Raw genomic sequence first — 132,113 nt, forward strand, 5'->3', positions numbered from 1 at the left:
TATAGTAAATCTTTTCCATTTGCAGACATAACACCTTCTAGTTGAGTGTTTTCTAGCATTAATAAGAATTTGCTGAAACTCTTCCATCAAAGTCCTGTGGCCCAAGCTGTTAATTGTAGAGATTTGAGGTGTGGGTGGAGCACTTTCCCCTGGTACTGTCTTAAAGGATCAGTCAATCATGGTAGAGTCCAGTGGTTGCCCTTGGGTAGGTGGAGTAGGTTGGTGTTCCACTGTTGTCTTGTCCATTCTGTAGCAACTAAGATCATCCTGATTGAATCTTGCTTTACTTTGTTTAAAATTTTGGAAATCAAAGTGAATGGGGGAAATGCATACTTTAGAGCCATTCCACAGTTTAGGAGAAAAGCATCTGTCAAAGATTGACTGTCTGCTCCTGCTCATGAGCAAAAGGAAGGGCATTTTGTATTTAGACTGGTGGCAAACAGATCTAGAGTAGGGAACCCCCAATGTTTGAAGATACCTGAATTTCCATGGTTTTTAGAGACCAATCATGCATCTGATGATTGTCTGCCGAGACGATCCGCCAATTTGTTGTGTTCTCCTGAAGTGTGTAAAGCTATCAGGTAAATGTTGTAATGTATGCACCAAATCCCATATCTCTATCACTTCACTGCATAGGTGAATCAAATGAGTCCCATTTGTTTGTTCATATATAATAAACTGCAGTCATGTTTTCTATGGCCGCTTGGATAACTGAATTGCATATCTATGGAAGAAATGCTTTTAGGGCCTCTGTTTCTGGCTGTCATGGGAACTTGTTCTATAGCTCCCATGTTCAGAAATGCTTGTACCTCTGTTCCTAACAGTCTCTCATGAGAGTGGTCCCCAAAGAGTGAGGGAGTGATGTGTGTGGGGGGGTGTACGGGGGAAATTATCTGAACTGGGCGGTATAGAATTCTTATTATATCCAAAACCTAGAACCAAGGTGAAAGCTGTTCATCTATTATAAAATCTGCACAGTGTCTCCAAACTGGTTTGCTAGGACCGATTCAAAGCTCCTAACTAACTAGTCAAATCTGAGGTCCAAGTTGTGGCAAACTATGGGTGGCTGAGGGATTCTTTGTCCTCTTACAAGGTTTGAAGGGTTTTTTCCTGTCGTGTCTGTAAGTAGGCCTGGTGCTGATGATATCATTGCTCCTCTGCTAGGAGGCAGACTGTAATGGGGCGCATTCACCTCTTGCGAGTGTCCCCCCTGCCATCTGTGGTCTGCCTTTGGTGACTCAGCCCTCTGGCCGAGTCACACACAGTCTGTCTGTGTGATGAAAGGAAAGCAAAGCAAAACTCCTTCCAGGGTAAAAGTCCAACCGGGGTCTCTCTCAGTGCCCCCTGTAATGTCTGTCACAAGTTGTCCCTGCTCTGGGTTAGAGCAGTGCCACAGACCCCCCTCACCCCCCCCCCCCACTGACAGTCTTCCCCCTCTTAGGGCCTTTCCAGCCACAACTCTCCAGCTGGGCCACTGCAGTTCAGTTCCCCCCTCTGGGGGTGCCTCAGTGTATAGGCCACTTCCCCCAGTGGTTTATGGGGGTTGGGGAAGACCCCAGCCCGCCCACTCCTCTGGGTCCCAGCCCAGGGACCCTGTAGACAGCAGCTGTCTGCTGTGTCCCTTTAACTATGTCACATGGCTTCTCTAATTCCCTGGGCCACTTCTCTGCGGTGTCTTCACCCTTACCTCGGGGCCTTTTCCTAATGCAGTCCCAGAAAACAGCTCAGAGATCCTTCTCGCTCTCCCTGACTTCTGGCAGCACTGCCCTGTACAGGGTTCTGCAGCTCCCTCAGCCAGCCACACACCATCCACACTCATGCAGAGATAAAGTTTCTTGAAACCTTAAATAACTGTTTCTTGGAGCAGCTAGTCCTGGAACCCCCAGGAGGAGAGGAATTTTTGATTTAGTCCTAAGTAGAGCACAGGATCTGGTCCAAGAGGTGAATATAGCGGGACCACTTGGTAATAGTGACTATAATATAAAAGTTTAACATCTCTGTGGCAGGGAAAACACCACAACAGCCCAACACTGTAGTATTTAATTTCAGAAATGGGGACTACACAAAAACGAGGAAGTTAGTTAAACAGAAGTTAAAAGATTCAGTGCCAAAAGTGAAATCCCTGTAAGCTGCATGGAAACTTTTTAAAGGCACCATAATAGAGGCTCAACTTAAATGTATAACCCAAACTAAAAAACATAGTAAGAGAACCAAAACAGTGCCACCATGGCTAATCAACAAAGTAAAAGAAGCAGTGAGCCAACAAGGCTTCCTCTAACAAGTGGAAGTTAAATCCTAGTGAGGAAAATAGAAAGGAGCACAAACTCTGGCAAGTGAAGTGTAAAAATATAATTAGGAAGGCCAAAGACTCAAAAAGTAATAGCAAAAAAAAAAAATTAAGTACATCAGAAGCAGGAAGCTTGCTAAACAACAAGTGGGGCCACTGCACGATCGAGATGCTAAAGGACCGCTCAAGGACAATGAGACCATTGCAGAGAAACAAAATGATTTCTTTGCATTAGTCTTCATGGCTGAGGATGTGATGGAAATTCCCAAACCTGAGCCATTCGTTTTGGTTGACAAATCTGAGGAACTGTCACAGATTGAGGTGTCATTAGAGGAGGTTTTGGAACAAACAGTAATAAGTCACTAGGACCAGATGGTATTCACCCAAGAGTTCTGAAGGAACTCAAATGTGAAATTGCAGAACTACTAACTGTAGTATGTAACCTATCATTTAAATCAGCTTCTGTACCAAATGATAGGAGGATAGCTAATGTGATGCCAATTTTTAAAAAGGGCTCCAGAGGTGATCCCGGCAATTACAAGCCAGTAAGCCTGATTTCAGTACTGGACAAACTTGTTAAAACTATCATATAGAACAAAGTTATCAGACACATAGATGAACATAATTTGCTGAGGAAGAGTCAACATGGTTTTTGTAAAGGGAAATCACACCTCACCAATCTACTAGAATTCTTTGAGTGGGTCAACAAGCATATGGACAAGGGGGATCCAGTCGATATAGTGTACTTAGATTTTCAGAAAGCCTTTGACATGGTCCCTCACCAAAGGGTCTTAAGCAAAGTACGCTGTCATGGGATAAGAGGGAAGGTCCTTTCATGGATCGGTAACTGGTTAAAAGATAAAAGAAAAGGAGTACTAGTGGCACCTTAGAGACTAACCAATTTATTTGAGCATAAGCTTTCGTGAGCTACAGCTCACTTCATCGGATGCTATGGTGTTATCATACACACTGTAAGGAGAGCGATCACTTAAGATGAGCTATTACCAGCAGGAGAGCGGGCCGGCGGGGGGGAAAGAAAACCTTTTGTAGTGATAATCAAGGTGGGCCATTTACCTCCCCCCCCCCCGCGCTCTCCTGCTGCTAATAGCTCATCTTAAGTGATCACTCTCCTTACAGTGTGTGTGGTAACACCCATTGTTTCATGTTCTGTTTGTATATAAATGTCCTCACTGTATTTTCCACTGAATGCATCCGATGAAGTGAGCTGTAGCTCATGAAAGCTTATGCTCAAATAAATTTGTTAGTCTCTAAGGTGCCACTAGTACTCCTTTTCTTTTTGCAAATACAGACTAACATGGCTGCTACTCTGAAACCTGGTTAAAAGATAGGAAACAAATGGTAGGAACAAATGGTCAGTTTTCAGAATGGAAAGAGGTAAATAGTGGTGTCCCCCAAGAGACTGTACTGGGCCCAGTTCTATTCAACATATTCATAAATGATCTGGAAAAAGGGGCAAACAGTGAGGTGGCAAAGTTTGCAGATGATATAAAACTACTCAAGATAGTTAAGTCCCAGGCAGACTGCGAAGAGCTACAAAAGGATCTCTCAAAACTGGGTGACTGGGCGACAAAATGGCAGATGAAATTCAATGTGGATAAATGCAAAGTGATTCACACTGGAAAACAATAATCCCAACTATAGGTACAAAATGATGGGGTCTAAATTAGCTGTTACCACTCAAGAAAGAGATCTTGGAGTCATTGTGGATTGTTCTCAGAAAACATCCACTCAATGTACAGCGGCTGTCAAAAAAGTGAACAAAATGTTGGGAATCATTAAGAAAGGGATAGCTAATAAAACAGAATATATCATATTGCCTCTATATAAATCCATGGTATGCCCACATCTTGAATACTGTGTGCAGATGTGGTCGCCCCATTTCAAAAAAGATATATTAGAATTGGAAAGGGTTCAGAAAAGTGCAACAAAAATTATTAGGGGTACGGAACGGCTGACATATGAGGAGAGATGAATAAGACTGGGACTTTTCAGCTTGGAAAAGAGACAATTAAGGGGGGGATATGATAGATGGCTATAAAATCATGACTGGTGTGGAGAAAGTAAATAAGGAAGTGTTATTTACTCCTTCTCATAACACAAGAACTTGGGGTCACCAAATGAAATTAATAGGCAGCAGGTTTAAAACAAACAAAAGGAAGTATTTTGTTCATGCAATGCAGAGTCAACCTATGGACCTTCCTGCCAGAGGATGTTGTGAAGGCCAAGAATATAACAGGGTTCAAAAAACAAAAACAAACAAAAAAACCTAGATAAGGTCATGGAGGATAGGTCCATCAATGACTATTAGCCAGGATGGGCAGGGATGGTGTCCCTAGCCTCTGTTTGCCAGAAGCTGGTAATGGGTGACAGGAAATGGATCACTTGATGATTACCTGTTCTGTTCATTCCCTCTGGGGCACCTGGCATTGGCCACTGTCAGAAGACAGAATACTGGGCTAGATGGACCTTTGTCTGACCCAGTATGGCTGTTCTTATGTACTCCTCCAGATCTAGCAAGAAACTGCTCTCAGTCTGGCCCTGCAGCTCTTCTTATACTAGCCTGCTGGGCCCTGATTGGTTGCTACCCACACAGCCAGTCTAGGCAGCTTGGAGGACCTCTCTACTGCCCTTTTCTAGACCTGGGTGTGGCAAGGCCACACGGCCTCCAGGAGGAGGCCTCAGAGCCTAGTCCACTCCGTCACACAGACGAAGTTGATGGTATGTACTGCCTGTGATAATGGAACACTGAGATAGAAGATCTTCTGTAAAGTGACATAAGTCCTAGAGACCTAGCTGTGGACAGAGTCTCCTTTAATTACCCAATGTATCAACTGTCTGAACGCTAAATAATCCATCTCCTTCAAAAGGTAAGTCTTCTTTTTTAGCCCTGGTCCCTAGTGGGAGACAGGATAAATGTAGCCAGGCTTGTCTACAAAGAGATAATGCTATTGCAAGCGAGTTCCAGACAGTAGCTTAGCTAGGGGAGAGCAGGGCAGCGGATAGAAGGTTGAAAGCCAGATCTCAGTCTTTGAAGTGTTGTAGCTGCTATGACAAGGGAGTTCAGTTGAGGATGTTATGCAAAGCCGTAAGCCTCCACTCAAATGCAATTGTAAGATCTGTAACTTGTACCGTTAAGTTCTGCAGCCTTTTTGCAGACTTTGTAACTTGTTATTGTTAGCATAGTCTTTTAAGTTTTGTAACCTTTGCAAGCTTTGTAACCTTTTCAGTTACCATTTGTATGAACCTCCAAGCTTTCCAATATTCAGAGAGAGTGTGAACAAGGGAGTGTGGGAGATAAGGGAGATAAGGGAGTATGAACAAGGGAGTGAATGTGGGACTGGGCGGAGAGGAACTGCAAGGAGAAAAGAGTCTGGAGACAGGAGACAGGTGTGTCTGATGTAATCTTCACTGAGAAGGCAATCATAGGGTGCTGTAAAGAAAAGAAGAACCTGGTATGCATGAAATGAACTTGTCTGGGAATGCTTCTCGGTGATGGACACAGAAGGAAAACTCAGTGTACGTGACAGGAGCCACTCAGTTCCAGCATGGCGATAGACATGCACACAAGCCCCCTGCTTCTTCTTGACCTGCTCACCGGCCCGCATCCGTGACCGCAGGCGGACACACCAGATCTACCATGCTTCGGCTTCTCAGCTTCCCATGCTGTCTTCGGTAACTCTCCGCCTGTGTAAGTGTGTGGGTGCAGGAGGGTATGAATGTGATGAATGTGTGCATATATGAATAAGCTCCATCCCTTTTCTGTCTGACCCAACAGCGGCATCATAATAAAACTAATAAAAGTGTGACCTTGGGTTGGCTTTTACTCCTTTTAGTCCTTACTTTTAGGGGAACAGAGGATGCACTTGAAAACAAGAGAAACCCTATTCTGGGATTTGATGCAGCTTGTCAGCCTTTTTGGAAACTGGTTGACATGAAGAGGATTTGGACCAAATTGACTTAGCTAGTTGCCATAACCCTTCTACTATGGGCAAAGAGACTTTAAGTTTCATTGTCGACCCTAAATATCGAACATCCTCCAAAACAACTGATGGTAAATTCAGGGTCGATGCAATCCTATCCACTAACTCACAGTAAGGAATTGCATCCTCAAAGGGAGACAAGGCTGTCGTCATTCCAACATTGTCATCAGGAGATGAGCTGCTCAACAACTCTCCTGAATCATAAGGAAATTTATGGAAGTCCCTCTTGGTATTCCTCTTCTGAAGTTACCTCCTGTTCTGCAAGCTGGGGAGGATCTGACAGTCTTCGATCCATGGCTGAAGGATCCTGACCTCTCTGTTCCATAGAAGGTGGTGGAATTTATTCTACCCTTGCAAAGTCCAATCTTCTAGTATGCCAAGAAAATTGAGAAAGAGTTGGCCAATACGGCCATGGCATCCGAGCAGGTATAGGATAGTCCTGCCAGCTTGACCAGTTTGATATAGCAGTCTCCAAAGGATACTCAGGAAATTCAGGATCCCCACTTAGAACACGTCTTCCAGGAAACAACTGTCCAGTTGACACCCATACCAGATCCAGCTCTAACTCCAACCTCAGATCAAATCCCAGGTCTGACACTGAAGCCACTGGTGAGCCACTCACAGATCCTGATAACTCCTGTTTGGATCCAGGGTTGGTGTAGATTGTATTTTGGCAGAGGTCAAAGTTGAGGATCTCACCAACAGAGTCTCAGTTGACTTGGAACAGGAGCCTGGCACCGAAGCTCTTATCATGGATCCGGATGACTTCTTGGATGCAGAAGTAGACTGAGCTGACTCCAGTCTCTTACTTTTTCTGCCTGATCCCTTTGAAGTCTTGGATCTTGTAGGCATAGCAATTAACATATCCTGTAACAGAAACACTGGCAGGGCGTCCCTTCCCGGCTCGGGGGCAAGCACGCTGCATATTTGGCAGTATGCTGGTGAATAATTTTCACCCAAACATTTCAAGCACTGTACCTGCGCATCAGAGGGAGGAAAGACTGCTGGACACAACACATTTTTCTTGAAGCCTTGTTTCTCTGTGCTAATGTCCATCACAGCGGTTATCTATTTCTAATCTAATTAAGAAAAAATTTCTTTTTAAAACTATAAACTATACTAATTATGTAACTACTAAGTTACTACACTACTCATATAAAATTATTACGATCACTGTCTGATTTATTTTTTCTGTGAGTGTTTTGGGGGGGTTAGACTACAGCACTAACTGCAGAAAGAAGCAGATGGCAGGTGATTCACATCCTAATGCTGCAGCCTTTGGAAGGAATTGAGGTGGCAATGGTGCCAACACTCTTATAGCTAAGCCCCATGTCTGTCACAAGTGCTAGGCACACAGAGGGCGGGGCAAGGGATGTCTAATAGGCACCACTACAAGAAGGTTCCACCATCTAGCTGCGCTGGATCTGCACATCCCCAAGAGTGGAAATATGCAGAAGGTGCTCAAAGACTTGTCAGTTCCTGATTCATCCCAATGGAAGTGCTCCTCAAAAATCCTTTTAACTCCAAGCCAATACTTCTTTTTTTTTTCAAGAGTTTAAGATCTTCTTGCAGATCAGTTGCTCAGACTAAGATATAAGAATGTCCATACTAACCTCCAAAAAGGAAATTCCCTACAAAATCTCAAATAAAGACATAGGACTCCAGAAAAGCAGAGTCAGACAAGGGAAAAATTCAAGATCCACAGCAAGCAGTAACTACTACTAGAATAATCCAAGAACCTGACTATAATTTTACCATCCACTATGGAATTTATGTTCTCAGAAATACCAGACATTTCAGTTTTTCATGGATTAAATCTGGATATTCCTGTTAACTATACACATATTTAATACCATATTGAATCCTGCTCAAATCTCTGCCTCAGAGCTATCTCACACCAATAAACTAGGACACAGGAGTCTGATCTGATTAAGTGTTTTTCCTTGTCAAGGTTCCTCCCCCACTCTGAACTCTAGGGTACAGATGTGGGGACCTGCATGAAAAACCTCCTAAGCTTATCTTTACCAGTTTAGGTCAAAACTTCCCCAAGGTACAAAATATTCCACCCTTTGTCCTTGGATTGGCCGCTACCACCACCAAACTAATACTGGTTACTGGGGAAGAGCTGTTTGGACGCGTCTTTCCCCCCAGAATACTTCCCAAAACCTTGCACCCCACTTCCTGGACAGGGTTTGGTAAAAAGCCTCACCAATTTGCCTAGGTGACTACAGACCCAGACCCTTGGATCTTAAGAACAATGAACAATCCTCCCAACACATGCACCCCCCCTTTCCAGGGAAATGTTGGATAAAAAGCCTCACCAATTTGCATAGGTGACCACAGACCCAAACCCTTGGATCTGAGAACAATGAAAAAGCATTCAGTTTTCTTACAAGACGACTTTTAATAAAAATAGAAGTAAATAGAAATAAAGAAATCCCCCCTGTAAAATCAGGATGGTAGATACCTTACAGGGTAATTAGATTCAAAAACATAGAGAACCCCTCTAGGCAAAACCTTAAGTTACAAAAAAGATACACAGACAGAAATAGTTATTCTATTCAGCACAGTTCTTTTCTCAGCCATTTAAAGAAATCATAATCTAACACGTACCTAGCTAGATTACTTACTAAAAGTTCTAAGACTCCATTCCTGGTCTATCCCCGACAAAGGCAGATTATAGACAGACACACAGACCCTTTGTTTCTCTCCCTCCTCCCAGCTTTTGAAAGTATCTTGTCTCCTCATTGGTCATTTTGGTCAGGTGCCAGCGAGGTTACCTTTAGCTTCTTAACCCTTTACAGGTGAGAGGAGCTTTCCCATGGCCAGGAGGGATTTCAAAGGGGTTTACCCTTCCCTTTATATTTATGACATTCCTTTTGGATCCCAAAGTTTCTGGTATTCAAGGTCAAGGGTGAGGGGGAAACCAAAATAGATAGGGTTTACCAACTGCAGGACTTATTTCTAAGGAAAATACCTCTCCAAGACCTGTGATAACAAGACTCCATAACCTTACAGTCCGATCAACCATTCTTGCAGCAACTTATCACAGAAGATTTAGTCAACAAGAAAAGAAAAGTTTTTTTCCCAAATTTTTCTCCTAGTCCTTCAGGAAGAGAGAGCAGATGACACTCCAGATGGGAGAATGTGACCTTCATGTTATTATTCAGATTAAAGCCTGGTATCCATAAAACCTAAATATTTACCTGATATATTGGAAGGTTTCAGAGTAGCAGCCGTGTTAGTCTGTATTCGCAAAAAGAAAAGGAGTACTTGTGGCACCTTAGAGACTAACAAATTTATTTGAGCATAAGCTTTCGTGAGCTACAGCTCACGTCATCGGATGCATTCAGTGGAAAATACAGTGGGGAGATTTATATACATAGAGAACATATGTATATAAATCTCCCCACTGTATTTTCCACTGAATGCATCCGATGACGTGAGCTGTAGCTCACGAAAGCTTATGCTCAAATAAATTTGTTAGTCTTTAAGGTGCCACAAGTACTCCTTTTCTTTTTGCTGATATATTGAAAGCCACTGAAATAATCAGTCAAACTAGTCTTCTTTCCCAAGCATTATGGATATGTCGCACGAGGGTGTTTGATCCTCAGAAGGAAGTACTTGGTTTTCTTGTTTTCATTTTTAGGCCTCTGAGCTCTTGATTGGTGAGGACAACAGAGTACTCATAGTAAGAAGCAGAGGTTCTTGTCATCTCATCTACAGAAAGGATATGGACAAATTGGAGAGAGTCCAGTGGAGGGCAACAAAAATGATTAGGGGGCTGAGGCACATGACTTATGAGGAGAGGCTGAGGGAACTGGGCTTATTTAGTCTGCAGAAGAGAAGAGTGAGGGGGGATTTGATAGCAGCCTTCAACTACCTGAAGGGGGGTCCCAAAGAGGATGGAGCTAGGCTGTTCCTGAGGTCTTTTCCAACCCTAATCTTCTATGACTGCATGATCTCCACATTTGTATGTACTTAGGGACCCAAGATATGAATTCCTTTGGATGGATGAAACTTCCCACTCCTCTAGGAACCTAGGTGATGTTCCTTTTTAAGTACTGAGGTAACTGTAAATGTTTGTCTGCATATGCTGCAGAAGAAGTCTGTCTCGGACTCACTCGATCTTCCTTTTCTCTCTATTGGCTTCAGATCACTGTAGCTTTCAACTTTAACCGAGCACAATGAAGAAACCAGACCTTTTTTGAATGATTGGTTTGTTCTTTTCCATTGTCATTTACCACAACACTTCAGGAAACAGGGTGGATAAAAATCAATTATTTAAAAAAAAATTGGATTTTTGTTTATATCTGATTTTTTTAATTTAAATTCGATTTTTTTTGATAAAATGCTTTTTGAGGAAAAAACCTATCTAAAGATAGTTTTAATTAAGATACATTATAGCTCAAATATATCTCAGCATGGAATAGGGATTATAAATTCTAATTCTATAGTATGAGACAATATATTCATGTAATGTTTAAGAAAAGTTTTGTAAATGAGTTCCAATCGTTCATGGATTAGGGACCCAATCTTATGGAGTTCCAGGGGCTTCTGTACAGATTATTTATCTTTCTATCTACCCAATGAGACTCAGTGCTCAGTCGAGAAGATACCATCAGAGGTGCTTAGTTTTGCAGTTCTCAAACTGTGGATTTGTGTCTCCAGAGATAACATGCTTGTTAACAGCAAAAATGTTTTAAATAAATAAATAAATAAATAAACAAACAAACAGTATGTAGAGTATGTATGTAGAAATGTATGTAGTATGTAGAAAAGTATGTAGAAATAACAGCCCTCAACCCTATTGTTCCTCTGCAAATTTTTGTACACAGAGTCAATCCCTTACCGCTCTCTAAAAGTACAAAGTTTCAAAAAGTTCAATGAATAGAAGGTTTTTGGGGGCGGAAAAGCTCTGAACAAGGAGAAGAAGTCTGGAGATAAATGTGAGATGGGAGGGACAGGCAGTAGAAACAAAAGTGAAACTGTTTGAGCAGTATATTCCAGAAGTCTTGAGGTCTTTCTGAGTGTAGCCTTCATTGATTTGAGATCTTCCATACCATTGTCTCACTAGAAGGGAAAACCTATAATGGCAGCAGGCCATAAAAGAGACCCAGTTTTGGAATATTTTAATGAAGCTCCTCTAACTGTGGGTAAGACAGGCATGTGTGCAAAATGCAAACAGTGCAACAAAGAAATGCAAGGCCTGGTTGTCCTAATGAAACAACATCATGAGAAGTGTTCCTTCTCAGGAAGAAGCTGCGTTGAAGATAATGAAAGGAACATGTCTAAACATGCAGGATCTTCACGTTGGTAAACTTTTTTATTTCATACTTCTTTCTTAAGGACTGCCTGTCTTCCTTCTGGACTATTCTTGAATTCTCATGTTTGAGCAAAATATATAGTTGTTACTCTATGGTACTATCATTTTAGATGCATTTGTGATAAACAATAAATAGCTGAAATAGGCAGATCTTCCTTTTACGATTTCACCTTTAAAGTAGTACTGAGTGTCAGTGAATGCAATGAGTAACACTAAATGAGCAGTGTGGTAATAATAATAAAATAACTGCATTGACTTATTTTGTTTAGGAGAATCCATCCTCAACATACAGGATTCTGAAGACTATCCACTTCAAGATCATCATCATTTTCTATGGTTTCAGAGTTATCTGCTAATGATACTGTTTCAGTCACATCATGTATGTCACATAGCCACAGTATATCACCTGTAGCAAAAAGAAAAAAAAAATCTCCACCATCCAGAAACAACCATAGATAAGTTTGTGTTAAGAACCAGCAGATTATAAAAAGAGGTAACTGACGAAAAAATTGCCCGGTTTGTTTATGCAACAAACTCTCCTTTCTGTATGATTGAGAACCCACACTTCATTAACATGGTTCAGTCATTCAGACCAGGATACAGTCCAGCCAACAGAGCAGATGTCACAGGCAAATTGCTGGATAAAGTGTATGAAAGAGAAATTGAGCAGTGTGCAAAAGGTCTACAGGGTGCAACTGTTAATCTGAGTCTTGATGGGTGGAGCAATGTCCACAATGATCCTGTTGTACGTGCTTGTGTGACAACAGAAGAAGGCAATGTCTTCCTTACAGAAACAATTGATACATCAGGAAATGCACACACAGCAGAAGAAGTAGCAGTAAAAGCTATAACAAACTGTAAAAAAAAGTTCAAATGTCTAGTACGCAGCTTGGTCACAGACAATGCTGCAAATGTATCCAAGATGAGAAGAAATTATTTAGAAGAGAGTCCCAAGCTAATAACAGATGGTTGCACCTCCTAGCCAAAGACTTCAGTGTTCCAGAAATAAAGGCTAATGTTGTTGAAATTGCAAAATACTTCTGTAACAACCGCGCTGCAGCAGCTGCTCTGAAAAAAGTGGAAGGAACCAAGCTGACTCTCCCACAAGAGACGTGCGATGGAACTCAGGAGTGGACTGTTTTGAGCACTATATCAAGAACTGGCCTAATCTGATGACAGTTTGTGAACAAAATCGTGAAAACATAGATGGCACTGTGACAGCCAAAGTTCTCAACATTGGGCTTAAGAGAAATGCTGAACACATGCTGAGCACCCTGAAGCCTAGTTCTGTAGCCTTGAACAAAACGCAGGGAAATAGCTGTTTTATTGCTGACACTGTTGAAATTTGGAAGGAACCAAGTGAGATCTTAAAAAGAGAAATATGCAATGACAGAGTTAAATTACAAGCATTAAAAAAAAACAAATGGGTCAAGCACTATCTCCAGCTCATTTTCTTACAAATATTCTCAATTCTCGGTACCAGAGTCAAACTTTAACTGCTGAAGAAGAGGAGTTGGCTAGGACATGGACATCCAGCAATCATCCCTCCATAATGCCAACTATAATAAACTTTGGAGCTAAGGGTGAACCATTCAAGAAATATATGATTGCAGATGTTTTAAAGAAAGTCACACCAGTGAACTGGTGGAAGTCACTTAAGCACTTGGATTCAGAGACTGTTGAAGTGATAATCTCACTTTTAACAGCAGTAGCTTCTTCTGCCAGTGTAGAAAGAATATTTTCTTCCTTTGGACCAATTCATTCCACATTAGAAATTGTTTGGGACCTGAAAAAGCAGGGAAGCTTGATTTTCATTTCTAGATTATGAACAAACAGGAAAATGAAGGTGAAGATGACCTAGTTAGCTGCAGAAGCCTATATTTTAAGTTTCTCATGTTGACCTGGCTGACATAGTTGATTTAATTTTTTTTAAGTATTTCATTTAACTATTTAAGTTAAAAATAATTTTAACAAAAACAAACCTGATTTTAAAAAACTTGAATGTTTAACTAAATTCAAAAATTCATCTGCTTGTTTTGTTAAAATATTATATGTTTTCTGTTGAAGAAAAAAAATCCAGAATACATAATGTTGTTGTTTTAGTTAAATAAAACAATTTAAATGTCTGTCGGGTGATGTTCTCCTCCTAATACAGCATTGCAAGAAAATCCTCCAAATATTAATAATTAACCTGTTGAATTGGAGATAGTTCACCTCCCAATGACTTCATAAATATCTGCTTCAATTACCTTTGGTAAATGAAATAACCAAACAATTGTTCATTTTTTGATATAGCTGTAAAACTAATCTGAAAAGCTTTCAAAATAAATCAGTTACAGCTGGTTTTTCTGAGGAAGGAACAACTGAATTTCCTTGAAAATTCAGCAACAGTCTAAAGCCAGGACCAATTTTCTAATAATCGCTACTATTAGCAAAGGAGAGCCTACCAGGGACTAACTGGAAAAAGCACAAATGGATAACTAGCCACTACTGGGAATACAAAATCATAAAGTATAGGCGGCCTAAACAGCAGCCTATTGGAGAGAGGACAAGTGCAGTGCTTTGGCATGATCCTCAGTAGCAGTCAAAATATAGGTTTGGCAAGGCCTGTACTCCACGTTGTCCATGGTAACAAAAGTTGAACTCAGCCAGTTACATAAACTTGTTTATAAAAGTTAGCCAAATTTAAAGACAGAAAGACTGAATAGGTCCAAACAAAAAGGTCTACTTATACCACCCAAAGAAGAGAATGGAATCGGAAATTAATGGACCAAAATTGGTGTGCCAGAAATTAGGTGTAACTGGTGGACAAAATAATGGGGCGATCACTTCTTTTTGTGGGTCCTTAAAAAAGGCTTCAAAAGGGGGATCAAACAGGCCAGAGGACAGCAGGACAAAAAGGAATCAGCTGCTCCATCATGGTTGTCACCCTTACCATCTTCTGTGATCCCAGGAGCCACTATGACACCATTCAGCCTTCAGTCTCCTGATCCTGAGACCAGTGCCAGAGAGAGAGAGAGAGAGAAGAAAACAGATTACGTCACCACCTCCACCAGCATGAGTTAATTCCTAAACATCAGCTGAGATATCAGACTTTGGTTCCTGCTAGTACTCCCTCCCTCATGTGTCCTTTTTCTTCCCCTACCTTATTTCCCCTCTTTCCTATCCATCTCTTTTTTGCCTTCTGTTTAATAAGAGCCTGGCTTAGCTGGTCAAGAGTGTTTCTTTCAGAAGTGCTGTGAGCCCCGTGACCAATGAAGCAGCTAATAGGAATGCTGTGACGCTGATACAAGTTTGCCAGGTCTCGGGGTGGCTGATTGGACTGTGACTGTGTTTCTGCAGCAGCACGGTTGAAAGTAAGAATCAGCACCAAAGTCAGAAGCTGCATTTTCTATCTTTTCTCCCCCCTTGTGTATGTGTGTGTCTTGTCTAGTCTTAAAGGACGCAAGATTGGACTTTAACAGCAGCAGCTCCCACCCCTTTTAATTAACTTGTTCTCTTTTCCTCAAAAAGGATATTACCATCTTAAATACCATCTAAAAGATTGTCAAACAGGGGCGTTTCCCTTATAAAAAAACTCTCAAGAAAAAAAAAGTGATAAGTTAAAATGAAAGCCTTACTTCATACTGTACATTTACAATGCTTGAACTGTCTTTCCTTCTTTGTTTGTATCTTTAATCAAAGGTTATAAAGATTTTTAATGGAGCATATTCAATGGGACTAAGCAGGCTGAGGTCTCTGTGCTGGAACCCTCAAACCTTGTTTAACAGTTTAGTGTTGTACAGTGGCAGGGTCATGTTAGCACCCACTTACTCCATCAATATTAATATAACAGGGGCCTGCAAGCAGGCGGAAATCATAATTCTGACTTGAGAAACTATAAAATTGTTTGCTGACAGTTCTTCTTAATAAACATCAGGCCTGTTTGTATCGTATTGCCAGGTGCAGATTATTCACTTATTATTCACCAGTGCTGCTTGTCACGATGACTTGCATTCTTTGACTTGTTTACTTTCAGTTTATAACTTTCTCTAGCCCCCAAGAATGAACAGCTTCACAGTAAATGGGTTATAAATGGTAATTTTGCAAAGACCACTTAGCAAATCAATTTCCAGATTTCTATTTCTGAGACAAAGGTTAAAGGGTGACAGAAGCAGCTTCTTCTGGATGACCAGGTTTGTGGGTTTTTTTTAAACTAAACCCAGGCATGACAAGAAGTGGTCTTGTCACAAGAGGGTTTTAGTAATTTAGCACGGTTGGGTGAGCAGCATAGGCAGCACAAAAAGGGTGTCTGGTTAGGGTCCTTCTCGTGATGGACTGAGTGGTCAGATAGGGAATTGGTATCAAGGTGAGGGTCCTCTCTGAAGTCCTCAGGACAAAAAGAAGCCAGTGTAGTAATTGTCTATGTGGGGCCTCAGTGAGAGCATTTTCCTTCCCTTAACCTGAACTGTCCTGCAGCTTTGTGGCATGACACAAGTTGTGATAGGGAACAGTGGCAGTGTTGCTTCAAAACCTGCTCTGGTGCTGTCCCCACCACACATCAGCAAAGTTAAGGGCTGGTTCACAATGGAAGCACAATAGTGATCCTGAAGGAGGGTAAGCCAATGTTCAGGTGCTAAATCCACTTTACTGAAATCCCTGTTGTTCCCCCAATCTCTTATGCAACAAAGCATGAGACAGGTAAGCCAATGGCTACTAGAGCAGGTGAGGAGCTGCTGAAACTCACTGGGTTTGGAGGCAAGGGGGAGCACTTGGCAAAACCTACCCCAAAGCATTGCACTCAATTCCAAAAATGCAGAATTCCTAGGGGAGACTTTTTAAAAAGACTCATTTCCCCAGGGAAAAGAATCTTTTGCAAATTACTCACTCAGGCAGCATGCAATTCACCTTATGCAGAGAACCCATCCATGGCCTATGCACAACTTATGTCCTCAAAATAGGGCTCCAGTAGATCTAAAGGGTGCATAGGCCTCTGTGGCCCCTCTATACAGGAATGAGTTTCACCCAGAGTACAGAAGAGGAAGTATCTGCTTTTCTCTGCAACAAAAATAGGACCTGAGGAGGGTGTGGTGGGGCCAGAAAAAAATGCCAATTGGAGCAGCTTTGAAATTAGGGGAGTGTGGGGGGAATAAAGGAGAAAAGAGGAACTCTGTCTCAATTCAGCTGGACTGGACAATAAAAACCCTATGAATTACAGCTTCTGTTCACATCAAAGAATCTCACACAGGGAAAATATAGCTTCAGGTTCTTCTAGTATAGAAACTCAACATTTAATCATTTCACCGCCAGTAGCTGTAATTACAAACATCCAAGCGCTGCATTTATCTTGCCTGGAAGAATAAACCTGTATCAGGGTTTGGCTATACCAATAGTTGATTACATCTAATAGTCTGGATTAGATATATAAATTGAAAAGGATGGACTCTATAACCTTAATGGTCAGAATACAGATGAGATTTACATTTACAACACAGGTATCAGTGATTGACTATGTATTAAAACAACTCCTTTACATTGTCAGAAAAAAACCAAACAGAAGCCTAAAAGGTCTATATAAACTGATCATACTCAATAGTAGGTATATAAATATGAAGATACCTCTTCTCAGTTAGACAGAACTTTAAGTCTTCCAAGAGTTGTACAAACACTAATTAAAATTCAGGATACAATTTTCAGAAGTTCTTAGTGATTTAGGAGCGTAAGTCCCATTTTCAAAATGGATTGAGACACCTCGGAGCCTCACTCTCAATAAAATTCATGTACATGCTTTTGAAAGTTTTACTTGCAGTGTTTCAGCTGTCTCTCAACTCACATGAGAAGACAGTAGATGGCCCACATGTTAGGAGCAAGCATTACACATGGCCCAAGTGTAAGTGTATTTCCTGTGGACCTTGGGAATTCAAATTATTTATATGATTCAAACTCAGTACTAAAACAAAACAATACTAGGCTACTTTTGAGACAACTTACACTTGACAATACAGAAACATAAAAGAGAACATACAGTTTTATCCAGCATATCTGCTTTATTGTTAACAAGTGGCAAGATTGTATAGGGTGAGCTATTTACAAATTACATTTGCAAATTAAAATGGAATTGACACTTGAGAATTCAAACTTCACATAGCAAATAAGTGATCAAGAAACTCAAACCATTTGATAGAAATAGGACTCTTGATAGCGACAAATGTGAGAGTATTCAGTGCATTAAAGTGCCAGGCATAAACAATAACAGATGTAGTAATGACAACTCTAAGAATATCAGATACAATAATGAACCATTTCTATAAAATAGGTGAAACATTGGTATAAAAATAAATAAATGGGTGCTTTGGCTTATGAAGATGCATATAAGAGACACCCACAGAGACAGTGCTTGAAGGACAAGCACACACAAATTCCACTGGACGCCAGAGCAACTGTTAAGTGCTCAGCACTGGATCAGGTGCAAATCCCACACTACTTCTGCCAAAAGCCCACGCCAGAAATGGTGCATAGACCGCTGTTATTCTATAACTACATTTGCATTAGTGGTTTTGAACTGAATGAAACTTCAAAATACATCTGATTAAGTCTCAAGGGCTATTATTTACATGGGGAAAAATACTTTTCAATTAGTATATAATCAAATGAAGAATGTTCATATCTGTAAAGGGAAAATCTAAATTTTTCAATTGCTTGTGACATATTCAATGGTTCTATTTAGTGCCCATGAGCATGGTAACATGTTTGCCCCTTAATATGTGTAAACAATTTAAAAAAAAATCATCTGGAAATATGTACCAGTGTACCTCATATTGTGCACTGTACATCTAGGAAGAAAGTCTCAAGGAGCTGAGTGAGTGCTAACTTACTAAACACTGCAAATAATTTCTTACCAAATATTATTTGTAAGACCTGGATAAAGTGAGGCCATGATTTAACCTTACTACTGGGTTAAAAAGAAACCAACACCCCACAGGCTAATCTGGTTTTAAATCAAATGTGCTTATCAAACTCTGTACTCCATTATGTTTTGAATTTAAAAGATACATACCCACAGATTAATAATAAATAAGCCCTGAAAAATTCTACTCACTCACTCACCCCAAACAAGTAATTCTTTTTTGGGCAAGCAAATAAAATTCACTCAATTTCATTAACCATCATTTCATGTAAATTTATTTTCAGTGTTTGACACACAGTTGCAAGCACAAAACCTTGTTCCCATTTAAGTTTCACTGCTTAGCTAAAACAATAAAATTAAAGTAGTAAAATAGCCCCTTTTCTAGGAACACAGTTTTTCCAGTAACGAAAGCTTCTTCCAGGAGTATTTGATTCTGTACGGTATGAGGAATAAATGTGACTAATAACTAACATTTCTAGTGGATTTTTATAGCATTCAGACATTATTATTTGATTTCATGTTCAGTAGACTAGCCATTTGGGATGCCAGCACACAGCATTTAAGCTACAGCAGAGAGATACTGTTCTGCTATCTCCATCAGGAAAAAATAGTTTTTACCTATTCCTCCCTGCCCACCACTACACCATCACAACACTGAGCCACTTCCTCTCAGTAACAGACACACTCCATGATGTTCTAACATTGGGGCTATTGCTGAAGTGCACTTTGCAGTCAGCACTCTGTTTCCCTCACTCGCTGTAATAATCAGATGCATTGTAGGAGCAGATTCAGTGCCAGAGCACCATGGAGAGCTCCTAACATCAAGCTAGGTCTCATTACTGGGCAACAAACCTTAAAGATCGAGATTTTCAAATCCACCAAGGGAAATGTAATGGGGAGTCCAAATCCCTTTAAAAACCTCTGCCAAAAAGTTCAATTTTTAATGAAAAATGTGAGATAGAATGGGGGAGAGTGATAACATAAAAGGAAACGGGGAATGGAGAGGCAGAGGGGAAGGCAAGACACTAAGTCCAGTGTCTGCTTTCTGGGGCACAGAAACGTTTTTCATGGCCCTAGTTCTAGGTGCTGATGGTCTAAATCCTAAAAAGAGGCAGCACTCAAAACCTTCAGGACAGGGAAGATGGCTCGCAGGCCAAACCCGTGAAAAAACCCCAGAAATTAGGCTTGTTTTTGGCTTCATTGGCTTGTGAGTTGCTTTTTGGCTTGTTGCTTCTTTTTCTTGATCAGCTCCCGCCAAGCAGGGGCAAACAGGTGTAAAGGGGGGAAAGAATCAGAGGTGCACAGCGGGCCCACCACAGTCCTAGACTGCAGGCTTGGGGGGATCTAGTCACATAGAGTATTGGGTTTCTTAGGGATTGGCTTATTTTGGCCCTGTTCTGAAATGGGATTAGCTTGATTGTAGGCTTATTGTGAAAGTCAGGGTGCTTATTTACCGTGTGAAAGTTGGCAACTGTGGAACCTACCATTAACCTTCATCTCAGAGCTGGCTCTTCATGCAAGAACCCTCCACTGACTCCCTCCTACAGAATGAGAGAACCTTTGCAAGAGAACTTATAGCGCAATATATATGGTGGATAGTAAAAGTTGTCAAGGTCCTGGAGGCGAAAGTAATACTGTAACCATGTAATTACACCAACACAACTTATTCAGAGATTTTTAAAATGTGCAGTTAGTGCGTGTTGTTATTCATCAGTTTTGGGGTTCATAATCCTCCTCTGGTGTTCTGCCCACTTTAATTAAAAATGATAAGCTTAGCTTTATTAATTTAATTTTGGATAATAACTTTTGAAGAGTTCACACAGAACATATGCTTATACATATCCTTGGAGAGATGTACACTGAGCTTTCAAGATCTTCCCTAATCTTCCTTCAATCAACATGCTTATTTCTTGCTTTTTATATGATACTTAATTATGCTCCTTGTGTGTTTCATATTCCATTTAAACAGCATCTGCAATGAGTATTATGAAAACCGTTCCGTTTTTGTTTGCTAACAAACATTTGGATGGAAAGGCAGCAGTCTGTGCTGTTACAGTGTGCAATACAGTCCTCTGTAGATAGCACTAGATACATTAGATAATAAAAACATTTTGATAAACAAACCTGAACATACTGAATATAGCCTCAGTAAGCAGTAACAAACTGGATAATCAAATTTTATGTTAGTGTTTTCATGTCTTTATTATAGAAGATTCAAACGTGCACATTATTAAATGTTACATTTTGTCAATAATCTAGGTTTAAATTTACTAAATTGTAATGCTGAATTAAACTTTAGAATAATACACACAAAATTTCAATTAAAAGAAAATAAATGGTGCATAACTCTAGGATAATTTTCTAACACCTGACTTTGAAGCACTGCATTACACAACAGCTCAAAGAGTAGTGAATATAAATCCACATATTGTATGCACTGAATTGGGAAACCTGGCATTTATGGTTTCAAAGCACAGACGTTCATAATTCTGTAGATAATTCCTTCACTCCTCTCATTATTCACAATAAAATCCTCATAAGCTTGAAACTATTCTGTTTCCTTACTAAACTTTCCCTTTATATTTTACGAACATATTGCTGTTATTACAGGTTTGCTCATGATGAGTGCTGGGCTGCTACCATTTATTTATTTTTTTTAAAACGGATAACATTTAATTTGCCAACAGATATAAGAACAGAAACTAAATAGATCAGATATTGGGCTTATGAACCTTCAGTGTCCCTTGGCTGAACCCATATTTGGCTCATTCTTACATCCCTTGGGCACTTCACACTACAGTAGAAGGCCCACAGGACAATGGACACCCTAATGTGATTCTGGAGCAGATTTTCCCTTGGGGTTTACGTCCACAAGGGATGCAGAATTGTAATTCCCATGTGTATATATGAAACTGCCAAAAGGCCATTCTATACACCTTGATTTCTAGCACCCAAATTCAGTTAAAGTCCATCAAGTCTACCTATTATACAACATCACATTTAATAGTTATCCACTCTTACACACTAAACACGGGCAGCTCAGTGGCCATATTGTAGAATTAGAAACGATGTCAATACACCAGGTAAAGGGACAATTCCTAGAAGCACCTAATTTCTCAGAAAGATTACAAAACAATTCTGTACCACTGAACTTGGTCATCCTAAAATAGCAATAATAGTTTAGGGCCCACAAAATGACAGCATCAAGTCCCTAAAGATATCCACAAAAATCAGAGAAAGGTATCCACAAAATGGATATCAACTACATTTTGTTTGTAATTGGCCCCATTATCTGTATTCTCCAAAAATATGAATAGTACTTTTGGATTACATCAACTGAAAATATTGCAATGTCATACCATATGTGGCAAAAAGCTTCAATATACCACCTTAATATAAATCATACACGTGCTATACTAGTGGCAGCAATGAATTAAAAGTAACAATTTTGGACAAGACAGCACAGTTAATTTGGGAAAGGCACAATTAGATTCCTTCGGATTGTTTTTCCCTGGGAAACCAAAATAGTTTAAAATACTTCAAAGCAAACGCCACATAACAGAAACATTTAAATTCAGACACAAACTAAGAAACTCAGCTTTTGCCTGGTTATTTAAACTGCCCTTCTGGTTACCATATTACAAAAGTTAAACAGCTAAGGTGTCTGATCCTGCTCCCCTGGAAGTCAATGTGAGTTTTGCTATTGACTTCAATGGCTGCAGTACTCAGCCCAAGAAAACGTAGTAATTGCAGACAGAATAATTAAATATTCACATACTATCCCATGAAGCATAATTGCTCCATAAAACATATGGCTTTGCCTATTGCACGGGATCAGAATAAGGGAAGTGATGACTTCTATCAAAACTTACAGTACCAGTTTCATATAACTATATGGACCTCTATCATGTAAGACACATTATAAGGACTGTTTAAAAAATTGATGTACAAATTATTTTCATCATCTATGATAATCATCTATTAAAGCCATCCACTAGAAAATCTCAATACATATCCAAGAAACTTTTTAAAAATTTTTTGGAGTAAATTATTTTGTCTTTCCTTCTGGAGAAAGAGGAGGGAAGTGAAGGGAGCAGGAACTTGCAGACATCTCTGGAAGGAGAGATGGGAGCTGTTGGATAAGACTCGTGTGCACAGTTGTGAAAAGGAAAGTACATCATTATGGAAAACATGGCTTTTTTTAAAAAAAGGCCTGGTCCCACACTGCTGGCTGTAAATATATAATAACCTTCATTGGTTCTTATTCAAACCCTATTACTCTTTACAGAGGTGAACAATACTTTCACACAGGACTTCAGTCCATTTGCTTTAACAAATATTTTAGAAGCAGTCCCAGAAAATAACCATGGAAGCTCATTGGAATAGTATGCTTTAATCTCTTTAACCAAAGACAATCTTTAACAATTTAATTAGAAAGTTATAGGAGCTACTCATGCAGTTTTCATACTTCCTTAAAAGACAGTTCCTTAGTTAGTGTCCCATAAGTATATCTGATTCCTTCTCAGAAGCATTTTTTAGCCCAAATGTTTCATAGCTAGAATATTTTACATTCCAGGGTTCTACAAAAAGATCCATTTCTATCTGCTAAATTACCAAACACATTTCTACTTAGCTTAAAATATTTTCCAACAGAGATTAGAATGTCCTTGAACGGCACAGTTTTAGGTACCTGTTATTTTTATATACAGTATATATATTTATATATAAATAACTATGTAACCAAAAGGATTGCACTCAGTAAATTACTACAGCATGGTACTTCAAGCATGTTTGCAGCATGAAATCTAACAGGAAGGAGTGCTCCAGCATTCCATGCCGCAATATGCAACTGAAGCTCTGGGTTTTTTTGTTTTTTGTTTGCTTGCTTTCTTTGCTTTTAAGAATGCATTCATACAACCATTCTTCGAATTCCACATTCACAGCAGAACTTTGCCCATTCCACCGGGTACCTGGTTCCACATTCATGGCAAAATTTTGATAACTGTAGAGGTGAATTTTCATCACTGCTTTTTGTGCTTCCTCCATTGACTGAGGATGAGTAGTCTCCACTATCATACCCAATTTTACCATCAGACCTGAAAATTCAAATAACAAATGTTCATAATATAATTTAATACAGTGCAGCTTGGTATAAGTATCCATTCTAATCCTTTACAAAGAATTACTATTTTTTAATAACTGACAAATGTATACTTTAAAGTTTGTGCCATAAAAGGGATAATCAGCCTACCTACTTGAAATATCATATTGTGCACCCTTTCCAAAGTGCTCCCTACTTTGAAACAAAAAGAGAGATGCTAAAGGAAACTAACACCAGAATCCTAGAAGCAGGAAGAAACATTCAAGTCACAAGTTAATCTAACTAGAAATTCTATCACTGACCTATCAAAGGTTTTGTTGGAAAGTAACCCTAAATATATCTTTAACAAATGAAAGTATATAGTCAAAGAAATATTAGCACTGTATTTTTTTTTAGAGACAGACTTCCTGCCTAGTTTTCAGAGGCATAAGCATGCACAACTCCACTTAACTTCAGAGGAAATGTATGGCACTGAGAACCTCAGAAAATAACACCCACTGTATCACCCTCAGATCGTGTGGCGTTAGAACTATAAACTCCCTATTTTCTCTTCTTCAGTTAGCACTAATTGACTTAAATTTAGGTTGAAAGAGCCACCCATTCTCTCATAACCTTTTCACAAGTGTACTGAAACTCCTAATGCTCAGCCTTACACACTTGGATGGGTGAAATTTTACTTTCACACTAAGCTACAGCACTAAATATGCTGAACCTACAGTCAAAGCATACTAAAATTGTTAAATCTACCAAAGAATATTGAATTCAGAGGTTCCCATAACTGTCTGTGTACGACTCTTCCCATCATTTCCTGTAGAGAGTACCCCCCTAAAATGTTTCTATTTACTGTACTTACAAGATTATGAAGTTAAAAACTACCTGCTTGAGTAACTTTCTGCATTATAGATTTTCCTTTTGTTTGCTAGAGCGCCTGTGCCCGTGTTTTTTGCCATACTTGGAGGGGTTGATATTCGAGTTTTCACAGTGCCTCTGGAAGAGAGTAGATATTCAGTGAATTAAACAAACAGTTTCAACAAACCACCTGGGCACAACATTGCCAATACTTTGGAAAAACAGCAGAACCTCGTTAACCCTACCAATGACAGAGTGAAGAGCCATAGCAAGATTAGGAAGGTCGGAAGACCACAGAGTGCCAAAACCTGGACCAGTGATGGTAACACTGCACTCTTTTGGCCAATGGTGAAGAAGCATTTCACTCATACTCCCAATCTTTCATTCTGTATCACACTAGAATAAAGCAAATGCACTCTCTATTGATTGCTCACAGTATAGAATATTTCCACCTCTTTGCTCCCAGGCTAAAAGTGATTTTATGGCTCTGTTAGGACTGCTAGAAGAGTGAAAAGCAACTAACTGGTGGCCTAACTAAGAGGTGGAAGAATCTTTAGGCAGATGGATGCCTTGCACCCCTTCACATTCATTCTTAGGTGAGCCATGGCCACTGCCTTCTCATTCCCATAATACTGAACCCAGCCACAGCAGCCATTGGAGGTGGCTGTTACTCCCCTGCTTAGGAAGGACAGTGATGCCCTCTTGGTCCAGCCTCTTCAACCTAAGCGTGGGGATGGGGGAATAACTTTCACCCAACAGGGTAGCAGCACCCATCTTTTATGGCTTGTCAAATCCTCAGTTCAATAGTGCAGCAACACAGAGGCAGAAGCTCTCTCAAGAATCCCCACACAGAAGAAGGGAAGTTGGGTGGTGATACCCAGCTAAAGGATTGCTCTGTCCTATTCAAATCTCCAGACAGTTGCTCACTTTGAAGAAGTGGAGGAACATGAGAGCACTGACAAGCTGCGCTATTCCTCAGTACAGATAGGAAGGGTGTTATTCCTGAGTAGCATTGCCACCATCAAGAGGAACAGGGAGGCGGAAGCACCCTTCACTACCAGTGATTAAAAATAAGTTCTGTTATCTTGTTCCAAAAATTTACCACACACTGGAGAGTATGTTGAAGAATGTATTTATTTTTTTAAAAAATTTACCTTCATCAGTAATAGCCAAGGGCAGGTTAAGGCAGGATTCTTGACCCCTGCGATTTGGACCCAGTGGCCTGAACACTGCTGTGAAAAACCCAAAATGAGGGGAGTGGTCTAATAATTAAGCACACAAGTATGCCACCCACTTACGCCAAAGAGTAATTTGCCCCAGCTCACAGATTGAGTTTGTGACAGCAGGCTGGTCACAAACTTTCTCCTTTAGTGCTCCTGTCTGTAGGATGGGCTGTTTTCCTACCTACTTACCAACAGTATTATCAGGATTACTTTATAAAAGCATCGTGGAATCAAAAAGCCACAATATAAGTGCAAATTACACTCAAAAAGTTAGTTAAAAGTACATTATTAAGGTTGCAAAGTCAAGCATTCAAAATTTTGGAAATGCCAGAATTGTTTGCCTGGGCAACCTTAATTCAGTCTCCTTGTGCATGTGCATTATTATACAGTCTTTAATTACATGATCACATACTGTTTTTTCCTACAGGATCCCTGCCTCATTCAGTGCATGAGTGATGAATTTATGAGCAACTATTTATCATTCAATGTGTGACCACAGGCCTCATTTACTGCCCACTATTCAAATCCTGCTCTGAATACAGAATTATTAATGTCTTTGTGGACTTGTCTACAGCACTCATCATTATAGTACAAGTGCTTCATAAACACTAAAGAATATATTTCCACACCACACCTCTGAGATGACAAGGAATTATTATCCCCATTTTACAGATAAGGAACTTGATTCACAGAGACATTAAGGTAATCAATATCCCCTAATTTTGGGTGCCCAATTTGAGACACCTAGGACCTGATTGTTCAAAGCACAGTTTTCATGTACTTCAGCTGCAGCAGTGAGTGCTCAGCACTTTTTAAAATCAAGACTCAGGTTGTGAAGTCAGAAAATGATGAACACACAATTAGTGATCACCTGCAAAAAGTCTGGCTTACATGACTTGCCCAGCATCACATAGGAACTCTGTGGCAAAGGCAAGGATACAATCCAGTTCTCCAGGGCAACATTTAACTGTCTCGATGATAAGACCCTCCTTTCTCATCCTGCTATCCCCTGCCTCATTCACTACACACCTTCTACTCTGGATGCCTTTGAGGAGCAGAGGGCGCTGTCTGGGGTTCTCTGCTTTGTGTTCCCTCTGGCTCTCTCATTTTAATCTTTGACCTCACTCTGAATCCTGTTTCTTTCAGTTGTTGTCCGCAGAAATCAGCTGTAGCCCAGGCCTTTAGTTTTGGGCAGGCCTATACTCGCTTGCCCCAGTACTACAAATAGTAAGCATCTTCTACTTCCTCAACATCCTATAGATCACAGCCTCCTTTAACATGCAACCCTGATTCATCCCCATAGCAGGTCTTTCCTGTGAACTGAATGAGGTCAGGGTCCTGTGGAAAAAAATAGTATTCCATCATATAATTAAAGACTGCATACTAATGCATATGCACAAGGGGGGCAAATTAAAATTACAAAGGTAACCTTAATTCTGGCATTTCCTAACTTTTGAGTCCTTGACTTTGCAACCTCAGTAATGTCTTTTAATGTATTTTTTGTGCACAATTTAAAACAGCAAACTGGAAAATGAAATTTCATCAGGCGGCATCATACTGACACCCACATTGTTCATCAACAGGGTTAGAATCTGTAGATCCACTGCATAGACCTCTCTGCTCTAATGAGTAGACTATTCTGCCCATTTCCCCCAAGTTTATCCTCTTCTGTCCTATACCCTCCAACCTTCCATAGTCCTGTTTCTACCTCCCCCAGCTCCTTGTCCCAGTCCTGTTTTCTTTGCCCACTCATTCCCCCTCTCCATTCAGGCTTTTTATCCCAGTTTCAGTCTCCTTGCACAGCCAGTCCTAGATCCATCCCCTCCTTGCCTAGTTAGTCTCAGTTCTCCTTTCCTGGCTCCTCATCCAGTTTGTATCTTTCCTCCTCATGACTACTGGTCCCAGTCCTAGTCTCCTTCCCCAGACCACTCATCCTGTCTACCCACTCTCTTTGTCCAGCCAGGCCAAGGTTTCCCCCTTACAACCTAGCTCCTTGTCAGTTTTGTCTCCCCTTTCCCAGTTCCCCTACACCCTCGTTCTCCTGGTCCAGCCAGTCCGTTTTCCACCCAGCACATCATCCAATCTTGCTGCTCCGCACCCATCCCAGGCCAGCTAATTGGCTCCCAGTCCCCAGCTGTCTCCCTCAGTGGCTCCCAGTGTCCTTGTTCAGCTAGTACCAGTATTCTCATACCTTCCAAGCCTCCTTATTCAACCTCAACCAGTTCCCTACACCCAGTCCCCAGTCTCAACCTCTCTTCCAACCAGTTCTAATCTCCCCTCCACCCCACAGCTCCCAATCCAAGTGGAGTCAGTTGGTCAGTGAGGATGGAATCTTTGGAGATTTTTGCTCTTAAACAATTCTGCACGGAGCATGTGCAAATTGTGATTTTTTTTCAAAACCTTCTAACTTGGTCAAATTTGGGCAGATTTTTAATAGGGCTGTCCAAAAGCACATCAGTATCACAAAGGCCACCCCTTGCCAAATTTCCATTCTCTGTTCCAAATTATGGAGGCAATGGAGTTTTTCTAAGAAAAGGTTGCAAAAAATTTTTAAAAGGGCAAAATGTGATTTTCTCTAACCTCATTCTCTGAAATAGCTGAACAGTTTTTGCTGAAATTAAACAAAAAAAGTGCAGCCTGAGGCAGACACCTCTAATGGAACATTTCAGCCCAAATGGTTGAACTTTGGCAAAAGCTATAAGTAACTGAAAACAGGGGGCTTATAATGGGAACTGTTGGGCAACCTGGATTATAGCCAGTGCACTAGGAGTTTAGAATTGATGGAGCCCACTTTCGCCACCACAGTTTCTTTAAATTACATGATCTGCTTGGGTAGCTGAATGGACACAATCACAACAGTGATATTTCTACACATGGTTGGAATATTCACAGTAGGACAATAAAAACTCTTATAGTAGCAGTTTGTCTAGATGCCAAGCTCTCAAAAGAAGCTCTCCAGTAAGAACAGTTGATTATCCTATGACTACAAGGGTACATGTGTAGGTCAAAAATTTGTGTCAGTGGTAGGACTCCTGGGACTGCCAAAAAGTCCATACCTTTCACACCAGTAGTTCTCTTCCAGGTCACATCCTCTTTGTTGCTACAAGGCATGTTCATGCAAGTATGTTCACTCTGCAAACTACTAGCACCTGATTTTTCAAACTTGCATGCTTAATATTAGGCATCTAAATAAATTTTTTTTAAAAAGTGTCCTGGTTTCCAGAGGTGCTGAGCACTCTACCAGCTCCAACTGAAGCCAATAGAAGATGCAGATGCAGTGCATCTTAGGAAAAAAGGCCACCGTTTTTTTCCTATTGGTACCTAACTTTAGGCACTCAAGTCTGAATATTTTAGTCTAAATAGTCTTCTGGAAAGGTTTTAGTTTACATTTTTAAAAATTAAAACAGCATCTGAGAACAATTAATGTAGGAAAATTGTTTTTATTATTTGAAAGCATCCCCTTAATAAGTCATATTCATTTCTTGGGTATTTTCCCAACATGTCACCATTTGTAACTAACTCTTCCTTAGCAATTTACCTTAAAATATTACAGATAAAGTGCTTGCCATTTAAAAATCAGCATTTGCCCAGCTACCTGAAAGTGGTATCTAGGACACTGCATCTATTTTCTATTCAAAAGATATATGAAATATAGAATATTTCTCTACCATGTTGAAGCAATGGTATATGTGTCGGCTTTTAATAGCTATTGAAAGTTAAATGCAACCAATAAGCTATCTTATTGTAATGACTTATCTATGTGATATGCCTATGGTTGTGTTGTTTTTTTAAATTGTTCTATATGTTTAAATGCTTGCTATATAGCTGCTTTATACCAGCACTGTAAACATGAAATAAGAGTATAAATATATATAATAAACTGAAGTCAACGAAGGAAGATATGGCAGTGGAAAATGTTTTCAGTTGCAAGCATTATATTGTGTTTTCTGTCCTATCATAAAACATTATATCCAATATGAAAGTTGTACAAGCCATAATGTGTTACAGATTAATTTCCTCCTTCCCACGAGACACTGATTTTGGTCTATCAAGACATTCACAGTGACACAAAAAAAGGGGACAGTAAGTCTGTTACAATGTCATCAGGTAACAACTTCATTAGAAAGCTTTGCATATTTCAAAAGCCACAAAATGCTTTTAATATTCCAACACTTTTTGGGGAACATATCTGAAAAATAGATAAACCACATTGATTTGCAATACTTACTTGTTAATGGGCAACAACTCATTTGGTCTTTTGATGGTACTGTCTGTTTTTGTATCACTGTCATACAACCTTTGCACATCTCTTCCAGTTCGCAGTGGTGGGCCTAACTTGTCCGTCTTACTATTAAAATATATAAAGGTGTACCCATAAGGAGTTGGCTAGTTTGCTATTTATATTATTGCAAGTATTTCAAACAAGTAGTCACAATTAAACATTTATCTTCCTCATCAGAACTCTAACTTTTGAAATTGAATTATTCTTATCTGGGACAGTCAGACTTCAAACTTTTAGTGAACACATTAACTTCAGGTTTCAGAGTAGCAGCTGTGTTAGTCTGTATCTGCAAAAAGAACAGGAGTACTTGTGGCACCTTAGAGAATAACAAATTTATTAGAGCATAAGCTTTCATGGGCTACAGCCCACTTCATCGGAGGCACAGAATGGAACATATAGTAAAAAGATATAAGTCATTTACAATCCTGGTCTTCCAAAAGGCACTTGCTTCACAAGTATCAGAGTTTATTAGGACTAGTCTGTCTTCAACAGTCATGCAGATTATTAAAATTAGGTTATCTCAAATGATGTTATTTAATGATTGACAATTTCACAATAAACTGGGTACACTGTATCATTATAAAGTAAAATTCATCATGGCAATGAAGCAGACCAGAGAGCTCATAGGCAGAACTCATACAAACTTAACTGAGGGCTTGTCTACCCAAACATTTAATTTGTGGCAAACTGGAGCATGAATCTATCCCATACTCACCAGCTGCTCACTATCTATCTATGTGGACCCTGCTGCCATGCACAAACAGTTCCTTAGCGTGCTTTGATCTACATTGCTTTGAAACAGGAGTAGATCAAAGCACTCCAAAGAACTGTTAGTGCACGACAGTTAGTATGCAGCTGACTATTGCGGGGTAGATTCACACTCCAGCTTGCTGTGAACTAAACATCTGTGTAGACAAACCCTTGGATAAGATGGTGGGAAGGGATGAGAAAAATGCTATCTTCTTCCAGTCAAAGATTACCTGTAAAGGGAGAAGTGGTCTGTTCTCCCTCTCCCTTTCCAGAAGTTCCCGAGCATGACTCTAAAACAATGCAATATGCCTTCTATTCTTCCTCTCAGTGTCATGCAAACCTGGAGCCCATCATCCCAAGAGAAATAAGGTCTCCTGCCTTCCATCCAAAGTGTTAGAGATTCAAATAGTCAGATTTAGAGGAGAACTAACCCTGAGAAAACAGGTATTACTTACTCTCTTAAACTATGCATGCATTCCCAGAACGAATAGAATCTTGTTAGAATGTTAAGAGATTGCATTGCAAAACTTTTATATCTTTGACAAACCATAATCAGTTTTCACCAGATCAGTGAAAGGCTCATCTGACTCACAGGAAATATGTCCCTGCAAAATTTAAAGTTGCTATCATCTGCCACAATGTTCTAGGACTATTCAAAGAGTCATGCTTTAAAAAAAAAAATCAATGAAAAAGTGTGTTCCCCCATCACCACCACTTTATTCTCAAAAATGGTTGAAGGTTTTATGCCCAAATTTAAAAAAAAACAAAAAGCCATTCCTGGTCAGAGAACATATTTCTGAAACTTCAGTTAGAAGTTAGAAGAAAAAGACATGGGGAAAAATAAAAACTGAAAATAACCTCTTTGTACAGAAGTTGCTACATTCTCTGTCTATAATAAGCCCTGCCCTCAAAGTTATGTCACTGGAAAGTCTGAGAAGGCAAAAGCACTTAATTTCCAAAATCTCATGGGGGAGAGGGAAGGAGAACTTTATTTTTGTTATGTGCCAAAACTGATTCAGCAAACTCCGTAAGATTTTTAAAAATAAAGTTCATGGCATTGAAATGTAATTTTAGTATTGGCTTCATAGCCTTGTAATTCATCAACATTCCCTCAGCTTTGCTCTGGCTTTTAATAACCCATGAAAATTAGTTATTTACCTTGTATATCTCTCTAACACGAATATTATACTTCAATCATTTCTACAGTATCGTCATCTTAAAGATGCTGAATTCATGCGGTTTGCAAGATACTACAGAAATGCAGTAAGGCTTTGCACAGCTCTTGAAACTCACATTACCTCAATGGAGCGTCAGCAGAAACGGCTATACAATAAATAACATGATCAACAATATGAAATACAGTTGCCATGGCAATATAGCTGACCTTAAAAATCCAAGCTAATTGAGTCGTTTACTTTGTTGGTAGGAATTTGAGGTCAGCACAGTCAGAAAGATGATGTTTCTAGGTGTGGAACTGATCAGGACGTATATGCGTTTAAGCAGTCCTCAATAGAGAATTAAAGCTGTGTAAGAATTGTGTATGAATGTATTTTAAAGACTAACTAAAATAGCTGGCAGAAACAAAGGGATTTTAAAAAGATTGTGGCAGAACTGCTTGTGAAGACATTTCTAGGATTGGATAGGTCTTCAGAATCTGCATACAGTAAACTTTAGCCACAACAGACAGCATTATTGCCAACATCAGGCATGACCTCCAACAGACCTGCCTTTTACCATTATAAAATGGAAATGCTAATTAGAGCTAATCAGATATTTTTGATAACACTTTTTTGGTCAGCAAATGCCAATTTGACAAAAGTGAAACCCTTTGCCGGAAAGGATCAATTTGAAGAATTTCCCAATCTGAAAAATATTTGGAAAAAATTTTCAAGTTGTTGAAATGTCCTGTTTGGACATTTTCTAAATGAAAAACTTTCATTTCTTAGGCAGAAACACATTTTGGTTTCAAAATATAAGTGAATGTATAGTAAAAAAAAAATTAAAAAAAAAAAGATTGAAATCAACATTAAATGTTTCAAAATTATCTAAATGAGATGTTTCTACTAACTGGATCAGAAATGGGGGGAGGAGAGGGTTGGTTCATGGCTATTACTGAGATTTTAACCTTTTGTCCTGATTTGGGATGGGAAAAATATTTGAAGTCTCAAAAATTCTCATGGGATGGGAAAACCGTTTCCCACCACCCAGCTCTAATTCAATGGACATAATAAACTTTAATCCTATCACCATTTCATTTTCCAACCCCAGTTCACAAATCCAGTCAACCATTGAGCTATCCCTTCCCCCAATCTGCTACAGAAACTGATTTAAGTAGTAGGTTCCATACAACAGTTAGTAGTTCTGCAGTTTCATATTTGAGTTCTTCAGAACTCTTGGTTGAATACCATCTGGTCCTAGTGACTTACTGCTGTGTAATTTATTAATGTGTGCCAAAACCTCCTCTACTGACATCTCAATCTGGGACAGTTCCTCCTCCTAAAAAACAATGGGTTGGGTATTGGGGGGGTCTCCCCTAAATCCTCAGCTGTGAAGACCAATGCAAAGAATTTATCTGGCTTCTCTGCAGTGGCCCTGTCTTCCCAGAGTGTTCCTTTAGCACCTCAGTTGTCCAGTAGTCTCACTGACTGTTTGGTAGGCTTCCTGCTTCTGATATATTTAAAAGTAATCGCTGTTAGTTTTTTGTTTTTAGCTAGTTGCTCTTCCAAATTCTTTCCTGGCCTTCCTTATTATATTTTTACATTTGACTTGCCAGCATTTATGCTTCCTATTATCCTCAGTAGGATCTGACTTCCAATTTTTAAAGGATGCCATTTTGCCTCTAAACACGTTTTTTTACTCTGCTGTTTAGAATTACAACATAAAATGGAGCTACAGAATTTTCTTATTACAGAATTGTTTAAAAGCAACAGTGCATTTTAGAAATCACCTTTAAAACAGTTGTGGTTAATTGCCTTATCTGAATAGCAATTCTTTTTAACAAGTCTCATGCAGCAGTGAAGGAATGCCACCTAGAGGGCAAGGGTAAAGCTGCATCCTTATGCGTTTTACTTTTAACTGCTAGTAGATTCTTCTAATTTTAGCTATCTGTGCACAAATATCTTATCTGCGCTCCCTTCCCCCTACCACACAACATACCTACTGTAATTCTAGTAGTGAGAGACATATTGTCTGGACTACAAATAATACATTGCATTTCTGTATCTTTCATCTGAGGACCTCAAAGCACTTTAATATTGTGAATCAATTAAGCCTCACAACATCTTTGTAACAGGTATAGGACCACTTTATCTAATACAGAAATGGTTGTTTAATAATATACAGAAGCACTATTCCACAGTTTATCATAGGACGTGAAGAACACTGTATTTAGTTGAAAATTCAGGCATGATTTAGTTAGAGTGAATACAATTATTCAAGTTGGAATATGGCCAGGACATTGGGGTTCATCTGCTTATTTTCCTGAAAACTGTGTGGACCCTTTTAATGCCTAAAAGTGATCGAGACCTTCGTTTTATGTTTCACTTGAAATATACTACTTCCAACAGCACACTGTCCCACAACTCCATGCTCAATAAATTGGTTCAGTATTGACTCAGAGGAAAAAATGACACTTCCTGCAGCATGTTACTTGGAGGTCTGTCATCCTAGTACTAACTATGCCTGAACTTGTTTATCTTGTATGGTATAATGAAAGCACAGAGCAGTACAGTAAAATTAAAGGTAAGGTATGTAACATTCTTTTACTGTTTAAACTACTAATCCATAACAAAGTAAATAAGAGAATAAACTCTTATGCTTTGGCTTTATGAAGGTAATTTTTGAAGGTCTTAAAGCTCCATTTGTATTTTTAAAAGGAATTTATTCTTCTATATTTCTCGATGCAATTTAGTTGTATTTTAAATAATAAATGTTTTCATATGAAAAAATGTTTCATCTTGATAGAAACTTTATTTTAATTTACCCTTTCAGAATGTTGATCATTAGACTTCCTCTCATTATACTCTGTTCTGATTTATGTGGATATTACATAGAAAGAGCTACATTTTTCTCATTTTACAGATACGAAACAGTTACAGAGATTAAGGCCAAAATTTTCAAAGGTGTCCATTAACTTTGGGTGTCCAACTTGAGATGCCTAGGGCCTGATTTTTCAGAGAACGGAACACTTTTATAGCCCTTTATATTTTCAAAGCACAGCTGCTATTGACTTCATCTGCTGCTATGGGTACTTTAGCACTTCTGCAAATCCATCTGTAGGGTCTCAAGTTGGGCACCCAGAAAATGAGGGACACAGTATCAGTGGCCAGCTGTGAAAAATTTGTTTTCAGTGACTTGCCCAGCATCACACAGGAACTATTTAGCAGAGGCACAGATAGAATCAAGTTCTCAGCAGGGGCATTCAACTGCCTCAACCATGAGGACATCCTTTCTCTTCCTGCCATTCCCTACCCCACTCCCTACACACCTTCCTTTGCAACAAATGAAGCAGGGGTCCTACAGTGAAGTCTCCTTCATTGTATAACCCTGGTTTATGCCCAAATCAGGTCTATACCATGTACTGAATGAGGCAGGGGACTGTGGGGAAAAAAAACAGTATGTCATTATGTAATTAAAGAGTCCACATAAGTGGGCCAAATAAAGGCAACCTTAATTCTAGCATTCCCTAACTTCTGAGTGCTTGATTTTATAAACCTTAATAATGATCTTTTAATGTAGTATTTTTCCAATGTAATTTAAGTTTAAAAAAAATTCTGTAAAAACAAAGTTCATCTAGGAACATCTTATTGACATCCATAAGGGTCATCAGTAGGTTTGTGACTTCTAGATTCAGAGAACAGACTTCCACCTCTTAAACTAACAGAATAACTGGTAGCAGTAGTAGGCTGTTATCCTCTATGCAGACCAGCCAGTACAGATGTGCTTTTAGAACTTACAACTATTTAGAAGCATGAACTTTAAACTGGAATTATCCACACCACAGTTGGAAAGATTATGGAAGGAGCAGAAAAACAGGGAGCCAACAGGAAAGCCACAGGCTAAATAACATTTCTGAAAATTATATTTAAAAGTTTTAAAAACTGAAGGAATCGTAAATTGGAAGGAATACCACTGCATATTTGTGCAAGTTTTAAATTGCTCTGCTTTAAAAACGTTGTCTTTAGATAAAAATTCATTTCACTGCTTGAAAATAATGTCTAGTCAGTTATGCAATTCTCTAAATAAAGTTTGCTCCAAGCCATATGTAAGATGCTGCTTAAAGCACTCATCTGAAGTGGCCATACAGGTGTTCTTTAATTTCTGGGGGCTGGTCTACACTATAGCTGAAAGGTTTCAGAATAGCAGCCACGTTAGTCTGTATTCGCAAAAAGAAAAGGAGTACTTGTGGCACCTTAGAGCCTAACCAATTTATTTGAGCATAAGCTTTCGTGAGCTACTGAAGTGAGCAGTAGCTCACAAAAGCTTATGCTCAAATAAATTGGTTAGGCTCTAAGGTGCCACAAGTACTCCTTTTCTTTTTACTATAGCTGTAAGTCAACCAATGTTACGGTAATGTAACTGAAGTTTACGTAACTTAGGTCAATGCGGTGTATCGACGGGAGACACTCTCTCGCCAACTCACTTTACTCTTCATGGGGAGCTGGAGTACAGGAGTCGATGGGAGAATGCTCTGCCATTGCTTTAGATGGTCTTCACCAGACCCACTAAATCGACACCGCTGAATCAGTCGCAACAGTGCAGATCTAGCCATAAGTATAGACAAGCCCTAAGTATCAGAAGAGGAAATGGAAGATGTTTTCCTTTATTTTCTTCCTTTCCCTATTACATTTCCTAAAGCAGAGACAGATTGAAGGAAACATGCTCAGTGAACAAATGAACTGGGAAATTAGTTCAACTGGGAATTCTAAAGAGGGAAGAGTCAGACCTACCCCCTCGTCACCAATAGACAGGGTGACCAGATAGCAAGTGTGAAAAATCAGGACGGGGGTAGGGGGTAATAGGAGCCCATATAAAAAAAAAGCCCCAAATATCAGGACTGTCCCTATAAAATTGGGACATCTGGTCACCTTACCAATAGAGACTGACTGGGGAGCTCTGCCCACAGCAGGAGACCTCTTGACAGACAGCTTGGGCTTAGTGCTGAGTCAGGAGCCATCATAGCCACTCTATCACTGCCTGGACCTGTTCCCTCATCACCAAGAGAGCCTATAATTGGAAAGCTCTGCCCATAGCAGAGGACCATTGCAAACAGAGGGACTCAGAGCCAGGCTGAGATCATACTGTCTGTGGGTGTTTCTATTTTGTAATCTTGTCCATCTGCCACTCACCATACCACTTTTCTGCATCATAGCATCTATCCTCCTCCTCCCTCGCCACACTGGCTCCATCTCCCCTCTCTGGTTACCCACCCTCCTTTACAGTTCCCACCACCTCTGGCTACTCTTATTCCCCTCTCCATCCCAAACTCCTTCCTGCCTTCCACCACTACAAATTCAGGTCCTACATCTGCATCCTCCTCCTCACCTCTGGTGACATTTGCCCCAACCCTGGCCATCACTCCATCTCCCACACTCATTCCTGGCACTATGTGTGACCCCCTCATTCCACCATTCCTAACCTCACACTTAGGTCCCTTGATCCCCATTCACTGGTCCCCTTTTCTTGCTCTCTCAGGAATGCCCACTCCACCTCTAAAATAATCACAGCTATCCACCACCTCTTTATATCTTGTTCCTTTCAGCTCCTGGCTCTCACAGGGGCCTGGATCCCTTTGACTGGTACTGCCTCTGCAGCTGCCCTCTCCTCTTTACACACTCCCTGATGTGGATCAGACTGGGGAGGGGGGAGAGGGAGTACTGGGTTTCTCCTCTCCCATTTCTGCACTTCCAACACTCTCCTCCTCCCCCTTTCCCACTCGTTTTCCTCTTCTGAACATCACTTCTCTGGCTCCTCTTCTCTCCTTCCTCTATGCTGCCATCATCTATCACCCACCAAACTCCTTCTCATCAGCTGGGAATGGGCGACAGAGAATGGATCACTTGATGATTACCTGTTCTGTTCATTCCCTCTGGGGCACCTGGCATTGGCCGTTGTCGGAAGACAGGAAACTGGGCTAGATGGATCTTTGGTCTGACCCAGTATGGCCATTCTTATGTTCAGCCTTTCTCCCTAATTTCAACTCCTGGCTCTCTCTCCTCCTCACAATCTCCCACATTCATCCTCAGTGACTTCAACTTCCATTTTAATGGCCCACCTGACCCCTTAGCTGTACATTTCCTCACCCTCCCAAGCCCATGGCTGTTCCCTCAACCTTTTCATTCCACCTGCAGCCATGGATCAACTCTTCCAGTCCCCAAGAAGGCCATTCACTTGGCTTGGTTTTTACCAACCATGGTGCACTCTCTCTCTCTCTGAGCTCTCTGTTGCTGAGTTCCCCCTCTCCAAACTGATCACCTGGTCTCTTTCAGCAGTGTTCCTCCCACACCAACCCTTACTCTCAGGTCCTGTCAGTCAGCCTTTCCATGACTTCCAGTCCTTCAGCACGGATGGCTCATTGTCTGCTCTCAGTCCCCTCCTCTCTGCTTTCTCTCCCCACCTCTTCCATGGCTGTTGATTCTTTCCATGCTTCACTCTTCTCTACCCTTAACTACTTTGCCCCTCTCTCCCATCACAACCCCATTCGGCTGTTTCCCCTCACAATACAAACATGCTGTAGAATTTTTCCTTCTTAAAAAAAAAAAAGAACAGAAACTTTAACCACATTTGCTTTTCTAACCACCACCTCATGTCCCTTTCTCCTCTAAGCTCACTGAGTGCACTGTTTTCAATCCTTGTCTGGAGTTCCTCTCCTCCATGCTAGACCCTCTCCAATCTGGCATTCACCCCTTCCACTCCATTGAAACTGCTCTAGTCACAGTTTCTAATGACCTTTTCCTAGCTGAAGTTCAGAACCAGTACTCCATCCCCATTCTCCTTGACCTGTCAGTTGCTTTTGACACATTTGGCTTCTGTAACTCTGGTTCTTGTTCTATCTCTCTAATTACTCCTTCAGTCCTCCAGAGGATCGTCATCATCCACTGTCAAACTTTCTGTGGGGGTTCCACACACTTCTGTCCTTGGTCCCCATCTCTTCTCCCTCTACATCTTATCTCTGGGTAATCTCATCTGCAAACATAAATTCAACTACCATCTATGCTGAAAACTCAAAGATCTACTTCTCTACTTCAGACTTGTCTCCTTCTGTCTAAACTAAAATCTCAGCCTCTCTCTCTTTGACATCTCCTCATGGATGTCTAGCCATCAGTTCAAACTCAACTTGGCTAAAACAGAGCTCCCAATATTCCCACCCCTATCCTAAGTCCTCCTCGCTACCTACTTTCACGATCACTGTGGACAACACCACTTCCTGCATGTTACTCGGACCCATAACCTGGGTGTCACCTTTGACTTGGACCTCTCACTCTAGGTCATCACATATACACTATGTCAAAGTCTTCTTGATTCTTTCTGCATAACATCTTTCAGAGACTGCCTTTCTTATCCATCCACACAGCTAAAACTCTCAATCAGGCTCGCATCATTTCATTTCTTGATCACTACAAACACACACCTTTTTCTCAGACCCTGACAAATCTAACTTTGCGTTGTTCACATCCATTCAGATTGCTACTGCAAAGATGATTCTCCTCACCCATTGCTTCGACAATGCCAACCCTCTATATAAATCTCCTCAATGACATCCTCTCTCCACCACATCAGACATAAGCTACTTATTTTTACTTCCTGGTCCCTACACAGCCTATCACCACCCTACTTATTTTCATAAAATCATAGAAATGTACTGTTGGAAGGGACCTAAAGACATCATCAAGTCCATCTTCCTGCACTGTGGGAGGACCAAGTAAACCTAGACCATCCCTGACAGGTGTTTGTCCAACCTGTTTTTAAAAGCCTCCAATAATGGCGATTCCATAACCTCCCCTGGAAGCCTGTTGCAGGGTTTAATTACCCTTATAGTTAGAAAGTTTTTCCTAACATTTAACTTAAATCTCCCTTGCTGCAGATTAAGCCAACTACTTCTTGTCCTACCTTCAGTGGCTATGGAGAACAATTGATTGATTGATTTATAACAGCCCTTAACACATTTAAAAACTGTTATCAGGTCGCCCTTCAGTCTTCTTTTCTCAAGACTAAACATGTCCAGTTTTTTTAACCTTTCCTCATAGGTCACATTTCCTAAACCTTTTATCATTTTTGTTGCTCTCCCCATTTGTCCACATCTTTCCTAAACTACTGTGCCTAGAACTGGACACAGTACTCCAGCTGAGGCCTCGCCAGCATTGAGCAGAGTGAGACAGTTAACCTCCCATGTTTTCATATGACACTCCTGTTAATACACCCCAGAATGATAGCCTTTTTTGCAGATGAATCACATTGTTGATTTATATTCAATATGTGATCCACTGTAACCCGCAGATCCTTTTCAGCAGTACTACCACTTAGCCAGTTATTCCCAGATGTTGTAGTTATGCATTTGATTTTTAATTCCTAAGTGAAGTATTTTACACTTGTCTTTTACTGAATTTTATCTTGAATTCAGACCAATTTTCAAATTTGTCAGGGTCTTTTTGAATTCTAATCTGTCCTCCAAAGTGCTTGTAATCCTTCCTAACTTAGTGTTATCTGAGTATTTTATAAGCATACCCTCCACTCCATTATCCAAGTCATTAATTAAAATATTGACTAGTACCAGACCAAGGACTGATCCTGCAGGACTCCATTAGATATGCCCTCCCATTTTGACAGCAAACCATTGACAACTACTCTGAGTATGTCATCTCTCATTTACTATCAAAATGTCTATGATACCAGCCTTCACTTCCCACTCGTTAAATTTTCAAAGAAGCAACTTCGTGCTTTCTCCCATGTTACCCATCCTCCTTCAAAACCCTCCTTTTCCATGATGCCTACAAAAAAAGCTTGGCAACAGTTAGACCATTAGTGTGCGGATACCACTGCCTATCATGCTGACTAATATGGTCTCAGTACTTCTTGGTATTCCTCTGTCTGTCTGTCTCCAACTGTCTCGTCTTATCTCTTAGACTGTAAGCTCTTTGGGATGGAATCCATCTTTTTGTTCTGTGTTTCTACAGTGCAAAGCACGATGTGGTCCTGGTCCATGACTGGGGCTCTTAAGCACTATGATAATACAAATAATAATAATATAAAAGCAACAATTTCTAACTTTACAGGTCGGCATCATTTCTTCCTTTTCTTTTTCTCCTTCTATTTCCTTATTTCTTTCTCCTCTTCTCTTCAATATTTCTGTTTTTAACTTTCTAATTCTCATTTATTTTCTTACCCTTTCCTGTATGCCTACTTATCTCTTTGTCTTTACCTCCCATCTCTTTCTTGCACACATCCCTTCATGCTTCCCCCATCATGTTCCTCACAGTACATGCTTATCCTTCCCTTTAAGGCATACACAAAAAAACACCTACCCTGTTTCTTGAACTGCATGAGGCTGTGACAGGAGCACTCTGGGGAACAGTGAGCCCATGAAGCTAGCTGCTGGAGGAGGGAAGAACTAGGAAAGGCTGCCGCAGAATGGGGGAGGAGAAGCTGGATTGAGGTAGGTCAGGAGGATGGAGCTATGGAAATGGCTGGGAACTGAGCTGATCCATAGGGGGCTAAGCCTTCTCAACATCATATCCTTTTGTTTACATAGTCAAGGAGGCATTTGTCAAGCTTGATGGCCCTTAAACTTACCACTTCCTAAACTGTAAACATAGCGTGCTATGTAAACATACCACGCCAAATTCATCTTTGGTTCATACACAGAAAAGTCAACAGAGTTAAATCAGGGATGAAATTGGCCCATTTCATCTCTACCATTAATAGAAAGAATAGTAATTAGTTTAAATTATATCGATAGCACAGTGAACAACTAACATTTTCAAAATTATCATCAGGGACAAATCAAACATTAACTACAAAATTAATGTGGACTTACCCTGTTTGTGGGCTTGTCATGCTCACTGAATTTTTATGAGCTGGAGATAAGGTCTGAATTTTGCTTCCAGAAGGCCCACCTGTAGATAACACTTTACTCGTAGGTGTACCTTACGATATAAAGAAGCTAATATTAGATTTTGCTCCTAGATGCAAAAATAGTATTCTTGTACGATATCATGTACTGCCCACTTTGGAATCATTACACTACTACTTAAAAATAATTTCTGAATATATAATGGCATTAGCAAAAGTACTAATCATTACCTAGAAAATTCACAGAAGCACACTGAGACAATAAGGTCTATTGTATTCTAAAATATGGGGCATTGGTTGGTGTGTTCTGCATTTTAAAGAAAATTCTATAATGCATAGGGCCTGCATAACTGTAATAATGAATTTCACAGATATAAATAATAGGTGCCTATTTGCGACTAGAATAGGGCCCAATGTTTATAGACTTTGCTTTACTATACATATTTTTTAATTCTTTAGTAGTATATGCAGTGTACAAATTTATTAGAGAATTTACCAACTAAAAGAAAAATCTGACTTCAAATCTGATCAGTTCGCAGAGGTCCCAGTTAAACAAAGTACTTAACCACATGTGTAATTTAGCATGAAAGCAGTCCCAGTGACCTCACTAGAACTATGATTAAAGATACACATGTGCTAAAGCGTCTTGATGAACTGAGACTGAAATCCCTATTTTAGGACATTTACTAAATCTTTAACTGATTTTTTGTTGCGTAAATAACTTTACAAATGATCATCATAATATGTGCTCATCACAAATGTAGCCAAAGGCCTGAGATTACAAAAAACTAGTAAAAGCAACTGGAAGAAGTATGCAAGTAAAAGCCAGTCGCCATTTAATTCACCATTCGCCATTTAATTCATGTGCTACTGTTTGAGTTCTATGAGTTCCCCATAAGAAGCTTTTATGTCCTGTCTTTTTCTGTGTGCACCACTCATAGAACTCTACAGCTACTAAAATTATACAATCTTGATTTCATAGTTTGAAATTAGTTATTTAGAAAGTAGTTGCATAATTCAAAATACCAGTTCATACCTACAACAGTTTTGCTAACATTAGTTGGCTGTGGTAAGCGTGATGAGGATGGTGTTGATCCTGCAGAAGGTGCCTTTTTAACTGTAGCTGGCTTGTACTGTAACAATGGACATAAAACTCAACTACAACATAATTAATTATTTAGCTGTTTAATCAAGTAATTAAATGTAACATGAAAGATTGTTAGCCTGTCTTCCCACCCCAGCTCCTGAAATTATCATCAGTCAGCACTGCTTCTGGAACAGTGGATGAAGAAATTGTTTCTACTGGATTGAAAGACATTTCCTATCCATTTAATGTAAAATACTGTAAAAAAGATAAAAAACAATTCTAACTGGTAGAAACTTTTAACTTGTATCCCATTGTATCTCTCCCCACCCCCCAGTATCTCCCACTGCTCATCTCTTTTAATAACCCCTAATATTATCATGCCACAACTAAAATTTTCCTCTCTTAGGAGAGTGCTCAGGAAAGTAGCCTCTTTTCTTTGTTCCAAACTCCATTCACACAGCTGGATGGTGGACCAGTTTCTGCACAGACTTGGAGCCTAGTCACCTTCAGGACATAATGCAAGATTAACTAATTTTATTTAGCTTTTTATTAACTGTTTTAGTTTGTGTTTGTTTTGTATTTCACCCTCTGAACTTAAAGCACCTAGCCCCTATGGTGAAGGTACTATAGAAAGAACAAGACATAATACATACACTCCGATCTCCCATTTGCTTCCTGTACTGTAAACCTAACATCATTCTTGACCATTAGCATTTTCCTTCTCCTCCTATATCTCTCATGTCCAGAAATCTGCCTATCATCATCTAGACAACCATGTATATGTAAGTTACTTTTCTAACTGTGCGTCTGTGGGCACTGAATGTAATCTTATTGTAGGTCTTCCATCTCCTCCCAATAACTAAGTGCAACTTCCATCTCAGTAGTCTGCTCAAGTAGCTATTCAGACAATGGATATACAAAATACTGCTATCCAACTTCTCATATGTCCCATGAAGCAGAACCATAACTGTCATAGTCTAGTACCTTCATTTGCTCCCCAGTTGTTTCAGAATCCAGTTAAAATTGCATTTCTTGTTTTTATGATGTTCTATGAACTTGTTTCAACCTAGTTTACAAACCTTGCCTCTCTGTACTCATCATCCTAATGCTTCCACGAACCTTCAGTAATTTGTTTATGCAGAAGTCTGGAGAGCTATTTCTCTGCCATTTCCCATAATCTCCACCTATATTTATGATACAGCTTTCTTTTCTCTGACTCCTATCATCTGGGAAAGTCTTCCTGCATCTCCACACCTGATTAACTCTCATCCAAAAACCCAAACTTTTCCCTTGTCTATGCCTCTGGATTTCTCACTCCCACAGCTATGTTATTCTGGACCTGTATTATTTAACTCTATAAAGCATTTTGTGATACACCTAAAATGATTAACTGACTTGGCTTAACAATCACAAAGTCATAAAATAAATCACCAGTCAAAGAAAGTATTATAATTCACCTGTGTTCGAGCAGGCAGCTTCCCTTTTGCATCAGCAGACAATTTTCCTTTATTACTAACACGTGCTGCCTGTTCCTTGCAGAAATTGATGTGCCTGTCAGCTGCATTTTCATTAAATCTTCTCTGGCAATATGGGCATTGAATGTAATCTTAAAACAAAACAAAAAGCACCTTAATTTGAAAAAGGGGACATGAACAATGACTGTTTTTTCAGGCAGTTGTGCACACACCTTATAGTAATTTCTTCTAGATTATATTTCTCTAGTTTGCTTACCAGAATGTCTACAGCAGTGTTTCCCAAACTTGGGACACCGCTTGTTCAGGGAAAGCCCCTGGCGGGCTGGGCCGGTTTGTTTACCTGCTGCATCAGCAGGTTTGGCCTATTGCAGCTCCCACTGGCCACGGTTCGCAGCTGCAGGCCAATGGGCGCTGAGGGAAATGGTGGCTGGTACGTCCCTCGGCCCGTGCCGCTTCCCGCAGCCCCCACTGGCCTGCGGTGGCAAACCGCGGCCAGTGGGAGCCGCGATCGGCCAAACCTGCAGACACAGCAGGTAAACAAACCGGCCTGGCCCGCCAGGGTCTTTCCCTGAACAAGCAGCGTCCCAAGTTTGGGAAACACCGTCCTACAGGATTGTGTCAAAAGCCTAATTAAAATTCAAGATATATCATTTCTACAGCTGCCTTGCAGCCACTACGTCCCTTTGCATTTGAAGGCCCTTAGTTATGGTTGGGGTTTGAAGTACATTTTCAAAAACTTTACTACTTAAGTCCCAAAAGATAACAACTGCAATTTCAAGTTTTCACTGATAGTTTTCAAGCAAGTGAATAATCCACCTTGCATATTGAAGGCAATACGAAAGAATGAGGTCACATACGGATAAGGGGAAACTGAATCAAGGGGAAAATGTAGCTCACGTTAGAGGCATTCTTAAACAGGCTAATTTGTGGGGGCGTTGTAATTCAGGATGAACTTAATCACCATTGTGACAGTCTCTCTTACTTTACAAAAACAACTTTTGTTAGCTTTGCAAAAGCTAGGAAGAGCTACGCTAAAATTTATAACAATGAAAGACAATCCTGGCTTCTATGTTCAAATATGTTTCCTTAGAGATGGTAAATTTCAAGGAGCAAATATACTTGGGTCTTTAGAGGTAAAGCTGCAAAACATTCAGCATGTCTGAAACTACCCTTTAAGATATGGATGCCAGACTCAACAGGCTACAGTAATCAATGTTCACATAGCTTCAATGTTTTGACCTTACACAGAGGAATGGTGATAAAAAGAGATTAGTCCAGTATAGCAACATACAACTTAACAGGCTGGTAGGCTTCTTCACATAAGTGCTGAGTGAGGAAGGAAAGGAGAGTGTCCTGCATTGGTGGTTACCTTTAAAATTACACAAATAGCATCAAATCAACAATAAATGATGGCAGTGCCCAAGCAGTGTACCATAAGATTCACTATACTGGATTAAACTAGTTCTTCATTTAGCCCAGTGTCCTGTCTCCAATATCGGCCATTACAGATGGTGCCAGAAATTCTGAATGAGTAATTATAGAAGAAACTGCTCACGGGGAAGAATTTTTCCCAATCTCCTCAGAGGGAGCATGATCTGAAACCCAACAGAAGTCTTTCCATTTACTTCAATGGGCTTTAAATCAGAACCTTAGAGGTTAGCTTAAGTCCTTAAGCATCAGGGTTTGTATCCCTTCCAAACTGTAATTGGTTGGTTTGTTTTTTGAAGTTTTTAACGAACAAGCCACCTGGCTAGGAGAAATACAGTTCTCATTGTCCTGTAGCATTGCAGTGGTTGAATGTGGGTTTTCGACATGTGACTTAATCAAAACAAGTAGACATAAACATATGCAGCAAAGCACACCCCAGATTTGTTGCAGATACAAATAAATAGCTCCAATAAAGATGCTTTTTCAGCCCCATCAGGCTATTGTTCACTGGCTTGCTGGAAGGACCACAACAAAACACTAGTACAGGACTATACCAGTGATATTCTGCATGACCTCAATTTCAAACAAGATGTACATTATCCATAATGATAATTAAAATTTTCTTGACTTTAAATTTGGTACAGTAGTCCAGAAGAGTATAACATATCAGTTCAAATCTTGGGATATACACATATATTATCAGATAAATTTTATGTGAAGTCTTCACTTGACTATAGGCAGCTATCATAGAAAAAAAAAAAGGTATAACAGCATGAGATCTATTATGATCCTCAGCATGATTCTTATATTTTGTAGGGGGGCCTGCTTCTTAAAGGAAGATTTTCTTTTCCAAAGAAAGGAAACAAAAACCTGACTAATCTCATAAAAGTTATCTATTTCCTTCAGCTCCTTAGCCAACTGCCGGATTGTTCAATAACACTTTGACATGACATACATGTGTTAAAAGTGAAAAGAAAAGTCAGAGAAAATGGGATAACAAAAATAATAGGACGTAAACAATTCTTAGTCAGTCAGAATAAGTAACCACAACTCATCAGCTGCTTAGCTGTTATCAGATGACCGTTCTCTGGACGCATTCATTAACATTTTATTCCAATACATTCCTTATCAATTCAACACATACAACATATCAAAATTATTTACAAACACCTTCAGCACTTCACCATTTCACATACCTGGATCATATGAAGGTGGAGGAGGGGGAGGAAGTTTTCCACCCTCTTTGAGAGTTTGATCTAGTCCTTTGGCTGCTCGTATAGTTGCTATAAACTCCTCATGCTTTCGTCTCCAGTTGGACTGTTTTTTGGGGGGTTCTGGCTAAGAAGCCAACAGAAAAAAAACAACATTATGGGTTTTGGGTTCTTTCATTTTATAATAAATACATTTCTGATTTTATTATGCAATATTTAATACCATTATATTTAAAATCCCAACTGACCCTAAAGCTAAGGAAGACAAATAGCTCTCAGGGTTTGCAAAGAAGAGTATGGCTGACACCTTAGACAAAAAAGAGAGAGACTTGGATATTCAGTCTCAGCACTAGGATGGCAAAAGATTTTGTTTCAGAAATATAAAGAGCAAATAATTTTATCAGCAACATGATTGCTATTTCCTGAAAACTTGATCTCTGATACTCTTTTTTTCCTCTCTGATCCCTAGTCCAGAACCAATGCTTAGTGTGACATAGTGGTATATGTCTGCAGCAACCTACGAACTCCATTTTATACTGTAACTTCTATTACAAGGGTGGCCAAACTGTGGCTCGCGAGCCACATGTGGCTCTTTTACCATTAAAGTGTGGCTTGCAAGCCCTCTCCGCTCCCCCATTCTCCACCTACCAGCTGGGATAGGGCGGGAACTCAGGATCTCTGCCTTGCACGAGTGTGGTAGGGCAGGAGCTTCTGTCCAGAGGGGAGGAGGGTTTCACGGCTTCAGGCCTGCAGGCTGCACATTGTGAAACCCCAAGCCCTAGCTCCAGGCAGGTGTGCTCCAGCTTTCGAACTTCTGAAGATTGTTGTATGCGGCTCAGAGGGCCAGTAAGTTTGGCCACCCCTGTTCTATTATGTGTTATGTGCTAAACACATGTATAACTTTCCCCAAGGCAAGTCTATTATGATGTACCCTGCCCAGGAAAGGTGCTTGTCATCTTGTTCAAGGACTGCCACGGAGAAGCCATCACAGAGCAATCTAGGGCCAGCAACTTTGATTGTATCTCAACTGCTGGTCCAACTCCATGAAACAATGGATTTTCTGCACAGGAGCATCAGCATGGCTAGTAGATTTGCAGCTGCTCAGCAGAGAACATGGCAAAAGTAGAGAGACTGTATTTAAGAGGGGACATCCACTAAGAAGTCAGGAGGGATGTGGCCTAACCTCAAACATTGACAGGACTTGTAGAAGGGGGGGATCAGAGCAGGGATGCACCTCAGGACTTTTTATTTTGCAAAGATTTGTAATTTTCTAGTGCTTTTTAAGAGAAAAGTGACCTGGCTAAGCCAGTGTTCCTTGCATTCCTGTAATCTTATCCCTGAAAGGTTTATGCCCACACTTAGGTGGAGCTCTGAGGCACTGGTTCCAGAGTCTGGGGCAGCTGCATTACAGAGTCCCCGAATCTTAAGGTAGGGTTCAGACAAGGGGTCTGAACTTCAGAGTGTGTCTTACAGACCCAGACCTAAAACAGTGACCAGAATCTGCCCAGACCCAGTTAGCTTAGAGACATGTGGGACCCAGTTGCTGGGTCCAATCATAGCCATCCAGAGGGAAACTGGGACAGGCTGCTGCACTTTGAATAGTATACTAATCTTGAAAACATTTGTACTGGTCCATTAGATTTCAGAATTATGTCATTCTGATTACAACCTTTTTCTTCCTACATTTCAATTCCAATATGATTTTAGAAGCCAATGTCTAATTAAATGCCACAGGTTACTACTTTATATCTAATTTAAATTTTTTGAAAGATAGTGGACCTTAAAATTATTACTGGTCTCTTGATCTAACTGCATGTTTTAGCTATGTTTACCAGATACCCATTACCAGCAGGGGCATTCCTCGCACATAAGTAATGAATTAACCACATAATACACGCCCATGTATGGTATTTTGTCAAAAATGATAATATTCAGAGGTTATCTACCTACCCGTGGCTTTAGAGGTTTTACTGTGGAAATATCAGTTCCTTCTGCTCTCTGTCTGCTGGAATCAAATGTCTTCCTTCTCTTACTAGCAGTTTTTTGGCAAATGGGTGTATGCTTTTTCTGTAAGAAGAAGAGGAAAGAAATCTATTGCATGCAATATTTATATTTGGATACAGAACAACATGAAATTCTTCCTTATCAGTTATTTCAATCACCAAACAAAAAATAACTAGGGCTGTCAAGTGATTAAAAAAAATACATCGTGATAAATCGTGTGATTAAAAAAATTAATTGCGCTGTTAAACAATAATACAATACCATTTAAATATTTTTGATGCTTTCTACATTTCCAACATATTTATTTCAATTACAACACAGAATACGAAGTGTAAAGTGCTCACTTATTTTGTATTACAAATATTTGCACTGTAAAAAACAAAAGAAATAGTATTTTTCAATTCACCTAATACAAGTACTGTAGTGCAATCTCTTTATCATAAAAGTAGAACTTACAAATGCAGAATGTAAAAAACAAAAAAACAAAAAAACCTGCATTCAAAAATAAAACAATGTAAAACTTTAGAGCCTACAAGTCCACTCAGTCCTACTACAGCCAATTGCTCAGAGAAACAAGTTTGCAGGAGATAATGCTGCCCACTTCTTGTTTACAATGGCACCCGAAAGTGAAAACAGGCTTTCGGATGTTACTGTTGTAGCCAGCGTCGCAAGACATTTGCGTGCTAAAGATTCATATGTCCCTTCATGCTTCAACCACCATTCTGCTCAATAATGATTCAAAGCAGAGCGGACCAATGCATGCTCATTTTCGTCATCTGAGTCAGATACTATTAACAGAAGTTTGGTTTTCATTTTTGTTGGTTTGGGTTCTGTAGTTTCTGCAGCAGAGTGTTGCCCTTTTAAGGCTTCTGAAAGCATGCTCCACACCTCGTCCTTCTCAGATTTTGGACAGCACTTCAGATTCTTAAACCTTGGGTCCAGTGCTGTAGCTATCTTTAGAAATCTCACATTTGATACCTTCTTTGCCTTTTGTCAAATTAGCTGTGAAAGTGTTCTTAAAATGACCATGTGCTGGGTCATCATCCAAAACTGCTATAACATTTTCAGAAGTGAGTATTAATTATCAGTGCCTTTAAAGAGGCCTGATTTTCACACAGTACTGGGCACTGCAACTCTGAAAATCAGGTTCCTTTAAGGTGTTTCAAGTTGGGCACCCTAAAAAAAACCAGGAACTCAGTATCACTAGTAACTTTTGAAAATTTAAACTGAGATGCTTTTCGGCACTGACCATGTCAGAGGTTTCAACACAGGGTTCTCAGATTGATATACCCATTCCAAAAGCAAATAGAAACAATGATCACTTTACTCACCAGTGCTGCTGGAAAGAATGTCCTTCCACAAATCTTGCATGGTAACAGATCTCCAGCTGGCAGTATAATATCATTTTCTAACAAAAATTAAAATAAAACATGTATATTTATTATAAGCAAACTGAATTTTCCAAGCTTTTGCCAACTTTAGTTATGTAAAAATCTTATCTTCCACCAAGTATTTCCTGACCTCGCTGACCTTAAATACTAAGCAACATTTTCATTATACAAAAACATCTCCATCTGAAATGTCGAGAACACTAATTACAAGACAAATATTTTGAATTTATTTTTCTTTCTGGCAATCCAATAGCTGAAACTCAAGAAAGAAAGCTACAAACATATCAAGAGATTTTAAGTCAGAACACTAATTCGCTTCACTGTTCTTTAATAAAGAGGAGATTTGGTGTCTGGATTTAGAGTATCACTTTATCCATTGTATCAGTAGGGGAAACTATGAAAGCCAATGGGAAATTGGCCAAAAACTTCAATGGGAGCACAAGCAGAATCCAACAATCATGTTTCAAGTAATTTAGAAAGTTCTGAATAAGAGAATAAAATAGTGTAAAGTCAATACCACTATTTTAAAAGTGATTTCTGGTAAGAACATTACATACAGATGGCAGTTGAAAAAGGCAAAATTTATTCATACTATTCTACCAGTTTGGGGCACATGATGTTTTAGGGACAGTTGCTCATTATATCAAGACTATTTTGTAGATAAAATATATCCATCTGATGACCAACACAGTGGACATAAGTGTTAATGGGGTAGGATCTGAGGCTAAAATACAAAAAGAACAAGTTAAAAATTACTTAGACAAGTTAGATATCTTCAGGTTGGTAGAACCTGACGAAATACACCCTAGAATACTTAAAGAACTGGCTGAAGACATCTCTGAGCCATTCGTGATTATGAACCTACTATACTGTGGGTGCGCAACTGGTTGGAAAACCATACTCTGAAAGTAGTTATTAATGGTTCGAAATCAAGCTAGAAGGGCATATCGAGTGCAGTCGCAGAGGGATCTGTCCTGGGTCCGGTTCTATTCAATATCTTCATAAATGATTTGGATAATGGCATGAAGAGTACCCTTATAAAGTTTGCAGATGATACCAAGCTGGGAGGGGTTGCAAGCGCATTGGAGAACAAAATTAGAATTCAAAATGATATGCACAAACTGGAGAAATGATCTTAAATAAATAGGGTGAAATTCAATATGGACAAATGCAAAGTACTACATTTAGGAAGGAATACTCAATTACACAAATACAAAATGGGAAATGACTGCCTAAGGAGGAGTACTGCAGAAAAAGATCTGGGGGTTATAGTGAATCACAAACTAAATATGAGTCAACAATATAATACTGTTGCAAAAAAAAAAAAAAAAGCAAATGTCATTTTGGGATGTGTTATCAGGAGTGTTGTAAGGAAGACACAAAGTAATTCTTTTATTCTACTCAGCACTGACAAGGCCTTAGTGGATACTGGGCACCATTTTGGGAAAGATGTGGACAAATTGGGGACAGTCTAGAGGAAAGCAACAAAAATGATTAAAGTCTAGCAAGCATGACCTAGGAGGAAAGATTGAAAAAACTGGATTTGTTTAGTCTGGAGACGAGAAGACTAAAAGGGGACATGGAGAAGGGGGAGCAAGATAACAGCCTTCAAATATTTAAAAGGTTGTCATAAAGAATAGGGTGATAAATTGTTCTCCTTAATAACTGAGGATAGGAAAAGAAGTAATGGGCTTAAATTGCAGCAAGGGAGATTTAGGTTAGACATAGGGAAAAACTTCCTAATTGTAAGTGCTGTTAAGCACTGGAACAAATTACTTAGGAAGGTTGTGGAATTTACATCATTGGAGGTTTTTAAGAACAGGTTAGACAAACACCTGTCAAGGAAGGTCTAGATAACACTTAGCTCTGCCTCAGTGCAAGGGGCTGGACTAGATGACCTACTGAGGCCCCTTTCAGTGCTACATGTCTACGATTCTATATTTCACATTTTTAGCTCATTAATTTTTGCCACTTTTTGGAAAGAAACAATATTTCTGAGCACCTTGCACGAGCAGGTCCTTTATCACAGCATAATGTGACCCACATTTCCTATTGTAAAACTAATGTTGACAGCAATCTTGAGATATATTTAATGACATAAGTCATAAACTTTTTTTCCATCATTTAAAAAACATATAATTGCATTTCAGCCAAATCACTCAAATGCCACACGGTAGCATGGTATTCCCACCAGATAACACTTAAACGGCAACAATGGTAACTAAGATGCTTGATTTTGATTAAAAAAATACTGTTGCAAATCAGATGAACATTGTCTTCACATCTATCAGTCAAACTATTTTAGTCAATTTTCTAAGGGCCTGATCCTGCAAACTTAAGGGTCTGATCCTTAAACATGCATAACTTACTTATATGCAGTCTAGATGGTTTGATTAGCCTTTGTCATTTTTCACATTGAGCTAGGCAGCTAAGCCATTTTATATACAATATTCGCCATTCCCCAGAATCTCACAGTCAATAATATGGAAAATACAAGCCTCATTTCCCTTTGATCTTTTTTTAATTTAGTGAATTAATCTAATTGACAGCACAAAACATTGAAGTCTTCTCTTTAGCCACAGTTCAGATATCCTCATATCATAGAATCTCAGGGTTGTAAGGGACCTCAGGAGACCATTTAATCTAACCCCCTGCTCAAAGCAGGACCAATCCCCAATTTTTGCCCCAAATCCCTAAATGGCCCCATCAAGGATTGAACTCACAACCCTGGGTTTCACAGGCCAATGCTCAAACCACTGAACTATCCCACCCCTGCCAAGGTGCTTAAACCCTGACCAAGGGAATTGTGAGAAAGTAGTTGGCTCCACATTCCAATGTACTCCTTAATCTCTTTCTGAAGTTGCCAACAAGAGTCCAAATGTGAGGGTGGTTTTCCCCCGGGGAAAAGGAATGAAACCGGCATTTTTTCCTACATAAGTCAGCAGGAGCAAGTAAGAATCAGTAAATCTGAAGTCATCCTGTGTTTTCCCTTGAAAAACCCCTGAGCCACTCATTCTCTCCCACACCCCATATTTCCCAATAGCAGAACAAATACTTTTCAGAAACCAACTATTCACCGTAAATTGGTGCTCAAATTCACCATCAAAAATAACAGACTAGGTTGGACACACTCAGTGAATCTAGAAGTATTGTTACAAGCCCATGGCAAAATGATAACATAGTTCTACATAATGAACATCAATTATCATTCATTGGAGCTGCAGAATCAGTAGTAGCGAATTTCCTTCCAGCATTCTTAAAATTTCACTGCTGCTGTTGGTAGACACCCAACTAATAAAAATACTTCCCAAGAGCAAGTTCTTCTGCCAAAAATCACCCAGAAAACAAAAATGCAGTTTTTTTAAACTAGCAGGGAAAGTTCCAGATATTCTAACTCAGTGGGCCCCAAAATGTTCAGGGTCGTGTCCCCATTCCTCCCCCCCCGGAGGGGGGCGGTGTGGGAGCTGAGGCTGGGTCCGCAGCTGCAGGCGGCTCTGGGGTTAGGAGCGGGGCTGAGAACGGAGCCGTGTTCAGGGGCTGGGGCCAGAAGTGGAGCTGAGGCGGGCTGCAGTCAGGGGTCGAGGCTGGGAGCAGGACCAGGAGCCGGGGCTGTGGCTGGGGGCGGGTCCAGAGCAGAGCTGGGGGCAAAGTGCTCCAGGGAGGGATAGCTCAGTGGTTTGAGCATTGGCCTGCTAAACCCAGGGTTGTGAGTTCAATCCCTGAGGGGGCTATTTAGGGATCTGGGGCAAAAAGTGGGGATTGGTCCTGCTTTGAGCAAGGGGTTGGACTAGATGACCTCCTGAGGTTCCTTCCAACCCTGATATTCTATGATTCTATGAAAGTGGGGCTGGGTGATGCTCCCTCCCCGGCCCCCCTGGGGGCTGGCCCAGGCCCCACCACATCCCCCCAAACATTCCTCCATGCTCCCTTAGGGGGGCACACTGCACAGTTTGGGGATCACTGTTCTAACTGAAGTAAATAGATCAGCCTCTTTACAACTAACTGTGTTGCATATGTCCTCCCACTCATCTCAGTGTCTTACAGCCCACTTCTCTGTGCCTGTCTTTTTTTAAAAAGACTTATCTCAAATGAGCTACTACCTCTACTCTCCACCCAGAGAAAGGTTAGACACACCATCAACTTGTAATCTAGTCACTTAAAAACACACACACACACACATACATACATGTCTGGAGTCTCCTTCCAATTTTTGTGGTACTATAATCACGTTCCTATTTTTAAAATTTTTTTCATCTCTCTGTTGCTATGTGAAAGACACACACAAACAATAGGGAAAACTGGCTGACAATAGCTGCTATCAAATCCACACAATAAACAAACTTGATAAAAGATATTTTTAATCCCTTTCACCAATAGTGATGTAAGGTATTAAATTTAACACTAGCAGTACATAAAACAATTTGACATAGAAGTATTATAGGCACGGTTGGTAGCATCACCTATTATTAAGGATGCCCAACATTTTCCAGTATAAGACTTTGTTTCAGCTGTAACTCTGACAAACTAAACTTTAGGGCTGAAGTTTTCCATGCCAGGTGTTTGCCTAAGGGCTGATTTTTTAAAGTTTCAGCCAAAACAGTTCTGCTGTTTCTGACAACAAGGTTAGAGGAAACTACAATGCTTTGCAATTGAAAAAAAATCTGGTGTCCTTGACTTTCAGAAATTCTAGTGCCCCCATGATTTGAAGCAGAGACTTGCAATTTGGCATTGGGCAGCCTGTGTATCAGGAATGTCTTTTGTCGACACTAAAAATCCACCCAAAGTTTGCAAGTAATAAGCCTTTGAAAAAAGTTCATATGCACATATTCAGTAGAGACTTGCATTTTAGTCTTGAAAAGTCTCTACACTTTTTCCATCATTGAGCATGCTCCATTTCCTCACAGTTCCTGTGTACTGACAGAATTGCACACATGCCACCTCAAGAGGACGATGGAACATGCTCCACCCGACTTTGTCCCGGTAGACCAGGCAATACCTTCCCCAGTCTGGCTCTTGTCCCCTCTGCATGCAAATCAGACGGCTTCTTCCTCAATGCATCCTGGGTGCTAGTCCCTTCAGCTATGTCTACACACCAATGTAAGCCTAGGGTTAGTGGGACTCAAGTCAGCTGACTGGTGTCAGAGAAATCTGGACCTGAGCATCTGCACTGCATTTGAAGCCTAGGATAAGAATTTTCTGACCTATGCTCAAACCTAGGGCTCTGGCATTCATACTGCAGTGCGCAGACCCAAGTCAAAGTAACTGCATCCCAGAGTGCCTAGCACCACCCCCATGTTGACACTCTAGCCCTAGGAACATGGTGCACTGTGGGAAAACTCTACTGCCCACCCTGTTTCCTACCGACGACGGTGCTATTGATGGGACTCAGGTGCCCATAAGGAGCACCTGAGTTCCTGGCTCAACCCTGCCCGGGTAGGGATGACCCCCAACATCCCAGCAGCCAGGAGCTGCCTCCCACCTGGCGACTTTGCTCCTTGTTCTAGGCATGTGCCATGCAGCAGCGAGGAGAAGCAGGAGCTGCTGCCGCAGAAGGAGCAGGAAGGGGGAGCGGGCTCAACCAGACACTAATGGCACTTCCAGCCAGCTGCACTAGCTGCCTGCAGCTCTGCTACTTTGCTGCCAGGAACTGTGGACACACCTGGAGAACTCCTGGGACCTGAGTCAAGCCATGGCTAAGGGGAAACAGGAAACCCTGGGTCCCAGTTTAACATGGATCTCAGACCCTGCAGGGTCCTGGGACGTTGGGTTTGAGCCCTAGGTTAGTACAGTTGTATTGTGGACACAAGGGGGTTTTGGCTTGAGCCTGGGCTCACACTTAGTCTTAAACTGTGATGTAGACATACCCTTTGAGAGCACAAGAGATACAGGCTCCCTCCCCTCAGTTCCAATGCCTGGTTCGACCCAGGCATGGAACAACAATTAAAGGGAAAAGAACACATTGGGGCAAATTGCTAGTAAGTGTCAGGAACTCAGCTGCTTAGTTGCCTAGAAACCCAATGAGCTCATTGGGACCAATTAGTTACTGTGCTCCATGATTGGTCAGAAGAACCAACAGATCACCATTTAAGCACTGTAACAACAGCAGCACAGTGGCTGCTCAATGCATTCCACAGCTGTAGCTGTGCCAGGCCTGCTTCCTGTCTAGCCTATTGACCTGAATTTTATGGGTTAGTTGTTATGGCTCACCACTTATCGCATCCAACCGGAAGATTTATAGGTTCTTGTCCAATTCAGACTACAGGGTCTGAGAACTCAGAGAGTTCTATATCGGGAGAGGACTCTCGGGGTGCTTGGCAAAAATCCTTACACTGGGGACAATACCAAATTGATAAAACTTTATTGAGATTAACAAAACAATAATAAATGCTATGAAACTTATGACTGCAAAACAGTAAAAAGAATTCCAAAACTCCTGGTGGTAATATTCCTATTATAAGTACCTTAACCTAACATACTCACACCCTTCCTTGAGGACCCAGTAATAGGAGGTGAAGGACCAGCCTTACTCCTGGCATGCCTGATTACACGATGGTTCTGGCTTCCCCAATAGTTAGCAATGTTGAGTAGTTATACTATACTACAAGCTGAGCTGATAGCATGATAGAAGATAGAATGATAGGTAGATAAAAAAGATAGAAAAGAAAGAGCTTCCTAAGATATCCTTACATATTATAGGATTCTGATGCTATGTAATTCAGGCCCAACCTACCAAATCTTATTTCCGAAATGTATGGGTACCCTTATCCTATAGGTTAGTGGATTATGACACTTACTTTCTACATTTTAATAAGGATTGTTTTACTCCAAAAACTGCCAACCTAGGATTTCTTGGCAACTTCCAGGTTTGTGGTATACCCTACAGTTACCAACCAGTTGCAGACCCCGGATAAATCTGTTCAGTGTTGTGTATAGTTCCTCCTTTTGGTTCCCCAAAGTTCAGGGATCATTTCTATCTGTGCCAAAGGTTGTCCGCTTTTATGCTGACTTATTCTTAACTGATTATACTTTTAGCTATTTTGCGGATCTTACTGGATACATGCCAGTAGGCTTCTTGCATTTCAGCAAAACTTATTTTCTGTATAATTATTAAGAAACATATCATATGCCTCAACACATCCTAATTTCATAGGAATTAATACTGATAAAATATTAGAATCATATATGAAATGGACTAATTCAGAAAGAGAAACATATTATTTGATACGGCTGCCTGGCTTAGTAGGATATAATAGCTAGTAAAGTACCTCTATGGGCCACAAGCCCTTGCTCCACCGCTTGCCTCCTCCACTACAGCTCTAGTCCATGCCTACCTCTGAACTCCTAATTCTTAACACCTGGTTCCAACCACGGACTTGTCTCTTGACCACGCCTCCAGTTCTACCCTCTGATTCTACTCCAACCACTAGGACAGACTCTTGCTCTGACCACTAGATCTCACGACCTACACCTCAGTGTGTGACAGTGCGACTGGAATGGATGGAAGAGAAAAACTGTGACAGGGAGCCTGTTGGAGGGGGGAAAGGAAGATGGGGCTGGGGGCTAGGTCAGAGGGGAGAGACAGATCAGACAAGGAGCCAAGGGGTGAGGAACCGGGACTCAGTGGGCAAAGAGACTGGGGACAAGCAGTCAAGGCGAGAGGGCACTGGAACTGGTTGGGCAAAGAGACTGGGAATGGCAGGGACCATACTCGGAAAGAAAGCCTGGAGCAGGAGGCTAGGACTGGCTGGACAAGGAGTCTGGCACTGAGATAAGAAGCCTGAGGAGTGGAGACTGGGATAGGGACCAGGAGCAAGGCAGGGACAAGTTGGAAGAGACAGAGCAGAAGGTATCAACCTTGGCGAGGGAACAGGCAAAAGAATGTGCTCACTAGAATATACTACCCTCCAGAGCCTGGAATGGAACCCAAGATCTCATCATTCCTCTGATGTCAGCAAATGTGTGTACTACTCTCTGACAAAAAGTCTCATTGTTTCTCTGGTGTTAGTTCACAGAGGATGACCACCTACTATTTATGGTTATCTTTTATTCCATTAGCTCAAGTGGCAGAAATCTGTGCAATATATTTAAAGGCTCCAACCTACTGAGAAACCAAGTGAGTGTCAATACGAAGCCACCTGATGGGATTTGTTTTTTCAGTTTGCCTTTTTACAAACCTAAGAAATTATACAAAAAATAATTGTGTTAAAAGAACATAATTAAGATTGCAAAGTCAAGCATTCAGAGGTTAGGAAATGCTAGAATTAAGGTTGCCTGGGCAGTCTTAATTTGCATCCCCTTGTTATGCATTATGATGCACACTTTAAATATACCTACTAGTTTTTCCATATGACCCCTGCCTTACTGGGTGCAAGGGATGGCCCTGCACTAGGGATGAGTCATGGTTCTGTCATAAAGGAGACTGTTGTGTGAAAGAGCTCTTCTTCATCTCTTGGAGAAATCAAAAGGTGTGTAATGAATGAGGCAGGGGATCTGTAATGAATGAGGTAGGGGATCCCTATTAGTAGGCAGGGACTGTCTACTAGTCTGGTTTGTACCATGCCTATTACTCTGGCGCTCCATCCTCAGTTGACCCTTAGACACTACTATACGAATCATTACTAATAAGAAGTTGTGTCAGAGTTATAAAACTAAGTCATAAAAATGGGCTTTCTGTCCACCTTCATAGACGAAAACCTCAATTAAACCCCTACAAAATTCTTATTGAAAATAATTTCTTCTAAAAGCACTCTAAGGCCTTCAAACTTTAAGAAAAACATTGATGGTTGAAAAATGTTTTACAGAAGATGTCATTTACTTCTGATAACTCATTTTCTCTCAATGGTCCAAAACTTGTAACTCCTTAGATGCTTAAAGATAGCATAAATCTCTTTTGAGATATACATTTGCAAGTGTTTTATCATTTAAATGTAAGCAGCTAACCCAAGAACTTCCCAGTCTCACTGCTATGTAAATGGTAAGGTTTTTACTGTACCAATATGGAGCCCAATGATTTTGCTATAACTGGTAACTAATGCAAGAAGCCATTTGAGTACAGAATATTTATATTAATTGGGTAATCAATCAGTTACCTGACAATACTTAAACTCTCACCGCTCTGGCTCCTACACCTACCATTAGGCCCCTCCGGGCTCCAATGGGAGTTCCAGGGGCAGTGCCTGCGGATAGGGCAGCGTGCAGAGCCGCCTGGCCGCACCTCTGCACTGGAACAGGAGAAGAGACATGCCACTGCTTCTGGGAGCCACTTGAGGTAAGTGCCGCTCGAAGCCTGCACCCCTGAGCCTCTCCCCACGCCCCAACCCCAGCCCTGATCCCCCTCTTGCTCTCCAAACCTGTCGATCCCAGTTCAGAGCACCTTCCTGCACCCCAAATCTCTCATCCCCAGCCCCACCCCAGAGCTCACACCCCCAACCAGAGCCCTCACCCCCTCTTGCACCCCAACCCCAATCTTGTGAGCATTCATGGCCCACCAAACAATTTCTAGTCCCTGATGGCCAAAAAGTTTGCCCACCCCTGTTCTAGGGGAAGAGAGTGCAAAAAACAGAGGACATGCTTGCTGGGGAGATGCACTACAGCATTATGTACTAATGGAATATTGAATGCTGCGGAGAGGTCCAGGAGGATATGAATGGATGTCTGCCCTCCATCCAATGACAGATCATCTGTCATTGCCACTAAAGCGATGCCATGCCCTGGCTAGATTCCAGAATGTGCCAGATCTATAGTATTAGCTTCAATAAAATGAACTTGTAATTGGCCTCTGGGTAGCTTTTCGCTATGTGCTTGTTCAGTGATAGGAAGTTTGACACTCAGAGAACCCTGATGCCTATAAGAAGCAGGGAGGTCCCCTGAAAGAAGCTGTCAGAGTCCCTGGGGAGGGGAGACAAGGCAGTGGGGAAATCTGCTAGGAAGAAGTCTCTAGGGAAAGTTCCTAGGAGACAGTGCACAGCTTAGTCTTAAGACGTATATAGAAAAACTCTGCAAGGAGACAGTCCCTGCTCCAAGGAGCTTACAAGCTAAATAAACAGACACCACAGCCATCTTTGCTCATAAAAGAGCATTCTTACATTCTGTTAAAGTAAGGACTCTTTCTAAAACAAATATCTTAAGCTTTTTCTGTCTCTTCCAGTAGGCAAAAATCATCTTGATAACTGGTGTCTTATACAAAAGTTGTGTCTTGTTTTTGATAAGGCCCCTTTTTGCCTTTTGGCCAAAATGGACCTCAGATTTACAACCTGCTATTTACAATTTATTTACAACTTGAAGCTAAAGAAATCTATTAAATATTTTATACAAATCACAATAACCAATGCTTACAAACACTTTTCAAAATATAGCATAAAAGAAAATAGTACAGAAAGTTAAAGCATGATAGAAGTTATAAAAGCTGCATTGTAGAATCTGTGTAAATGCAACTGGGTGTAATAAACATGGTGTTATGGTCAAGGAAATTAAGAATTACGTTTGAAAATGTCCACTTTTTGGGTGCCCAATTTGAGATGCCTAGGATCCGATTTTTCAGAGTACTTAGCATTCTGTAGCACTTTTTATGTTCAAAGCATAGCTCCCATTGACCTCCGTTGCTGCTGTGAGTGTTAAGCACTTCTGCAGATAAGGCTTCAGGTCTCAAATCAGGCGCTCGAAAATGAGGAACACAGTTAGTGAACACCTGTGATAAATTTGGTTTTAGGACTTGCCTAGCACCACACATGGTTTGAGAAACTTCCTCCCCACCCCCCCACCATCCAGCACATTTAAAGTAGTTTTATTTAACTGATTTAAAAGGTTATGGTTTTGTACATTTTTTAATTGAATTCCAAATTTCATCCAAATAGACGTTGACACAAATCACAAGTAAAAAATTAATCTAAGAAAGAAATGCATCATTCACCATTTTCTAACATAATACAAACATGTAAAAATTAAGAATCTGAATAAATGTATGTTAAGCGATGTAACTGCTTAAATAAATGTGTATTGATATAGTGTAACCTCCTGGATAGCAAGAAGTAGTACCAAGTTTAGTGTAAAGGCTGTATTTAGTTGCAAATCAACGTGTTTCAACGGTTACTCACCAATTAAACTCAATCTTTCTTTAGGAACATAACTAAAAAGTGCAAATGCAAAACAAAATTTAAAATGATTATTTAAATAGTGATTAAAATTGGTGATTTAAATCAATTCCCCTTACTTCAGATCCCTAGCACAGACTCCTACCACTTAATATAAAGGAGTGTCTCATCTACATGACCACTCGCTGGCAGCCTGCTTCTATTGAAGTCAAGGCAAATCTCCTACTGACTTCAATGATGCAGCATGAGGCACTACCAGGGCACTTGACATGCTTTACCAAGGGGTCCGTTTTCTAGACAGCATAGAGCACAACATACAAGTAAGGTCTGAAATCAGCCTCGGTGCTATATTACAGTCCACATTAATTGTTCTATCTTCCAAAAAAAATTACTATCCGGTGATGCTGTATCTTCTCTACTTCGGAGAGAATTCTGTGCCAAAAAATTTAAATTTTGCACACAATATTTTTTCTGCAAATTTTTATTTGTCAGAACAACAATATAGTCACACCAGTTTCAATTATTTTGGTAATTTATTTCAAAATACCTGTCAACAAGTATGTCTGCAACCATACAGACAATGAAAAAGATTCAGGAAATGTTTTTTATGACAAACAAATTCCTTAATGGGCATACTAATACAGAACTTTGAGCAATAATTCATTTAAACTACAATACAGAAACGAATTTCCCGCACCTCTCAGAAGCACTGTTAAAAAGGCTTGGGGGAGTCAGAGGTAATGGAGGAGCTGAGGGAGGGGAAAGTAATTGCTGAGAAGAAGCCCAGGAGTGAACCTGAAGCGTTGTTAGGTACGGGTGGGAGAAGCATGGAACAGGGGTTTATGGAGGGGTGTGGGGCAGGGATTGTTAGGAAGCTACTAAACCCTAACCTCTCGCAGTCAGTCAGGCACATCTGTCCCTGTCCCCATGTGCCCTGCACTCCAACCCCATCCCCATGTGGCTCTCCACCTCCACTCCAGTCTGTCCCCACCCCTCAGTAGCCCTGTGTGCCTTGCTCTGTCTGTCCACCCACATGTGCCTCTTCACCTGGTACTGTGGGTAGGGCGCAGTCTCTGATCTCTCCCTATTGGCTGTTATAGCTGATGAGCAGCTACCCTCTGTGCTTGCACTATGGCAGCCCCTGGTGGGCAAGAGGCATAACTTCAATACTTCTCCAGCAGACTATTTTCTGCGGAGAAAAAAATCTGCAGGGGACATGAATTCTGCATGTGCTCAGTGGCAAAGAATTCCCCCAGGAGTACTTTTCATAGGTGTGTTTGGAACTAAAAATGAGAAGAATCAATGAAACACTGACCATCACAAACTAAATTAAGTTGGAAGGTATTTTCTAGTGGAACTTCTAGTTCAATTCTCTGCATCTTAGCAGGACTGCTATATGTGGATATAGTTCACTGCTGATATGCTGCCATCTTTTCTATGACTATTTTGATCCAATTTCAGAAATTCAAAATACCTTTGAGTTCTCCCTGTTCTTAGTCATGCTCTCTGCAAGTTTTCTGCGTTTCATTCTCTCAATTGTTACCCTTAAAATTATATATTTGTGTCTCAGATTTTTTTGAGGGTGACTTGTTAATGTCTATTTATATTTTTCTGTATAACTGTTAAAATATCTTGCAGTATATGTTTCTTTATCTCCAAATGGATTTTAGTATATTATTCCATTAATATTGTACTTTTACTTGTGAAAATATCTCCTCTGTATTGTCTCTATTCCCAGCACAGCCTGAGGCAAAATGGTTACACAGAAATTCAGAGAGATATCAAGTTTCTACCTGGAAAGGAGGACAAATACAGAACCGTTATCTGAGCTTTTGCCATAAGTTAAGATTTATAATTTATTTTCTGTCACAGGCCAGGATCCCGTTGTGCTAGGCACTATACCACCACAGAATAAAAAGATGGAAGACTCATGTTCTTCCTTACTGACAAAATCAAACGGGGAAACACTGTGTTCATTATTGCTGAATATTACCAATCCCTTGCATGAGGATGAGAGGGCAGCAGAATCTCTCAAATGAACGATCCTGCTGGAGAAACCAGCTCCTTATACAAACTGTCTCTCTCTTTTCTATTTTTTTAAAAGGATCAGTGAGGGTATAGCAAGGCAATTCTGGCAATACTATTCAGATTTCCTTTCAGATTAGTTTGAGGTCTGGGAATGGTATGTAGACTATAACAGTCTCCTTGGTTAATCTCCAGGGGTTGAATAAAGATCCAGCATCTTAGATTTTTTTTACAAAATCTGCAATCAGCTTCCTTTGATACCACGGACCACAAACTGTTAACACATCTGCAATGTGTGGCAGAAAATGGAGTCAGAGTTAAATGACTTGATATACTTGTCTGCAAGAGAACAGAGTAGAAATTATCTGAAGTAATCTCATGTAGAGAATTACAGTGTTCCATCCTGACCCATCTTGTTCAAGATGTATGCAAGGAAACTGGAGAGAAATAGCAAGATGATCTGGGTTGAAGTGGCACCACTATGCTTACGCCACACAGCTCTAAATCTCCATTTCACTGAACCCAGACTGTACAGTCACCTGATTTTCCCAGTACCTGGCAGAGATTGAGTCCTGAAAAAGAACAAGCTGGCTGAGCTCTATCTAGATAAGACATTGGCTGTCTGGGTAAAAGAAATCAGAGATAGTTTTAGAGCAGCTATATCACCATTGGTTTATAAAAGTTCATGCTCCAGGAGCTCTTCTGTCAGTTGTGTTTGGAGAATGCTCCCCACATTTTCAGCTGCCTCCAGTTACTGCAGCAATAACCAGAAATGCTTGCTTCTCGAATGTGTTTCACCTCCAGTGGCTGGATCTGACATTTGTGGGGAGTGTCTTTGGTGTCACTAAATTTTTATTAGGGCTGTCGATTAATCGCAGTTAACTCATACGATTAACTAAAAAAAATTAATCGGAATTAATACAGTTTTAATCGCACTGTTAAACAATAGAATACCAATTGAAATTGATTAAATATTTTGGATGTTTTTTCTAAATTTTAATATATATTGTATTCTGTATTGTAATTGAAATCAAAGTGTATAATATTTTTATTACAATATTTGCACCGTAAAAATGATAAAGTGTTTTTCGATTCACTTCATAAAGTATAGCAGTGCAATCTATTTGTTGTGTAAGTGCAACTTATAAATGTAGATTTTTTTTGTTACATAACTGCACTCAAAAACAAAACAAAGTAAAACTTCAGAGCCTACAAGTCCACTCAGTCTTACTTCTTGTGCAGCCAATCGCTAAGACAAATAAGCTTGTTTACATTTACGGGGAATAATGCTGCCCTCTTCTTATTTACAAGGTCACCAGAAAGTAAAAACAGGAATTTGCATGGCACTTTTGCAGCTGGCATTGCAAAGTATTTATGTGCCAGATATGCTAAATATTCGTATGCCCCTTCATGCTTTGGCCACCATTCCAGAGGACATGCTTTCATGCTGATGACACACTTTAAAAAAAAATAATGCGGTAATTAAATTTCTGACTGAACTCCTTGGGGGAGGATAATATGTCCCCTGCTCTGTTTTACCCGCATTCTGCCATATATTTCATGTTAGAGCAGCCTCAGATGATGACCCAGCACATGTTGTTCATTTTAAGAACACTTTCGCTTCAGATTTGACAAAAAGCAGAAAAGGTACCAAATGTGAGATTTCTAAAGCACTGGACCCAAAGTTTAAGAATCTGAAGTGCCTTCCAAAATCTGAGAGGGACGAGGTTGAGCATGTTTTCAGAAGTCTTAATAGAACAACACTCTGCTGCAGAAACTACAGAACCCAAACCAACAAAAAAGAAAATCAACCTTCTGTTGGTGCCATCTGATTCAGATGATAAAAATGAGACTCCATCAGTCCGCTCTGCTCTGGATCGTTATTGAGCAGAACCCGTCATCAGCATGGACGCATGTCCTCTGAACTGGTGGTTAAAGCATGAAGGAACGTATGAATCTTTAGCACATCTGGCACAAATATCTTGTGACGTCAGCTACAAGAGTGCCATGCAAACGCCTGTTCTTTTGGGTGCCATTGTAAACAAGAAGTGGGCAGTATTATCTCCTGCAAACTTGTTTTACTGAGTGATTGGCTGAAGTAGGACTGAGTGACTTGTAGGCTCTAAAGTTTTACATTGTTTTATTTTTGAATGCAGGGTTTTTGTTTTTTTTTTTAACATAATTCTACATTTGTAAGTTCAACTTTCATGATAAAGAGATTGCACTACAGTACTTGTATTTGGTGAATTGAAAAATACTATTTCTTTTGTTTTTTGTGCAAATATTTGTAATAAAAATAAATGAGCATTTTACACTTCGTATTCTGTGTTGTAATTGAAATCAATATATTTGAAAATGTAGAAAACATCCAAAAATATTTAAATAAATGATATTCTATTATTAATCACACGATTAATTTTTTAATCGCTTGACAGTCCTAATTTTTAATTGAAATTGTATTATAAGTTTTCTCTTTTTAAAATTGTGTCCGCAAACCTAGATAAAATTTGTTGTCTAAACTGAAAAAAAATGTATGTACTATATTTATTAGTAGCAGTTTGACATTAGTGTAAAATGCCACAGGTTGTCCTTCAAAATTCACCTGCTGTGATGACATAAAATCTTGGTCACTTGTGGCAACCAAAACTCCATTCAAACCTGCAGAAACTCTCTAGTATAAACATTTCCTTTTATATGATGTAGATGCATCAGATTATCTCTAAAAATTCACAAACATTTATGCAAGGGCTGACAAGAGTGTTCCCACACAATTTCAAATTTCACTGCTTACTCACATAATTTTTCCAAAACATTTGCATTTTTCCCTGCTATTATTGGTATTCCATCCACTTAAGTTGTGTGTGTGTGTGTGGGGGGGCAATCTCAGTGCTTATGCACTTCAGATTGTTTTGACTTGAAAAGATACTGTGATCTTGTGATATTGATTCAGACAACAGTCCCTTGAGCGCCACAATTTCCATTATATTTCCATGGATCAGTGTTGTCTGGGATGCCATTTTTATTTATATTTTTACTATATTATGTAACAGAAGCAGAGACTGACTAATAGCACAAGCAATAGTCATACAAAAATGACAATGTGACCACATGTAAAATATGCCATCTGCAAAACACTTCTTGGGAAGGCATATTTAAACATGTTTAAAAGATTAAGATGACTAAAATGAGGGATGAATCAAGTGAGAGAACACAAGAGGACAAACAGGAAAATGAGAAAAGGGTACTAAAGGTGGCTAAATAAATAGGGCCCTACCAAATTCATGGCCATGAAAAACACATCATGGACCATGAAATCTGGTCTTCCCCTATAAAATCTGTTCTTTTGTGTGCTTTTACTCTATCCTACACAGATTTCATAGAGGAGACCAGCGTTCTCAAAGTGGGGTTCCTGACCCAAAAGGGAGTTGTGGGGTGTGTGTGTCACAAGGTTATTTTAGGGGAGTCACGGTATTGCTACTCTTACTTTTATGCTGCCTTCAGAGCTGGGTGGCCAGAGAGTGGCGGCTGTTGGCTGGGTGCCCAGCTCTGAATGCAGTGCCACACCAGCAGCAGCCCAGAAGTAAGGGTGGCAATACCACACCAGGCCATCCTTATGTCTGTGCTGCTGCTGGCGGCGACTCTGCCTTCAGAGCTGGGCTCCCTGCTGGCAGCCACCACTCTCTAGCTGCACAGCTCTGAAGGCAGCACCGCTGCCAGCAGCCGTGCAGAAGTAAGCGTAGCAGTATGCAACCTCCCCTACAACTCCTTTTTGGGTCAGGACCCTAAAATTACGACACAATGAAATTTCAGATTTAAATAGCTGAAGTCATGAAATTTATGATTTTTAAAATCCTATGACCATGAAATTGACCAAAATGGACCGTGAATTTGATTGGGCCTAATAAACTGGGCTGCTGATTTTTCAAATTCTCCATTTGAATGTTGTATAGACATATGCTATCTATGCTCACATTTGTAGAATATGATCAAGTCAGAGGGAGAAGGTGTGAATATAAAATCCTTTGTATGCAGTAACTAACAACAGTGGATACCTTGTTGAAGTGTTTGAGCATAAGCTTCCGTGAGCTACAGCTCACTTCATCGGATGCATGCTTCGAAAGCTTATGCTCAAATAAATTGGTTAGTCTCTAAGGTGCCACAAGTACTCCTTTTCTTTTTGCGGATACAGACTAACATGGCTGCTACTCTGAAACTTGTTAAAGTGTGTTTGTTAGTTACAATTAAGCTGCTGCTGGAAATTTTAAGCGTATACTTCATTTAATTAAGACCATCATTCCAGTTTAGATAAACTATTCACTGGATTGCCTCAGAAGTTAGATGCATAAATGCTCAAAGAGCCAGCATGCTTCAAACACAGTAATAAGTTCTCTCTTCTCAATACCCATCCTTTCACATACTTCTAGTTAGGGGCCAGTTTCTTGAACTTAGAATGCAGTTATCAAACAAAATGTTAGCAGCAGGGTATACTTTATCCATCCAAAATTGAAAAGAATGGAATTCAAAAGAGGAAAGACTTACAAATTCCTTTCCATCTTCATATTGACAGTGCAGTTAATAATGCACTACAATACACCATAAGGCTTTCCTTTCCATCTCCAACAGATACCAAAAAGCAATATATACCTCGGCTTCTACTGCAATTCTAGTGCTAAACATTTACATTGACCCCATATGCTTTGAAATAATTATATCCACAAATCAGCACATCTGATTGTCAGATATTCCATGCACTGGGGAAGCAAGACAGGCTGATGCCACGAGCATACTCCCTTGAGGCATAACGGGGCCTTGCAAGGCTGCTCCCCTCTTTTGATCTGGCAATGATGTACTCAGAACTGGGAACTGAGAACAAGATGCCTCCTTCGTGGGGTCTCATTTAGTGACTCCTTTTACAGAATACAAGAAAACCCTTCCTTCATTAGCCTCTCGAGTCCAACCCTTCTTCTGGCTCTGGTGCTCATGCCAACAAGCATCCTCTCCCAAATTCAGGAGTCCCCAACCCTCCTCCCGAAGCTAGGTTATGCTTCAGGCCAGCTGTAGTCCTCAATCAGCTTCTCCTCTTTACTCACTCGTTTCACCTATCAGCTTGGAGGGGTTAACAGGCCTCTTTTATCCTTCCCTTACTAGAGTCTCAAGGTGCTCCCCTCAAGGTTGCTAAGAGCAACCCTTCTAAACTGAGCTCTCATGGCATTTTATCTGGCCCAGGTGCTCATTAGTTAATTAACTGCTAGATGGAGTTGTTTGCTATAAAAAGGCCAATAATGGGTAGACTGGGTCCTGACTCCCCTTAAAGAGGCCAACTACCCTGTGACAGGAATTATGCCACCTTAACACTGCTGAGGTCACTTAACGTTTTGTTTCAGAGTGTAAAGTTTGATTAAATTGGGATATTTATTGCTTTTCTGGTAACAAGTACAAACTCTTCATGTTTAAAAGTTACAGTATAACCTGTCAGTGGGAGGGAACCTTTGCAAAGGAGTCCCTGTCATCACTCAGTTCCCAAAACATTCTGTAGCTTTTCATGACCCTCTGGAAATTGAATATGGACAAGTGGCTGCAGCAACAGCATGCATGTGCCTGTATGACACGAGCAGGTCTGCCTATTGTGCTCTACTTTTCTCTACGCCCCGCCTGACAGTATGAAGCGTACAAACATACCAATGTTGGACATCTGTGCAACAGCCACCATAAGGGACTGAACCAATGACTGCCAGAGTTAGAAGCATGTGTCTAAAAAGGTTGTACTGATGAGCCAGGCCCTCCAAATGAGAGTTGTCACAGACTCACATCTTCTGTGCACTGGGCACAGAGGAGGATGCCTAATATACAAACTGACCATGGTGTCATACAAGCAAAATACATGACAGATTTCTGATATGTGTATTTGTATAATTTCTGATGTGTAACAAAAATGTGTATTTTGTTGATTCACACACAATTTACAAATCATAGCTTTTCAGTACAGAATCTGTTTTAACTGTATCAATCCCCTACAAAGATCAGCAGCAGGCTCTGAGAAGCCCTTACCACTTCAGCTTCAGGAGTAACTGCTAATCCTTTTCTACACCAGCCACTGGAAAACTTGACATACTTTGCCAGTGTGTTACACAAAGTATTTACTACACAAAGTGTTTACTACAGTAGAATAATATCAGTGATAAGTGTTTTATATTTCTTTGTTATCCTTTCGCAAGAAAAGTGAGACATATGTGAAAAATTGAAAAAACTGGTGATTTTTAAACTCTTTTTTAATCAATTCCATTTGATCAGTCCATGAAAAATGCATAGTGCTCTTTTTGCTAATTCAATGCGATTTTTACAAAATAACCATTTAAAACTCCTGTTGAAACTGAACTCCATAACTGTCTACCACTGCACCATAAAAGTGCAGAGACTTCTCTCTCACACTTAAGGTACAAAATCAGCTTTAAAAAACAAACAAAACACAGACTTCTATCTAAAAATATTTTACCTACTATTGCTGCAAACAATTATTATGAACTAGAGACTAAATAAAAATTCTCTATGTTTTAAAAACTTTGTGCATTTGACAGCATTTTGTCAGTTTAGCTGTTTCTCTTGTACACACAGCCTCTCATGTTTGTGTAGGTCTTTCATGCAGCAACAGAAAGAGGGAAAGATTTAAAAAGGAAAACGTGATTGTAAACCCACAACAACTGGAAGAGGATTCAGGGGCCAGTGTCTTATATGAAAATACTTTAAACTCATGTTCTAAACCTCATTAGATTTCAAGTTGACAGTGCCCCTTCAAGATGGCACAAGAATTCTTGAAATGCAAGCATGTCAGCATTCATAAAACATTTTATGAAGTCCATGATAAAAATCTTTCTGCTCCCTAGCTGATAGAGGGTTCTGCCAAACACTACTTCCATCTATGACTCTGAAGAAGTCTGGACCTACTTTTAAGAAATGCTGAGCATAAACAACTCCAATTGAAGGTCCTTAGTCAGTACCTCTAAAAGTCAGGCCTTCTACTGTCTTCAAAAAGTAACTTTAAAAAAAATTAACAATACCAAACAGATCCCACAATAACTGATAAAAGCTAGGAAGTTTTAGATTAGCTTTTAAAAACTTATGTCAGCTTTTGTCACTTTTAATTAATGTATTTGAGCCCTGATCCTCCTACAGCCAGTCTAAGTTCCAAGACTGCTCTTTAGAACCAGCTCAGGAAGTAGTAAAGCAAAAATGGAACTAAGTGTAATTTCAAAAGAAAGCCAGAAGAGAGTTCCAAGGAAATCAGAAGTCACATAGAGAAGATCTATTTTGCAATTTCACTAGAGTCTGCGGGTTCGGCTGATCGCAGCTCACAGTGGCAGGTAAACAAACTGGTCCGGCCCGCCAGGGGCTTTCCCTGCACAAGCGGCGGAACAAGTTTGGGAACCACTGCACTAGATAATCACAATGTAATCACAATTCAAGAAATATTATAAGCCCTTTGAATGTTACAAACCGTACTCCAAGATCCCATCAATATAGTCACATATTCTAAAATACTCTCCAACTTACCCAATCAGTCCCCTGCTGTCTTTATCAGAAAATTCCCTGCTTGTTGACTGATTAAAAGCTAGTTTATACAGGTGTATCTTACAGGTTACAATATTAAGCTTTAGAGGACTGTTAGAAGCAGCAAGTTACAAAGATGGGAGAACCTATGCCAAATTTTTTACCACAATTTTACACTAAATCCAAAATGGCACCTCCAACACTAGTATATTGTGTCACTGTTTTAGTAATGTCTTAAAAGGGAAAATGCTACCTAATGAAATAAGAGTACTTGCTGTCCCACTCTTTTCTTTGGAGACTACCCTCCCATACAAATGTTCACTAGACCTGATCCTTAACTCATGAGATCCAATGTCATCACACTCCAAAGAGGTACAGCTTAAGCTGGCACTGTCCTTTCAAGTAAATAAAAGCTTTGTTTACCTATGTTTAACCTGCAACTGTTGGAACACAAATGCAAGGCATTTTAGTACATGTTTTGAATCAGAAAAAACAAAGAAAGTATTTGCTTCCTACTGGACTGATTCACTTAAGAGAAATGCACTATAATGACTAGTCAAGAAGTCACTGAATTTATTCTTAACAGTTCTGGGAAAAATTATCTGTAAGTAAAATTATTTGGGATAAGAAAGTTTACAAAGTCACGCAACTCAATTTTTCAAAAATCTCTCAGATACCTTTTGCTGTGCTCACATCAATCTGGAATGTTCATAAGATAAGCTACTACCAGCAGGAGAGTGAGGCTGGGGGAGAGAAAACCTTTTGAAGTGATAAACACCCATTTTTTCATGGTCTGTGTGTATAAAACATCCTCACTGCATTTTCCACTTTATGCATCCGATGAAGTGAGCTGTAGCTCACGAAAGCTCATGCTCAAATAAATTGGTTAGTCTCTAAGGTGCCACAAGTACTCCTTTTCTTTTTGCGAATACAAACTAACACGGCTGCTATTCTGAAACCTGTCATAAAGAAAATAAGCTTCACGTCACAAGAGCAATATTTTATTTTTCAGCAAACAAGGTATCAGGGTTGAGAAAAAGGCCTGCTTTGTAAATATGGGATATATTACACCTTTCAACTCCCCCTGGTTTCCCATACATGGAATGTGGATTGCCTCAGCAGACTCGCGAATCAACTAGTCAGGATAGAACTGGTGAAATTTTTCAGCCAACACTTTTTTCAGCTGAAAAATGCAGATTTGAGTCAACTGAAACATTTCCCAAATTTGCCAAATGTTTTTGGGGGGGGGGGTACACAAAAAATTCTGAAAAAAAATAAAATAAAAAATTTAAAAAATCAGAACTCTTGTTTTGACATTTTCTAAATAAAATGTTTTGATTGTTGTTATTATTAAACAACAAAGTTTTTATTAAAACTTTTCATTTTGAAATTTGGTTCAATTGCATTTAAAACACAAATTAAAAAAATCTAAAATGAAATATTTTGTTCAGACCGAATGATTTTTTTTCCAAGTTGCTGAAAAATTTTAAACATTTTTGTTTCAACCCCAAACGAGTTTGGATGGAGAGACAGTAGGCAATGTTCTACCATGATTAACACTGCATGAAACTCCCAACTGGCTCACAAATTAGGAAGGTGCAAATTTGCCATAGGTGTAAGTGAAGACAGAATCTAGCCATAGAAGTCTCTGCGACAAAGGTTTAAAGAGTAAGGCTAAGATTTTGTCACAGAGGTCACAGAAGTCATGGAATCATGACCTATAAAAACCCCCGTGACGTCAGCTGGCAGGCGGCTGGGAGCTGCAGGGTACTCCCACCACCTGAGGAGGCGGAGGCCCCCCTCAAGCTCCTGGCCACCACCTGCAGCAGGGGTACCTCGCAGCTCCCCGCTGTGGACAGCAGGGGGACTCCCTCTACCCCCGGCTGCCGCGGGCGGCAGGGGCCTCCCGCAGCTACCCATTGCTGCACATGGCATGGGGTATTCCAAAGCTCCCCACCACCGTGAGCAGCAGGGGTGACCCTGGAGCTCCTGACTGCTGCAAATGGCAGGGGCTCCCTGCAGCTCCCAGGAACTCCTGGCCGCCGTAAGCAGCGTGGGGACACCCCCTGAGCTCCCAGCTGCCACAGAGGGAAGCAGGGGCCGCCCACTGCTCCCACGAACTCCCGGCCGCCGTGGGTGGTGAGGGGGACCCCCGCAGTTCTTGGCCGCCATGGGTGGAGAGGGGGGACTCCCGTGCTTCTTGGCTGCTGCGGGCACTGGGGGGCTCTGAGCCATGCGGTGGGGGGACCCCGCAGCTCCTGGCCAGCCCTCGTAGCTCCCACCACTGCGGCAGGAGAGGAACCCTGGAGCTCCAAGACCCCCACATGTGGTGGGGACCTCTGGAGCTCCCAGCCAGGCGCCCCGCATTGGCTCCCCGTTTTGTCATGGATATTTTTAGTAAAAGTCAGGGACAGGTCACGGGCTTCTGTGTATTTTAATTTGTTGCCTATGACTTGTCCGTGACTTTTACTAAAAATATCCAAGACAAAATCTTAGGTTTATTAATTAATTTGTTAGTGCCCAGAAGGGCATCATTTGATAAAGCATGAGACACCATGTTTTAGCTGTACTCATTTTTCAAATACCAGGATCATATTTAAGAATAATAGCAGGAGTGTCATAAACAAGACACAGGAAGTAATTCTTCCACTCTACACTGTGCTAATTCGGCCTCAGCTGGTGTATTGCATCCATTTCTGGGTGCCACATTTCAGGAAAGATGTGGACAAATTGGAGAGAGTCCAGAGAAGAGTAAAATGATTAAAGATCTAGAAAACATGACCTTACAAGGGAAGACTGAAAAACTGGGTTTGTTTAGTCTGGAGAAGACAAGTTGAGGGGAGGTCATAACAGTTTTCAAGTACATAAAAGGTTGTTACAAGGAGAAGGGAGAAAAAATGTTCTCCTTAATCTCTGAGGATAGGAAAAGAAGCAATGGGCTTAAACTGCAGCGAGAGTGATTTAGGTTAGACTTCAGGAAAAACTTCCTGTCAGAATGGTTAAGCACTGGAATAAATTGCCTAGGGAGGTTGTGGAATCTCCATCACTGGAGATTTTTAAGAGCAGATTAGACAAACACCTGTCAAGGCTCATCTAGATAATATTTAGTCCTGCCTTGAGTGCAGAGGTCTAGACTAGAAGACCTCTCGAGGTCCCTTCCAGTCCTACAACTCTATGACAAATCCTGCTCTCTGTATTTATGCATGTAATCCCAATGAAGTCAGTAGGGCTGCTCGTATAAGGAGAGCAGGATCTCACTCATGTTTTTAATGCTATACCGGTAGCGTTGGAAGGATTTGATTTTTATCGGTAAATGTCAGTAAATGTCAATTTCTCTGTACACACACAAACTGACGAAAAATATTTTCATCAGTAATAATAGAAATTTCAGATAGGCAATGAAAGAAAAATGCTGTTTGATAACAGAGTTTACACTGTATATTTTGACATTTGATGTTGACAATTTGTGTTTTAACAATTATAAAACTAACTTTTTGAATCTCAACATCTACTCTCATTAAACAATTATTTTCACTCCTCCACCCATAATTTCTTGCAAATGTGAAAATTTAAATTGATAAAAATAGGAAAAAATGCTTTAAAACAAAGAGATATCTATCAACATTTTTTTAAAAAATTCAAATTCTGCCAAGCCTATATATAGGGTGGGGCATTTTGTCCAAAAATAATCAAGTCAATTGACTGGTCAAATAATGTTAAAAATAGTTAAATATTTTAAAGCACTAATTTATTAGAAGAGTAACAAAAAGAGTAAGACTATATGGTCTTCAGATATATATTTCTGCCTAACTAAAAACTAAGTTACTTAATTGAGGATGTGTCTACACTACAAGCACTACAGTAGCACAACTACTGTGCTGCAGCTATGCCGCTGTAGTGTAGAGACTAGCTACAACAATAGAAGGGTTTTTTCCATCACTGAAGTAAATTCACCCTGAGAAGCAAGGTCAACAGAACAATTATTTCTTCGACACACTAGTGTCTTCATCCTGGCTTAAATTGGATTTTTTACACCCCGGAGTGACAAAACTAGGTAAACCTAAGTTTTAGGTGTAGATCAGGCCTGAGTTATTTTAACTCAGAAAAATTTGAAGCACAATGAAATGAAGTTCTAAAAATGAAAGAATGGCATCATTATGAAAACAAAAAGGTAGGCCACTGCCTATTTTTTGTTGGAATATTTCACAATATTTGACCATGGTCAAGTAATAGGCAGTCAATTAACTGACTTGCCAAGCCTAGCTATAAAGATAAGAATTGCTATATAATAAGAATTATTTTAATTGCTTTAGTTCTTTGAAGTAGCAGTGAAAAGAGGAGGAGGCTAGGTTGCCCATATCATTCTTATCTTTAATACGTAATTAGTTATGACAAACCAGAGTAAGAATGCTTTTTTAAATGATCATTTACAGATATTTACACAAATCAGTTCTGTTCATGTTAATTTTCAGCAACATTAATAATTATAAACTTTTACAGATGTTAGATACTCTTGCATTAGTGAAGTTATTTGCTTACCTCTGTTATCCGTGAAAAGTTACAACCCCACAAAAATATTATTTGCATTAATCTAACCGTAGGAGATAAAAAGGTGCAAATATTCCACAAGCTGGGCTTGTCTACACTTATGACGCTGCTACAGCACTGTAATGCTTAGTGGAAATTCTGTGTACGAATTTCTCCTATTGAATCAGAGAATATCAGGGTTGGAAGGGACCTCAGGAGGTCATCTAGTCCAACCCCCTGCTCAAAGCAGGACCAATCCCCATCTAAATCATCCCAGCCAGGGCTTTGTCAAGCCTGACCTTAAAAACCTCTAAGGAAGGAGATTCCACCACCTCCCTACCCATTCCAGTGCTTCACCACCCTCCTAGTGAAAAAGTTTTCCACTAGGCCAATGGGAGCTGCGGGAAGCAGCGCGGGCCAAGGGACGTGCTGGCCACCCTTCCTGCAGCCCCCATTGGCCTGGAGCAGCGAACTGCGGCCAGTGGGAGCTGCAATCGGCCGAACCTGCGGACGCGGCAGGTAAACAAACCGGTCCGGCCTGCCAGGGACTTCCCCTGAACAAGCGGCGGACCGGCTTTGAGAACCACTGGTCTAGATCCATCCTCTTTGGAACCCCCTTTCAGGTAGTTGAAAGCAGCGATCAAATCCCCCCTCATTCTTCTCTTCTGCAGACTAAATAATCCCAGTTCCCTCAGCCTCTCCTCATAAATCATGTGCTCCAGCCCCCTAATCATTTTTGTTGCCCTCCGCTGGACTCTTTCCAATTTTTCCACATCCTTCTTGTAGTGTGGAGCCCAAAACTGGACACAGTACTTCAGATGAGGCCTCACCAATGTTGAATAGAGGGGAATGATCACGTCCCTCGATCTGCTGGCAATGCTCCTACATGTATAGCCCAAAATGCCATTAGCTTTCTTGGCAACAAGGGCACACTGTTGACTCATATCCAGCTTCTCGTCCACTGTAACCCCTAGGTCCTTTTCTGCAGAACTGCTGCCGAGCCATTCGGTCCCTAGTCTGTAGCAGTGCATGGGATTCTTCCGTCCTAAGTGCAGGACTCTGCACTTGTCCTTGTTGAACCTCATCAGATTTCTTTTGGCCCAATCCTCTAATTTGTCTAGGTCCTTCTGTATCCTATCCCTACCCTCCCGCATATCTCCTTCCACGTTAGTGTCATCTGGAAACTTGCCAAGGGTGCAGTCCACGCCATCCTGCAGATCATTAATAAAGATATTGAACAAAACGGCCCCCAGGACTGACCCTTGGGACACTCCGCTTGATACCAGCTGCCAACTAGACATGGAGCCATTGATCACTACCTATTTGGCGTAGTACTTCACTTTCCCAAGACGCAGTAACTATAGCGTTAGCGCCGTCCACACTGGAGGTTAGTTCAGTATAACTATGTTGCTCAGGAGTGTGGACATAATTATATCAACATAAGTTTGTAGTATAGACCAGTGCATAATCAACCATTTACCATATCTGAGAAATACTTAGTCACTGTGGCAATCCCGCAGCGAGTGTTTAAAACTTGTCATACAATCCAGCACAATCCTCTTGTTAAAAAAGGCAGGCAGACAAGGATGCTTGCACCACCCAAAACAATGCTGTAGTCATCCCCAACAGCCCGCTGCAGCACATCAGCAAGGTGGAGCCTTATGCTGGGAACTTGAAAGGCTGCAGAGATAATCAGGGACTTGCTCCGCTTTTGTACGTTTAAACACAAGAGACAAACACTGGGCGCTCAGTTGTGAAGCCAGCACTGGCCCGACAAGGTCACTGGGGGTGGGGGGGGGACACACAGGAGAGGTGACCTGGCTACAAACAGCACTGGCAGCCTGGCTGCCAAACCCCACTCACGGGGGGAAGGTGCCGCCCTGGCGGATGTTAAGTCTCTCTCGGGGGTAGGAAATAACTGGGGGGCAGGAAACAAGGCTGTTCCGCTGTTTACGTCCCTGGGCGCGGACAATCCCCGCTGCGGGCACAGAGCGCCCCTCGTTGCCCGACACCGCCCAGGCGCAAGCAGCAGCTCCGGCCCGCGGGCTCTGCTGCCCCGGAGCGAGGAGGGGGCTGACAGGGAGCCCCGCCGGCCAGCTCGGGGTGCCAGGCCCCTCATCCCGACGCCGCGGCTCCCTGCAGGGGGCGGGGGATGCGCTGCCCAAGGCGGAGCTGAGGTCTCATATTCCCCACTCCCGCCTCCCCTTCCTATCCCAGCCCCGCGCCCCGCCCAGACCCCCGGACACACACAGAGGCCCGGCCCGGGGCGGGGGCCCGCTGCGGTCTCTGGTCCCCGCGCCCCACCCTTCACCTTCCAGCTCCTCCATGGCGCGCTCCGGCTCCGGCTGCCGCTGCTGTAGCAACCCGGCCCCACCCCCGACCGCTAACATCCCCCGCTCCCATTGGCTTCCCCGGCGGGCGGGCGGGCCGGGGCGACAGAGCCCCCTGTCCGTCGGGCCTGGCCGGGCTGGGGCGCTCCCTGCTGCCTCGCGATTGCCGCCCCTAGCCCTCGCCACCGACCCCTGTTCCTCTGAGCTCTCCCCAAATACCCCCGCAGCCTCGCCGCCACCCGACCCCGCAAACCGCTGCTTCTCTAATCGCTCCCCAAATGCCCCGACCTCTCGCCCCCCTCCATCTCCAAGACCTTCCCAAATCCCCATGTCCCCCAATTTCTCTAAATCCCCTGGGTGGCCCCCAGTTCCCCCGGATCTCTAATTTCCCCCACTATCTCCTCGCTCTCCCAAAATACCCCTGCCCCCCTTCCCCCCCAATTTTCTTGCAGTCACTCTGTCCCCAAATCCAATTTACCTTCCATCCTCCTGAATCCTCCCACAGATCCCTGTACATCTTTTACTGCACCCCACACACACCCGCACCCCAATCTCAGTACATTGCTACTCTTTTCCATACCTCCCAAGTTTCCTCCGACTGCCAGATGCTGAGACTGGATGAGGAGGTGGATCATTTAACAATTGCCCTGTTGTGTTCACTCCCTTTGAAGCATTGGCCACTGTCCGAAGACAGGCTATTGTGCTAGCTAGAGGGACCATTGATCTGACCCAGTATGGCCGTCCTTATGGTCTTCTGTCCCCTTGTGTCAGGGATGAAAGTTCGGAGGTACGGGCCAGTACGGAGTACCGGTAAAAAGTGGCTGCCGGTACCGGCCCGTACGGCTGAGTTTAAAGCGCTGCCGGGGCAGCACTTCTAGCGTCACTGCCCATTTTGCGCCCCCCATCGGCGTCCCTGCTGCAAAGGACCCTTTAATGTCGTTGTCCTTTTTTCCTTCCCCGCGCCCGCCTAAAAGAAGTAGCTACCCCAGGGCCACGATTTAAAAGGGCCCAGGCAGCAGAAGCGGCTGGAACCCCAGGCCCTTTTAATCCCTGCAGGAGCCCCGGGCAGCACAGGCCAGGCCCCTTCCACCAGAAGCCCTGCCCCTTCTGGGGGAGTGGGGTGGGAGAGGCAGAGCAGCCCCCGTACTGGTAAGAGCTCGTACCCCTGCCTTGTGTCAACTCTCCCTCTACCCTCAAATCCCCCTGTATGTCTTATACACTCCATCCCAAATCTCCTTACATAATTTTCCTCCCTCCTGCTTCACACAACAGATCCCTCTGCAGCAGCATGTTATCCATTAATTATGATTAATGCTCTTGGAGCTGCTAAAAATCTAGAGAGAATGTGGGAAGTGCTAACAGCCCATCTGAAGCTGCTGGAAAATCACGGTACCACAGAATCCCCTTTTTTCAGAGATATTTTTCAGTCCTCTCCCTCCTTTATTCATTTTAGCAATGTTTCTGTTGTTACATTTACAGACATCAGAAAAGTACCTAAAGACTGATAATGAATTTCAGTGCACCTGTAGAAGGAGATATAAATACTGCTAACATAAGAATGGCCATACTGGGTCAGACCAATAATGCATCTAGACTAGTATCCTGTCTTCTGACAATGCCCAGAGTCAGATGCTTCAGACAGAATGAACAGAACAGAGAGGGTGTACTGAGTAAAACATTCCCTCTCATCCACGCCCAGCATTTAAGCAGTCAGAAGTTTAGGGACACTCAGAGCATGGGGTTTTGTCCATGACTGTAGTGGCTAAACGCCATTGTTCCACCGATTCTCCATTAACTTATCTAGTTCTTTTTTGAACCCTGTTATAGTCTTGGCCTTCACAACATCCCCTATCAGTGAGTTCCACCGGTTGACTGTGTACTTCCTTATGTTTGTTTTAAACCTGCTGCCTATTAATTTCATTGGGTGACCCCTAGATCTTATGTTATGGGATAAATTACACTTCCTTATTCATTTTCTCTACACCATTCATCAGGGCTGTCCCTAGGGAAGTGCAGGGCCAGGGACAAATCAGCCCCCTTGAAGGCCCTGCTCTGCATCGGCAGCTGGGTTGGCGGGATGGAACCAGCTTGGTGCTGAGCCGCCTGCTGCTACTGGCAGTTGCTGGTGCCTTCCACGGGGCAATTGTTGGCCACAGCACCATGGTAGCTCAGGGCTCCAGCTGGGGCGGGGGACTCATTGCACTGAAATGCAGGCGGATGAGCTGGGTGCTGTCTCTACTAACTGCCAACAAGATAGCGGGCCCGGCGGAAGTGACAGGTTTATCTTTTGGCAGTGGCGCTGGAACATTTTTAATACGGGGGCTGAAAGCCAGCCCCCTTACTCCTGCCCCCAGAGCTGAGGCCGGGAGCAAAGCCCCCGGTGTGGGGCGGTAGCACATCCCTAGGCTTGGGATGGCCTCAGAACTCTGGACGTGGAGCCAGCCAATCTGGACATGGGCATGGGGTGGTAGCAGAGCCCTGGGGGCGCGGGGTGGCAGCTGAGACCCCGGTAGCAGGGCAGCAGCAGTGATCTCGGGTGGCAGCAGAGACCCTGGGAGCAGGGCGGCAGCCGAGACCCTGGTGCATGGGGTGGCAGCAGAGCCCTGGGCGCGTGGGGCAGCAGCCGAGACCCCACGTGCGGGGCTGGCAGCTGGGAGCATGGGGGTGCTGCAGCATCTCCTGCTCCCCATGCCTACGTCTTCCGGGACCGACCGCATTTGCCAGTCACACCAGCCTGCGGAGCACTCCAAAGCGCAGGGCCCGGAGCGGTCACCGCGATTCGCCCTACCCAAGGGATGGCTCTGCCATTCATGATTTTATAGATATCTATCATATCCCCCCTTAGTTGTCTCTTTTCTAAACTGAACATTCCCAGTCTTCTCAATCTTTTCTCACGTGGAAGCTGTTCCATATCCCTAATCATTTTTGTTGCCCTTCTCTGTCCTATTTCCAAGTCTAATATATTGTTTTTGGAGATGAGATGACTGGAATTGCACACAGTATTCCAGGTGGGGACATATCCACTTTTTATAGTGGTATTATATTTCTGTCTTATTTTCTATCCCTTTCCTAATGATTCCTAACATTCTGTTCGCTTCTTTGACTGCTGCTGCACATTGAGCAGATGTTTTCAGAGAACTATCCACAATGACTCCAAGATCGCTTAAGCAGTAACAGCTAATTTGGACTCAATCATTTTGTATGTATAGTTGGGATTGTGATGGGTTCGATCACAGAAACTCCTTTGGGACTGCTGCCTGATGTGCTGAGACTACCTCTAAGCCCATTTTCCCTGGCAGTTGGGACTTCAGAACCCTGCCTGGTTGTGCCAGACATGCTAGCCTGCTACAAACACAGACCCAGGTCTGAACCACGTCCCCTACAAGCTGCACGCTTACCTGAAAAGAGTTTAAGAAGTGTTCCTGTCTCCAACACTCAGGTGCCCAGCTCCCAGTGGGTCTAAACCACAAATAATTCTGTTTTACCCCATATAAAGCTTATAGAGGATAAACTCATAAACTGTTCACCCTCTATAACACTGATAGAGAGATATGCACAGTTGTTCCCCCCCCCAGGTATTAATACATACTCTGAGTTAATTAATAAGTAAAAAGTGATTTTATTAAATACAAAAAGTAGGATTTAAGTGGTTCCAAGTAATAACAGACAGAACAAAGTGAATTACCAAGCAAAATAAAACAAAACACGCAAGTCTAAACCTAATACAGTAAGAAAGTGATTACAGATGAAATCTCACCCTCAGAGATGTTCCAAAAAGTTTCTTTTACAGACTAGCCTCCTTCTAGTCTGGGTCCAGCAATCACTCACACCTCTGTGGTTACTGTCCTTTGTTCCAGTTTCTTTCAGGTATCCTTTGGGGGTGGAGAGGCTATCTCTTGAGCCAGCTGAAAACAAAATGGAGGCGTCTCCCAGGACTTTATACAGTTTCTCTCTTCTGGGTGGAAGCCCCCCTCTCCCCCCTTTGTAGCTACAAAATGGAGTTTTGGAGTCACATGGGTCAAGTCACATGTCCATGCATGACTCAGAACTTGACAGGAATGTTCCCAAGAAAGCTCAGATGTGGATTTGCATCTATCAGATTAAGTATTTCTTGATTGGGCACTTACTGAGAATAGTCTTTTCTCAAGAAGCTGATGAAATGCTTCATTGAGGCTACTTAAAATCAAACAAGTACACAGCCAATATTCATAACTTTGAATACAAAAATGATACATGCATACAAATAGGATGAATACATGCAGAACATAACCTTTGCAAAGATATGTTACATGGCATACCTAGCATAAAACATATTCCAGTTATGTCATATTTACACTCATAAGCATATTTCTATAAAGCATTATGGGGTGCAACATCAGAGGGATTATGTTTTCTAATGTGCATTACTTTGCACTTATTAACACTGAATTTCATCTGCCATTTTGTAGCCTGGTCACCCAGCTGATCTACAGAAACCATAGTTGGACATGGGATCCTCTAGTGCCTCCAATAGCATTGTGTGCAATAGGGCTGTCAATTGCAATTAACTCAGCAATTAAGTCAAAACAAATTAATCATGATTAATCACAGTTTTGATCACACCATTAGTACTAATTGTTGTTACCTTTTCTTAAATATTCGATTTTTTCACAACATCCAAGAAATGCTCTACGTGTGTTTCAGCATAATGTCTCTCTTCAGTATGTATGACTGTTAAAGCAAATGACTACAGTGTTCATGCAGCATCCATCAGGTGTGTCGTGACTCCAAGAGAGCTGTGATTGCTCAAGGATGTCCTGTAAACAGCAGTCCAAGCAACAGCTAGTGCATTTTTCAGAAGCTCCAACTGAGTATTCTTCTCATTGTGAAATAGGACATGTATTTGTGATACAATGGTTCCTTAGGAGGGCAAGGGGTATGATTGATTGGAAGATTCAATTAGAATAACATCTCTTAACCCTCTGTCGTTTACAGTGTTGAGTGGTCTGCTGTCCATAGCTATCTACTTTGCAATAGCATTGGTTAAGCTGTTGTATTTTGTTTGATCCATTGGGCTTGTAGCAATCCTGAAACTCTGTAAGAGTACTCTGTATCAGCTGGTGGGGTTCATTTGCTGTTAGTGGGTTATCTGTAGCACAAGAACTGGAGGTGAAAGCATGTTTAGCATGTTGGTGGTACTGCAGACTTGAAGTACTTTGATGGTATTGGAACTTAGCTTTGCAATTGTTACATATAACTGACTTTTTATCCAGTGCAATCAAAACTGATTAATTGCAACTAATTTTTTTAATTGCTTGACAGCCCTACATATCAAGCTCAGTCTTGAAACAAGTTAGGTTTTTTTGCCCCCACTACTCTCCTTGGAAGGCTCTTCCAGAACTTCAGTTCTCTGATGGTTAGAAACTTTCATCTAACTTCAAGTCTAAACTTGTTGATGGCCAGTTTATATCAATTTGTTCTTGTACTATCACTGGCCCTTAACTTAAATAGCACCTTTCTCTTCCTCATTCTTATCCCTCTGATGTATTTATAGAGAGCAATCATATCTCCCCTCAGCCTTTGTTTGGTTAGGCTAAACAAGCTAAGATCTAGGGGTGCTGGAACAATTTCTATAGTGGGGGTGCTGTGAACCATTTAACCAAACTGTAAACCCTGTATATAATGGAAACCACTTCAAGTCAGGGGGTGCTGTAGCACCCCCTGAACCCCTCGTTCCAGCACCTATGCCAAAATCCTCAAGTCTCCTCTTGTAAGGTAATTTCTCCATTCCTGTGATCAGCCCTTCTCTGAACCTGTTCTAGTTTGAAATAATCTTTGTTGAACATGGGAGACAAGAATTGCACACAGTATTCCAGATGAGGTCTCACCAGTGGCTTGTACAATGGTAATAACACTTCCCTATTTCTGATGGAAATACGAATGGTTACTTACCTTACAGTAACTGTGGGTCTCAGATATTTGTTATCTCCATGGATCCCATGACTTACTTTTCATTCCCACTTTTTCAGTCATTGTTATCTGGCATTCTGAGTTAGCAAGTGAACTGAAGGACAGTTGTGGCTACTCTGCCCTTTATGCTATTGGGTAGAGAGGCACAATGACATACACAGTGCAGGCAGGGCCCAACAGACACTGCTGTTCAAAGATTCTGATCTTGTGTGTGGGGCACATGTACAACTAGAGGGGGATCTGCACAGACAACCTCTCAAAGAACCTCAGTTGTTATATGTAACCATTCTTTATAAGGGACATGAAGGTTTACCATTAACACATTAGTAAGCATAAGAAAAATATAGTATTTCCACCAAAAAAAATAAGCGTCTCAACACAAAATAATTCTTAGCATTTTGCTCACTCCTTTGCCTGCAAAGTCTTGATAAGACAATAGAAAATGACTGCACTGAGCAGTCTGGCTCAGATCACAGGAACCATGTCAGTACTTGTTTTATACTGAGAAGATACCTTTGCTTCATTAGTAATCATATAGTATCTTGTTTTAAAACAATCCATTAATGCACTGTATGTACATCACTTAAAATCCACAATCTCATTGGTACACTGTTTTCAGTAACATGTTTCATTATACAACAGAAGATGAAATAATTAAAACTCAGCTAGCACACACTATCTGTAGATCTCAAAGTGCTCTACTCCCCATTTTACAGAAATGGGGAAAAGACAGGCACAGAGAAGTTAAGTGAATCACCCAACATCACAGAGTGAGACTGTCGCAGAGCTGGTAATAGTAGGAGTGGTCTTTAGTGCCAGGATGATGCCCTCTTGTTGTAAGTGTGCAATACTCTCCTTAGCATTAATAAGTTCATCATATATGGAAAGTCCCCTTCAATAGGCCTTCTGGGTCTGCCCATATAATAAAAAGTGTATAAATTAATACACAAATGATAGCAGTATTATATTTTAATTGTATACATAAGTCTTGGGAACAAATATATCAAGGATAAGAGATCTATCTCTATACTCGCAATCATATTTTTCACTTGCTCACATGTAGTTTGTTGGCAATGCACTGGAGTGTAGGCTTCAATACTGGTAATTTATACTATGGTAGCACCTAATTTCTTCAGTAAGGATTGGAGCCCCATTCTGCTAGACACTGTACAAGCACAGAATAAAACACAAATAATAAGATAAACATCAGAAACTCTTACCTGCCATCTATCCAATCATTATCAGTTGGCCATTTCCCATAAGCATGGTAGAAGTGGTTCTTGAGGAGGGACTTGATGTGGGACAGGATCATAGTATTATTGAATAGTTCATAGAGGGCATTCTATGCTTTATAGGTACTTGTGGGGAAAAGCAGACAAATGAATGTGAACATTGGCATGGTTGGAGGAACAGAGGGTTGGGGCCTATGAGAGAAGATACAAATTTGGAGAAGTAGGGGTGCATTAAGTTATGAAGAGCCTTACAATCTTCCCCCAGCATACCTAGGCCTGGTCACAATTTACACCTGAGTCTTTTAATTTTATTTCTCTAGTCCAAATTTTTCAAGACTGTAACAGGGTCAGCGGCCTCCTGCCTGAGTTTCCCCTCTCAGGTAAAACAATACCTTCATGCAATTTTCCTCTCTCAATAATATCCCTCTTTGGGGGCTGAATTATTAGTAAACCTCATGGAAGTACTCCATAAAAAAAGTCCCAACATAAAATCCTTTTATCACCCCCACTGCAAACAGTTATTAAGATCACCTGATATCTTATTCCTCAAGGCCCTACATGTACGGGGAGACTTTGGCAAACCAGTAAAGTGCCTGAAACCACTATGGCTTATTGCTAAAAGCAGCCAAGTCAGCAGGCTGTAAATTGGCCATTCAGCACTGTCAGTTTGACCAAGGCAGGAGTGGTGGTGGGGGTGGGGGTGGGGAGTTTTGGGTGCCACAGAAAGGGCAGCTTGACCCCCGTGCATCCTTCCTGATAAGAATTGTGTTGAAGTGGCTGATACATGCATTTTCGAAGAGCAGGATGTGCCCCAGGAATATCTATTGAGGCCTCAAGGCAGCAAACGCTGGAAAAACCCACGCCTGGTTAATCGATAATCAGAAGGAACCTCTTGCTTCACTATTGAAACTGCTTACTTAACAACTTTTCTTTAAGGGACATGTCATTCTATTACTAATGTATAAATAAGGGGGAAAAGTTTGAGGTAGTTGGACACTTTTTGGACTCTCCCTCTGGATACATCTTGCAGTCCCCACTGGCAGATGGAAGATTTGGCCACCGGAAGCCTGCCCACTGTGCCACTCGAGAGCTACACTCAGCTTTGGTAATTATGAAGGGTTGGGGGTGTTTTACTAACCTTTTGCGGACGTGTGTTAGTGCTTGAGACTAAGTAAAGTTTAGCTTTAAGTGAAAGCACTCTTGTGTTGTCCTGTTTGTGCCAGCCATCTATCAGTCAGACGGCCGTGTCTCCCCTGATTTATTTCCTGACATCACCTCGCACAGAGTAAAAGTTACCAAGAGCTTTGGATTGAAAGAACCCTGGGTAACAAACATACTCTCCAGTGCCTCTGGCCACATCCAGACTCTTGGTCAGTCCTCTTCTATCCCTGGAGAGCCACCCTAACCCTTCCAGTTGGAGTGCGAACCCTGGGTAACAAACATACTCTCCAGTGCCTCTGGCCACATCCAGACTCTTGGTCAGTCCTCTTCTATCCCTGGAGAGCCACCCTAACCCTTCCAGTTGGAGTGCAAACCCTCCTCCGCAGTCTCTCTGCTGGGAGCATCCCTCACTCCCCCAGTCCTCTCCCTGTTCCTCTGGGTCCAGCTATCTTGTCCTGGAGATGTAAGCAGGTAAGTGCTGTGATGTTATCGGATTAAAATGTGACCACGTAGATCATTATTGCTACTACTGTTATATAATTGCAACAAATCTTGTACAAAGGTTGTTAAGTAAGGTGTCTATGGAAAGCTTATGATTTGCTGAATATAATTATGCTATTTGTATGTATGTATCATTTTTGTATTTGAAATATGACTGTTGGCTCTATACCTGTATTTCAAAATGTTTGCTCCTGGGTAGCACCCACAAGGTAGTTAGCCAGCACATCTGTTCAAATGGCTATTCAAATTGAGTGGCCCATTGAAAGAACATTTAACTCACAATGAAAGACGCCCACCTACCCTGACTGGACTTTCCTGTGAACGTGCTGTTTGAGGTATAGATAATGACTTCTACTGTGACTAAATGGAATCATGCATGGACATATGACATGGACATGTGACTCCAAACACCATCTTGTCACCTGTGATTTTCCACTAGCTATGCTGAGGGCTTTGTTTCAAACAATCGGTTTCCCTCCATGTGGCAGAAGCTATCAAAGGCACTGGAAACATCTCCATTTTGCCTCTTTCCTGCTAAGACCTCTGGATTATGGATTTATACTAATGGGAGCATTCTAACCAAGGGATCGAGGACCTTTCAATGATTTGGAAGCAACCAGAGACTTGACTTAAGACAGCAGTTTATTCCATCACTGCTACAAGCCTGATCCAAGAACTTTGCAATGGTTGTATGTGTTTGATTCCTTTAACCAATTTTAACTCTCACATATCTTTCTTTTTTTTATAAATAAACCTTTAGATATTAGATACTAAAGAATTGGCAACAGTGTGATGTTTGGGTAAGATCTGAGCTGTATATTGACCTGGGTGTGTGGCTGGCCCTTAGGGATCAGAAGAACTCTTTGTTTGATTAAACTGGTTTTAAAGAACCACTCATCTTTAAATCGAGTGGTTTTGGTGGTGAGTCAAGGATTAGAATGCCTAAGGAAACTGTTTTTATGATTTGTTAGCCAGCGTGGTGAAACAGAAGTTTACTTTTATTGCTGGTTTGGTATATCTCATGGGAGAATAACCACTAGCTTGGGGTGTGTCCCCCCTATTTCTCAGCAGTTTGTCCTGAATTTGGTATTCGCAGTTGTGACCAATGGAGGCACAGATACAAGTGCTTATACAGCTTCTCTGCCTTTTGGCCTTGGCTTCAGCTCCTCAACTCAGAGCCAGCAGGCAACTCCTTTTGCTGCTCACTGGCCTTCCACCCTCTCCATCTCTCTGACCTTGACTTTCTGGTTTGGGGATGGCAGCCAGCAAACACATCTTGCTGTTCTCCAACCTTTCCCCAGGAACCACACACGCTCTCTGGCACATCAAATCTCCTCATAGACAGTCCTGACTCCACAAGTCTCTCTCAAGAGGCCTCTCACTTCAATTTGGGCTTAACAAAGGGCACCTGGGCCCTAGTGGAGGCAACAGATGAGGCACAGGTACACTGGCCCTGCTTAAAGGGCCAGTATCACCTTATGACAAAGACTGACTAGAGATTTTGGATGTCCAAGCTGAGTTTTGAAAGGGCCCTGATTTTCAGAAAGTGCTGGCTGGACATCCTCAAAAGATCAGGTCCCTTTACAGAGCCTTAAATTGGGAACCCCAAAACTGAGGCACCCAACATCATCAGTTACTTTTGCAATGGTTGGCCCTAGTACCTCGTGTTTGACAGTAACTTATTTTGATCTTTGCAGAGCTGTGCCATTCATTCATTTGAGCATAAATGTTCACAGAGACTGTACATCCAGTAAGAATAAACAGCCAATTAACATTTCAAATGCTCTCTTTCACTGTCTGATTCTTTGTAATGACTAAAATTTTTATTAAAAATCATGAGCTATTCAACATCTTTTAACTTTTATGTTAATAATGAATATTGCATAGGGAGGGATTTCCCAAAGTGACATACTAGTTACAATGAAACCAGACTGGAGCATCAGATATGCCTGTTCTAGGGGGATTTTACATTTAAAAAATAATCTTACATTTAAAGCTAATTGTGGGCTATAGAGAAGAATTATTACTTCCATGCTAAAATAATTATTCTATTCAATTCCTTGAATGATCTAGATTTACTTATAAACCATGAACTGGAAAAGTGCTATTTTATTCTTGTTATAATCCTGATTTGTATTCAGGGTTGGAGTATTGTGATTATGCTGCCAATCAGTTTATCAAGTCAGTTTTTCTCAATGAATTTTTAGAGTTTTAATTGGGTTGCTGTGGGGCAGCCAAATTATAAGAACATGAGAATGGCCATACAGGGTCAGACCAATAGTCCATTTAGCTCACTGTCCTTTCTTCTGATAATGGCTGATGCCAGATGCTTCAGAGGGAATGAATAGAACAGGGACAGTTACTGAGTGATCCATTATTGCGTCATCCAGTCCCAACTTCTAGCAGTTAGAGTAAAAGGGACACAGAGAGCTTGGGGTTGTGACCTTGACCATCTTGGCTACTAGTAGTCATTGATGGACCTATCCTCCTTTAACTTAACTCTTTTTTGAACCCAGTTATACTTTTGGCCTTCACAACATCCCCTGGCCTGTTCCACAGGTTGACTGTGCATTGTGTGAAGAAGTACTTTCTTATATTCTTTTTAAACTTGGTGCCTATTAATTTCATTGGGTGACCTCTGGTTCTTGTGTTATGTGAAGGGGTAAATAACACTTTATTATTGACTTTCTCAACACTATTCATGATTTTATAGACCTTTATCATACCCCTCTTAGTCATCTCTTTTCTAAGCTGAATGTCCCGGTCCCGGTCCCAGTCCCAGTCCAGAACTTTGGGGGAGGGAACCCAGTGTTTATCTCTCTCCACTTTGAAACACGACCATTTATTCCTACCCTTTGTTTCCTATCTTTTAACCAGTTACTGATCCATGAAAGGAACTTCCCTCTTATCCCATGACTGCTTCCTTGCTTAAGAGCCTTTGGTGAGGAACCTTATGAAAGGGTTTCTGATAGTCCAAGTACGCTATATCCACGCTATATCACTCTTGTCCAAATGTTTGTTGACCACTTAAAGAAATTCTAATAGATTGGTGAGGCATGATTTCCCTTTACAAAAGTCTTCCCCAACATATTGTGTTCATCTAATGTCTGATAATTCTGTTCTTTACTATACCTTCAACCAATTTGCCTGGTACTGAAGTTAGGCTTACCGGCCTGCAATTGACAGAATCGTCTCTGGAGCCTTATTTTAAAACTGGCATTACAGTAGCTATCCTCCAATCTTCTGGTACAGAGTCTGAGGTAAGTGATAGGTTACATACACAGTTAGTAGTTCTGCTATTTCATATTTGAGTTACTTCAGATCTCTTGAGTGAATACCGTTTACTTCTGGTAACTTATTGTTGAAGTTATCAATTTGTTCCAAAACCTCCTCTGTTGACACCTCAGTTTGGGACAGTTCCTCAGATTTGTCACTTAAAAAGAATGGCTTGGGTGTGGTAGTCTCCCTCACAGCCTCTGCAGTGAAGAGTGATGCAAACAATTCATTTAGCTTCTCCACACTGGCCTTGTCTTCTTTGACTGCTTCTTTAACACTCTGATCATCCAGTTGCCCCACTGATTGTTTAGCAGGCTTCCCCCTTCTGATTACTTAATTTTTTTGCTGTTACTTTTTGAGCCTTTGGCTAGTTGCTCTTCAAATTCTTCTTTGACCTGCTTAATTATACTTTTACACTTGACTTGCCAGAGTTTATACCCCATTCTGTTTTCCTCAGGATTTGACTTCCAATATTTATGCTAAATGAGATGTCATGTCCTGTGAGCAGCTCCATCATCATGGTGAACCATGGTGTTGTAAACACCAAGTAGTGTGTGTCTGCATGTGTGAAATTAAACAATACTTCATAGATTGAAGCTGGAAAGATGAATACAGACATTAAGGTCTTGTTTACACTTTCAGCATATTTTTGTATGTAATTCTATTAGTATTATAGTTGTGTAAAAATAATTAATATGTAAATCAGGACTTTATACATGTAAGCTAAAGAGTGAACAGAATGAGCTGCAATAATCTCCTTTTTAGATTCTCAGCCATGCACACTTTATATTTTATTTCTGATACACTCCCACCCTGAAGCTTGTTATGCCTTGTTATTTTAGGATACAGCTTTGTTTTCTCAGTTATGACACAAGTTAGAAGGACTGAGACATTACAGAGAGAAGCAAAGCAATAGTAATACAGTTGACCTTCGTATGCTATTTCATATGAGTGAGTTCTGCAAAGCATTCTGTGTGCTTGAGTCCTCCTCTTGCTTACTCAGAAGAATAACTTTTTTTTTGTAAAAATGTGAAAGTTGGCTCCCTCTATATATTGCTAAAATACAATGAACACAGTATGGATGAAATCCACCAATGTGCAGAGGTCCCACCCAAGACTTGTGTTTGATTTGGGTACCATTTAAACACTATGTTGAGGTCCTTTGCCAAGTTCTCTGCACACAGAGGAATATCATCCTGTGTACATTTTATTTTAAAAAATGGAAACTTTTAAATGATCATTAAAATTAAGTCTATAATTACTGATTGTTTCAAAAATGGAAGTTTTGCTATATCAAGAAACAAATATTTTATGAAATTGAATCCCAGCAAGAGTGGAGATTTTGTTTGTTTGTGTTTTTTAAACACACACACACACACACACACACACACCCATAGCTTCTTCCCTGGAGATTATGTTTTGCCATGGTTATGGGGTTAATGGTGCCTCAGTTTCCTTTCTGGTATTCTAAGCGCAGCCATCTTAAATGCTCAGTCTCTTCCCCTTATCTGTCTCAGGGTTGAATCTTTTGATTCTTCTACTCTTAGCCAGGACCCAGTACACTATCCTGTGTACACTTATCACCCTGCAGGTCTGACTGGCTTTCAGGCATCTGCATTTCCTTCCTTCGGGAACCTGTGACCAGTGATATAGTGACCAACAGCCTTCTTAAAACAAAGTATTTTATTTAGCAATTGGAACAAAACATGAGAGTTTGCTTATAAGAAGGTCCTGTGAGAGAGTACCAAAACCCTTACTAAAGTTGAGATACATCACATCTAATGCTTCCCCCAATCCACAAGGCTTGTTACCCTATCAAAGAAAAATAATAGTTTGGTTTGATATGATTTGCTCTTGACAAATCCATGTTGATTATTACTTATCACCTTATTTTATTCTAGGTACTTGCAAATTGATTATTTGCTTCATTATCTTTCCAGGAACTGAAGTTAGACTGACTGGTTTATAATTCCCTGGGTGTTCTTATTCCCCTTTTTATATATAGGCACTATATTTGCCCTTTTCTAGTCCTTGGGTAGCTCTCCCATCCTCCATAAGTCCTCAAAGATAATTGCTAATGGCTCAGAGATCTCTTCAGTCAGTTCCTAAAGTATTCTAGTTTGTATATTGTCAGGCCAAGCTGACTTCAAGACATCTATCTTGTTTAAGTAATTCTCAACTTCTTTATTTTAGCCACAGATACTATCCCATTTAAACTGATGTTCAGTACATTAGTTGTCCAATCAATGCTAACATTTTCGGTGAAAAACAAAAACAGGCATTTAACACTGACCATTGCTACATTTTCTGCTATTGTCTTTCCCTCCTCACTGAGTAACGGGCCTGCCCTGTCCTTGGTCTTCCTCTTGCTTCTAATGTATTTGTAACATATTTTCTTATTACCCTTTATGTCCCTAGCTTGTTTAATCTCATTTTATGCTGTCATAAATATAAAGGGAAGGTTAAACCCCTTTGAAATCCCTCCTGGCCAGGGGAAAGCTCCTCTCACCTGTAAAGGGTTAAGAAGCTAAAGGTAACCTCGCTGGCACCTGACCAAAATGACCAATGAGGAGACAAGATACTTTCAAAAGCTGGGAGGAGGGAGAGAAACAAAGGGTCTGTGTGTCTGTCTATATGCTGGTTTCTGCCGGGGATAGACCAGGAATGGAGTCTTAGAACTTTTAGTAAGTAATCTAGCTAGGTATGTGTTAGATTATGATTTCTTTAAATGGCTGAGAAAAGAATTGTGCTGAATAGAATAACTATTTCTGTCTGTGTATCTTTTTTGTAACTTAAGGTTTTGCCTAGAGGGGTTCTCTATGTTTTTGAATCTAATTACCCTGTAAGATATCTACCATCCTGATTTTACAGGGGGGATTTCTTTATTTCTATTTACTTCTATTTTTTATTAAAAGTCTTCTTGTAAGAAAACTGAATGCTTTTTCATTGTTCTCAGATCCAAGGGTTTGGGTCTGTGGTCACCTATGCAAATTGGTGAGGCTTTCTTATCCAACATTTCCCAGGAAAGGGGGGGTGCAAGTGTTGGGAGGATTGTTCATTGTTCTTAAGATCCAAGGGTCTGGGTCTGTAGTCACCTAGGCAAATTGGTGAGGCTTTTTACCAAACCTTGTCCAGGAAGTGGGGTGCAAGGTTTTGGGAAGTATTTTGGGGGGAAAGACGCGTCCAAACAGCTCTTCCCCAGTAACCAGTATTAGTTTGGTGGTGGTAGCGGCCAATCCAAGGACAACGGGTGGAATATTTTGTACCTTGGGGAAGTTTTGACCTAAGCTGGTAAAGATAAGCTTAGGAGGTTTTTCATGCAGGTCCCCACATCTGTACCCTAGAGTTCAGAGTGGGGGAGGAACCTTGACATATGCATTGGTCTTTCTCATTTTGTCCCTACTTGCTGGCATTGCCTTTTTTAATATTCATCCTTCACATTTTGACCTAGTTTCCACTTTTTGGAAGCGTCTTTTTCGAGGTTCAAGTCATTGAAGGTCTTCTGGGTAAGCCAGAGTGGTCTCTGACCACACTTCCTATCTTTCCTATGCATTAGGATAGTTTGCCCTTGTGCCCTTAATAACGTCTTTTAAAAAGTGCCAACTCTCCTGAACTCTTTTTTCCCTTAGACTTGTTTGCCATGGGATTTTACCTACCAGTTCTCTGAGTTTGCTAACGTATGCTTTTCTGAAGTCCATTGTCTGATTCTGATGTTTTCCCTCCTAGCATTCATTAGAATCATGATCTCTATCATCTCCATCATTTTTACCCAAGCTGCTTTCCACCTTCAACTTCTCAACCAGTTCCTCACTATTTGTCAGAATCAAATCTAGAACATCTTATCCCCAGTCACTTTCTCCACCCTATGTAACAAACAGTTGTCTCCAATGCATTCCAAGAGCCTGTTGGATAGTTTATGCCCTGCTGTATATTTCCCCCATCACCACCAAGTCTTGTGCTTTGCAAGATTTTGTTAGTTTTAAAAAAGCCTCATCCACTTCTTCCTGGTTAGGTGGTGTGTAGACCCCTACCATGACATCACCCTAGGTTTTTACCCCTTTTATCCTTACCCAGAGACTTTCAACAGGTCTGCCTCCCACTTCTATCTCAACCTCAGTGAAAGTATATACATCTTTGATATACAAGGCAACACATCCTCCCTTTTTCCCTGCCTGTCCTTTTATATCAATATTCCAGTCATGTGAATGATCCCACCAACTCTCTGTGATGCCAATTATGTTATAATCATGATTATTCACTAGTATTTCTAGTTCTGTTTATTCCCCATACTTCTTGCATTAGTATACAGACATTTAAGATGTGCATTAGATTGCCCTTCTATATTCCCTTGGGTCTCCTTTGTCCCTGCTTTCCCCCAGATTTCAACCCATCACCCAGGTCTTCATGTTCTAGACTTACCTGTGGGCTTTTGCCTCATGCCCCTGTCAAATCTAGTTTAAAGCCCTCCTCACTGGGTTATCCAGTCTGCAACCTAAGATACTCTTTCCCTTCCTTGATAGGTGACTCCATCTCTGCTCAGCAGTCCTTCTTGGAACAGCATCCCATAGTCGAGAAACATAAGAACGGCCATACTGGGTCAGACCAAAGATCCATCTAGCCGAGTATCCAGTCTTCCAACAGTGGCCAATGCCAAGGGCCCCAGAGGGAATGAACAGAACTGGTAGTCATCAAGTGATCCATTCCCTGTCGCTCATTCCCAGTTTCTAGCAAACAGAGGCTAGGGACACCATCCCTGATCATCCTGGCTAATAGCCATTGATGGACCTATTCTCCATGAATTTATCTAGTTCTTGTTTGAACTCTGTTATAGTCTTGGCCTTCACAACATCCTCTGACAAAGAGTTTCACAGTTTGAAACTGCGCTGTGTGAAGAAATACTTCCTTTGTTTGTTTTAAACCTGCTGCCTATTATTTTCATTTGGTGACCCCTAGTTCTTGTGGTATGAGAAGGAGTAAATAGCACTTCCTTATTTACTTTCTCCACACCAGTCATAATTTTATAGACCTCAATCACATCCCCTCTCTTAGTTGTCTCTTTTCCAAGATGAAAAGTCCCAGTCTTATTAATCTCTCCTCATATACAGAAGCTGTTCAAGACCCTTAATCATTTTTGTTGCTCTTTTCTGAACCTTTTCCAGTATATCTTTTTTGAGATGGGGTGACCACATCTGCACACAGTATTCAAGATGTGGGCCTACCATGGATTTATATAGAGGCAATATGATATTTTCTGTCTTATTATCTATCCCTTTCTTAATGATGCAAATATTCTGTTTACTTTTTTGACTGCCGCTGCACATTGAGGGGATGTTTTCAGAAAACTATCCACAATGACTCCAAGATCTCGTTCGTGAGTGGTAACAGCAGGGCCAGCTCCAGGCACCAGCGTTCCAAGAAATGGCTAGCAGTTCGAAAGGGGCGGCAGTTCCTCCGGCCGCGGTGGCAATTTGGCGGCAGCTTCTGTGTTCCGCCCGCCCCAGCAGGAAATCAGCGGCAGCTTCTTCCTTTTGCCGTCCGCGGTGTCAGTTTTTTTCCACTGCTTGGGGCAGCAAAAACTGTAGAGCCGACCCTGGGTAACAGCTAATTTAGACCCCATCATTTTATGTGTAAAGCCAAAGCCCTCCTGGAGACACCACCTGCATAGCCACACATTCACCTCTAGGATGTGTCTGTCTCTGTCTGGGCCCCTGTCTTGACCAGAAGGCTCAATGAGCGCCCCCAACTCCTTCATCCTTACTTCCAGAGCCCTGTAATCACTTCTGATCTGCTCAGGATCATACCTTGCAGTATCTTTAGTGCCCGCATGGATGAGCAGCACGGGGTAGTAGTCAGAGGGCTGGATGATTCTTGCATAATGCCTCAGATATGAGCCCTGGCAGGCAGCATACCGCCCGACGTGCCATATTGGGCCAGCAGATGGATGCCTAGTTTCCTCTTGGCGAGGAGGATAGTGGCCACTGCTCCCTTGGGGGTACATGGCTTCTCCTCCTCCATCTTTCGGGGAAGATACCTCATCCCTTGGTGCCAGGGTTGCGTACCATTTTGTTTAAATCTCTGTGGATGGTGAGTTGAGAGCAGGGATGGAGCACTATTTATGTGAAGGAGTCATTTTCTCCTCACCTGGTGATGCTACTGCAGTCCTCCCAGCTGGATTCCTTCCTCAGCCTAGGTGATCTCCCTATGCATGTTTCAGTTTTTATTCAAGCAAAGCTCCCACTGAAATCAATGGGAGTTTTGCCATGACTGAATTGGGCAGGGATATCAGCAGATGGAAACAGGGATTCCATCTGAGCCTAAGACCTTATTTTTCATTTCTTTTATAGCATTTGCCATTTCATTTGGTGTTATAAGCTCCAATATACTAAAGCTCAGCATTTTGAAGTCGTATTGCTCTCTTAGGTTTTCTTCATTTAAGAGCTGTTCAAAATACCTTTTCCATTGATCCTTTACGTGACTCTCAGTCAACACCATACAGGTTTCCTCTTTGGTGAGCCTCACTTCCTTTATGTCTTTAGTACTTCTGTCCTGTGTTTTCACTAGTCTATACACTTCTTTTGCTCCTTCCACAAGTCTTATGTTAAGGTCCTTGAGATCTTCACTTTCGCAACTACATTCCAGGCCAATAACTTCACATCCTTGTATTCCTCTGTGCCTCATTTGCTCCTACTCCTTTCCCAGAGTTTTTTCTCTGATCGTGTCACTTCCTGTTCTACTTTGTTCTACCACCAAGTTTCTTTTTGAATAAAAAGTTTTCCCTTTTGATTCACTCACAACTTGTTTAGAACTCTCCAATATTTGTCACCATAAAATCCCAACATTTATCCACTCCTTCTGCATGGGGTGCTGACCTCATTCTTTTCATAATCAACTCCCTTCTCAGCTTTACCCTGTAGCTTTTGCCTCCTTATCTTTGGTGTGTTACCCTTTTTGATTTTCTCTGTACTTTTATTTTATAAAATGTATCTAAGATGAGTGATCTATGTTGACTAGTAAGACTGTCTCCCACAATCACCTTGCAAAATTAATAACTATATTGAATAAATAATATGCTTTTTTGTTTGGCTAATAATGTGGCCATATTATATTTTATGTCTCTTTTAAAAGCCAGGCTTCTATTTTATTCTCTCCAAAGTATATGATATGAAATGATAACCTTTCAGGCAAATGCAGTAAAATGAGTAGTGCATACTCTTTAATACACATTTTAATTTGTCTGCGTGCATGCATATCTCCTGCTATATTCCTCCTGTCTCTCTCCCTTCCCTCCCATGTATTTTCACTTCTCTTTTCAACTAGAGCTTCATGTTCATTTGGCTAGAGCAATAAGACCTCAAACAATTTTTACACAGTGCCAAGTGCAGTAAGTAAAAATGCAGAAAAGTCATAGAGGTCATGCTTTAGTAATACTGCACAAAGAAATGGTATTTTGCTGACACGTGTTGCTGTTTTCCCCCCCATGGCTTTCTCTACTTGTTTCTATTTAAATAGTTATGATTTGGAGAACTGATACTTTGAAAGGTCTACTTAAAATTGGGGGAAGGAGTAGGAATAGAGAAGGAAATTACATCTGTCCTGTAGCACCAGAGTAGCATTGCAGGGTTCAATACATATAGAGAGAAACAGAACTAATTTGATATATGCTATAAAAGTATATAAAAAAAATTCCATTACATTATTTTTGGTGCTTCAGTCCAAGCTTGAGATATTATTACTGATTATCTTAAACAGTTTTAGTTGCATTTGAAAAGTAGGATAATACAATTTGTGGTAAGTAGATACAAAATTTTAGATCTAGGGAGATGAAGCATCTTGTTTAGAAATCACTCCAACATCCCTTAGACTTCAACGGCCACATCACAAACTTGTGTGTCATTCTTGACTCTCTTACCATACACTTCCAAGTCACTCATTCCTCCTGGATCACTGTTTACAGCCCATTGCTCACACAGAGCCCTCTCTCTAGGGTTCTGTTCCTGGTTACTACTTCCCTATGTGGTCATTTCCCACTGCTGGTTACTGTGGTTCAAGCAGTGCCTTCTATCTCAAGGGTTGAAGCGACCAGTCACAAGCCAACAAGCTCTTTAAAGTATTTTGGCAATAGGTTTAATAGGTGTATTAACATTTCCATTGTAGAATTTAAATAGAAAAGAATGATCTATTAGGTCATCTAGCTCAACTGGATGAAGACCTGCCCCCATCATTTCCCATAGGCTTATTTTCCAAACAGTCATTTGATGGTACAGTAACAACTTTCAGTCACTACTACTACTCAGGGTGGATTTGCACCATTATGTTTGGGGTGAGAGGAGCTTAAGCAAGTACCCAAACATCTATTCCATCTGTTGATACATGCTTTATCATTCATTGTCTTAAACAGCCATATTTTGTATGTTTCATCATATATTGGATGTATACCAAGTCAGTCATATGGGCAAGCAGCTGCATTAATGCTTTAAACTAAATTCAGAAACTAATATGCTCACTGCATAAGCATATTTAATTATTAACAAAATAATGACATGGCAATTTTTGCCTTAAACTGGAGCATGATGGGGTGGATTTAGTGGAGCACCTAGTGGTCAATTCCCCTGCCACCTGGCATGGCCCTTTAATGGTTCAATAAGGTCCAATAGATATAGAGAGGAAGCAGTCCCAAGAATAAGTAGTAGTTGGGAAAAAGACACAGTTTCTTTACAGGCCTGGGATCAGGGGCCCAGCAGAGTGGATGGTGCAAGGCTCCCCTCCTCCTCAACCAGTCAGGAAATGCACTGGGGAAAAAGGGGTCAGCATAAATTCTGCCTCTGCTCTCTCAGTAAGGACTGCTACTGACAGGAGAAGACTAGCAGCCAGCTGAGTTCTCCAGATTGGAAGGCTAATTAGAAAGTGTGTTCAGCAGATGGGAGCTGGCAAAAGCCTTACAGCTGACTATTCTGAGGCAAGAGGCCTGAGACACAAACTCCAGGTTGAGGGGAACTCCAGTTTGGAGGAGGGAGATATCAACTGCTCTGAAGGTGAGAGACAGAGGACTGCTTGCAATACAGCCCAGGTGCTGCAGAGAAAGGTGGGAAGCAATCTTCAAGAAAGCACCTTCCTAACTGGTTAAGGGTGAACCACAGATCCAGGATAGCAGAGTTGAGAGATGTGGTGAAGATGTCAACAAATGGGGTGAAGGTAGGAGCAACGGAGGGAAGTGGCAGAGGGACTGAATTAAAAAAAATCTGTATCTGCCTACAGAAGAGGATCCCTGGGCTGGAAGCTGGAGAGGGTGCATGGCTGTCAAGAGACTCTAGAAAATGACCTTGAAAGTCATTAGATTTTGACAGGTTTCAGAGTAACAGCCGTGTTAGTCTGTATTCGCAAAAAGAAAAGGAGTACTTGTGGCACCTTAGAGACTAACCAATTTATTTGAGCATAAGCTTTCGTGAGCTACAGCTCACTTCATCGGATGCATACTATGGAAAGTGTAGAAGATCTTTTTATATACACAAAGCATGAAAAAATACCCCCCCCACCCCACTCTCCTGCTGGTAATAGCTTATCTAAAGCGATCACTCTCCTTACAATGTGTATGATAATCAAGTTGGGCCATTTCCAGCACAAATCCAGGTTTTCCAGATTTTGAGTTTACTTTTAGACTCTCTTGTTACCTGGGAAGGGGACTGAACTGAGTAATGACCTGGCTGGAGGGCTAGGCCATGCAAAATGACAGATTGCTGTGGAACCCCAGTGACCAGAGGGGATGCTAACTGAAAAAAAAATTCACTTGAACACCTGGAGGTGAGAGGCTTATCTAAAAAGGGGTGTAAAAATTAGGTCCAAAGGCTGGGCCATTTGAAGTACAATGCGCACATACATATTTTTGTAATTACTACAGTTTAGTAGATGACTCATCTGGGACTTGCTTCTTTTCTTGCTGTGCTTGCTTCTTCTTAAGTTCCAAGAGCAGGGCATAAGTGGCTCATTTCCACTTGGAAAGGGATCCTGGAAAGTCAGCTTGCAGGATAAACTGTGGGAGTGGATATGCTAAGTGTGACAGAATGACGATAACCTGAATAAACCTTAAGGAATTAAATTTCATTGAATTAAGTTACCCAAAATTGCATTTTAAATATAATGTTTGTGGTATTAGCATCCCCTTCCCTACTAGAAAAAAGTACATAATGTACTTCCTACATGATCAGCTTGTCACCAGGGGCTCTACTCACTGCAGGTATGGCACCTGCTCCTGGAGGTTCTGGGAATTAGCTTGGTCAGGCCAATGCTCCTTCCAGCAGTTACATCCTAGCAGTTTCTCCTCTGCAGCAGCTCTCTCACTCCAGGAACCACAGCATTCTCTTTGTGACTCAACCCTCCAGCCAGATCACTATGGATGGTTTCCCCTTTGGGAGAAGAGAGAGAATACCAAAGTTCCTACTCTCCAGCAGTCTCAGGTAGTCTACCACTTCATTGCCTCACAGTGCCACTCCCTGGCAGGGAAACCAGGGCCCACCCTCTACCCTGTATTCTGGCTCAGGGACCCTCTGTACAGCAGCCAGGGTCTATTCCCTGCACTGCTTCTATACCGCCTCAATCTCGCCACTCTTCTGGGTTTGCTAATCTCATCATTCCCTCCTCCCAGGGAGTAACTTTAGGCAACTCATCTCTATAGCCTACCTTCAAGGGAGCAACTACAGATATCTTCTTAACTTCCAATTTCCTGTCTTTTGTAGAACCCTTGCCTGTCCCTCACAGGTGAGCCTCTCTAATTAGCTGCCCCCAGCCAAAAGCTCCTTCGTTTGCAGCCTACCTAGCTAATTGGGCCCACCTGGCCAATTCAGCTCTTGCAGGGCCAGTGTGGGGAGTACAGCACACCCCACCATACAGCCTTTGAAGCTCCTTTTCCCTAGTCTTCCAGAGATATGCACATACTAGTTCAAACTGGATTCTCTAGAGGCTAACAGACAAAGACTTTTGGATAAATAGCCTGAGTTTAAACTGACTCAGGGCCTTCTTCCTGATCCAGCCAACAGACAGGACCCCTGGTTCACGGAGGGCCACAGGTCTTAAGGTAGAATTGTCAGGATTAGACCTTCCAGAATCCATGTTAGGATGAGCTCTGTAAGTTTACTAGCATGTGTGTAGGTTCTTTTATTGTGTTTTATGTTTTTTCTGTAATGCTTTTTCCCCTTAAGAATGAAGTAGGCTGGCTTAGAAAGAGCTATGTGGAAACTTACGTCTATAGCAATCACTCTGTTATTCCTCTTGGAAGAGAAAGCAAACAGGTCATCTCAGGCAACCTGTCTGCTGGGAAAAGCAGGGATTGGGAACTGGTCAGCCTAGACATACCCTGGTCAGAAGAGAGTGAAATGTTGGCCTGGGCCCAAGGAGAGAGTTGGGGAGCTGGAAGCCTGAGACTGGGTGCGTTTGATAGACTGCTGAGGGAAAATACAGGCACAGTTGCTCTAAACCAGTGGTTCTCAATCTATTTACCATTGTGTACCACATATGTAGCTCTCTGTGTTATATTGTGTGGCTGCAGCCACACAATATATACACTACCTGTATGGCACTGAGGATGTCACATGGACTGCAGCTGGGTGCTGATTAGGCCGCAGGTTGAGAACTACTGCATAACTGTGACAGTAAAAGACTCCATGAACTAGTTTACAGTAACTCTAAATGCATGTTGCATATCCACATTGTTCCTTGCTGTATTGCAAGTTTAGGCATTCACCTTTGCAGTTTAAATGTCGCATGCCCGTTCTTCCAAGGCAGAACTCATTCTTGCTCTCCTCATAGGCTTGAGGCAAATCTCTTCCTTCTAGGTTGCATTGCCTACCCTGTTCTGTAGCCTTTTCACCTACAGATGCTCCCAGTTTGAAAGAAGAGTTTTGCTGTTTTAATATGGGACATTTTCTTTCACTATGACACTTTAACAGTTATCTTACTATTAAACTAGTGCTAAAACAGAATGGAGGCTGAGATTCTATACTATCATCAAACCGAAAACTAAAGTCCTGATCCTACAACTGGGACTACCAGCATAACCTTTGTGGAACAGTATTGACTTCAATGGCCCCCTGAATGGGTGCAGAAGTCCACACTACTGGATCGGATTGCAGAATTGCACCCAAGATTGGAAATAGGAGACAATGAACCCAATTCTCCTGCAATAGATAGACAATTTAAGGTATTAACTTCATTTTCAGAAAGACAAGTCTGTCTTTGTTCATGATTCATCTAAATACAATTTCTTTAAACTATCAGAGGGAAATGAAGTCTGACAAGCCCAGTGACACATAGTGGTACATATTAAAAGCAATTATACCCTTTAATACACACTTGCTTGTCTGGGTAAAATGCAAATTGATAAAGAATTAGTTTAATGTTGTCCTACCACAAAATGCAAAACATATAGCTACACAACTTCATTGAATGTCAAAACAAAAACTTATTTGTTCCTTTTTCAACAGCAGCTATTGTAATTCATAGAGTGATATTTCTCTTGGCTTCAGAAGCAATTTAGAAATATCTGGTTTATATTCACCATTGTTTATCTTTATGGCTACTAAAATAGCAGGCACCAAAGAGATGGATAAACTACAAATAATACCTTGCTTTTATATAGTGCTTTTCATCAGTAGATCTCAATGTGCTTAACAAAGTAGGTCAATATCATCCCCATTTTAGAGATGGGGAAACTGAGGCACAGAGCATGGGCATGACTTGCCTAAGCTCACCTGGCAGGGGTTGAATACCTGACAGGTATGTTAGCAACAAGCAAAAGGTCAGGGGAAGTGTGGGACCCTTAATGAATGTGGGAGTCAACCTAGTGACAGATGATGTGGAAAAAACTGAAGTACTCAATGATTTTTTTTGCCTCGGTCTTCACAGACAAGGCCAGCTCCCACACTGCTGTCCTGGGCAACACAGTATGGGGAGGAGGTGAGCAGCTCTCAGTGGTGAAAGAACAGGTTAAGGACTACTTAGAAAAGCTGGATATGCACAAGTTCATGGGTCAGGATCTAATATATCCGAGGGTGCTGAGGGAATTGGCTGATGTGATTGCATAGCCATTGACCATTATCTTTGAAACCTCATGGCGATCAGGGGAGATCCTGGATGACTGGAAAAAGGCAAATATAGTGCCCATCTTTTAAAAAGGGAAGAAGGAGAACCTGGGGAACTACAGACCGGTCAGACTCACCTCAGTCCCTGGAAAAATCATGGAGCAGGTCCTCAAGGAAACCATTTTGAAGCACTTGGAGTAGAGGAAGGTGATCAGGAACAGTCACCATGCATTCATCAAGGGCAAGTCATGTCTGACCAACCTGATTGGCTCTGTGGATATAGGGAAAGCAGTGGATGTGATATATCTTGACTTTAGCAAAGCTTTTGATATGTTCTCCCACAGTATTCTTGCCAGCAAGTTAAAGAAGTTTGGATTGGATGAATGAACTATAAGTGGATAGAAAGCTAGCTAGATTGTTGGGCTCAACAGGTAGTGATCAACAGCTCGATGTCTAGTTGGCAGCCGGTATCAAGTGGAGTGCCCCAGGGGTTTGTGCAGGGGCCGGTTTTGTTCAACATCTTTATTAATGATCTGGATGGTGGGATGGATTGGACCCTCAGCAAGTTTGCAGATGACACTAAGCTGCGGGGAGCAGTAGATATGCTGGAGGGTAGGGATAGGGTCCAGAGTGACCTAGACAAATTGGAGTATTGGGCCAAAAGAAATCAGATGAGGTTCAACAAGGAAAAGTGTAGAGTCCTGCACTTAGGACAGAAGACTCCCATGCACTGCTACAGGCTGGTGACTGACTGGCAGTTCTGCAGAAAAGGTGGCAGTTCTGCAGAAAAAGCTTCAGTTCTGCAGAAAAGGACTGGGGATTACAGTGGATGAGAAGCTGGATATGAGTCAGCAGTGTGCCTTGGTGCCAAGAAGGCTAACGGAATATTGGGCTGCATTAGAAGGAGCGTTGCCAGCAGATCAAGGGAAGTGATTATTCCCCTCTGTTTGGCACTGGTGCAGCCACATCTGGAGTATTGTGTCCAGTTTTGGGCCCCCCACTACAGAAAGGATGTGGACAAATTGGAGAGAGTCCAGTGGAGGGCCATGAAAATGATCAGGGGCCTGGGGCACATGACTTATGAGGAGAGGCTGAGGGAACTCTGCTTGTTTAGCCTGCAGGCTAGAGGAGTGAGGGGGGGATTTGATAGCAGCCTTCAACTAGCTGAAGGGGGGGGGGGGTTCCAAAGAGGATGGAGCTTGGCTGTTCTCAGTGGTGGCAGATGACAGAACAAGGAGCAATGGTCTCAAGTAGCAGTGGGGGAGGTCTAGGTTGGATATTAGGAAACACTGTTTCACTAGGAGGGTGGTGCAGCACTGGAATGGGTTACCTAGGGAGGTGGTGGAATCTCCATCCTTAGAGGTTTTTAAGGCCTGGCTTGACAAAGCCCTGACTGGGATGATTTAGTTGGTGTTGGTCCTGCTTTGAGCAGGGTGTTGGACTAGATGACCTCCTGAGGTCTCTTCCAACCCTAATCTTCTATGATTTTATGATTCTATGAATCTCTCTATCTGTTGTGAACAATATGTAAATGCATTATTGCAATAGACCACATTATTGCTCTAATTTCCTAATAAAACTGAAGTAAGACAAATCCATAATAAAAATACAGCTGACCATATTAAAATATTACTCTGCTGTTTACTTAGAAGTGTGCTTTTTTCTTACAGAAAAAATATATATATATATATATATATATAAATATACACAGATAAGTTGGAAGTTACCATACAAACTGTGAGAGGCTAATTAGTTAAGATGAGCTATTATCAACAGGAGAAAAAACTTTTGTAGTGATAATCAAGATGGTCTATTTAGACAGTTGACAAGAAGGTGTGAGAATACTTAATTTAAGGAAAAAGAAAAGGAGTACTTGTGGCACCTTAGAGACTAACAAATTTATTTGAGCATAAGCTATTGTGATGTATCCGATGAAGTGAGCTGTAGCTCACAAAAGCTTATGCTCAAATAAATTTGTTAGTTTCTAAAGTGCCACAAGTACTCCTGTTCTTTGTACTCTGTAGTGTGTGTCTTTTTTTTTTTTTTTTTTCCCCCAGTCCTTATGAGAACCTGTTGTTGATTTCAGTAGGAGATTTGCTTCAAAGGACTACAGGAAAAGGTCCGTAATTTGACAAGTGAACCTCCACTGGTTTGGAGGGTCAGTTCAGTTTGGCATTGTAAAGTAGGAGAGTATTAATCCCAGCATCTTGGTCAAATACCAGTTGAATAACATTAAATTCTACCTATCTAAATATATCCCTGCAAATTCTAGTCCCACCACCTGATGCAATATTCTCTTTTACTTCATATCTTAAACTGTTGTATGGATGTTAAACAGCTAGTGCCTTCCACTCCAGAGGTGGCTGTATTTTAATAATGCGTGAAATGATCTTTATATGTCCTTTACCTACAGCATGGGGGCGATGTGAGGCTTAATTAGTTAAATTTATAATGCTGTCTGAGACCCTCAGCTGAAAGGTGCCATGGAACTGCAAAGAACTGATTATAATTGCTTATTATTATTACTATTTAAGGAACCTTAGTCAATCTCTCCAAGTCTGTAAACTAGACTGGACAAATAACAAGAACAGCCTCTTCCCACTGAAAAGTTAGTGATAAATGTTATTGGAATCACAAAAAGAAAAATGTTAAATCATTGGCCAGACAATTGAATTGTAATTATAAAGATAGTAAAATACTGGCTTGTTTACTACTCTCGCAAGAATGGTGCAACTCAGATTCACCTTCCTTGCTGGAACTGGTCCAGCAGGCATGGTAAACTGCTGACGTATATAAGATGTTCCAGATAAACACTGATGAACTCTCAAGTACTTGATCCTTTAGTAAGCTTTTATACAGCATTTTAATGGAAAATAACTAACTTATTTGCTGTTCTCAGACTTGTATGAAGATTCTGTACATAAATCATCCCTTGTGCTGTTTCGATATCTTTGAGGTGATGAGTGTTCACTTCTATTCTAATTATTTTAGTGTTTCTGGCAAGCTTTGAATACTTACCCTGAGGTGCAGACTTGCTTGTTTATTGGGTTTGAGTGTTCTATAGATTTTATCACTTCTTTGTGATTTTGATTAGACTAGTTTGTTGCCTTTCTGCAGAGCAGTAGCAGCTTAGTGGCTTGGCACACCCGCTTTTTAATAGACATCACTCATGCAGTCGGAGTGTATTCTTAGTGTAACCTGTTTTTAGGTACTTATACACCAGTCCTGGAACAGACGTTCAAAGAGCAGGCAGGACGCTTCCCTTTCAGGGATCTCCGATCAGTAGCAAAGCCCAGTTTCCAGGGAGAAACTCCACCTCTGGGAGTGACTCTAATCAGAAACCATGGCCAAGAATAAACGATTGTGCTGCCTGCATGGCTCCCTCTAACCATAATCTTACATAACCAAACCAGTACCATACTGTCTACCTTCCTAAGGATGAACACTTGCTCTCATACTATGAGAAATTGAGAAATATTTGGAAGACTACGTATAACAGCACCGCCTGCCCTGGACATATTATAATGGCCAGTGATGGGCTGCTAGATGGGGAGGGCTCTGAGTTACTATAGCACGTTCCCCCTGCTCCTGGTGTCTGACAGGTGGGTCTTTCCCACATGCTCAAGGTCTAACTGCTTGCCATTGTGACCAGGGAAAATTCCTTCCTGACCCCAAATATAGCAGAGACCCTGTTTGTTTGTTTTTTGCCTTCCTCTGCAGCACGGGACATGGGCGACTTGCAGGTTTAACTAGTGTAAATAGTGGCTTCTCTGTAACTTGATGTAATTAAATCATGACTTGAGGACTGCAGAAACTCGGGCAGAGGTTACGGGTCTATTATGGAAGTGTGTGGGTGAGGTTTTGTGGCCTGGTTCAGAGTAGATGATCATGATGGTCCTTTCTGGCCTTAAAATCTATGCGTCTATAACAAAATTCTTCTGGTGGATATTTTAATATTTATTTGTTTATCAAGGGCCATTGCCATGGGAAGTAACAGGACATTCTTGTGTAAGTGCTAGTCTGTGAATACAAGTTGCAGAATCGGGTCCTGTATTTGTAAATGGCAAATAAAAAGGATGCTGTCCCAGTGTTTTATTGCGGTATCTTTATTCTCCCATAATTCCTTGTAATATATCCTCACTGAGTGGCAAATAAAAAAGAGAAAAGAAAAGTACAGTTCAAGTTTTGAATGAAGGTTTCTAGTTTTTACACCAGTTAGAACTTCAGTCTTTCAGACTTTAAGAGCCATATTCTGTTCTCTGATGCGCATGCATGCAGCTCTCATGCAGAAAGCAGTGAACTGTATTGCATGCATGTACCCGAAAGAAGTTAGCCCTAAAATAGCTTGATAAGACTTGAGAAGTTTTTTTTTTTTATTATTTTTTAAAGTAACCACTTTTTGGTGTAAGAGTAACTCATACCCAATGGTTGAACTCCCTCTGGTGGCTCTGAAACAAGATCTATTTGGTTTGCTATATAATTTATCTACTCTGCAGGAGCTTCTATTTCTAGAGTCCACAGAATAGTTTCCTAGGCGTGGTAGGTATTCACATTGAAGAAACTATTCTGTGGACTCTAAAAATAGAAGCTGCTCTGTGTCAGTCTATTACGTGACTAAAGGACATAGAAATCATGGAATCATTAAACTGAGGCTCCAGTCCTGCGATCTGGCACCCACATGGAATCCCAAAATAGGACTCTACATGGGCCTAAGTGTCAGCCTGCATGGATCAGATTGCACGATTGAGGCCTAAAAAACTTTGGGCCAGATCATGCTCCTAGTCACCCATGTGTAAATCAGGAGTAACAACATTGACTTTAGTTCATTTGCTCTGGATCTATATTAAGATTTAAGCCTTTCTAAAAGATAAAATTGAATTACAGCATAGATTAAAGGTGATACAGGAATTTCTGGGTGAGGTTGTGTGTTATAGCTATGTGATCATATTGGTCTTGCCTGGCCTTAAAAACTATGAAACACTCCACTTCAGTGCTGCTGCTCTGGATTTACACCAGTGTAGCCAACAGCAGGATTTGTCCTTCTAACCTGATACCTACTTAACTACCAAACAGTGCAGAGATAAGGAGTCAAGGGAGAATCCTCACTTGAAATTCACAATTTAGATAATCAATTAATTTTAATGGGTCCATGATAACTATCAATACATGTATATTCCTGTTGCAGGGAGTGTGTGTGGGTAAACTCACTATTTCCCCCTCTATATGTATAAGCACTTGGTGGAAAAAAATTTATTTAGAAAATTAATCTTTTTCCACCAACTACTCAAACTTTTATAATATCTTGAATTTATAACTCCCCAGCCCAGAGGACTAACTCCCTATGTTTTGTAGTTTTTGTTTCTCCATTTTTCTGATAAGTGCGTGACTGGATGTATTTTCCATCAGAGGCTGCTGGTATAGTGAGGAGTGCAGTTGAGTTACAAAGCCACAGAACTCCAGGCTGGGGAGGCAAGGGTTAACTGACAGAGCTCAAAAAGAAAAGGAGTACTTGTGGCACCTTAGAGACTAACCAATTTATTTGAGCATAAGCTTTCGTGAGCTACAGCTCACTTCATCGGATGCATACTGTGGAAAGTACAGAAGATCTTTTTATATACACAAACCATGAAAAAATGGGTGTTTACCACTACAAAAGGTTTTCTCTCTCCCCCACCCCTCTCTCCTGCTGGTAATAGTTTATCTAAAGTGATCACTTTCCTTACAATGTGTATGATAATCAAAGTGGGCCATTTCCAGCACAAATCCAGGGTTTAACAAGAACGTCTGGGGGGGGGGGAACAAGGGGAAATAGGCTTTAATAGAGACTGGGAGTGGCTAAGTCATTATGCAAGGTAACCTAAGTTAATTGTATCCAATTTGCAAATGAATTCCAATTCAACAGTGTCTCACTGGAGTCTGGATTTGAAGTTTTTCTGTTGTAATATCACAACTTTCATGTCTGTAATCGCATGACCAGAGAGATTGAAGTGTTCTCCGACTGGTTTATGAATGTTATAATTCTTGACATCTGATTTGTGTCCATTTATTCTTTTATGTAGAGACTGTCCAGTTTGACCAATGTACATGGCAGAGGGGCATTGCTGGCACATATCACACTGGTGGATGTGCAGGTGAACGAGCCTCTGATAGTGTGGCTGATATTATTAGGACCTGTGATGGTGTCCCCTGAATAGAGATGTGGGCACAGTTGGCAACGGGCTTTGTTGCAAGGATAGGTTACTGGGTTAGTGGTTCTGTTGTGTGATATGTGGTTGCTGGCGAGTCCTTGCAACAAAGCCCGTTGCCAACTGTGCCCACATCTCTATTCAGGGGACACCATCACAGGGCCTAATAACATCAGCCACACTATCAGAGGCTCGTTCACCTGCACATCTACCAATGTGATATATGCCAGCAATGCCCCTCTGCCATGTACATTGGTCAAACTGGACAGTCTCTACGTAAAAGAATAAATGGACACAAATCAGATGTCAAGAATTATAACATTCATAAACCAGTCGGAGAACACTTCAATCTCTCTGGTCATGCGATTACAGACATGAAAGTTGTGATATTACAACAGAAAAACTTCAAATCCAGACTCCAGTGAGACACTGTTGAATTGGAATTTATTTGCAAATTGGATACAATTAACTTAGGTTACCTTGCATAATGACTTAGCCACTCCCAGTCTCTATTCAAGCCTATTTCCCCTTGTTCCCCCCCCCCCCCCAAGCCGTCCTTGTTAAACCCTGGATTTGTGCTGGAAATGTCCCACCTTGATTATCATACACATTGTAAGGAGAATGATCACTTTAGATAAGCTACTACCAGCAGGAGAGTGGGGTGTGGGGAGAGAAAACCTTTTGTAGTGGTAAACACCCATTTTTTCATTGTTTGTGTGTATAAAAAGATCTTCTGTACTTTCCACAGTATGCATCCAATGAAGTGAGCTGTAGCTCATGAAAGCTTATGCTCAAATGAACTGGTTAGTCTCTAAGGTGCCATAAGTACTCCTTTTTTCTTTTTGCGAATGCAGACTAACATGGCTGTTAGTCTGAAACCTGACAGAGCTCAGAAGCAGCTGAGGTTCCTCAGCCTCGCAGAAACCCTGCCTGGATTATGTGTAAGGAAAGCAGCTAGGGATTGCTGGAGTGGCTAGACAGTCAAGTTACTAGGGGGAATAGAGTGCCCTATGAGAATGGGTTGGTTGGTTGTTTAAACCCTTTGGGGCTGCTTTGGGATCTCTATCCCAGGGGAAGAAAAAACCTTAACCATTGTTTCAAATCTGTTTAGGGCATTTTCTCTGAAGGAAGAAAAGCATGAGTCCTTTGTGAATTCCAGCCTATTTTGATGAGCTTTCAATTCACCCTAAAAAGGGAGGGCTCAGAGATGTTGGTCATTTAGCCAGCTTGTTGAAGTCTTTAATGTTCACTTAAAGGGATCCATTGTCTTTGTTTTTCAAAGACCACTGCTTGAGGGCATGGGAGCCCAGCCCTCCTGTCAAGGGAGTTCCTAGGAAGACAGTAAGGATATGTCTACACTGCAGCTGGGAGTGTGGCTCCAGACCCGTATAGACAAACACACTAGCCCTGCTTAAGTTAGCATACTAAAAATAGCAGTGTGGGTGTTTGTGGCATCGGCCAACCCTCTGAGTAAGGACCCAGGGGGCCAGGCAGGCTTTTATTTGGATGGCTACTGAGCCACCTCTTGTGCAACAATATCCACACTGTTATATTTAGCATGCTACCTCAAGCAGGGCTGGCGCATGCCCCTCCACCTGGGCTGGGAGGCATACTCCCACCTGCAGCGTAGACATACCCTGATAAGGGTTTTGGAAGCAAGCCCACTCTGCTGCTTTTGCTCAGGGCCTTAAAAAGCAGCGCTAAGTAGGTGGGAAATCTCCTTGACACTGAAAGATTGCTGAGATGACCTTTTAGCATAGGACCAGGTTGTACCCAACTGCTGTACAGATGCAGAGTAGTTAGGCACGACTGTGGTCCCATGAGAGCAGGCAACTCCTTTCAGTCACATCCCTCTAGCACAAGACACCTTAATGGGAAGGGGGAGACTAGGCTATGGCTACATCCCCTTTTGTACAGGCCCAAAGAGCCACTCCAGTGCACTAGAGCATGCTAGTATTAACTGATTTCAAGACCACAGTACACTAAGACAGTGGTTCTCAAACTTCATTGCACTGTGACCCCCTTCTGAAAACAAAAATTACTACATGACCCTGGGTGTGGGGAGGGGGGGAGAAAACTAACAACGGAGCCTGCCTGAGCCCTGCTGCCCTGGGTGGGGAGGCCCCCCACTGCTGAAGCCCAAGGGATTCTGCCCTGGATGGGGGAGTGGCGGCTTGGGCTTCAGACTTGCTGGGGCCCAGGGCCAACACTAGCTTTAGCAACTCCATTAAAATGGGGTTGCAACCCACTTTGGGGTTCTGACCAACAGTTTGAGAACCCCTACACTACAGCATATGTTACTGCTTTTAAGATGCTCTTAGAACTCTAGCCCTGATCTCCAGTGCTTGTCTGGCCCTTTCATGTTTCTGTAATTTTTAACTTCAATGGGACTTTAACAACTGCTTAAGGGCCTTACCCTAAGCCCATTGATGTCAATGGGAGTCTGTTAGCTTCAGGGAAGGTTGGATCAAAGCTGAAGTGCTTTGCTCTATAGGGGCTTGGAGCCTTTGATTACAAACACTCATTTCACTCCTGTAAATAATAAAGTAACCAAAAACTATCAGTCCCTGGCCAAAAGTCGTCTAGGTTACCACACTCGGAATGTGTGTAGGTGAGGTTATGAGTAAGCAAGTGCTGGCAAAAAAGATTATCCTAATGTTTTGGTGTTTGTGGACCATCCAAGGCTGTGCACAACATACCCACCCACCCAGTTAACTCGAGTTTAATCAGTTATTTGCCCTGTTAATAGAATACTAATTGAAATTTCTAAATACTTTTGCATTTTTCTACATTTTCAAATATTGATTAATACAAAGTATGATGCTCACTTTTGATTAAGTATTTCTACTGTAAAAATAGTATTTTTCAATTCACCTCATCCAAGTACTGTAGTGCAATCTCTTGTGGAAGTTCAATTTTTTGTTACATAACTGCACTCAAAACAAAATGTAAATCTTTAGAGTCTACAAGTCCACTCAGTCCTACTTCTTGTTCAGCCAATCACTTAGACAAAACAAAAATGAGTCCAGTAGCACCTTTAAAGGTTAACAGATTTATTTAGGCATAAACTTGTGTGGGTTAAAAAAACTCACTTCTTCAGATGCATGGAGTGAAGATTACAGGTGCAGGCATTATAATACATGAAGAGAAGCGTGTTGTCAACACTGGTTATCCACTTATACAGGAAGGGAGTTGCAAGCATTATTGTAAAGTAACTCCCTTCCTGTATAAGTGGATAACCAGTGTTGACAACACGCTTCTCTTCATGTATTATAATGCCTGCACCTGTAATCTTCACTCCATGCATCTGAAGAAGTGGGTTTTTTAACCCACACAAGCTTATGCTCAAATACATCTGTTAGTCTTTTTTTTTTTTTTTTTTTTTTTTAAAAAAAAGGTGCCCCTGGACTCCTTGTTGTTTTTGTGGAATCAGACTAACATGGTTAGGCCCTGATACTAAGACAAACAAGTTTGTTTACATATAGGGGAGATAACGCTGCCCACGTCTTATTTACAATGTCACCTGAAAGTGAGAACAGACATTCACATGGTACTTTTGCAGCTGATGTTGCAAGATATGTACATGCCAGATATGCTAAACATTCATGTGCCCCTTCATGCTTTGGCCACCATTCCAGATGACATGTTTCCATGCTGAAGACAGATTCTGCTTGATAACTATCCAAAGCAGTGCAGACTGATGCACATTCATTATCTGAGTCAGATGCCACCAACAGAAGGTTGATTTTCTTTTTTGGTGGTTCAGGTTCTATAGTTTCTGTATTGTAATGTTGCTCTTTTAAGACTTCTGACAGCATGTTCCACATCTCATCCCTTTCAGATTTTAGAAGGCCAAGTGCTGTAGCTATCTTTAGAAATCTCACATTGGTACCTTCTTTGTGTTTAAAGAACACTTTGCAGATTTGACAAAACAAAAAACCCACAAATCATCATCATGTGCTGGGTCATCATCCAATACTGCTATAACATGAAATGTATGCAGAATGTGGGTAAAACACTGAGCAGGAGACATAATTCTCCCTCAAGGAGTTCAGTCACAAATTTAAACAAACATTTTTAAAATGAGCATCATTGTGATCACTGTACACTTTTGATTTCAATTACACAGATACATATTTGAAAATTTAGAAAAACATCCAAAAATACTTATAATAAATAGAATACCAATTGAAATTTAACAAGGCAATTAAAACTGCAATTAATCATTAGGTTTTTTTTAGAATCATAGAATCATAGAATATCAGGGTTGGAAGGGACCCCAGAAGGTCATCTAGTCCAACCCCCTGCTCGAAGCAGGACCAATTCCCAGTTAAATCATCCCAGCCAGGGCTTTGTCAAGCCTGACCTTAAAAACCTCTAAGGAAGGAGATTCTACCACCTCCCTAGGTAACACATTCCAGTGTTTCACCACCCTCTTAGTGAAAAAGTTTTTCCTAATATCCAATCTAAACCTCCCCCACTGCAACTTTAAACTTGTTTGACAGTCCTATTTCTTAGGGGTACAGCCTCACAGAACAGTTCATGGAAATCATATTTCATTCTCATGCTGTGATTTGACAGCTTGGAAAGATTTTAAAACAAAATTGCCTCCTCACAGATAATGTACATGCATTAGGCTGGTATGATTGTATAATACCTACTGCAATGTATATGCAAAATCAAGGGCTCAACATCCCATTTCTTCACAGGGTATATTTATTCAAGCATATACACTTAAGTAAAATAAAGAAAAAGTTTGAGCCTCTCTAACACTGTTATGCTCCTTAATGCCTAGCACAAAATTATCCCTTTTTCCTGTTGTAGAACTTGAAAAAATAAGGATTGAGTCATTTGTTGCATGCTTTGTAGTTACTGACTGAACCAATTTTCCATATTTGAGAGAGAGAATTATTTTGAATGGAATGGTACAATCTAAAATATCACCTTAGTGAGGGGACTGGATGGCTCCAGAGTAGCCATGGGAGGGGGAGCTTTTCGCTAACAGTTTACTGGTTCTTAATATCTAGTACAGGCCATTAGTGACTGTAGCAGCCTCCTGTACACCACATTGTGGCCAGAGGGTGCTCTGCAGCATCCTGCCCTCTTTCATCCTAGAAGCACAACCCCTTAATAACTTGAGTGTCTCTCATCCAATCACAGGCCTCCTTGGGATCTGGTTCTGTAACAGTTACCCCCCCCCAAAAAAAACCACCCCAAAACAAACAGAACAAAAAAAAACAACCTTCCACCAAGCCTTCAGTTGGGCACAACTACTCCTTCCTGAGGTACTGTCCCTTCCTGCTGTCTGAGCAGCTGGAGAAGGTGCATAGCCTATCCCACCTTCTTTGCCTTCTCCCAAAAGAAAAACAAAAAACTTTCAGCTGAGTTTTTACCCAACTCCCCTCCTCAGGGACCACTGCAGGAGAACCTCCCTCCTTGCAGCTTCAGTCTGTGCATCACCTTCCATCTCTTATCTCATGTGGGAGCCCCTGCTCTGGCACAAGGACATTGGACCTACTTTAATCACAGGGCCCAGTCACACTGTGATGGTGACCAAAACCTTGTTTGTTTAGTGAAATGGGTTGGTTGTCCCAACAGACAAGTTTCCACATCACAAAATACCACCACCGTTTAAGGTAGTTGGAATAAATTGATGGCTGAGAATGGTCATGGAATCTGACCTGCACATTTGAGCTCTCACTTGGGGAGGGGGAGACAAAGTATGTGCTGACCCTTCCTGCACTATACTTATTCATTAGATAAATAGAGGACATTAGAAAGGGGGAAGCATTAAACAAAAGCAAGTAAACAGGCCAGAAAGACTGAAATCAATAGGAATAAAATTAAAACTTCTTGAAGTCAGAAGGTAATTTAAGCATAACATACCAGAGTGACATGAGGAAGGCTACACCACCCCAATTAGATGGTTAAAATGATGAGGAATAAGTTATCTGAGCTCAGCAGATATCCTTCAAAAATGGAAAGCCAAGTGATGAGACCAATAGAAAGTAGTATAAACTCTGGCAGGAAAGATAGAAAAATAGGAGGGTGATGAGGAAATCTGAAGAGACAGATATAAAAACAAATACAAATGTTTGATATTCTTTAAAAATATGGATGTGATGAAAAAACTGTAGATCTACTGTGCTACCTAGGAGGAATTAAAGATACCAAGGACACCAAAGAAACAAAAAGTGATTTCTTTGTCCTTTTCATCAAAGAAAATTCTGGGTAAAAAAAGATGAAGCCCTGTCAGAGCTGAGCAGTCAAAAGAGAAGGGAGCACAGTTTTTTACCGAGGAAACCCTCCCCCCCCCCCCCAAACGCATTCACAGTCTACTAGGATTCCTTGAGAATGTCCACAACATAGTGAATAAAGGAGAACAGAGAGATATTTTACCTGGACTTTCAAAAAGCCCTTGAAAGAGTCTGTGACAAGAGGGTATTATGGAAATCTAGGGTTAGATTTAGACTCACTTTCAGTCCATTTGAGGGAGAGGAGGAAGAAAAGGAGGGTCTAAACTACCTTTCCATCCCTTTTGATCCTGAGGGCAGCTAATGGCCAAACCAGCCGCAGAGAAAGATTAGGGGAGTGGCAAGAGGGCTGCTCCAATATATGCTATCTGGCCCAGAATTGCCAGGGCACAATGTGCTCCAAATCTCCCCCCCCCCCACCCCCAATGTCTTCAGACACCCTCCTTGGCCTGGAATGCCCACTACACTGAAGGAGTGGGGTGAGCAAATGACAAGCTTACTGGTCTCTAAAGCTGAGAATGAACTTAGCATCTTTTTATGGGATCATTCAATTTAAAAAAAAAAAGATCATTAATTACAAGTCTTCATTTATAACTACCTGTTTTCAACTGCTATGCTAAAGAAATCCTCAACAGCTTGATGAAGGCAGCTTTAAGTATCTCCTTGTCCAACTGTAGCAGTGCCAAGAGGACTTAACCAGGACCAGCATCTGGCCCTATGTAGTGAAGGGATGAGAAGGAAAGTTCTACCATGGTGTACAAAATAATGACTATGAATGAATGATTGAACAGAGCAAGGGGCTAACAGTGGGATGGTCACAGTATCTGTAACAGGACAGGTGCTGTCTAAAATGTTAATAGTGATTTGGAAAACAGAATAAAAATTGCAGACAGCACCAACTTATTCAGGCTGTGCAAGACTAGAAAAAAGACTTTGAGAAACTTCAAAGGGACCTCAAAAAGCTAGGGGAATGGGCAATACCATGGCAGATGAAACACAGTGGCAAATGTAGATCAGTGCACTGTGGAAGGAATAATTTGAGTTCACCACACTGATTATAACACAACGAAAAAAACCCCAAGGAAAAAAGTAGTTGTCATTTTGAAGACCCCAGTTCAAGCATGCCGCACCAGTCCAGGGATGGCAGAAACAGGGGACTAGCACCCCAGCCACAGAATTATTGCAGGAGGACTAATCTGTGTGTTCTGCTCTGCCCCATGCCACCTACCTCAAGCTACTGCCTTCCCATTGGCTTTCGTCTCCCAAACAGCCAATCAGGTCCTGGCCAGTGGTGGGGGCAGGGCACACCTCCATCCATGGGGAGGCACTAACTGTGCACACGGCGTGGGATGTTGGAGGTGAAAGTAGGAGCTGGAGCAGTTGCTGTGTTGCCCGGGGTTGGGCAGAGGTGCAGGTAGGACCTGGGGTGATCATTCACCCTCCTTTCCCTCTGCTCCATCCATTCAAGGTGCACCATTGCACCAATCAAAATGGGAAAAAATTATTATTTTCCATCCCATGTTTTATACAGACTAATGAAGATCTTATAGTGTCATTATGTTAACTGATGGACACTCACCTGTAATGCAGCATTTTTTTCGGATTACCCCGGGTAATCTAATCCACTATGGCAGTGGAGCTGGGCAAAAAAAAATTTCAGGGAATAGTTTATCTGCTGAAAAATGCAGTTTCAGTTGATCCAAAACTATTTGCAAATTCATGTTGAGTGCACCAAATAGCTTTGACAAAATCAAAATGTTTCAGTAAAGTTGAAACAACAACAACAAAAAGGGTTCATTTTGATATTACTGAAACATTTTGACTTTTGGGAGGTGGAGTTGCATAATGGCTAGAAGAGCAGCTGTGGTTATGGCACTCACATGGGCTGTAGGAGGAAGTGTCCAGTTGTCACTAATCTCAGAAGTTTCTCACTGTTAAATTATGCCAGGATGGCTAGGTTTGTCAAACAACACTTCAGCCAAAGTTATAGGATTGGACCCCAATGTGCAAGTCCTTACTCACTTGAGCACTAAGTATAGTGGTCAAATCTTAAATGTTCACACCAGTTTGAGCAATATTTCTTTGATGTATAATGGGGAAAATAGTAAAATTAGTACATACTTCCAGACCAGCAGAAATAGTTTGGATGTGACACTGTCTTCTTAAGGCATGCTTAGGGGTTAATTGTGTAAGTAAAGGTTGGCAGGTATGAGTCCATAAACACCAAGAGTCTGAAACACCACTGTGTTACACTGGTATAAAACTAGGGCAACATCTTTCACTGGAATTCCACTAATGTAGAACTGGAATAGTGCTGCAATGAATCAGGCACTGAGGTTACTGAAACGTTAAGGAAAATCCATTATGCATTAGTGCTACTTATTGCATCGCTGAAATCCTCAGCACCAATGGCAAGGTGCAAATGTTTTCTGACTTCAGTTCCCAAATGACATGGACTGAAGTATTTTTAGAAGAGAACAAAACTCCCAATGGGGGGGGGGGGGGGAGAATCTATTTAATATACACTCACAGCCTTGTTGGCCTCTCCTTGTGAGTGTTTAGTAGGATTCTATATGGTCACTTGAATACCTGACATGAAAGTAGGTCTCTGCAGATCTAATACGGATAGAATCAGCATGTACACAATTATATTTGTACACAATTCCTAGAAAGACAATTATGTTGATGTAAGGCCTTGTTTACTCTTGCAGACAATTGCATTAAAGGCATTTAGTCTTTTGAAATAACGTCTCTAGGGAAGTAGGATGCTGGTTAATTCATCCAAAGGAGCAGAACCTGACATTTTCAGCAGAATATTTGGCAACATTTTGCAGAGTTTCCTGCTGAGACATTAAATGTTTTTGCTGCTGTGTGTGTTATATAGCGAAGTATGTGGGAGGATTTTGCACCAGGGCCAGTACACATGGTGAATAGGTCTACCTTTTCCAGTGAGTCCTTGAATATTAAGTTTACTTGTGAAGCAGAAGGAACAGCTTGAACTATTTAAAATCCATTATATTTTTCCACACTGTCAAGATACCTGGGAGCTTTTCCTTAAGTGTGTTCAGCTTTCTGTATTTAAATACAATATATTTTAGATTGAAATGTGTCAAAGAAAATAACCAGGGTCTCAAATCAGCAAAGTACTTAAATACGTGCATAAATTTTGGTACATTAGCAATTCCATTGCATAATGTTAAGCCCATGCTCAAATACGAAAAATAGGCACCAGTTCAGCAAGGTAACAATTGATTAAGCGATGTTTGTCTTCCAAGAAAATGGGCTAAGCATAACATCTGGGGACACTGTTATAGAAGGAGTGACCAATACTGTCAAACTGTAGTCTTTTAATCTTTGGGAACTCTGAATTTGTTAAAACGTAGTGGCTGCCATGTAGAGCTTATTTCTCTATTCTGACTAATTCTTTTGAATGACCATTTCACAATCCTAAAGACATGCAGGGCTGGTCTTACCATGAGGCGAACTGAGGTGGCCACCTCAGGTGCCAGACTGTGGGGGGAGAAGAGGGTGCCACTAGGACCCAGAGTGTAGAAAAGTGTGTCTGCTGCTGGTGCATATGTATTCTCTCTGCTCTAGATGCACAGAGATGGTGGAGTGCTGTGCTGGAGGAAGGAGGGCACAAGAGACGTAACAGGCAGGCAGGAGAAAAAGTGAGAGGGAATAACAGAAAAGCAGCAGGAGCTGCAGGGAGAGAGAGGAGGATGAGCCTCTTATGTACCTCTCTAGCACCCCCAGGAGTCTGGACTGATTAACACCAGCTTCTCAGGGAGCTTCCTGTTTCCTGCTGCTTCCGTGAACCCACTTGAGGAGAACAGGCAGTCAACTGAAGTAGCAGGAGCCAGTTAGGCCCTTAAGACGCGGATATCTTCCCTCACTCAGGCCCTTCTACCAGTCTGCTTATTTGTCCCCGTCAATTGAGTGTTGAGAGCCACTATAGATGTCACAGAATAGCAGCCATGAGTGAAAGAAGAAAACACCTTTCTGGGGCAGCATTCAGAAAAAGAAAGCAAAGGAAACTTTATTTAAGTAGGAAGGAGCTCTTCTGAGATACATAGACACAAATGTTCATGGTGAGCCTTCCGGCCTCAGTGAGGATGTGAGTGGTGAGGAGATGCCTGATCTTCCAGTTAGTCAGAGTGCAGGTGACCTGGCAGCTACTGCAGCATCCATATCTCATCTCAAATGGATGTAACCATGCACTTTCCTGAAGAAAAGTGTAGGTCAGAGAAGAGTGTGGTGGAGGTGAAAGAAACAGCTACTGCCGAGTTTTATTTCCTGAATTCTGGATGATCCAAGACTGTGGACCCACTTCAGCAGTAGCTTGAGGGGATTCCTTGTACTGCATGGACCACAGCAAGTGAAAAACTTCATGTTCCCCAAAGACAATGAAAATAGAAGTTTCCATCCAACATATTACTGGTGTGAAATCCCCAATGGTGACAAAGTGGAGAGGCCATGGCTTATGTACTCAAAAAACCAGAATGCTGCATACTGTTTTTGTTTTGCAAACTTTTCCTGTCTAATGTTCCAGCCACATTGGGTTCTACATGAACAAAGGATTGGAAAAATCTGGCTAGACATCTGGCATGCCATGAGAAGGCTGCAGATCACCAGAGAGCATTCCACAGGTGGAAAGAGCTTGAGATGAGATTAAGGTTAAAGGCCACCATAGATGATCAGCATCAAGAGAAGATTGCATCAGAGTCTCTTTACTGGCAAAATGTTCTGAAAAGGCTCATTGCCATTGTGAGAATGCTTGCTACCCAAAACCTAGCACTGCATGGCACTTCAGATCAGCTATATGTGCCAAACAATGGAAACATCCTTAAAATTGTGGAGCTGATGGCGGAGTTTGATGTTGTACTCCAGGAGCATCTAAGAAGAGTCACCACCCAAGAAATGCACACACACCACTACTTTGGAAAAACAATTCAAAATGAGATCATATAGTTCCTGGCAACAAAAGTCAAACAGAAGATTGTGGCAGATCTGAAGTCAGTAAGATATTACTCTGTTATTCTGGACTGCACACGTGACATCAGCCACATGGAACAAATGACTTTAATGGTGCGTTTTGTAATGGAACCTAGTGAAAATGTCCCTGCAATGGTGACTGTCAGAGAGCCTTTTCTAGACTTTATTGACATTAATGATACTACAGGAGCTGGTATGACAAATGTGCTTCTGAAAAAGCTGGAAGATATGGGAATTGCGATAGCGATATGAGAGGTCGGGACCACGATAATGGTGCCAACATGAGAGGAAAGAACAGAGGAGTGCAGACACGGATCCGAGAGTTAAACCCTCGAGCTTCTTTTGTCCCATGCAGTTCTTATTCATTGAACTTGGTGGTCAGTGATGCAGCATCAGCTTCTAGTGAGGCTGCTGAATTTTTTTTAAATGTGATTCAAAGCATCTATGTATTTATCTCTGCATCAACTCATCAATGGCAAATTTTGAAGCAACATCTGGGAACATCCTCTCTGACACTGAAACCCCTGAGTGCCACATGATGGTAAAGTCGAGTGGAGGTGATAAAGTCTCTCAAACACCAAATTGGGAAGATAGATGATGCCATAGTTCCCATTATGGAGGATAATGCTGTGACAGGAACTGTTCATGGGAGAACAGTGGCAGAGGGAAATGGAGTCACCAGAAACATACATAACTTCAAATTTCTGTGTGGCTTAGCTGTGGCATGACATACTGTTTGAAATAAATGTTGTGCTAAGCAAGAGACTCCAAGGTGTTGACCTTGATATATCTGGAGCAATGGAACTGGACAAAGCAGAGTCATACCTACAGTCTGAGCAGTCAGATGAGGGATTTCAAAACATTTTGAAAAGTGCACAGAAGTTGGCAGAGGAACTTCACACTGAAACTATTTTCCCATCCATTCAAGAATACAAGAGTCACCGAAGAGGACATTTTGATTACGAGGCATGGAATAATCCCATAAGAGACCCCAAACAATTCAAAGATGAATTCTTTAACCAGGTGCTAGATAGTACAATACAATCAGTTGAAGAACATTTCATGCAGGTCAAGAAACACAGCAGTATATTTGGGATGTTGTATGATATTCCAAAATATCTCACTATACCTGATGACCTACACCAGCAATGCAGGGCACTAGAGACAGTGTTGACACAGGATGACATGTGCGATATTGATGCGAGTGATTTAGGTGATAACTGAAAGCCCTCTCAAGATACATTTCAGCAGGATCAACTCCAAAGGCTGTTCTGGAATATATGTGCACATACAAGATAACCACCCTCTTTCCAAATGCTTCTGTTGCTCAGCACATACTTCTAACACTTCCTGTAACAGTTGCTAGTGGAGAATGCAGCTTCTCCAAGCTGAAGTTTATTAAAAACACATCTACGCTCCACAATGACACAGGAGAGGCTGGTCAGCCTTGCAACCATCTAAATAGAGGATGAGCTGGGCCACACTATGTACCTTCAGGAAGCAGTTCACATCTTTGCAACCAAGAAGGCACTTTGATTATTCAAACAGATAAAAATGCCAGTGTTTACTTTGCAGACAAGAAAAGTTAACTTTCAAATGCCTGAACAGCAAATGTAAGCATTACTTAAAACATTTAAACAAGGCATTTTAAGTTGTTAGTTCTCCTTTATTGAGGTAGGTAGGAGAGCAGTACCATGAGAGGAGTAGAACAGGAAGAAGGCAGAACTGAGACCTTTCAAAGTTTTGGCCCAAGCGAGGGGGCATCATTTGAGCTCCCTGCCTCAGGTGCCAAAAATGTTGTGGGCTGGCCCTGAAGACATGTGACCCTGTTGTCAAAAGTGAGACACTTTGTGGAGACGTTACACATTGTGTGAGGAGGGATTCCTTAGGGGTGTCAGACACAGAACTTTTGACAAGGCCAGACAATTTTCTAACAAGTAAAAGCATGGGTGTCAGATGCACATTAAAAACAAAACACCAGAGCTGAGACAATACTGGTTGTGGGTTACAATAAAGGTACATTGCATGGAAGAGGGAGATAAACACCCCCTTCACCAGCCAGTCATCTAGAGAGGTGATCACCTGGAATCCTGAACTTTTCCAGAGCTGCAGTTACCACTGTCAGAATCTTGATGAAAATGCAAGAGGCCCACACCTGAACAAAGGGAGAAGTACTGGTATAATACTATGGCCTAAAAGTGACCCTCAAAAACTGCGTGTGTGACTGGAGACAAACAGTGGAAAACTTCTGTCTGAGTCCAGACACTCCCAGAGGTTGATGGTGGCCAACATGTATTTAAAGACTCCATTTTGGATTTCTTGTAGTGTACAAATGGTTTCTGCCACTTGAGGTCAACATTCAAGCTCAGGACCCTTGGTCTTTTGTGATGTAAGTAGAATAAATGCCTCTTCCTTTTTTATGCAGAGGGAAAAGGCAAGACACTTGGCTGATCCTGAAGTGAGTGCATGAGTCAGCAACAGATTTTTGGCAGGAAAGGTGGAGAAAGTGGAAGGGATCCAAAGTAGATGTGAAGTCATTCAAACTAATACTGATTCAGCCCTGGGGAAATAAACAGTTTGGCAGAGACTTATGCATTTACACTGCACACTGAAAAGTACCCAATTGCTGTTTTCATGTTGTGACATGTTTGGAACTATTGATAGTTTTCTTTGTAAGTCAAATTGCACATTTTACATCTCTTAGGTCCTGTAGCACTGAGCACCTCTGATACAATGGCAGATTTAAAATGACTAAAATTACCTAGTTTCTCTTTCTGCACTCACATACCTCCCTTTATACTTCATTGTCCCAACAGGAGCTGCTCTCTTGTGGGCATTGTGCCCCTGAAGTCAATGGATACTGGCCCTTGATGATGGGCAATCACTTGTTACTGAGCATGATCATTTTCCGTGGGCGTTATGGGTCCTCAGGTCGCTAATAAGGCCAATCCTTGAACCACAGGTTCTATTGCAATGTGGGCAGATGTTTTCAGGCTCAGCAGGAGGCTGTTGACCATAACTGGAAACCAGTCTCTTCTTCCTCCTCTTGAGCTTCTCAGCGAACAAGTTCAAAATGCAGGGGGACCATCATGTAGGACTTCACTCCATTTTAAGTGATCCTGGACAAGTGTTGATGTCAATATTACACTTTAGGTTGTCCTTCAGCAAGTGCTTATAATGCTTCCATTGTTCATGTTATGGTGCCCTTCTTTCAGCTGAGAGAAAAGGACCTGTTTTGGGAGGCGATGGTCTGGCATCTGGTCAACAACATGACTAGTCCAGCAGAATTGCTGATAGATGATCTGCCTCAATACTGGTAGTCTTTGCCTCTTCCAGAACACTAATATTGGTGCACCTGTCTTCCCATTTGATATTCAGAATCTTACAAAGGCAGCATTGACGGTGTTTCTCAAGGACTTTCAAGTGGCATCTATAGGTTGTCCAAGTTTTGGACCCATACAACAGTGTTGGGAGAATAACGGCTTGATAAACAAGAAGCTTGGTGTCTGTTCAAATGTTGTGATCTTCAAAAACCCTGTGCTATAAACAAGAAAAAGCTACACTGGGACAGCTCAGGCAATATTGAAATTTTGCATCAATATCTGCCTTGGATGAAATAGCTTCCAAGGTAGAGGAAATGATCAACATTCTCCAGTGCCACGCCATTGATTTTGATAGATGGGGAATGTAATACCTCATTTAGAGAGGGCTGATCATATCAAGACTAAAATGCTCTAAGAATGAAACCAAGACAAGCGTAAGCATCGGCAAACACATTCAAGATAATTTGAAGATCTTTCTCAGAGTGGACAAAGATTTCATTATCAGCATACTGAAGTGCCACAATAGATGTTGTGGAGATCTTACTCTTGGCTTTCAGCCTGCTAAGACTGAACAGCTTTCCATCCGTTCTGTAGCAATTAGGTAAAAAATGACGGCAATAAAAACTACAAACATTGTTGGAGCAATGATACAGCCCTGTTTGAGTCCTGTTTGTACTTTGAAAGGTTCACTCTGGAAGCCAGTGCTGCTCAGAACATTTGCTTTCATGAAGCAATTTTAGGACATTGGATGTCCTGATAAATACATCAATCTTAGAAAGTCCAGTCCAGAAGGAACAGCGATTCACTGAATCAAAGGCTTTAGTTAGATCAATAAAAGCCATGTACTGTGGTCGGTTTTGCTCCGGACACTTTTCTTGCAGCTGCCATGCTGTGAAGATCACATCCACAATTGCACGACATGGTCAGAAACCACTGTGTGACTCCAATAAAATTTCTTCTGACAGGGGCAGAGTCAGGTTTGAAGGATCTGTGCCAGAACTTTGCCTGCAATGGCTAGGAGGGAGATACCATGGTAATTCCCACAGTCCACTTTATTCCCTTTCCTGAAGAGGGTGACAATCAGGGCATTCCTCATTTCACAGGGTATCTCCTCCTTTATCCAGATTTTAAGGATAAGCAAGTAAAGCTGCCAAATTAGCTCTGGTCTGCTGTCTTTAAAGATTTCAGCAGGGATCCCATCTAGACCTGCTGCCTTGTTGTTCTTTATCTGCTTGGTGGCATTGTGTACCTCATCCAAATTGGGAGGGTCTCCAAGCTCATCCCTAAATGATCATTGAGGGATTTGCTCAAGGACTTCATTTGCAACCATAGAATTACTGGCCCTACTTTGTGTCTGGAAGATATATACACACCCTTTTGTAACCTGGATCCTGGTCATGTGACCAGGATAAGGAAATAGAGATCAGTCCTTTATCAGCACCCTGGTGTATCCTACTCTTGTAATAATGCTTCTGTCTTCTAGTCTTGTTATTTGGAATTTCTCATGGTACTTTGTATTTATCAGAAATCAGGGATTAAACTACCTGCCAATGGCAAGTCTCATTACTCCCAATTATTGCAACGGTAAACTTTTATTTTAAGCCTATTGTAGGTAAATCAAAACCAGCTCCTAACTTGCTATGAACATTATACCTAAAGCCTAAGGATTGCTGGTGAATCTTACCCATATGCTCAGGGTTTAGCTGATCGCCATATTTGGCGTCGGGAAGGAATTTTCCTCCAGGGCAGATTGCAAGAGGCCCTAGAGGTATTTCGCCTTCCTCTGTAGCATGGGTCACTTGCTGGAGGATTCTCTGCTTCTTGAAGTCTTTAAACCACAATTTGAGGACTTCAATAGCTCAGACATAGGTGAAAGGTTTTTTGCAGGCATGGTGGGTGAAATTCTGTGGCCTGCGTTGTGCAGGAGGTCAGACTAGATGATCATAATGGTCCCTTCTGACCTAAATATCTATGAAAAATCTATGAGAGTGGCAAAGAAAGAAAGTAATTTGAGGAGAATTGCTGTTAGATGAGAAAAGGAGTACTTGTGGCACCTTAGAGACTAACCAATTTATTTGAGCATGAGCTTTTGTGAGCTACAGCTCACTTCATCGGTGAAGTGCTCAAATAAATTGGTTAGTCTCTAAGGTGCCACAAGTACTCCTTTTCTTTTTGCGAATACAGACTAACACGGCTGTTACTCTGAAACCTGTTAGATGAGAGAATCCAGGATTGAATTCTGTGGTCATCCTTTTGGCAGTCAGTAGCCTGTATGAAGACAGGACAGTTAGATTCCTGAACTTAGTACAGCTACCTAAGCTAGATGCAAAGGTTTCTCCCTTTGAGGAAATAAAACTTTTGGGAATGGTCTGAGGCAGAATACATCTTTTAATTCTCTTGGTGAAAAACTCTGGGTGAGGCATCAGACCCAGGTAAAGGAATACATACAATATTTTGTTCTTATGATTTCAACTAGTCTTGATTTTTTTTTTCCCCTGGATCCTCCTTTCTAGTTCAGACATCCCTTTCCACCATCAGATGGATTTTATTTCTAAATTCTTCTACTTAAAATGCTACAGATGGCCACCAGGAGGCAGATGTGTTTTGTTAATCAACTATTAGATTCCAGATTTATTACTGATTTAACAACATTTAAACAAACAACTTTCAAAATCTTCAGATTTGTTTAGGTCAGCACTGCAAGAGAGCTTTTCGCCTATGACCATTTGTTCTTCTTGTCCTTGCCCCCTTATTTTCTTTAAATTTAAGTTTAATTTTAGGGTGGGGGAAATTTTCTAAAAAAAAAAATAAAATTATTAGCACAGGGAGGTTTTATTTTAAATGTGCTTCCTGTTATTGTTACAAGTAGCTTGTTCTTCTGCTTGCTCCCAGAGTGAAGTTATAATTCTCTGGAAGAATCTTAGAAATTACAGGTAGAAAGACCTAAATTATTTGGTGCATCCCTTGCCCTGACAACATGCATTGTTCCCTGAAGTACATTTTACAAAGGGATTGAGGACATCAGTTTGTTGCTAGACAAATGATGAACATAATGTGAAGTTACAAAGACTACATTTTGACTTCATTTCAGGATTAGATATAGGGTTGTGAAATAAAAAAGCTCACTGAAATATAAACGTATCTTATGCGTAACTGCCTTTATCAGTAAAATGAGTAAGCAGCACTATAAACAGTTACATAGATTAGTAAGCATCTAGGCAGGTGGGTGTCTCCTTCACTGTCAGTCTCTGAGGGAGGCCACACCTCTTTTCTGACACACTCCTGAAACAACAGTCTAAGTAAAGGGGCGGGAGGGGGGGAGGTAGCAGGGCAGAGCCACAAATAGTTCCGGGGCCCAGGCTCTCAACCAGGGCAGGGCACCAAACAAAGAATCAGCAGGGGTTGAGCACACTACAAACTATCCACAGTCCTAGCTCAGACAGTAGACTAGGCCAGGCCTCCTAGCCTGAGGTGGGGTGGTGGGGACACACGGGCCCTCTTGACTCCACATCACAGCCCAGGGTCCTAACAGAGCCAGAGCAGTTTGCCACTGGGTCAGTAGGGATCCAGCCACAACACACTGACTTAGAGTCAGCCAGCACCATAGCCAGACAGTAATCAGCTGTTCCTGGGCCACTTCCTCCCCTCCCTTCAAGGTGTACCTGAACCCCCAAGGTCATCCTCCATCTCCCCAGGGTACACTGCCAGTGGCACTCCCAGCAGCTCCTCAGCATCAGGCACGTCTAGCAGTCCCGGTACCTGGGATGGGTCCTTGAGACAACAGAAATCTTCCACCAGTTCCAGCAGCAGACTAGAAGCATCTGCCTCCCTCAGAAGCTTCCACTCAAATGAGCTGCAGGGCCCTCCTTTTATACTTCCTGTTCCTTTCCCGCCCTTTTGCTTCTGGCATAGTGGCCTAGGTCTTCCTGGTTCCAACCACGAGGGGGCATCTGGCTCTCCCTTGCTGTCAGTCTCTGAGGGAGGCCATACCCCTTTGCTACAAAATTAAATATAACATTATGATGGGATTATCTGTTAGAAGTATAAATATTTATATTGTGGTAGCATCAAAAGGCCACAACTAGGATTGGGGTCCCATTTGGCTGTGCAATGTACAAACACAGAAGACCCAGTCGCTGTCTGGGAGGATTTACAATCTAAAATCTAAATATAACATCTGTACAAGTTCTTTGGTGGCCTCTTGGAAAGCACTAACAACTAAGATATATCTCCCCTAAAGACTAGATTTAAAGCAGTGTTGGGCATGTTGATATAAAATATCACTTGGGCACTGAGTACCCTTTCTTATAATAGATATTTGTATTTAATACCATTTGGACTTCATAGGGTCACTAAGTTACAGATCAGTGTTAATGACCAGACAAGCCCTTCTCAGACAGCTGTGCAAATGTTGCCTGTGCACTAAAAATGACAGTTCAAAATTGCTTCTGTTTTTGTAGGTTTGTAGTTTCTGCTCAGTTCTACAGGTGGTATATGTTAATGAAGCCAGAGTAAAGTGTATGAGTACACTTGCAGTGTTAACTTACATATCCCAAAGGAAGTGTTACCACAGATAAAAAGCTGGGAATTTGAGGAAATGGTATAGATAAGAGGGTAGACTGCAGAAATATGATTAAATTTATTTTATGAGGCAAAGGATGATATCCTGGTGGTACTAATAGGAAACATGAGGGATGGTGAAAGTGACATATAGACTCCAAGGCAGGTAGATATGGCTACAATTTTGTCTGCATGCTAGTTATTTTAACTTCAAAGTAACAATTAAAAAAACCCTCATGAATCTTCATTGGGGCAAAGGAACATTTTTGCTAACATGTACAAACTGATATTTGTGCTAGTTTCTATCTTTAGAAGGACCACTGGTATCCAAGCAGCAGTATCCTGCTAATGACACAGATTAAGAATAAATATAAAATTAAATGATAGCTCATGTTTCCAGAAAGCACTTCCTTAAAATGTGTATTTCTAGAAATTATATCATTGTTAGACAAAAATATCATTTTCCTGTTTCCCTAGGTAGGAACCCTAATCCCTCAGCTAACACAAGAACCACTGATCCATGTGTTTGTGAGCTCCAGGCCGGATGACTGCAATGGGAGTCAATTCAGATGCTAAAGAAACTAACTGATGCACAGTGGAGCAAGCCCTGGCTAACACACACAGGCTGCCCAGAGTACATCCATCTGATAGCCCCACTACCTATCACCTGCATAACAAATAGGTTAAAATCCTGATACTCATTTGCAAAGTGGGCAGGGCAGGGCGTAATATCACTGAGACTGCCTCTCCCTCCTTGACCAAACTGATGTAACAATATTGCAGTCTGAATTAATGATGACTAGAGCCCTGCACGGATACAAAATTTGTAGCCACATCCGATTCGCAAACATGGTCTGTGGACATCTGCAGATATAAAGCACGTATCTGTAGTCTTGGAGGGCTCCACCACGCTCCCTCTATTTATTGTTGGATTGGCCTCTCATCTCTTTGTAAATAAAACCTGTGGCATTGCAGGCCCTTCCATAGTCAGAAGCTTTTCTTCTCAAGTGGAAGTAGCATTTCTTCGCATATCTCAGCGTGGATCCAGTTTAAGGAACAGAAGTGAGACTGCTTTGACAAGAAAGAATTAGTTATTAACTACAGAGAAATGTTACATCAACAAGGAAGGATACTAAACCATTTTGAATGGTGGTGTTCTGTTGTTGTAAATACCCATTGGGTTTAGAGATGGGGATGGCAGCTCTTCACATATACATTTGACAACTTTGTATCAGAGTATGGTGTCTGAACTATTATTTGGTGTTTGTTTTTAAAAAAAGGAATATAAGTTCTCAGTGCCATTAGGGACTGAATACACATACTGCAATGGAGAGCTATTTAAAAAAAATCTGAATTAAAACATCACGAATCATGAACATAGTGATGTAAGTTTTTCCAAACATTTGAGATCCCCTGCTGTGTTGAAGCATAACATGTTATCCAAAAAGTCTTGGGGTGGCAGGGAGAGAGAGACGTGTGTGTATAATCAAAGACTAAGTAGCCTTTCCTTTTCCCCACCCCATCTTTCCACCATGTGTATACAACATACTGCAAAAGGACCAAGTGTTGCTGCTGCCAAAAGATGTTGGTGCCACCACAGGAGCTGTACTATTTTCAACCTTTATGTTTAATTATTTGCTTTATATATAATAGTTAGAGAGATTTAGATTCCTGTTCAAACAGCTGTTGAAATTCAAAGTTGTTGTGAGATCCCATGAAAGATAGTCACGTACAACAGCTATTAATGCACTACCCCATAGTTCTGTTTGAATAGTGTGATTTACGTGACCCTCAATATGTACAGCAAAATAGTTGTAGCAATTAGCATGAATAAACATAAGTGGAATATGTATTACATACTTTCACCACCTGTCTTCATTTTAATTTTTCCTTTTTTTATTTAGAATCAACTGACCAAAGGTCTGTTGGTTTTTTTTAAATTCAGGATGAAGGCAAACAGGATTGTGTTTGGTATTTAGTCGGCAAGCATCCAGGAATTGAGGAAAAGTTTCCAGCTACAATTCTAATTTACAACATATTCTTGTTTGATCTAATTAAAACCTGAGGATTTAAGAGTATCTAGCCTCAGTGTCTCATTCTTCTTTGTGATGCATCATGCTCCCACTGTTGCAGTAAGGCTTTTCTCATGGAGCACATCACAATTATGGTTAAAAAACCTATAGCTAGTCTTAAGTCCATATATCAGCTAAATCATGAAAGGTGGCCCCTCACCCCAACATTGCCACATCCCTGTCACAGTTTAGGACAACTGCATCTGTATGTCCCCTCAGGGGTTCAGCAAGGGCACCCACTCTCAGCTTGCAGCTCCACACCTGTTGCCTTTCTGGGTGGAGACCTGTTTCTCTCCCTCCTGACCAGCAAAGACAGTCTGTCTCCTTGCTTTCCCCTCTGAGACCGATAGAGTGATTTTCACCAGTTGTAAGTTACTTCCTATGCAAGTTCCTACTTTATTCTTAAGGTAAAAATCACTACAGAGAAAACATTTTAAAACAATAAAATGCTAATGAGCTTAGTGGATATTACATCACTCTAAGGGTTTCTTTATGGTTACAAGTTTGTCAGAGCTTCAGCTCAGAACAAGCACCCAGTCTTAAGGGGCCTGTTGTGATAATTGGCCTACAAATTCACTCTCATTGTGAGCTCAGAAGTAAAAAGTATATGAAAGTTCATAAAATGTCACAATAATCTATAACAAGTCTTGAGAAAAGCTAGGTAAGGGAGACAGATTGAACGAGTCTAAACAAAAAGTCCTGCTGATATATTTAAGGACTGTGTTGAAATGATGGTTGGTAAAAACAGAAGATGTGGACCAGAAATTAATGAACCAAATAAATGTATATTAGGCCTAACTGGTGGACAAATGACGACATGAGCTATTCCACCATCACTCCCTTTTTGGGTCCTTAAAGAGACTTTGGTGGAAAAGATGGAAGAGAACCGAGGCTACTGAAGCAAAATGCCACTCTCCCATCTCCTGTGCCCGTAAGTCTTCGTCATTCTAATTCTGAGATGAGTTCGAACCAGACCATGCCAAAGAGAGGGACTCAGATAACTTTGCCACTTCCACTGGCTCCAGCTGAATCCCAAACACCATCTCGGATTAAACAGGAGCAGACTTTAACAGCAGCAGCAGCAACTCCTCATCTCACCTTCTTCTTTTCCCCTGAGAGTTGTTACCATCTTTGATACCAACTAAGAGACGGTCAAAACTAAAGGACATGAGAACTGTTAAAATTAAAGCCTTTCAAATACAGAAAAGATGGAACACTTAGTATCTTTAATACAAGGTTAAAGGGATTTTTAATGGTGTGTTTGCCATAGTACTAAGCAGGCTGAAGTCTCTGTAAACCAAACCCCAGACTTTGTTTAACCCTGTTTATTGTTGGAGAGCTACTGGTTTACGTTAACACCTTTGGCCTGCTTATTCCAACTAAATGAATACAACAAGCCTCAGTAGGCCAAGTCCTTCCAATCCTCTTCAAAAAATTGAAGGCCTCTGTGGTCCCAGGGTCCTGTCTATTTGCTGGATCAAGAAGGCGGCCTCGAGTCAGTTTACAACCTAGGCTTGTATCTAAAAGTCTTTTCTTTGGCTGTTGGTCTCCGGAGAATCCAGTTTGAACAAATAAATATGCATCTCCCCAAAGGGTAGCTTTAAAGCCTGCTAATGGAGGAAGTTCATTAGCATCCCCCTCCCTACTAGA

At 41.3% G+C, this 132,113-nt stretch overlaps 1 protein-coding gene across 2 annotated transcripts; it reads right to left on the reverse strand.

Annotated features, from left to right (window-relative positions):
* Positions 1-17,704: 17,704 nt before the first annotated feature.
* ZC2HC1A (zinc finger C2HC-type containing 1A) lies at positions 17,705-77,919 on the reverse strand. Of its 2 annotated transcripts, XM_084621972.1 has the most exons (10): positions 77,867-77,919; positions 50,309-50,385; positions 48,924-49,040; positions 46,959-47,100; positions 44,317-44,465; positions 42,809-42,905; positions 41,738-41,846; positions 29,902-30,021; positions 24,478-24,588; positions 17,706-23,596 (listed from the first exon to the last, which is right to left on the reverse strand). In XM_084621972.1, the coding sequence occupies exons 1-10, from the start codon at positions 77,880-77,882 to the stop codon at positions 23,410-23,412; spliced, it is 1,125 nt and encodes a 374-aa protein (XP_084478098.1). In that variant the 5' UTR covers positions 77,883-77,919; the 3' UTR covers positions 17,706-23,409. The 2 variants fall into 2 exon arrangements, with proteins under 2 accessions (XP_084478099.1, XP_084478098.1); XM_084621973.1 differs by lacking the exon at positions 29,902-30,021 and having other exon boundaries at positions 17,705-23,596.
* Between the last annotated feature and the right edge of the window lie 54,194 nt (positions 77,920-132,113).

This window comes from Lepidochelys olivacea (assembly GCF_965140295.1).
Source record: "Lepidochelys olivacea isolate rLepOli2 genome assembly, chromosome: 2".
NCBI classification, from domain to species: Eukaryota; Metazoa; Chordata; order Testudines; family Cheloniidae; genus Lepidochelys; species Lepidochelys olivacea.

What these genes read in the sequence shown, in the direction of transcription:
- ZC2HC1A (XM_084621972.1), bottom strand. An exon ending in AGCTGCCTGCTCGAACACAG is followed by an intron (nt 42,906 to 44,316) that starts GTGAATTATAAT and finishes CCATTGTTACAG; the next exon opens with TACAAGCCAGCTACAGTTAA. An exon ending in GCAGAAAGTTACTCAAGCAG is followed by an intron (nt 23,597 to 24,477) that starts GTAGTTTTTAAC and finishes TTGAATTTTCAG; the next exon opens with GTCTGATGGTAAAATTGGGT.